At 38.6% G+C, this 144179-nt stretch overlaps 1 protein-coding gene across 1 annotated transcript; it reads right to left on the minus strand.

Annotated features, from left to right (window-relative positions):
- Positions 1-10373: 10373 nt before the first annotated feature.
- Positions 10374-105406, minus strand: PAG1 (phosphoprotein membrane anchor with glycosphingolipid microdomains 1). The gene is made up of 7 exons (XM_032222266.1): positions 104972-105406; positions 31161-31367; positions 29949-30000; positions 28328-28424; positions 22976-23571; positions 15913-15972; positions 10374-14337 (listed from the first exon to the last, which is right to left on the minus strand). The coding sequence occupies exons 2-7, from the start codon at positions 31283-31285 to the stop codon at positions 13987-13989; spliced, it is 1281 nt and encodes a 426-aa protein (XP_032078157.1). The 5' UTR covers positions 31286-31367; positions 104972-105406; the 3' UTR covers positions 10374-13986.
- Positions 105407-144179: the final 38773 nt, after the last annotated feature.

Here is a 144179-nt window from a genome sequence, read left to right on the forward strand (position 1 = left end):
GTTTGTTTATTGGTCTTGTATGCCGCCCACTCCCGAAGGACTCCGGGCGGCTTACAATAAACAAGGGAAGGGGATAAATACACAAAACAACACTCATATCCAATTGTTAGTTATCATATCAACTCCACATTATATACATTACTATCAATATCAATTATTATTCAACTATATCTGTTACAAAAAAAAGCAATTAGGTTTAGCTATTTTTCAATTGTATTCTTCAATCTATCAGCCAGTTCCAAATTATATATATTACTATCCATATCAGTCATTATTCAGCTATATCTATTACACATTAAGGTAATCAGATTTGGCTAATTTTAAATTACGTTCTTCCATCTGTCAGCCAGTGTCTCTCCAGTGTCCATCTGTGTCCATCTCTCCAGTGTCTATCTCTCCAGTGTCCATCTGTCAGCCAGTGTCTCTCCAATAGCAAAATCTTCTCAAACCAATTGCCATGCGTTGGATAAATTTACCAAATGTTTTCATAAGCAAATCCAGACAAAGATATTTTCGCACCTTTGGACTCTGAATGTCAGTGATGAAATAATAATGTTGTCCTGGGCTTGTAAAATTTTCCAAATTAACTTTGATTCTCAAGGGTGGATTTTCCATTCCTCCTGCACTCTGTCTCTTTAAGTGAGTCTTCTTTATAGCTCCCCCCCTCCTTTCTTCCTCTGAGATAGACCAGACACCATTTCTCACATTTTCCATTTGTATTTCAGGAACATTTAAACATTCAACGATCTCAGTTTTTACTTCATATTTTAAAATCAGATGATCCAATTTTCTTTCCAGCCTTTGATAAGAGTCAAAAAGCCCTCTACATGCGGAAAAAAGAATCTGAAATGAAATCTTAGAGGTATTTTGAGACGCCATGATGTGTCGCAGTTAAAAATTGCAAGCTCTTTTTTTTTTTTCCACAGACTTCGAAGCACTTTTCTTATTCTCTTGCAGGCTGTGCAATCTTATCTGATCGTAAACAGAGCCAAGTAATAAAGTAATAAAAATGTCGAATCGTGACGGGCTAATTAGTAGAAAATAAATTTTATGATCCACTTAGGGAGAGTCAGAGGGGGGAGGATGTCGAGGAGTTTCTTGAAGCATTTAAGAAGTAAAGTAACCACCAGCCATAAATCCATTAAAAAAAGCCAATTCGCCGCTAAATTTTCCTATTCTTTGGTTTAGGTTAGCTTAAGTTTTTAACGCGAACAGTCTCTCTTGGATAATAAAATCAGCTTACCAGATGACATCACTTCTACCATTCTTAGGGGCAACCTGCAGTTTCAGTTAGCACACAGCTAATCCAGAAAGGAATTGGCACGAGGAGTTAATACCCCCCCCCCGAGACTTGCGGGTGTCTCTGAGGTCCTGGGTCTCTCCTCACCTTCACTGTCGTCTCCGGGACAGCTAGAGTTCAAAGAACCCGCCCAAAAATCCTTCGGTATAGAGGAATTTCAGGAGTAGCCTGAAACTCCATCTTCTCACTGCTAAGCCCCGCCTTCTTCTCCTGCTAAGCCCCGCCTTCTTCTTCTTGGATATGAGAAAACATCTTTAGATTATACATAAAGAGTATTAACTACAATAATTATCACTATTTAAAAAAACTAAATAAAATACATACAATCAAATGTTAATCAATACTGGGAAAATGTTATGATATATGATATAATTAAATATTATGGATGTCCAGCTAAAATAGGACATGAGGATTTGATGATAATAGAGGATTCTACAAATAAGTAAATGAATTGTCAGCATGTGTTATGGATTAATTCTTTAGCATAGCTAAGGATGAAGGATGTTTAAATAACCATAGGTAATTAAAACTGGAGGTATAATGATGTTGATATGGTAAATATCCGAGTTAAGATATTTGAATTAATATGAGCTAATGGAAGAGAAGCACCAAAGCATGTTGTAACCAGTTGATATACTTCTTCTTTTTTTCATAATAGACACCTGTGTTTTGTTTTGTTTTCCTGCCTTGTCTCTTGTCGTTTTTGTCTTTTTTTGTATTATTTTTATTTTTTATTTTTTATTTTAATTTTTATTTTTTATTTGCCCTTTTTTAATTTTTTTATTTTCCCACCGGTGTGGGCAGGTATTGTTTAAGATTATTACTTTTATTAATATTTCTAAATAATAATTACAGTTAAATGAAAATGGATATATAATAATGCTTGAGTTAATATGAGTTATGTTGGTTGACTGTGGAGGAGATGTACCAAAACTTATCTGTAATTTATTGATACATTTTCTACAGATGTAAAGAAAGATGCTGTACCTGTTTTAAATTAAAATTAAAAAACATTTATTTTAAAAAAAATACACAAAACAACACTTTAAAATACACAACAGTCACAGTTTCCCTGGGGCTGGATATTTCGAGAGCCCCCTGGCCTGCTGGAGCAGCCAGGACTTAACGGCTTTGCGGAAGGCTGGGAGGGTAGTAAGGGTCCGAATCTCCACGGGGAGGTCGTTCCAAAGGGCTGGAGCTGCGACAGAGAAGGCTCTCCCCGGGGAATCACCAGCCGACATTGGCTGGCAGATGGAATCCGGAGAAGACCTAACCTGTGAGATCTAATCGGTATATGGGAGGTGATCGGCAGGAAGCGGTCTCTCAGGTACCCAGGTCCGATGCCATGTAGGGCTTTATAGGTAATGACCAGCACCTTGAAGTGGGTCCGGAGACTAATCGGTAGCCAGTGCAGCTTGTGGAGGATAGGTGTGACGTGGGTGCACCTGGGTGCACCCACAATCGCTCGTGCAGCTGCATTCTGGACCAGCTGAAGTCTTCGAACACTCTTCAAGGGCAGCCACATGTAGAGCGCATTACAATAATCAGTCTTGAGGTCACAAGGGCGTGAGTGACTGTCTGAAGGGTCTCCCGATCCAGGTAGGGTCGCAATTGGTGCACCAGGCGAACCTGGGCAAAGATCCCCCTGGTCACAGCCGACAAATGGTGTTCTAAAGTCAGCTGGGGATCCAGGAGGACTCCCAAATTGCGAACCATTTCTGAGGGGCGTATAATTTCACCCCCCAGCCTGAGAGATGGAATACTTGGCCAATCTTTGGGAGGGAACATCACTAGTCTTGTCTGGATTGAGTGCCAACTTGTTTACTCCCATCCAGACCCTAACAGCCTCCAGGCACTGGCACATCACTTCTACTGCTTCGCTGAGTTGGCACGGGGCGGACAGGTACAACTGCGTATCGTCCGCATATTGGTGGTACTTAATCCCGTGCCGGCGTATGATCTCACCCAGTGGCTTCATGTAGATGTTAAATAGGAGGGGGGACAGGACTGAACCCTGCGGCACCCCGTAATTGAGGGGCCTTGGGGTTGACCTCTGCCCTCCAACCAACACTGACTGCGACCTGTCCGAGAGGTAGGAGGAGAACCACCGAAGGACGGTGCCTCCCACTCCCACCTCTCGCAACCGTCGCAGAAGGATACCATGGTCGATGGTATCGAAGGCTGCTGAGAGGTCAAGGAGCACAAGGATAGAGGGGTGACCCCTATCCCTGGCTCGCCAGAGATCATCGATCAGTGCGACCAAAGCAGTTTCCGTGCTGTAACCAGGCCTGAAACCCGACTAAAAGGAATCCAGATAATCGGTTTCATCCAAGGACCGTCGGAGTTGAGAGGCCACCACTTTCTCAACAACCTTCCCAACAAAGGGCAGGTTGGAGACTGGACGATAGTTGTTCAAAATGGCTGGGTCCTGAGATGGTTTCTTCAGGAGGGGTCTCACCACCACATCCTTTAGGAGGAGCGGGAAAATTCCCTTCCGGAGAGAGGTGTTAACTATCGTCTGGATCCAGCCGTGTGTCACCTCCCTGCTGGTCAAGACCAGCCAGAGGGGCACGGGTCCAGTATAGAAGTGGAGGCACTCACCGCTCCCATGGCCTTGTCCACTTCCTCAGGAGAAGCAAGTTGAAACTCAATCCATAAAGTATGCTCAAGACCTTCTCCGGTACCTCGGCTGGTACCGTGCAATTGGAGTCCAGCTCTGTCTGAATCTGAGCGACTTTATCCGTTAAATACTGAACAAATTCCTCAGCTCTACCTGAAGAATCCGCATCCCTCCCTTTCAAGAGGGAGCGGGTTATTCTAAACAAGGTGGCTGGGCGTGATTCAGCGGATGCAATAAGGGCGGCAAAATGCGAACATTTCACCACCCGTATTGCCACGAGATAGGCTCTGATAAAGGCTCTCATCAGTGCTCGGTCTGACTCAGATTTACTGGCCCTCCAGCGGCGCTCTAGGCGTCTCTTTTGGCACTTCATCTCCCGGAGTTCCTCGGTAAACCAAGGGACCCTCCTGGATCCGCTGCCTCGGAGAGGTCGCAAAGGCACAATCCGGTTTAGAGCCCCTGCCGCCGCTGTATTCCAGGCAGCGACTAAGGGCTCCACTGGATTGTGGACGAGAGTGTCAGGTATTTCTCCAAGTGCCGTCTGAAATCCCATAGGGTCCATCAGGCGCCTGAGGCAGAACCACCTAATCAATTCCCCCTCGCTACAGTGGGGGATTGGTTTCCGAAAGTCAAGCCTCAGTAGGAAGTGATCAGACCATGACAAGGGCAAGGTCTTAATGCCCTTTAACTCTAGATCACATCTCCACTGCTCTGAGACGAATACGAGGTCAAGCGTGTGACACGCTGAATGAGTCGAACCCCGAATTACTTGGGTCAAGTCCATGGCTGTCATGGAAGCCATGAACTCCTGCGCCCCATCAGAGCGTTCACCAAGTGTAGGCAGGTTGAAATCCCCCAGAACCATAAGCCTGGGGAACTCTACCGCCAACTCGGCTACTGACTCAAGGAGCGAGGGGAGGGCTGTTGCAACGCTGTTGGGAGGTAGGTACGTTAGCAACAAACCCACTTGACCTCCAAGGTCCAACTTCATCAGCAGGGACTCACACCCGACAAGCTCTGGAGCAGGGATTCTACGAGGAACTAAAGATCCCGGACGATGACGGCCACTCCCCCACCCCTTCCCTGGGGTCGTGGCTGATGAAGCACCTGAAATCCTTCTGGGCACATTTCAGTGAGGGGGACTCCTCCCTCCGGGCCCAGCCAGGTTTCACTAATACATGCCAGGTCTGCCCCCTCGTCTAAAATTAGGTCCCGGGTGAGGGGAGCTTTGTGAACCACAGACCTGGCATTTAGCAACAACAGCCGGAGACCAGGGCCCTGACAGTTCTCGCCATCTGGCCCTGGAGTGGAACTAGCAGGGCTGGAAGGAGGGATCTATGTGACGTAGCGAACCCTCCTTCCCCGGTAATGGCAATACAATAGTAAGCATTACAGAAATTCAGCTGAGGATGGTGGCTGCAGGTGGCTTCATAGCTGTGGGTGGACATTATTACCTTTTTACTCTACCATAAGTTGAGAGTGGCTGGGCTACCTTGCCTGATGGGTGGCCCAGCTTTGTCTAATGGGTTAATTTAAAACTATTTTCTAATTTGCACATTAGCTAAAGCTAGATATAGTTTTGTTAGGTATTTTATCATCATCACACTCAAATGTGTGTTTTTTTCTCTTTCACACACATGGACATACACAAATATGGAAAGTTATTTTTTAAAAAGTCATTTTTAAAAAATGACTTTTTCACTCATCCAAAAACAGTTTGTAATTACAGTGTACTTGCTGGTTTTAGCCATAGCTTTTTTATGTATGCACATAAAGGCGAATAGGTTTATAACGGTTGATTTTAGCATTATGTTTAAGGCAAATCAACATTGCAACACTCATTATGTACAGCTACTTTTAAGTGAAAATAGTGTTGATTAGTATTGAAAATCACTTAACATGTGCTTTGTTAGTTTATAGCAGCATAATGGACCTTGGAATTATCTTTGAAATTTTATAAACAATGAACAATATGTGATATCACTCTAAACACACTTTAGAATTCGTTAATATGTTTGAAATAAAGCATGTTTTGGTTTAGCAAAAATTCTTGGATTTAAGCCCATGGAAAACCAAGCTGCTTTTAGCCTATGAATTTAGATTTTACTAAATATATATACTAGACTGAATGTAAATAGCCTTTATATCAGTCACTATACTTTTTTATCCTGTGCATTGCATTTTTTCATTTTCAATTATATTCTTCAGAGAGCAGACAATTTATCCTTCTCTCTGAACTTCTTGGAACTTCATTTGAAAGTAGGCAAATATAAGACAACATATTAAGTAACTTACGTATCTTTGTAACTGACAACACTGGTGAAAAGAGGTGTAAGGCAGAATTGCAATGATAGTATAGCTGCATGCCAAATCCAAAACCTTGTTTCACATGATTTTCTCTTGCTATAAATGATGCGATGTCTTGTGTTAGAAATATTGAAAGGTCTTTCTTTGCATTTATCACCAATGATAACCATCAACCAACAATACTCAATAGAGAGAGCTAGAATTGTAGCAAAAATAGTTATTTGCATGGAATTTCTGAAAAATGACACTAACTTACTGTCCATTGTAAAACTTTACTCACTTCATATGAAGTTCCCACAACAGTAAAAGTGGTTTCTGATTTATATTGAGAACATTACAATTTAACACAAAATAAATGCATTTATGACTCCCTAAATGAAGCCAGTGGTACAACTGGGTGTTTGTTTACAATCCCAGAAGCTCAGGTGTGTATATGGAAAGACTCCATGCCAGAATCGGTCTGTAAAGAAAACTGGCTGTTTATTTGGGCATGCATTTATACTCCATCTATCCTAATGAATGATTGTCTGTGTCTTCAAGGAACATCTTCTAAAGATCAGCATAAAAGAGAAAATCTATTTCTTTGACAGCTTCAACATATTTCATTAATATTAATATATTAATGAAACTAATTGCTGGGTTGTGATAAGTGTCTGCCTTTAAAATCCACGTGCATAAACAATCTCTTTGGCTGAACTCTAATCTACTAAGCATAACCCTTTAAAAAAATAGAGCTATGGCCCAGCATTTCTTCCTAAAATATTAATAAGAAACTTTAAAAAGAGTACAGACATCCAGTTTGGTGTAGTGATTAAAATATCAGACTAAAAATGCTCCATCTCTGGTTCTAGCCTGGTACTTTAAACACTTAGTCACATTTATAAGCACTGATGGCTTCTCTGCCATAATATTAATTCCATAATATTAATTTACTCTATATGAACCAAAATTCGGGCTTCCTAACAAATAAGGAATGGGATTCTTCCCAATCCCTTTTAATATAAACCATTTGTTGTATGTCCCCAAAGCCAAGTTGTTTGAGAGGTAAACACTGCCAATCAAGGTTGAAAAAGGGATGTTCCTTTCCTAATTCTTCACTAGAAATTCTCAGCTTCTTTTTTTAAATTTCCTTTTGTCACTTGCTGAACTGTAATCATTTTGCTTTGAATGAAAACTCATTTCTTTCAAGGTTAGTAAGCATGCTGAAATATACCTGGCAATACTTTGCTGACCTTGGCTGAGTGATCTAGAAAAAGCTGGAGAGGAATAGATTTGGTTAGTACTTAGCAGCAGGTGGTGGGAGTGAGGGGCGATGGGGAAAGACCACCAATAAATCAAATCCTTAGGAGTTCATCTAGAGTTGTTGGAATCTTAGCATTTGCTTCTTAAGCTATTCCTAGGAGTGAAGTTTTTTTTTTTTTTAAGATAACCTCCAAATTGGTCTAAAAGTTACTTTTTCATCTCTCTTGCAGAAAAGGTATCGGCATGCCCTTCATTAAATATGTTTGTGTTGCATACAAACATTCTTATGGCCAAATGCTCTTATTAAAATGGTTGGCTTAGTTAATATAGAATGGAATGTGGCTTCTGAATCTTTAACAATTAACAATAAATGAGGAGATTCGCAGACACAACTGTGTTGTCATTGAAAAACAGCAGTAGGAGAAGCTGTATTTATTGTTTTTTTTTCCAATCACAAAAGTCTTAGGGATATAGCAAATTCTTGGCTTGATCATTTTTTAAAGACATCATGTGAGTTTTTACTTTGGACAAATGTTACTGTGTTGTGAAAACAATCATAAAATAATTGATCTATTCCTAAAAAACTATTTTGTGTAACATGTTTAGCCATCTTTAGTCATTCAGTATAAACTTGAGCAATATTAGTCTACCTCTTAAATGCATATCATTCAAGTCCCGATTTCTTTAATTAAAAGTATAAGGCAGCTGCTAGGTATATGTGGGATACTATGTAAAGTAACATTATGTGACTATATATGCAAATCTGCCTGCTTGCAAATGGATGAATGTGTTTTGTGTGTCTTGATGATGGCTTGTTCCAGATATTTTTTTAAAAACAAAGGTCATTGGCAGACTAAATTTTACAAATTTTGCAAATATTATGTTTTAATGGCAGAAGATTATTCATCAGATTAGTGTTTTCCAATTCTGGCAGTTCTGTTTAGAAGAAGCAAGTGGAATGTAATAGAAGAGAATATTAGCATGACATTTGGAGGAAAAGCTAGCATCATCAAATTAAAAGGCAAACACATCTGTCAATACAATCAATTCCAAGGAAGCATACCACTTATTATCAGAGTTTAGAAACAGGAGTACTTTGACATTTTTAAAATCTGACCACCTTTCACACTTTTCTACAGGTTTTTACTTTCAGTATATTGAATACTACATGAATTATTATGAGCATTTGGGCATTGATAGGATAAAAGTGTAAAAGGAAAGATAAATTTTTATACCACTCAAAACTGTGACAACTGAACTTAGAGCCACACTTTTTGGAACAACCAGGAACCATATGTTATAAAAATAAATAATAGATCATTTCAAAAATTTAAGCAACAAATATATAGGGAATAAGTTGGTATAAAGTTTCTTGATGCAAGGTAGTATCTTGTCAAGAATTCTGATTCCAACAATAATAGAAAAAGAAAGGGAGAAAGGAGGAGAGAATGAAAGGAAGATGGGGGAAAGAAGAAAGAGGTAAGGAGAGGAGGATGGAAAGGAGAGAAAGAGGAGGAGAGAGGGTAGAAAGGGGAAGAGGAAGAGCAGGAGTAGGAGAAAGGTACGGGAAGGAGAGGAGGAAGGAGGAAAGTAGAGAAGGGAGGGAGGGAGAAAGGAAAGGGAAAGGAAGATGGAAGGGAGAGAAAAGGAAGGAGAGAGGGTAGGAAGGGAAAGAGGAAGAGTAGGAGTAAAGGAGAGGTAAGGGAAGAAGGGGAAGGGGAGGAGGAAGGAAGAAAGTAGAGAAGGGAGAAAGGGTGAAAAGAAAGAGGTAAGGAAAGGAGGATGGAAAGGAGAGAAAGAGGAGGAGAGAGGGTAGGAAGGGGATGAGGAAGAGGAGGAGTAGGAGAAAGGTACAGGAAGAAGGAAGGGAAAGGAGAGCAGGAAGGAAGAAAGTAGAGAAGGGAGGAAGGGAGAAAAGAAAGGGAAAATAAGGTGGTGTTATAACAGGAGGAAGGGATGGTAAACAAAGCAACCCAAACTGTATATTATAACCTATTAAATGAAATAATAAATGTATAAGAATGATAAATGTTAAAACACTTGTAACCAAATGGCATGCTATATGTGATGATGGTTTTTTTTTATTGTTGTGGGTATGTGTTGTCTATGTAACAAATTTTTTTTATTTAAAAATAAAAAAAGAATTCTGATTCCAAAGTATAATTTACACAGAGCACTCCGTTATCTTTTCTCTTGATTTGTCATGCCTTTGATGCATGAAAAATAGTAATTTTCTTAATTTCCCAGAATGCATCTTTTAGTCTCTTCTATTACAGTAAATGTTAAGTTTAGCTTCTAAGACAAACAATTCTAGTACAGTAAGCTGTACCTCTCTTTGAACTTATTGACAGTCTTTGTGGATTGACCAAGGACTATCTGTTGCCAGTAGTAGCCAATTAGATAAAGGGCATTTAAAGAGCAAGCCTTGTCCTTGCACCTGATATTCAGAGAGATATTTTTTTCTAAGCATGAAGGGGCTGTATAATTACTGTTACTAGAGGAACTGTCTTCGATAATGGTACAAACAGGAGGCAATCAAATATTTCACAGTTGTTAGAAAACAACAGAGAGCCTCTTGTAGCTGCATTCATTTTTGTATACACAATGATGGGAAACTACAACTGGGCAAACAAATGCAGAAACCTTTTTCTTACTCTTTGATGATGCACTCCACTCTTTTCTCAAATGCATGCACTGCTAGATTTCACAAACAAATTAGACTTCAGAAGTACCAAGGCAAGGTCGTTCCTAACGTTTTGAGGCTGGTGAGTTTTGACAATATTGTGAGCACTCTCACAAAAGAGCTGCCTGTTTGCAGTGTGTAGTGGTATCTTACCAGTCTTGTGAGGAAACTGCTGAGATTAAAAGAAAAGTTATTTGGTCAAGAACCTCCGTACAATATACTGACATCCATTACCTTTCGGCTTTAATATCCTTTTGCAGAAATAGATTGACAGAAACCAGGTACAAGGCAGAAAGTACAAAACATCAAATCAAATATTTTTTCTTTTGTTAAGAAAAACAAACGTGTATATATATCAAAAACAAAAGATACAAGTAGAACACACATCACATATATAACACAACGCCAGCAAATGTATATCTGCAATACTATTGACTTCCTTTGCTTCTTACTACTGCCATTAGCTGCTTACAACTACCTTCTTAGATCCTACCAGGAATACCTCCTCTCTCCTCTTTTCATGGGTAATTCTCTGTGCTTTAGAAAAACTCACCCATTTTTAACACTTCCTAAGCATGTCTGTGGTTATCTATCTCTTTGTAGTCCACTAAAGCATTGCTTGAAATAAAGCATCCCAAACTTAAGCAACATAGATAATTTAGTAGAAAAAAGCTCTCCCTTTAAAAAAAACAAAAACAAAAAACCCAGTACAAACAAGCTATCAGAGACACATACAATGAAATATTTGTAAGAATTTTGTACAGCACCATACAGTTTTAAGAAAATGTACCACGCTTGCTATTGTCAGAAGCGTTTGTCCAGACTTTTCATGGAAGGTAAATTTGTAAAGGCACAGTCTTTTATGCTGAAAGGAATAAGATGCCTATCGCCATATTGCACCATAGGAGACTGTATTTATTCTGGAAGATGAGTTCACAAATACTTTCCGCTATATATTTTAAAATAAGATGTTCCTCATACAGATGGCTTTGGTGAAAATAATTTCTCACAAGAGGAAGATTGATGGGATCCAGAGTTTATCCACAGAATTATCCATTTGTATTAGTATACATGTATCCTGAAAGCTTAGTAGTAGATGATTATTTCAAATGTAGCCCACCACCCAAGCATTTTTTTAACCCAGCAGCAATGAAATGTTCATGTGAAACAGCATATTGAAATGTAAGCCAACACCTTAGGACATACATTATATGCAGAACTTCTATGAAAAGCTTTGGGAAGTAAATTTCCTAAATGCTAAATATATGAGCAGTCCTCTCCCCCCCCCCCCAATCTACTTATGAGCATTATTTTCACCAGTGCAGGAATTTTCACTTTGTACTACACCATCAAAAATGTGGTATCCCCATATATATGTACATTCATTTGCCACTCAGTCCTTGAGGCAAACTGGCCAATTCCAACAAATATGGAACAACCACCAAAAAGACCATGGAATTATGTCTGTGTGACAGCTGTTAAGATGAAGACTTAATTCAGCTTAAAACTAATCTAATAAATTAAAGATCATGCTTCCATGGTCACTAGGCCCTCAGTTTATATGGCTGATTATTCTGATAATGATAATTCATTCCCATTCAACTTTTAAATGGGAATTAATATTCATACAACTACTTTAATATTGTAGGCTTATATATCCATTTTTATGTTAAATAGCGGTATTTAACAAAAAGACACACATCTGATACAACAGATTCAGCAAATTAATATGCATTTTTTTCTTTCAAAAAGTTGCATAATTTCCAAAAAAGCTCCATACAGGATATATCTCTGAATGTTGGAGACATGCAGTTCTCTTTTACATAAAGAGATATTTAGTTCTACAGTATCTATGCAGGAAATCTTTAAATGCCACATCCTTTGGAAATTGTGTGGATCAGTTTCCAGAGATCAGCCATATTTATTGCTTTTAAGCAACAGATTAAACATCTTGTGGTGCCTAATGAAAGTTGAATGAAGTGACAATCTGATTCAAAATCCTAAACTGTAATAAATGTACTTATCTTTCAATGCTGCAAGATATTTTTATGTAAATAAACTGAATAAACCTGAGAACAAAGGAAGTAGAAATATAAAGAAGACAAGGTACAATTTCACACATGCTATTTTGGTAAAATGGATTAGAGGAAATTTACATGCTAAGTATTGGCACTAATCTTTATAGAAACCAAGCACAGTATCACTTTTTTTGGTAATACTGTGGAATTTACAATCTCTGCAAGAAAGGTCTGTTGTTTTGTGTTTCTATGGTTGCTGGTTCAAAACTTCCTGAAATCTTGCCTAGTTATAAAAGAAACGATTCAGCGGCAGTAGCTATCTTGAGTTGGTTGCAAATCAAAATTGAACAAGTGAACATGACTATTGTCAAGAGTGATTCTGAGAATATCTAAAATTGTAGGTTACTAAGAATAATGTTATTTCCCTTTATTTGTATTAATTTTTTACTTTAAACAATTTTCTTTACAGTCTTTTTTAGACTCAAGTATACTGAATGCTTCATTAAATAACTCCAGAGTCTATAACGTGTCTTACCTTTTATTTACAATTTTATATAAAAAGATACTTCTTAAAGATGCATTTTTTGTTTCTGAGAGAATTATAACCTCTGCAAAATGTTGCAGCTTGTTTGGGCAGGTTGCAAAATACATTAAGAATAAAAATAAAAGTGATTGCTAGTGTTTGAAAAGCAGAAATTGTGTATGTATTAAATATATTTTAAAATATCCTGATCCTACCACCAGTAAATGTAAATCAATCCAAGCATAATATTGAAAGAAAATGGGTATTATAAAATTGAAAAACTGTAAAAATAGTAAGGAATTATATAGCCAATCTGTAAACAATCCATGAAGCAAACAAGATGTATATGATTTCTTCAACCGCATCTGTGTAGTTCCTCACAAAGGCAGTCTTTCCTAATTCCCACAAATGCCTGCATTTTACTCATTGCTCTTGTGTTACTTTAGAGCAAGATCAAAGCAGAAGCATGAACCTGAGAATAGGCCAACACATTCATTCACAACATCTCAGGGCTGCCTCACCGTAAATATATTAGGGAAGCATTTCTCAATCTTAACAACTTTAAGCTGTGGGGACTTCAACTCCCAGAATTTCCTATTGCTGAGTGGAAAATTCTGGGAGTTGAAATCCACACAGCTTATAGTTGCCATGGTTGAAAACAATGAATTAAGACAAATTAGCCCACTAAATTTATCTACTCTATATGTTTGAAAACAACCTAAATGAATGTGTAATTTGGGAACACATTTTAATAAAATGGTTGAAGTAACTGAAAGTAAAGATCTTTTAAAAAGGCCCTTATTTAACAGTACCAGTTTTTTATATATTAAGATATGAGTATGTGTCTGAACATGTGCTCCAAACATGTCATTCTTGCTTCAACATGTCTCTTCTATTGAAGCTTTCCAGAATCCTCATCTCTGATTCTGATTTTATCTATATGATGTGATAACATCACTTAGGGGAGTAGAAAAATCACTGTGAAACAGCAGCAATTTGTGTGTGTTTTTTCATCCATGTGATCTTGGTTCTTCAAATGGAGCATTTGCCTGTTTCCTGCTTGTTAGGGTAAGTTCATATCTGAATGATAGTTTGATGGATATGAAGCAGGAATCATTGATCAAACATCCCAGGCTAAGGTTTCACGTTGCCTGACATCATTTCAAGCAAAATACTTTTTGGGCATTTTACATTTCCAACTGTGTGTTGAGTTTGAAAATAAAAAGTCATGGAATCAATCCATCTTGAAAGACATGCTGAACAGCATGTTCCAAAGTTTTGTTTTTGAATCAATTAAAGCCTGGTGACATCTTTATTTTGCTGCAAATCACCAATACTCTCATAGTCATTCTCTTGTGGGAGGATGGTTTGAAGAGTGCTAGACATCAAAACATTTCTTTCCTCCTCTCGACTTAGAGTCTGAATGGCCTCATAGTCTGGTTCCAAGTCCCCATTTAGAAGTATTGTTGATTGAGGCAAATCAGTAAGGTTTGGATTTGTTTCCAAGTCCTTCACACTGGCATAGAGGCCACTGCAAATAGATGGAGACTTCTGAGGTACAAGTTCAGGAATACAGGTATATGTAGATTCCAAGTCTCTAGAGGGTTGTCCGGTTTTATTTATAGAAGAATACATTGCTGAAATCTATGAAGGAAAGAAATACAGTAATTGCAGTGAAACATGACAAATATTTTTGCGATGATATTATTTTCATATTCAGTGAATAATATAGTGACTCAAGTAGTCTATTTCAATATAAGGTATTTGATCTAACAAAGCATGACCTATTAAAATGAAAATGAGCATGATATCTGTTTATGTAGCATCCCTGGAAAGATCATGCTTTTACAGTTCATTTGTAATTACAAAAATTTTCCATTGTGATATATGAAAAAAGGGAAGGGAGTTATGCTCAGAAGGCTTGTTCTTGATATATCTCTGTTAGGCTGACAGCAGGATGTATGAACAGGACTTAGAGAAATACAACTGTTCTCCATAGGCTTCATAAAATGTTCATAGAATGGAGTTCAATGTATAATGTTTTGGTTGACAATTTGGAAAACTTATTTATTATTTTGAAGAACTTAATTGACTGAAGCATATATGCTCCATTCTACATTAAACTTAAATAGTCCTAAGAAACCAATAAAGGAGAATATTTTTAGGTCAGGATTGGAATGAGGGGTTCTTGGTGTTCTCTGAGCTTGCTTGTTTTCTTGCAGACATTTCATTACCCAAATTAGATAACATCATCAGTGCTAGTAAGGAGTGCAGTTTGTTGTCAGTTTATATTCTAATACATGGGTGTAAAACTCGATTGTGTCACGTGACATCACGTGACGTGCTGCAACATTTTTGCCTTTGAAGAGCTGGGTGGGTGTGGCCTGTGCATGATGCATCTGGCCCACTGGCCACCAGTTGACACTCCTGTTTTAGTGGGTTGCTTGTCAGTGCTGGTGGGGGTGGTGTTAGATATTCTTTGACAGTTTCTTAATTAGGATATTGTTTATTTGATTATTAGTCTGATGTTAACCTTGGGGTTAATCTATGCTGATCTGGGTGCTGATCATTAGTGGAGAGATGCCTGGATCTCTCCCACCCCTTTTTTTGGCTGGGTTATAGTCACTTTTGCATAGATGTTGTTAATGTCCATGTGTCTATTGATAGCTGATTTGTCAGAGTGCCACGTTTCTAGAAATTCCCTGGTATTTTGGGACTTGGCTTGTTCCAGGATGGTCACACTTTCCCAATTGAAAGTATGGTTAAATTTATATGTTACAAAATTAAAGAATTTTCATTTCCTGCAATTAGGATCTTTTCTAGTTTCGATACAAATCCCTTTATCATATTATATACGTCATTTTAAACGTTCTTCCCAGCCCTGACAGTTTTCGTCATGCGATATGAAGGGACAGAGTCAGAAGGCAGGATCAACTACAATTTAATGTGTGCAGCCTTCAGATATTTATATGGGCTTACATCCACATTAATGTTGGCACTTCTTAAATAGCCAAGAAGGGAGTGCCAAATAATAGTCAGTGACCCAAAATAGTTCCACTATGTAAGGCTGAAATTGATATAAAAGCATTTGGCAAAAATAATCACTTAATCCAGTTTGCATTTGAACTATCATTTCCAGGTCTTCTTAATAAAAGAACACTTAATACTGCTTTATTCAGGTAACATTTTCTAAATACATTTCATACAAGACAGACTCACCTCATCTTCTGTAAGAGATGGGTCATCTTCTCGAGATTTATAAATCAAGGAACTAAGTCTCTGAAAAAGATAACAGATGTCTTATTTAAAAGCTAACACTTTCCTCAAAACAAAAATAAAAGAATAAATGAATACATATTTTCCCCTTCATGATACAGCTGTCCATTTTTCATTAGCTAAAATCAATAGCTCACTTTTGAGGGTAAGCAGACTGAAACAGAATGTTTACATGTGGCAAAAATAAGGGCACTGATATCTCTACTGGATTTTATTAAATGTTTGAACTTTCAGTGAAATGTGATTAAGACAGCATAAGTCTTTATTTAAGCATTTGAAACAAAGTTTCTGACTGATGTAGGAACTTCTTTTGCATTTTTTTTGAATTCTATAATCAATATTATTTTAGTGGTGCTTTAGACACAAAATATCCAAATTTTGTTCTATTATTCACTTGACAGCCACCTCAAAACATAATAATTAATTGTTTACAACAATTTGTTTTGCTATGATTTTTGGTAATTCTATTTCTATCCTTTTTTTCATGGAACCCAAATGACTATATAAAGCTGTAAAACAATACAAAAAACAATTAGACATAAAACAGAACATAAAATGAAACCTAGCAAGCAATATAATATTTGGATAATATAAGGTGCATTAGAAGTCCAGGAAATAAGATGATCTCAACCTGAAACAATTTGAACTTTATATTCTGAGGTAAACTAGAATTAAGAAAGCAGCTGTTTCCTACATAGAAAGAGAGAAAGGAAGGAAGATGGATGGATGGATAGAGGAATAAACAAGTAAACAAATAAAGGAATCCCAAACAATACAATAAAATACAAATAAATCCAGGATTTTTCATTTAATCCATGGTGGGTTTTGTTGTTATTAATACAAAAATATCAGATTCAACCAACACATTGCCAATATTTGGAATGTAGCTATTTGGAATTGGTTCAGGACACCCATTTGACTGGCTGTCTCTCAGCAGGATAACCTCTGAACATGCAACAGAATTGAATGGTTAATTTGGAGTGGGAGAAGAAGCTGTCAAAATAAAGATCAAGTTTTAAATGGACCAAATCTGGTTGGAGCTGCAAAGAAACAAGAGGCAGGCATGTTTCCAGTTTGTCAGATTTTTGGAGGGAGGGGGAAAAATCATAACAATGAATGCTTACATAATGACAAAATTGATACACCTTTGACCTTTACCAAATGTTTTTTTGCTTCAGTTTTCAAATACTTCTCTATCTTAACAGAGTCATCTGCTTATGTATAAATCAGATTTATAAGGCTAGTCAACTCATAAGGAGTCTGGGGTGCTATTCGTTAAAAATACATCCAGCACAATAAAGGCAAAAGGAAAACAATAACCTTGAGATTCATACTTCTAGTACATTAGTAATATTCTCAGAGAAAGCACCCCATCAATCAGAGGACGTAAGCCAGATCTTCCAGGCTTGTTTAAAGAACAGCAGGGTTGGGCCAACATGAACCTCTTTAGGGATTCTATTCCAGGGGGCAAGTGCTGTGACCAAGGAATTAAATTAATTGGATCTCATTAGATGCCATCATTTTAAAGAAGGACTTGGAGCATGGCCACTCAGCCAGACCTTACTGGACAAGCAGAAGTAATAGAAGAAAGAAAGTCCTGCAAATAGCAAGGTCCTTTGCCAAAAGCTTTATATTGTATGTCATAACTAGCAGCTTGAACTGCACCTGGAACCATTGCTGCTTATGCAGCAGAAATTGTACATGGGCACACCAAGGGGTTCCCATAACTCTATGCATTGCCAGAATCTGGACCAGCTGCCTTTGATTAATCTTCAGCGACATCCTCATGTAGCATGCAATACAATAGTCTACACATGATGTGACCAGGGTGGGACTGATTGTGAAAATGAATTATCACACAAGGAAAGAGCAGAACCAGCATACCAAATAAATCTGGGCAAAAGTATCCCTGGCCACAGCTGCCACCTAATGTACAAGTAAAAGCTTCAATTCAAATTGTGCACCAATGTGCATAATTGTACCCCATTCAGAAACAAGGATAGAAAATCCAAGGGGCACAGAACTACTTGGCCTTATTAGGGTTAAGTTTAAACCTGTTCCCTTTCACCCAGGATCCAACAGCTTCAGGGACTGGGACAAGCCATCTACAGCATCCCTTGGTCATGCCAGGATCAAGATATAAAATTGAGTATCATCAGCTTATTGATGACACTTGATCACATATTGATAGATGACATCCCTCAGCATCTCCATGTAGCTCTTAAGCAGACCTGTGGCATCATACAAATCACAGGGTTCAGGTTTAACCTTGCCATCCTGTCACCACTCACTGAAACTACCCATGGAGAAAATCAGTTATAATGGTATAGACCAGGGGTGGGTTGCTAATCCCGTTCCAACCGGTTCGGTTGGAACGGGGCCGGCGGCGTCCTCGTGCACGCACGCAGTTCACGCATGCATCTTAGCGCCTGCGCGATGCTCCAGCTGCTCGCGGAGACTCGTGCAGATGCTGTATGTGCTATCCAGCTGCTCGCGGAGAATTGCGCAGGCGCTGTATGTGCCATGCCCCTGCGTGGAAGCGCAGAAGCCTTCAAAGATGGGTAAGGAGCGCGGGCGGGCGGGTGGGCCCTTCGCTGTTCCCGGAAGTTACTTACTTCCTGGTTCGCCAACCAACCGGTTCACAGGGACCACCGCGAACCGGTTGAAACCCACCCCTGGTATAGACAATCACCATGTATCCCACTCCTACTCCCTGTAGTCAATGCAGAAGTACATAATGAAAGAAAATGGCAGAAAAGCAAAAAGAACCAGAGCAATTGCACTACAGCTATACTAGCGCTGTCAGAAGCATTGAGATGTGCAATCAACACTATCTCTATTCTATCCCCAACCTGAATCCTAACTGAAAAGGTCCAGATAATCTACTTCTTCCAGGGTCATCTGAAGCTGCAATCTGACCATCTTCTCAACCATCTTTCCTAGAGCGGGATGGTTGATGATGGGACAAAAATTTCTGTTAGGTCCAACGGTGGCTTCCTAAAGAAGAGGCATACCATCCCTCCTTCAAGATATGCAGAACCATACTCTCACTCAATCTTTTTTATGCTATCAGACTACTGGTATACCATGTATCTTGGTCAACATTTTCTTTTCAGTGACTTGTTGCAATTCTACAAGTTGTCCTGAATTTGTTCCAACCATCCCCATTCTAGGAATATGCAAAGCATATGCTATATATGCTTCATATGCACTGAGCTACATCTCCTTTCTAAGGAAGAAGATGCAAGACTGGAAAATTGATTGCTTTTTCCAAACCATAGAAATCCTTCCATTCAAGGAAGAGAGACAGATACTAGGAAGGAATGGAAGAAGGAAGACATTAATATCAATGTTAAGATCAGTGAATGTTTTTATCAGAAACAGAAAAATTGCTATTTTGTGACTTACTTTTGGGTGTGAAGGATACCAAAATGTTAGCAAAGAAGCTGATTTTTTTTTTTAAAAAAAATCTTCCCTGGAAAGAATATAATGTAAGGGGTTTGGGTTAAGGTTTTTCAAGTGAGATTCTGAGAAATTAAGGTCTACATCTTATTGAAATAAACTTCTCTGATCTAAAACAAAAGGTACCATATTTTTCAGAGTATAAAATGCACCGGAGTATAAGACACACCAAGATTTTGAAGAGGCAAATTAAAAAAAAAAGTTTTTGCACTCTGCAGACATCCTAAAAAAGGCCAGTTTTTTGCAAAAACGGTCCCATTTTTTTTCCAAAAAAGGGCACGAATAGCCTTTAGAAGGCTTGTAGAGTGCTCCTCGGGGATGGGGGGCAAAATTGAGCAAAACTAGTCAGTTTTTTGCTCATTTCTGCTCTCCCCAGCCCCCAGGAGCACTCTGAAAGCCTCCTAAAGGCTATGCACGGCCATTTCAGTGAAGGGGGCGGGGTCTCAGGAGGCAAAAAAATGTTGTATTCAGTGTATAAGACGCACCCAGATTTTCAGCTTCTTTTTAAGGAAAAAGGTGCATCTTGTACTCCGAAAAATATGGTAATAAAAATGTCTCTAAGATTGCCTTCTTTCCCAGGGGACTAGAAAGCATGCAATGTCACAGTGATTTTTTTAAAATGCATCAGCGCAAGTTAACGTAACCTCTTGAAACTTATTAACAAAGTATTATTAAAGATAAAATTATCAAGATTTGCTGAAAAGAAAAAAAATCTGAAAGAGAAGTCTCTTGCTATTTTTTTCAGATTGATAGATAATCATCTAGATTTTCAAAAGGCTTCCAAACAAAGCCTTCATCAGAAATTCTTCATCAAATCAAGCAGATACAGGATAAAAGAGGAGATTCAACTGAATAAAGAATGGAGAAGAGGAATAAGTAGAAGGCTATAGCAATAGCAATAGCAATAGCAGTAGACTTATATACCGCTTCATAGGCCTTTCAGGCCTCTCTAAGCGGTTTACAGAGAGTCAGCATATTGCCCCCAACAATCTGGGTCCTCATTTTACCCACCTCGGAAGGATGGAAGGCTGAGTCAACCCTGAGCCGGTGAGATTTGAACCGCTGAACTGCGGATCTAGCAGTAGCAGTAGCCTGCAGTGCTGCATTTAACCACTGCGCCACCTTGGCGCTCTCTATAAATGTGGAGCCTTCCAATGAAATCGAGAATAGCTTTTTTCTGTTCCCTAACAACAAATAATATAAATACAATCAGTAATATAAATAACTAATTAAGTCAAGCATGGTATCTGGAATAGCTAAGGAAATATTAACAGTTAATAACTCTATGGAAGATGATTTGGGGAAAAAATGGAACTTTGATGCTATAGATGTTTTTTTTTTTTTTTTAAGAGAACTTTTTTATTTTTCTTTAAAAAAAAACAAACACAAATATGTCATCATTTGTCAATCATTAAGACATTGAAATACAATTTTTTTTGTTGTGTGTACCCCTCCCTCCCTCCACCCCCCCATCCCCCCTCCTCCTTCCCCCCCCGACTTCCCAGAACCCGTACACGGTATGGATTTTTAACTAACACAGTCTAAAATCTATTGAGAAAAAAGAAATAAAGAAATATAGATGTTGATGGCAGCAAGATTACTTTATGTACAAAAATGGCAGGATACTTTGATTCCTACAATGTATAAATGGCTACAATAGTTGATGCTGAGATGCTGAGTTATCAAATTCACTGCTCTGATTTAAAGAAAAAACAAAAACAAAATTAGCTTTGCTTCTACTTGGAAACTGCTTTTGGACTTTGTGCTTGAGGTGAAAAAACCTGAAACTTCGATTTTGGGTTTTGCTGATTAAATAGGTCTGTTGTTATAGATATCACTAGTTTGTATTATTATATAAAAGTAAAAAGTTGAGGTCTGATGCTGTTATCTTATTCTACTGCACCAAAAGGAGTTGGAAGTCAGTGCTTTTTCTTTCTTTTTTTCCCTTTTGCCCTACACTTTTCCCTTTTCTTTTTCTTCCATTGTTTTCTTGTTATTTTCTATTTTTGTATTTTCTATTAATAATTTTTTGAATATTTGGAATAATAATAACTCCAAAAATATTTTTCCAGTTTGGATGAACAAAAATTGATGATCATTCATGGAACTGGAACAAAGACATTTATACTAGTTCTATTTTTTTTAACTTTTAACTTTTTGTGGTTAAGAAAATTGGAATACTTTAAATATAATACTAAGTAAACCTACTGTCTCTGTGCTTAACTCCTTCCTTTCCATCCCCACATCCAGCCATGAATTTTGGCCAACTGATCTGGAAAAAAAGGCTAACAGTTTTACTTAGTTTTACTTCTATGATAATTTTGTTAAGTGTGAGTTATGGAAGAAAACAAAGGAATAAGACACAAGCATTTTCCAATCCCTTGGATAGTACTAGTAAACTTCTTTGAGTTGTTTATCAACAAATAAGTTTTGTTCCAGTAAGCACCCCATCATCATTGTCGTCATCATCATCATCATATTCTTTTTCATCCTCCTCCTCAGCGTTATAATTGTACAATTCGAAGATGTGGGGCAGGAAAACGCTAATTTGTTTATCATTGGTTAGCCACTATCCTGGATAGCATTTTAGGGATAATTAAGTCTCTCATTTGTTGCTTCTCTTTAAGGAGTTATTCAAATTAGTTTTTTTAAATATTATTTAAAATGTGACAGATTGCATTTCTGAAAACTGAAATACTTGACACATTTTGATCTGTAATCTACTTAATAGAAATTCATGCTGTCATAAGCAGTTGGACCTTTGAAGCAAGAATTAGAGAAAGTTCTTTGTTTTTTATTACAAATTAAAATTGTGGATACACTTAAATCTAAAATTAGATCAGAAATCTGGAGGCCATGGGAGAAATCCAATTGCAAGTTTTCATGAGCATTAATGAAAACAGTAGGGCGTGAGTCATTCTGTCTTTCTGGAACAAATGTTGAAGGTTTTTGCAGAGGAGAGGAGAGCAAAAAAACCATATCACATTAACAAAATTCAGTTTTAGATTCCACCCCAGGATTCTCTTCTCTCCTACATTTTGTGTTTGATTGGCTGGCTAGATGTTGGCCAACAGTAACACTTTGAATACCTTCTGCTCCCAATGCAGATTATCTGAAATATTTCAAAACAAGGGAAAGACTAATTAGACTAATTAATGATCAGTTGGCAAGCATGTGTCTCCTGGGTAGATGCTGGAAAAAAACATTCATGCAAATGTCTCTAAAATTTTAGGAAGCAGCAAATTTCAGTACACTTAAAACTATCACCAACTGCATACGATTCCATGCCTTCCTCTAGCCACTTGAATATTATCTTTCATTCATTAATGCACATGTAAACATTCACAGATTATATATAGATCACACAAATACTCCTAGTTCTGATCTTAATATTTTGCATTAAGATACCAAGAAAAAATATTAACTATACATTTATATTTACTAATGAGCAAGATCATTTGCCATAGTTTATATACATACATACTTCAAGTCTTTCAAATTAAAGCTTCACTTTCTTATATTGATAACACAAAATAACATATACCTTGTCGGGTTCATTAAGCCTTTCCATTACTTCCTCCTCTTCTTTGGCTCCTTTATCCTGTACATTCTCATTTTCATCAAGAAGTTTTATTGGTACAGGAGGTGGAGCTTCTTCTTCCACATCTGGAGTTGTACTGCTAAGAGGACTCTCTGAATTAACACTGTGGCAACTTTTTTTATTTCTGTCAACAGATGCATATTCTGCCGCTTCTGTCTTCTTCTCAAGAACATGATCTAAAATTCCATTAACCATCACAGTCATCTTTGGTTTGCATTTCTCTGAGTTGGCTGCTGCTCCCAGATCCTTAATTTCCTTCACTGTTTCATACAAGCAGTCTTCTACTATGTTCTCTTGGGAGGAACTATCTTTCAACACTTCATAGGGCCCTTCCATTCCCACACTCTGGTCATTTTCTGCATTTCTTGTGGTAAGAATTGTTTCTATGGCATTATTTGGAGGAATTCTAGGTAGCTCTCTACTTTGATGACATTTTAAAGATCTTCCCAATGTGTCCTGTTGATCCAAAAGATCTGTAACGGAGGTTTGCACTTCTTCATAAGGTTGGAGAGAAGCAGCTGTACTATCTTCTGAAAGAACTATAAGAAAATTGCATAAATACTTAAGTATAGGTTCATAAGGCCATTAACCTATATAGCACAATGTGTATCATTAAAAAAAAGATATTGGCACATAAGGAACATCTTTGTTGCCAGACTGAAAATATTAATACAAGTTTATTTTGGTTTATATTTGGTTTTTTTTCTTCGTTTGTTAACTTTATTATTTTTCATTCCATTTGGATTCTTTTTGCTTTGGGTTCACATGAGGTTTTTTTGGTATTGGATCTGTTTTTCTTTGAGATTACTGCAGCATGTTTCCAACTGTTCTGGAAGATTGAGGCTGGACTGTTTTGTCAAGAAGAGAAGTCATGGATGGAACTGCTAACATTGGTAGAGGAAAGAGGGTGAAATAGGCTAAAGACTTTACAATGTATTGGTAAATGTGAAAATTCATACTTGAAAGTATGAAATGTCGGCACTTTTATTGTATGGAGTCAGTAGTTCTGTTTAAGATCACTCAATCTCTCCTAGAAAGGGAAAAGAAAATTTGCTTCCTAGTTAAAGGTAAAGGTTCTCCTTGCATATATGTGCTAGTCGTTCCTGACTCTAGGGGGTGCTCATCTCAATTTGAAAGCTGAAGAGCCAGCGCTGTCCGAATAGGTCTCTGTGGTCATGTACCAGCATGACTAAATGCTGAAGGCACACGGAACACTGTTACTTTCCCACCAAAGGTGGTTTCTATTTTTCTACTTGCATTTTTAATGTGCTTTTGAACTGCTAAGTTGGCAGAAGCTGGAACAAGTAACAGGAGCTCATTCCGTTCCGTGGTGCTAGGGATTCAAACCTCCGAGCTGCCGACCTTCTGATTGACAAGTTTAGCAACTTAGCTATTGAGCCACTGTGTCCCTAGTTCCTAGTTCCACCATGTCCCTAATTCCTAGTTACTGAGATCAATTTCCCTTGTATTTTGATGCAAAGTCATTTAACTTCACCAGAATCTTATTCCTCATTGGCAGGATCTGTCATGGTGACTGGGACAGTATCTTGTATGGTTATCTAGGATTCATTTTGGCTTGTATACTGTGATTGATATTTCGCTGGAATAACACACTATGGTGGGCTTGAACATGACCTGGGTCAAGAGACAAAAACAGACCACAGGAGTCATGAAACTATTGATAACATATTGGTGAACGGAATTTTCCTGGATAATTTTAAGTCCTTTTCTCCTTGAAAGGGAATTCTCTGGATCTAAGATTAGTGAATAACAACCCAACCTTTCTTTTCTAATGGGTTTAGTTGCAGAGTGCCCTAGGGGAAACAATTAGGCTTCCAGTCAGGTTTCAGGCCTGGACTTGAGACAGAAATGGCATTCATCACTCTGGTTGATGCCTGTCAGCAGCGGTGAAATGCTACTGGTTTGGACCAGTTCGCCCAAACTGACGCTACTGGTTTGGGTGGACCGATATTTCCGATGATCAGCTGTAACGTGATTTAGAATAATCGAATTTCCTCTTTTCTAGCTAATTTAAATTGCGTGGCACAGCGGATTCTCCCCTTCCTGTTCTACTTATCTTTGCAGACTCGGACAGCTTCAAAAAGTTCCTTTTTTAGCACTGTGTGGGCGCACCTCAGGCCCGCATGCGCACGCAAACATGTGCTCAGTAGCAAACTCACTGAACTGGTAGCAGATTTCAGAGGATTTCACCGTCCCAGGATTTCAGGACCTGGGACGGTACTTTCCTACTGGTGTCATTTTACTTTCTGGAAGCATTTGATATCATTGACTATGTTTAGCTTCTGGATCACCAACAAAAGTTGGGAATTGGATATACTGTTTTACTGTTGAAGATACCCAGCGTTGAGTTAATGCCATCTGATATGACTATTGCTTTATGTTATTTTGAAACCAGGCTTTTTCTCTTTTTAATAGTTTTTTATCCCTTGGTGAAGGGTTTATTTTTCAGGAAGAGGCTTATTTTTCGAGAAACTAAAGTTTATTTAACATCTTTGTCGTGAATGGGCAAGCAAATCCAGATATGCTCAAGTAAAGCCCCACCCCTCCACTCTATTCTGTGATCATAAGATTGATAGCTGATTTCCAAACACCGATTTGACATTACTTAACAAGGGAGAGCAAGGGAAATATATCTAGATTTGTTCAGATAAAGGCTAAAGAAAACCCCTTGGCCCTGCCCTTGATGAAAACCTTTATGCCAAGCAAAATAATATTTCTTCTTCTTCTGGGAGACTGCATGCGAAAGAGATTGCAGGAAAATTAGGAAATCTGGAAATATCCATATGATTTTGGTGAATTGGTTTCTAGGAGAAAAAGAGAGCTAAGCACTTCTTCAAGTAGGAGGAAACTATGGCAGGAACAAAAACTAATTTACTCTGGAATCGGAGGGGAGGGAGGATGTGAATTAGAACCAACAATACAAGGGATGAGGGCATTAAGGATGACTATTTGAATGAGTAGGAAATAGCGAGTGTAGAGAAATGGAAGGCCAGTGATAAGGACAGAGTGAGCTGGAGGTGCGGAACCCTGGCTCTGAAATATCTAGAGCATCAATAAGAACTAAGAGGTTCTTCTAAAACTATGAATGAAGGGTTTAGGAAGCTATGTAGAGAAGCAATTTGGGAAATCTCTTCTCTCTGAAATAAAATGAAATTTACATTCTAATTTCTGGTTTTAAAGTACTGTAGTCTCCATTATAGATTCTTATATTTTGAATGTCTCTGTTAATTTTTTCAAAGTATTCCTTTATTAAAAGGTGCTTTGATACAAATTTCATGTCATAGGCTTCATACCATTTTAAGCTACCTGAGCTTTGATCCTGCCCATCAGACCTATCTATGCCCAGTTTCCCCATAGCATTGTGTAGGAGACTGATGTTTGAGACAATGTTTGTGTTTATCCCTTATTTTCTTTTTCCTTTGGATGTGACATCATACTCACTGGAAACCCAAAACACAATTTTTACAGTAAATGTAAACAAATAAAATAAATTTTTGGAGCAGAAAAACTACTGCTAAAGGGTTACCAATGTCCTGCGTTCTATCAAAAAAATATCCAAGTCTATAATATTTACTTTAAGGAATTCATCCCATAATATCACTATGTTTATTTTAAGCTTTTAGAACAGTGTTTCTCAACCTTGTCAACTTGAAGATGTCTGGACTTCAACTCCCATTCGCTGGCTGAGGAATTCTGGGAGTTGAAGTCCAGACATCTTCAAGTTGACAAGGTTGAGAAACACTGTTCTAGAAAGAAAGGTTTTTTAAAATTAAGATAATTTCAAATGCGTACTCAACCAGGAAGAGCCTCCAGTTGACTTTCCAGTTATAAAGTGAGTAAATCTAACTAGTTCCCATTTCCTCACATATATTTCCTTCTATATTTGTTTATTAGTAATGAGTAGAGCATTGTATATTATAGTTTATTACAGGTAGTGCTTGACCTAACGACTACAACTGAGCCCCAAATTTCCATTTCTAAGCAAGACTTATTGCTAAGCAAGTTAAGTAAGTTTTGCTTAATGGCTTTTATGACTTTAGTTGTTTTTCTTGCCACGGTTGTTAATTGAATCACTATAGTTATGTTAATGATATGGCTGTTAACTGACTCTGCCTTTACCATTAACTTTGCTTGTCAAAAGGTCACAGGATACTGCAGCTGTAATAATTATATGTCAATTGCCAAACATCTGAATTTTTATCAACTGACCATGGTGATGTGGCAAGTGTAAAAAATTGTTATGTCATTTTTTTCAGTGCTGTAGAACAGGAGTCCCCAATCCCTGAGCCATGGCTGTGGCCTATTCACAACCGGGCTGCATGACTGTGCTGGGGCGCATGCCCTCACGTGCAACTCAACCTGTGCAAGTTGAGCTGTGTGCCAGCTCGTCACTTGTGTGGCCTGGTTCCCCTCTCCCTCGTTGGGTCTCCAAGCTGCAAAGGTTGGGAATCACTACTGTAGAAACTTTGGTCACTGAATGAATTTAAGCTGAATGGAAGTTGAGGACTACCTGTAATTGACTCGGGAACTGAATTGTCACACTATTGACGTAACAGAAAAAATCTTATCATAACATATACAGAAAATATTCAAATCTAGAAGTGTATTTAAAAACTACGCAGACATAGATATTTTTCCATGCAGAATCACAATATAAATACACACTCTTCTTTTCTTCCTCAGTAAAAAGTGGTATCCTGACTAATCATCTTGAAGAATCTCAGTGAAATCAGTGGGTTTTAAGTTGGTTATGATCCAATTTCTGTAGCTTTCCTCTACTCTCATCTGATTGTTTTTCATATATTGTTATAAGGCTAGTCAAAGTCTCTTCTGTAGTAGAATCCTATTTGTGGCTATATTCCCATTCAACTTCTAGTAGGCAATAAGAACATCTTTAGTTTTATTAACTATTTCCAAAGGAATGACTTAAGTCATTTTTATCAAAACTATTGTTAACTATTAATAACTAAGTTTTTGCACTAGTTAGGGTTCTCCTGCAGTACTAAGAACTGCAAGATTGCTAGCCACAGTACTGAATTCAAGTCACGAATCATATAGTACTGTCCAAGGTCCTGAGCCAGCTCTGTTCTTGATTTGTACCAGCCAGCTGTCTTACATTGACATTTTATCTGAACTACTGCTGTTCTGTAACAATAGTTACTATAAATTGAATCAGGATTGTCAGCTTACATCATTTTTAAAACAGTAGAGTGGCAATGTATATATTTATGATGAGTCATCAAGTGCTGAGAAATCACATAATGATAATCTTACCATCGCCATTACTGATTCCACCATTTTGTTCACTGCTTGCAATTGGATCTGTAGCCAGACTTGTGACAGAGTGACTAAATGCCTCTTTATCTGAAGGCTGCAAAACAAAATGTGGATTTAAATGAAGTGGTCAGGATATGAACATCCATTTTATGATTGATGGTAACTAGCTAGCTGTAGATTGGTAGATGACATGTTAATGTTAAGAGTTCTAGTAGCGAGGATTGCAAAAACACCAAATAGCTACAGAAGATCTGCAGATAGTCTGAATCTCAGGACTGTTTCTCATCTCTCCTTAGAAGAGAAAGTCACCCATCCTTCTGGTAGACAGTACTTAAAGGGGGAAAATACAATGAAAGAGTAAGGGCCTTACTAAACTGCATAACTCACATTGCTAATCTGTGCATAAGACATAGTTTCCCAAACTGTGAGGTGTTCCCCTCCAGGCACACTCCCGGAGAGGCGTGAAAAACTTTCTAGTTATATTGTTACAATAAATCAAGCTTTACCAAAGTTTCATTGTACCATTTTTATCGTACATTTGTATTTTATTGTATTTTATTTTATTGTTCTTGGATTTTTAGAAGAGATTTATATGTTAAGATGACCTGAAAGAGAGGATTGATGGTAACAATATTTAATGGGAGGAGGAGGAGGAGGAGGAGGAGGAGGAGGAGGAGGAGGAGGAGGAGGAGGAGGAGGAGGTGGAGGAGGAGGAGGAGATGGAGAAGAAGATGACGACTATAAAGCACAAAACCTCTTCAATATACAAGGGTGAAAAAAGTATGTGCGGGTAAATCTATTGTTAGCATGTTAATGAACTCATAAAAGGTTCCTATAATAAAGATTTTTCTTTTCCAAAGATATATAACAATATTCTTTATGACATTAAAAAAAGGCTTATAAAAATGTATGTCTTAAGATTTTACAGTTTCTGTAAATTTATGTGTATATGTAAATTCTTATATAACAATAAAAGTTTTTTAAAATTATAGCTTTGTATAGGTCTGTTCCTGATTATGTATGTATAGCTGTCCATCCCATACCAGTAACAGATTATACTGCTGATCAGATATTAAAATCCAAATAAAAATTATTTAAAATTTGTTTTAAAAATATGTATTTTCGTGGTCTTTTAAAAAATCAAAATCAGCCCTCTTAACTCAGCAGGATATCCCTCAGGCCTGAAATGATTACAGAGAAGAAATGATCATGATGTCAAATGTGCATTAAAAACACTAAACATGCTATTGAAATTCTGGAGATTAATTTTCAAATAGTGAAAGTTCCTTCTGTCAGGAGTATGCATCAGAATTCTTATTTTATATTGTTTATTACATATGGCTATTTTGACCAGAAAATCATGTACTGGTGTGCTAAGTGGGTATACCACAGGGTGAAACTAACTCTGCTCAGCTTGACTAGGTAATTGGTGTATCTTTTTCATCTATAAAATGTGGCAAATGTCATTTATCATTTTGTATAGGGATTACACAAATACATCCTTAGCATTGATTCATGCCCAACCCTTAAATAATATTCCAGCTCCATAGTTCAGTCTTTCTCCTTCATTAAAGACAAACTATAGGAAAAAAACATTTTAAATAGCTATTTTTATTACCACATTCATCAGATTTTCATGGTCTCCATTTTGCTGCTCAGGCCTCTTTTCCCTGTAATACAAATCAGATTTAGATATATTGTTAGAAAATCCACAATCAGTTTCAACAAATAAGATTTATATAATGTAAATTATTACTAATTCTGACTTCTGACTAGTATATGCTTATTACTATATTTTAATTTTGAATTCCGCATTGCTATTCTTTCAAATATTGCCACATGAAAATAATATGGCTCAAGCTGATGCTCTTTTCTATTCTTTTTTTGGCTGGTGTTGAATGGTCATTAAAAAACCAGTCTTTTTTGTTGCTGATTCAGAATTATTTGGCAACCTTGATACCTTCAATAAAGTCTTCATTATTAATTTCTTTCTATTATGAGATAGTATAATGGAGAACGTTCTCATTCAGAAGAGGTAGATGATATATAGAATTCAGAGAGCAGTTGATGTTTTGAACTTGAGCTTTTTGACTACAACCAAAAATAAGTTCTAGAGTCTGAAAACATTAATAGTACTCATATAATTTTATAAGTATGGCAATTCTGTTATTATCTGCTAAGAAAGCACATGTCAAAGTGAACACATTAATCTCTATGTTGTTGAGAAATCCTTTCCTTTGGATGGAAATGGATTACACAATGTTTGCCAAAGTTTTTTGAAATTCTTGATCAGGTTTTATGAATAGATAATAACCAGGGAGAAAGGGAAGGGAGGGAAAACTATATTGGTTATATAGATGTGAAATGTGAGACAAATTATGGATACTATAACTATTAATCATTGTTATACATTAAAAACCCATTAGTTTGCTGAAACCTTCTGAAAGTTCCTGAAACCTTTTGATATAAAATTTGATATTCATCAATTTATTGTTGCTTTAAAGTCCTGTTTTTCTAAGATTGTCACTCTGAATTTTGTTATGGCATGTTCTGGGAAGTTGAATTAAAATTTGTTAGTTGGAAAAACTGCCACCAGCTTCTGAGTTTTTTTCCCCCCTGATAAATAAGATTCTAGGCTCCTATTAAGGAACCACAATATAATATTTCCCTTCAATATATTTTATTCAATGATTCATTTCAAATACTCAAAGAGATTGCAATATCCCTGAATGGAACTCAGAATAGATTGTTTCTTGCCCTTCACTTATGGGCTATTAGCTTTCCAAAGTTAATTACATTTCTATTCTTTTTTTTTTTACTAAGTCCTTACCTGTCACAACCAGAGCAGAGAAAGAGGAGGAAACTAAACACCAGAAGCATTGCCATGGCTCCCAAGCTACCCCATACAATGATATGAAGCACTCCAGTACTTAGGAAACTGGCATCAGGTCCCATGACGTAAAAAGGATGTGAAGATAGGAACGGTTGATGTGATTATTCGCAGTAATACTTGGCCATTTTATCCGAGAGAGCTTCTCTGTAGTGGGTAAAAAAATAGAGAGAGAGCACAGGAAGCAATTCAAATAAACCATACAGACCAAGCCATAACAGTGAAAATCAAACTTTAAATTTTGCTTCAACAATATGTTTTAAAATATCAGTGGTATTAATCATTATCACATATTAAAGGTTAATATTAAATCAAGGCTTAATCTAATTAAAATGGACATTATCCTGAACCATATAACAACTGTGATTATCTGGTATTAAGAGATTGGCAGTTTTCAGAAGCTGAGAAACAAGTTTTATTAGTTTACTTGTTCCAGTACCAAAACCTAAACAAGTCCAATTTAAACACATTTCTGTGCTGTAAAACCCTTGTTAATTTTAGGACAATAGATGCTAAAATTATTTAGAAAAAGATGCGGAACTCAACGAAATTTGAAAGACTCCTTTCTCCTGACCTATATTCATTTCTCTTTTCCTACTTGCCACTGTGACTAGTTCACATAGCAAATTGTGTAGTATGTCACCAACTGATCAGACTGTCAGAGATTGTCTCAGTTGACAAGTTCAATCGGTTGTCCTGCTTGAGAGATTCCAATTGTTATTTTATAGTTTTATTTTTATGCCCAGTGTGAATGTTTTGAATTGTTTTCCTTCAGCTTTGCTTGATGGCAAGACTTGTTCCAACCTTGACCACAAGATGGCAGAAGTGGACTATAGATTTCTCCTGATACTTGAAAACGATTACATTTTCCTGTATTACCAATCTATTCTTATTTTTAAGCCACAGTATAATTTGCAGCTATGATAAAATTTCACAGGAACGTGATTATTCAATTGTAATCCATCAAAGTTAAATTACTAATTACCAAACATTTTCTCATTTACATTTTCCTAGCAATTCATACTAGTATACAACTCACACAACGAAATGTATTTTCAGTATTATCTCTGACAACAGTCCCTACAGTTATTTTATACATTGCACAAAGGAAAATATGATTTTAGCCCATTCTTTATGTCTTTCCACTTATGGAGAACAAGAAATGAAATATGTTTAAAGATTATTTTTTAGAGAGTGTCATAAAGTCCCCATAAAGCTGACTCAGATCTAGGAACAGCTTTATGGCAAGAACAAACATTCTTAAGGATACTCAAGAATGGAAACAAATTAAAAGAAGGAGGAAGGAGACCATCGAGCAAGGATTAACACTGAAGGAGAATATGGCTGAAAGATCTGACCTGCCATGCTACTTGGAGGACCCTGAATAGGTTGAAAGTTAAGAGTACCTAAATTTAAAACCAATATACTCACGTGGAGACTCTTAGGGGTAGATTCTGGCAGGCACTACTGACGGTTTGCTCATGTGGGCGCTTTACGTGCACTCTTGATGCATGCTGCACAAACATGTGCAGTGCAATTAAAATTGTTCTGCGTATGAGCAGAACTGAAAAACAAGATGGCGCCACCTATGGGGCCGCCAAGAGAACCGGTTTGAGGATGTGGTAGGCCTGGGTCGCTGCTGGCTCCAGCGACCCAAGCTGCCAAACCATTACTGATTCCGCTGAACCGGACTGAACCAATAGGAACCACCACTGCTTAGCAGATAACAACATGCTATGTGAACATGGAGAGACACAGAGCCAAGCATATCTGCTGGTATGTTGGCTACTACCGTGTTTTCCTGAAAATAAGACAGTGTCTTATTTTCTTTTAACCCCCCCAAATAAGGCCCTTGGGCTTATTTTCAGGGAGGTCTTATTATTTTTGAGGTGCAGGAGGCAGCGAGCGTGTTCACCTCATGGCTGCTGCTGTGTTGCAATATTTTCGGGGAGGGTTTATTTTCAGGGGAAGGCTTATTTTAGCACATGCGCTCAAAAGCCCAATTGGGCTTATTATCCATGGAGGTCTTATTTCCAGGGAAACAGGGTACCAGAAATATGTCCTATAATGGTTTATTTTGGGCCAATGACAAAGCCAAGAAGGTGGTTTCATCCTGGCAGTTTAAACTTTGATCTAGACACCAGAAAGAAGAAAATCTTCATACTTGAAGAGGGTGAATCATTATCTCTTTCTAATCATAGTATGACTTTTCTACAATCAGATTATGTTGAAATTTTATTTTGGTCACAGTTCTACTATGTATTTTTCCTAGAATATAGGCAAACAAATATACAAACGAAGTACCAATACCACTAAGGATAGATAGCTAGCGAGGCAGTTTTTTGAAAATCAGTGATAAATATCACTATTATATTTGAAGTATATTATTATAAGAAAACTGTAATGTACTGTTTGAAACAACTAGTACAGATGGCTAGACATACTAAAGTTACAGATATTTGAGGATGAATATTTACGTTGATGGCTCCAATGTTTAAGAATGTTGATTGTGGTGAATAGGTGTAACATACTGAATAAAATAACATTTAAATAAAGTAAAACTGTGTTTTGTTATTGAATGTTATTGAATTTTACATATAACGTAACAAATGTTAGTACTTTTTAAAAAGATAGAGGTACCTTAGGTTGCCCTAACCTCTATAGTGGTAAGTGTTTCACTGGTTTTTTTGAACTGACTAGATCGAGGAAAGAATTCTGACCCTACCTGCAGGGAAATTGTGACATTTATTTTTAAGATCACAATGTCACTTGTAAGTGTGGAGGAAAGTAGTTCGTTGGTTGGGGGTAAGTGGGTGGGATTTCTTATGCGGGAGGGGCTCTCCAATACTCCAAATGAGAGAACATTGCTTGGCTCATACCATGTTTCCCTGAAAATAAGACAAGGTCTTATTTTCTTTTGATCCCTGAAATAAGCACTTGACCTTATTTTTTGGAAGGTCTTATTATTTTTGAGGTACAAAACCTCAAAACCTCGGCCCATGGCCCACAGATCATGTGATCCAGAGAGGGCCAGAAGTTCTGTCTGTTTCTGGCACACTCTTGCCAACCCTAGCATCACTGGGTTACTGCTCTTTTTATGGCTGCCAAAAGAGAAGGGGTGTGGTAGCTAAGGTTTGTGGTAACATCCTCCATGAGGCCATTCTGTATGGAGTGCGTGTGCCATGTTCCCCCCTTCCCCCAGGAAATGGCGGGGATCAAACACGCATGCGGTTAAATATTTTGGGGAAAGGCTTATTTTAGGGGGAGGACTTATTTTAACACATTAGCTCAAAAGCCTGATTGGGATTATTATTCAGGGAGGTCTTATTTTCAGGTAAACAGGGTATGAGGAGGGTCAATGCTGTTATTCTTTGTTGCTGCTCCAAATAGGTTTGGAATTTGCTACAGCAGTCTTTGGAAACATTGGTTTAATCTCAGATTTTTTTCATCCTAAATTTTTTATCTAATCATCCCTTGATAGTCAACATCTGAAAGGTAAATTGTTTAATTCCACGGTAAATAAACACAATTTAAAATGTAATGCATAGAGATTAGTACTTTGGATCTCATTGGAACTACTTTATAATGCTGATAGAAATAAAAATGGATGGCAGATACCTCTCTGATGTATTTATAAATAACAATGAAGGTGAGGTATTGCTTCCTACAGACTTCTTTAACTCCTTAATTAACGTCTATAATGTAGCATTTAGTGATGTCAGCACTACCTAATAATTGTCCACAAGCATACATTATTGCTTAATTATGGCATCTCATTCTCTCTCACTCTGACTCTCTCTGGAATCAGATAAATAATTACAGGGATTATGTACCGGCTGTTTTTCAAGACAATTCTTCCCACCAAGCTTTATGGTTTTAAACGGTAATAAACAATTGAATCCTTATGTGCCAGAAATGGGAACTTCATAGCCTGTGGATTGTGACTGATCTCTCTTCATTTTTGCAGCCCCCGAACAGCATTATGCTTTCAAAATGACAATTTTCAACAATACAATTTTTGTTTTTCTTTATATAAAGAGTGACAGTAGGTATCTTCAGTCTCTGCTAGATTTAGTGCAAGTATTTCGCCTTTAAATATCTTGAGACTTCCACTTCACCCACGAGAAAAGAGTGAAAATGTCACCAGACATGTGGCTCGTAATATCACAAACGGTAGACATGTGTAGAAGCAAAAAAAAATACCGGACTAAAACACGTACGTGGTTGGAAAAGATGATACAACAACATATGGACTTAAAGCCTAAAACATTCCTGTTGGGGATTTTACCAGAAACTTATAGTAAAGAAAATGTATATTTGATCATTCATGTTATAACAGCAGCTAGAATGTATTTGCACAAAATTGGAAAAGCGAAGAGATTCCCACAGAGGAGAATGTGATTAGGAAAATATTAGAATGTGCAGAAATGAACAGATTAACACAGGCAATTAAAGAGAAAGAACAAACGGATTATTATAATATATGGGAATCATTTTATCAATGGTTAGAGAATAAATATAAGAATTTGAAGTAAAATTAGCTGTGTAAAAATGCATCAATAGAGTTAATATAATTAATAGAGCTAAATAAATTAAGAAGTGGATTGTTATCAGATTAGATATTTAAGGTATTTGTATTAAACTGGAATAGATAAATAATGAATATGATTGTAAATTTGAATTGTTACTGCACAAAATATTTGTATCCAGATGACACACTGTTTAATGAATGATGGATTGTTTATATTATAATAAAATAAAAACTTATAAAAGAGAGAATAGAGTGAAAATCTTCAGTCTCTCCTTTTGTGGGTGTTGTTATTGCTATTCACAATTGGGGTCCTTGGCACCTAAAAAAGACCATTAAGTCAGTGTTTTTCAACCACTGTGCCGCGGCACACTAGTGTGCCGTGACATAGTGTAAGGTGTGCCGTGGGAGAATTACTTTATATATAGTCAATATAGGCACAGAGTTAAAATTTTTTAACATTTTCTAATGGTGGTGTGCCTCGTGATTTTTTTCATGAAAAAAGTGTGCCTTTGCACAAAAAAGGTTGAAAAACATTGCATTAAGTTATACCTTCAGAATGAATGTATGGACTTCCCATGAAGCAGAGATACCACTCTGAAAAAATAGATTTTAGAGTAAGAGGGAAAAAATGTTCTGATTGTTTATTAGCCTGCTGCTTGGTAAAAAACCAAAATCACTAAAGATGACAGAAAATGTACAGTATGTGTCAGGGCTGATGCTATATGTTTAGGCAGCTTGCAATTCAATTTGATACTATTAGTGGTTCCCCCCCCTCCTTTTTTTACTTTATTGATTAAAGTAATAAAAATGGCCCTTTTAAGCTCATGGCATAATTTTCAACTTTATATATTATAGCTCCAGAGCTTTCTCAAGATTGGAATCATTTTCATGATAAATATTCTTTCTGGGATCTCTATGACTGTGAGTATAGCAGTCTGATGTTTCCTGACTGCATAGCAATTTTTTGTTTCCTGGAGACAACTGAGTATTTCTTAAGTTATATAATGTCCATGTGGAAATCATCTCTATGCAATTAGGGTAACTGAAACTGCATCACACAATAATTCTTGAAGCCCCTTCCCCTAATTAAAGAAATATTACCAAATATGTGGGGTTCTTGGTGCTTTCTGAACTTGGGGGTTTTCTTGCAAATGTTTCATTACCAAACTAGGTAGAAATGCCCTCTAACATTGTCGGTATTACCTAGTTTGGTAATGAAATGCCTGAGAGATAACTACTAAGCTCAGAGAGTACCAAAGACCCCACAGTTCGACCCTGAACTAAAATATTTTTGTTTATCATTACCAAATATAAATTAAAACGACCCGAACGATATCTTCAAACTTAAAAAAACTTGCAAGAAAGAAAAAAATGAAGTGTTCCAAAAGTGCAATATGGTTTAAAATAGCTTTTGTATCCATTTAGTATATGTGAACTTAAAAAATTAACACAATTATCTGTATACTTTAAATATTTCAGATGCATGCTAAAACAAGCAAACTCTACATTCTCCAAATTTTCCTTCTTTGCTGAAAGCTGATTTTGGAGACTTTTAGCCTCCTGCTGAAAATCTTCTGTATTAGTCATTTCTAAAAAGGGATGCAGGTATGTATATATCTCTGAAGCTTCCCCAACTCTCTAATTTACTTAAATTTTGTAAAACATGCTCCCTCTAATTTCACATGAAGTAGGAAGCAAACTAAACAAGTCTATATAACATTTTCTTAATCTTCAACAATCTCTTTCAAAGAGTGGAACTGAGAAGATAAATGGCGTGGTTTAAAGAACTCTGCAAAGTTTTGAGAACTATATACTAGGACTTTTAGAATGATACATTTAAAAATAATCAATAGTTAATCACTTCACACGCAGACAAGAATAGTGTGCATTTGATCACTGAGATCTGAAATTAAATACATTTAACATAAAGTACTTTATGTTAAAGAATCTTCAGGATTTCAATTTTATTGCTATACATATAGCAATCTGTTCAACATTGCTTTTCTAAAATATTAATTATACTTAATATTTTCAGATGAAATAATGTATAAATATGGGATGCGGTGGCTCAGTAGCTAAGATGCTGAGCTTGTCGATCAGAAAGGTTGGCAGTTCGGTGGTTCAAATCCCTAGCGCCATGTAACGGAGTGAGCTCCTGTTACTTGTTCCAGCTTCTGCAAACCTAGCTGTCAGCCTCTGTTTTGGCTACTTGCTTATGGCTGGTTTGCTACACTTGTTTACTATCAACTCCCGTAGGAAGAGGGGGGGGCATGGTATTGGGGAAGGGAATAATATTGTACTGGAGGAGTCTTGTTCTCACCATCTTTTGTGCATGCTGGTGGCTGATGTTTGGACTTTGTCAAGGCCAACCAACTCACATACCAACTTGATGAAGCTGTTTGAAGATGCACCTCACATGACACTTTAGGGAGTTGCAGATTAAACGTTTGATATGTATATGTTCCCGCCTTTCTGGCTCAGATCTTGCTTTCCTTTTAGCTGCTTTCACTTCATATCTAGTAAAAGTACTTTATCTCTATTAACATGGAGTTGAGGTTTTTTTTTCTTAGATATTGAAGGAGGCATACCTGACACTAGCAGTTCAAAAGCAGGTAAAAGATGCAAGTAGAAAAATAGGAACCACATTTTGTGGGAAGGTAAAAGTGTTCCGTGCACTTTAGGTGTTTAGTCATGCCAGCATATGACCACGGAGACGTTTTTGGATAGTGCTGGCTCTTCGGCTTTGAAACAGAGATGAGCACCGCACCCTAGAGTCAGGAATGACTAGCACATATGTGCAAGGGGAACATTTACCGTTACCTAATGTATAAAGAAATATGTAGCCAACTATTTCAACTATCCAGTGCTGTGATACTTGCCTGCAAAATGAAAATGTAAGATTATAAACCTGAAAGAACAATTTGCAAACAGTGGATTTTCTTACTTAAATGCCACAGAGCAAATATGATTATCAAATCTAATTAACTGCTGCTTATACAGTCTTAAAAATCTGCACAACTAATGAATAACAGTCTTTGCACATTTAATTGGGTAAGAGAGGGGAGAGAAAGAGAGATGGAGTTCTCAGACAGTTTTATATGTCAACTAATTTTGCAATTCTGATGATCCCAAAGGGATCACTCGCACATAAGAATTTCTACCACCTTTCCCTGAAAATAAGAACAACCTTACATGGAACTGAACTTTATATTCTATTCAGCTGTAAGTCTCAGCAGTAGGTGTTTTTGATTGGATAAAATATTTTATTTATTTATTTATTTTATCCTGCCTTTATTATTGTATATAAATCACTCAAGGTGACAAACATACCAAATACTCTTCGCTCCTCTTATTTTCCTCGTAACCCTATGAGATGGCTTGGGCTGAGAAAGAATGACTGGGCCAAAGTCACTCAGTCAGTTTTCATGTTTAAGGCAGGGACTAGAACCCAGTTGCCTCGTTTGCCTCTTGTAATCTTTTTAGATTTTGCAAGCCACTGTGGAGTAGGTTCTAAATTTCATATATTACATTTTACTCTCAACTTTTCTTTAAGGACCTTGTATTTCCTTTAACAAGCTTGTACAGTGGTTTAAGTGAGAAACATTGATCCATGAATGCTCATCAAGTTTTATGGATGAAGATAATCTGACTCTGAAATTTATTATTTGAACTCAACCTGCTACACAGGATGAGGCATTAAAGCTGTAGCAAAGGGAGAGAACAGTAGTGTCCTCAGTATCTGGAGAAAATACCTTTATATGACTATTCTTGAAATATTTGAGATTTTCTGTGTACCAGATCAGTGGTAGGTTGCCAATTTTTTACTACTGGTTCAGGAGTGCTTGTACAATGCTTCTGCGCATGCGCAGAAGCATCCAGACAGCTGGGCGGAATCTTCCGCCACTGCTACTACCAGTTCGCCCGATCAGGACCGAACCGGGAGCAATCCACCTCTGCACCCGATGTATAAATATATTGTCTTAATATTGATTTTAGTCATGGTGAAAAATCAAGAGTCATCAAAGCAGGAGCTACAGAAATTAGTGATTCTGATACTGAATTTGTTAGCCATTATTTTATTCCAGTTTATGCTTTCTTAATTTAGCTGTAACCTTTTCTGCTGGTTTTCAACTCAAGCAGTAACCAATTAAGCCCTTCTATGATCAGCCAAGTGCTAGATAGCAAATTGGGCAAAGCAGGTATAAATATTCTGGCATTTTTTAAAAAGATATTAGGAGTTTTCCTATATTCCTAAGCGTCTTGGAACCATTATACACTTTTTAAAAACCCATTTCTGGTTTCACATTTCTGGTCCATTGCTGTCAATGAAAAATTCTCCCTCATCCACATACATAAAGCTGTGAGATGCAGCTTTGGAAAAATTCAGCTTATCCCTACTGTAAGCTTAAGAGGCTTGGTTGGTTCTGAACTGAAGCAAGAGCACTGTCCTTTTTCAAATGAAAATTTGATTTTCCTTGACTCATATCCACCTCTTCTAAGTGATTAGCTTCCTATTTACTGCAGCGTTACATGGAATCCCATACAGCACATCCAGTTTCCTTGTAATCTTGGGTGGCAAATGTGATGATAGATTTGTAAAACAGCCCAGTAACATGAAATGTCTTTTGAAGATGCAGAGCACTACTCACTGGTTGTAATTGACAGCATAATGTGTTGTTCGTTCCATGATAAAAGGCTGAAAGTTCACACGTGTTCAGTCTGTTAAAACACTTTTTTAAAAAAGTGTATGATTAAAGCAAACAATCTGCTAGGCAGCCTCTGTTCACAGAGCTATGTACAGCAGACAAATGAGGAGCTTTTCAAACTCCACATAGAAAATTGCCTTTGCATTAACTGGCTTATGGCAAGGTTACTTATGGCACATTTGCCTTTAGGACTCAGCAGGACTATACTGCAAGATATTATGTCAACCATCTGCTGAACAAGCAGAGCGGATCTCAGAGCCTGTGTGTCCTGCTTTGCTTGCAAATTTACCCACTGTGACTAAATACACATGCATAGAACTGATGATTAAAAACAGCCAGATATGATAATTCTAGGGGAGAATTACCATTTTCAATTCCAGAATTAAAATGAAATGGTCTATGCCACATAAGTCATTTTAGGAAGACAAACTTAGAAAGATAAGCTCTTTCTTAAGACAGCTTGCAAATTTGAGCATCACACCGAAATTACATAATCATTACTGTAACTAGGGTGTCATTTTATGCTTAGTTGGTAAGCCTATGAAAGTCCGTTCCTATCAAACGGGAATAAGAGAAACTGTTTCCTTGGCCTATTGTAATTTTTTGTTTTGTTTTCTGTGCTCTTTTCTCTTTTACACTGCTTCATGTTCCTTCAGAATCCATCTTAGTCTGATGGCATTTTTGCACATTGCAATTTAGAAAATTGTGCAACAAGGGATATAGATTCTGAGAATTCCTTTTACAAACATCTATAACCCAAGAAAAATATTTCTACAGCTTTTCCAGAATGAAATCACCTTCTGATGCCCAGGTAACATCTGCAAATCCAGCCTATGTTATGTCACTTTGCTTACATAATAGCAAAGCCAGTTTTGTCTAGTGGTTAAGTCACCAGGCTAGAAAGCAGATATAAGTTCAAGTCCCACGAAAGCCACCCAAGTGACTTAGGGCCAGTCACTCTCTCTCAGCCCAACCTACCTCACAGGGATGTTGTTGTATAGGGTTCATAACTACACAATGTATAGTCCTTAATGGAATTATATTTACATAGAGGGAAATATACACTGGGATACCTCAATGCTCTGTCTTAGGCCAGTACTCTTCAATATCTTCATAAATGATTTATGAAGGGCATAGAAGAGGAACTCATCAAATTTGCAGATGACACCAATATGGCGGGAATAGCTAATACTCCAAAGATAGGTTTAACATACAGAAGGATCTCAACAGACTTAAACACTGGGCCCTATTTACAAAATGAAATTCAATGGTGAAAAAAGTAACATTCTACATTCAGGCAAGAAAAAACAAATGCACAGGTATGGAATAAGTGGTACCTGGCTCAAGAGTAATAACTGTGGGAGAGACCTAGTGGACAGTCACTTAAATATGAGCCAGCAGTGTGCTGCAGCTGCCAAAAAAGAAAGTGAAGTCCTAGGATGTTGTTTATTGTGTACTGAATCCTTACTGACTTGGAGCTTGATTGTCATACTGCCCACCCAATATGGATAAAGAGATAAAACCCACTGAAGATCATATCCTAACAGGGGATACAATAGGAAGGTACACAGAGTTGGCATTCTCCATGGCAAGTTTAATCTACAATGAACACTTAAGGAGAAAGAAAAAGGATGGATTGGGGGGGGCAGGAAGGAGGTGCAGAAGCTATGGCAAGAGTCTTCAACACTATGTGAAACATGGCACTGTCTCTTTTCTGCACCTCTAATTTGTTTTCCTGTGGGTTTCTCTGTACCTCCAACTATGGAAGAAACATTTGCCCTGGTGGTGAGACTTCTCTTAGATTACAGTTCTAGATTAATCATATCACAAATCTGGCAAATCTGGAATACCATATCATGGTAATCTAGTCTGAAAAAAGGGGTTATGATACATTGTCTTCTAAAAAAATACTCAGAAACAAAATAGGAAAAAAATATGCTGCTTTGGATTCAGAAGCTCCACTATTATTTTTCATTAAGGCTGGATATATCCTTTACAGTGAAGTAGATGTGGATGCACAATCATGTGGAGACTCCAAGAAACAGCACTATTATCATTATAGTAATGATAAATAAAGAGATCAATGCCTCCCCAACTATTTCTGTGAAACAATTTGTGCAGCCCTAGCTTTCACAACAGTTTTTTGTCTTTTTGTCTGTGTAATAAGGTTTATTCTTAAGTGCAGGAAAAATGTAGAAGAAAAAGACAAAACAGCAATGGAAAAATAGATGATCACAAAAGGAAAGTTGTGACATTTTGCTGCTCAGTAAAACAGCATGAATTAAGCAGAGGTGTTGCATAATAAACCCCTCACCTTAAAGTACTTTCCTTCATAAGATTATTAAATAAAATAAACCACCTATTAGCATTCCTAATGCAAACAAAAGAAAAAGACATAATTAGTACAACTAAATAATGAATTCCTCTAGTATTTTTTTTTACCAAAGTAAAAGTAGGCAATAAAAGTCCTATATCATTAATGGAAAATGTAGCATCTAGAAGTAAATAGAAACTATACCTACATTTCTATGGTTATTTGGTTATCACTAATAAAATGATTCATGATTCTAAATGTTTAGATTTTCAATTTGTGACTTTAATATGATTTAAAATACCAGCAACTTTTCTATTTCTTGACTTTAGTGTATCCAAAAAATATGAAGGACTTACTACAAAGGAGCTTGTAATGTGACATATGCTATATAACTATAAAGAATGACTTCACATCTGTTTGTGATTATTTTGCTGCTGCTTTCCCCTACTCCACATTTCCTGCTTTCTTGTATCTTTTTATGACATATTAGGTCTTGTAAATATTTTCAGTTTTCTTGTGTCTCACACTCATATCTCCAATACAGATCTAAATCTCAGAGATTATGGAAGACCATAAACTACCGGATAGTTTTCCAGCGATCCAAGCTGCCAAGTTATTACCTATTTGGCTGAACTGTTCCAAACCGGTAGGAACGGTTCCCACGCTTTTAGCCTTCTAGAATTGATAAAGGGCTGGCTTTCCTACCAGGCATTGAGATAGGGTGAATTTGGAGCCCAAGGAATGTGTGGCTTGATGGAATGGAGATTCAAGTGTGCAGTTTTAATGTCTTTGGTTTATTATTGCTGTAAGCCATGAGAATCATGTTTAAACATGGCCAACCATATAAGCCATACACACACACACACACACACACACACACACACACAGAGAGAGAGAGAGAGAGAGAGAGAGAGAGAGAGAGAGAGAGAGATTGTATTAATACTTTTTTCTGTTTACAATATAAAAAGTCAGATAAAGCTTTCATAATATAAAAGAAAATTGGAAAGTGACTTGACACTTAAAAACATGTACATTATATAGACTTGGTCTGGCTGAGAAGCCATGCAATGCCATGGTGGTGCAGGGCATAGGACAACAGGAATCTTCAGCACTGTGGACAGATCCATGGAAAAGAAACTGGTTGACATTGACTTATGAAAAAATGTTGTCTCAGCAACACACCACAGCCTTCAAAAATGTTTTCCCAATTCTGACTGATTTGAGATTGTGATTTATTCTACTACCCCTTTTGAGGAGCAGTCTGCTTTTCATTGGGCGATTAACTGATCCTGCAGTTGGTGGTTTCTGATGTTAAGGACTATATGGAGATGCTAAGTGATTCTGAAGTCTTAAGGGATGATATTGCACATGCCTGGAGTAGCGCAGGATGTCTTACTCTCCCAAGCATTAAATAAAACCAAAGCATTTTAACCTTGTGATATTACTAAATGTAACACCTGCTTTTAAAACACTGTATTTTTCTGAAAGGAAATATAATTCAAAATTTAAATTATACAATTTTATAAAAAATATGATTATAGACATGAGATTTTTCTCCTGTCATCTACTGTATTTGTTATGAGAGGCAAATTACAGGTTTATGGAATTCAGTTATACACAATGTTCAACAAAAAACTTCATGGGTTTTTCTCAACCTATTCTTATTCGATTTAATGAAAAATATTTTAAAAAAACATGTAATTACAAAATGGGCAAAGATATGTGTAATTGCACTGTATTTGATATGACTCTAATTGTTTGAGTATTCTGCAGTCTTGCTGGCTTGAAACAGTTCAGTGAATCCAAGGAAATGACTTTTCCATTAGAATGTATCATTTAGTTACATCAGGATCTGCAAGTAACTATATGGAAGCTACTGTTTGGGCTATACACAGATGGCCACTGAAATAATGTAGGTAACTATTATTGATATAGATGACCCAGTATAAAGTTGCATTTCTGGGCAAAGGCAAGAGCTGTGGCAAGATAGAAAATAAAACCCAGTGCTAAACTGGGAATCATGGCCACAGTTTTGAACCTCCTTGACTGAACTGAATAACACAAAATGCTTGGTTATCTTACAGAGTTGTCATGCAGCTTCAGCGAGGAAGCAATGTGTACCCTGGGGGGAAAAAAAGAGCAGGCTTGAGACGAATAACCTCCTATTCTTCCTAATTTAAAATAATATCAACGTCATTAAACAGCCAATAGGGAAGAAAAAAAAAACCTGGTTATTTCAAAGAGAAGTTCAAATTACCTCTACATGTTATCATGGCAAATACAGATTTCACAGAAAGTCTCTTGGACCCACGATTTCAGTTCCACCAGAGTGAAGAGATATTGAGTGGAGCTGTTTCTGCTGAAGACAAATGGGAGGAGAGAACGTTTGTCCATCCTCTTTCCTCCTTTTGATTCTGCTACAGAAGATACCTCAACCCTACAAATCATGTTTTGTAGTAGAACTGCTGGTGATTAGAAATACTTTTCTATTCAGCATCAGAATGCTCTGCTGGATCAGAAGCCTTTTAGGAACTGAACGGGTACTTTATTCTGTGGGGACATAGATTCTGAACCCAACACTGCATTTGCTGCTTAAATGCAAATGGTGTTTGGAGTGATGACATTGCCAAAGAGAATTAGTGAATGGGAAGCTGTAGTGTTAGCCTTTGGCTGACCAACTAACTCTTTCCTTTAAGCCAGGAATCTCTTCTTTTTGACTGGGCCTATTTTGCTGCATTGATCGTTTCATAGCCAAGAGCTATAACCAAGAAGACAGAATTTAAGCATAAGGGCATCACTGGAAGATCTGATGCTGGACTTTCTCACAGGTCTCAATTTCATGAGCATTGGAGGCAGTGGTGGGATTCAAATTTCTTTTACTACAAGTTCTGTGGGCGTGGCATGGTGGGCATGGCACGGCTTGGTGGGCATGGCTTGGTGGGCGTGGCAAGAGAATCTTCATTCCCACCCCACTCCAGGAAGGTTACTGCAAAATAGCCATTCCCTCCCGATCAACAGGGACTTGGGAGGCAGAGAATAGATGGGGGCTGGGCCAGTCAGAGGTGAAATTTACCTGTTCTCTGAACTACTCAAAACTTCTGCTACCAGTTCTCCAGAACTGATCAGAACCTGCTGAATAGCACCTCTGATAAGAGGTATTTATGGAACATAGAACACATTTAAAGCATAACATACCTATTTCCCTCCACTTTCTGCGATTCAGGTACACATTCTTGACATTCTCTGGCAATTGAACATGAATTGATAACATTTTGTCCATATATGCTTTAACCTTCCTTCAGTTATTTTATTCTTAATCTTTAAAAAGATCTCATAAAAATTACCCTTCTTCCACACTGATTAGTCACAAGAAGGGCGTAGGAGCTTCCTATTTTTTGCATAAAAGAGAAACTTCATGGACATGGCATTTTCTTCAAAATCTTATGAAATCGTTCGCCAATGCCTTTCTGGGCTTCCTGGGCCAGGTTGAAATTTCTTGGTAGACTTCCATACAAATACTAACAAGTTTTGACTTTACTTTGCATTTTGAAATCAGCCAAGCTGTCATCTAGCTCAGGGTTTTCTAATCTCAGCAACTTTACAATATGTGGAGCCCCCTCTGGGGAATAAGCCCACAAATCTTAAACTTGCTGAGTTTCAGAAACACTGAGCTAGCTGGCAAAATGTATGTTTCCAAGCTACATTTTAAATCTTTTTAATCAAATAATAATATATTTGAGGACATTCTTAGTCAAACTGTTATAAACTTTATAAGATATATTGTTCCTTTGGCCTATATCATACACCCCTGCAGAAGCTAATTAGTTTCAATGAACATTTCTAGTCCTATTTGCATTCTAAATTTCAGCCTGGGTATTTTAATAATCAGAAAAATGAATCTATGTGAATGACTAATTGGACAGTTTGTCTATTTCTGGAACATTTATCCTGACATTGCAGAAATTTACATGATTATTTTTAATACTAAATCTTACAGATGTTCTCTGAAAATAATGTAGCTTAACAATTATTAAAAGTTCCCTTTCTAGGTCAGGAAGACAGTTGTTAAAAGCAGAAAGAAAGGAGTGGTTTGCAATCTGGAAATCAGATCTATGTTCTGTAACTATTCATGAAAGACATAACTGTGGTGTGTGCCCAAATGTTTTCAGTTTATACAGACATAGATCTTCTCACCACTTCCCTCCCAGTCCTAAGAACATATGAAAGAAAAAAACGATTAAATGTCAGTGGTTTTCTTTTATAGAAAACAGTGAGTCTTTCTTTAACACAAAACTGAGATTAGACAAAACACAGATCTTAGAAGCAATGGGCCCATATGGGTTTCTATTTTTTTGTGACCAAAGGACTGAATTTAATTCAGTTAAAACGTCATGAGCTAATTTCATGGAGCATAGAAAAAACATTGAAAAAGTTTTTTTTCTTACTTTACGTATAAGAGGCATTTTAATTATCGCTATCAGTGCTTGAGTTTACAGAAAACCTTACCATTAAATTTGAACTTCTGTTATGTGAAGAAATATCTGGAACAGAAGAGAGCAAATCTTCAGTTGTAGATATGTCTTCACATTACAGAAGTTCAAGCACAAATCAACATACTGTTTCCAATTATTTTACCCATTCAGCTTTTGACGCAGTGAAGACAGATTGTAAGTTAGCTAAAATGAGGGAAACAAACGATTTTATAATTTATTCCACCAACAGTAGTTAAACATTCTGGTTTAACATTATGTCAGAATGTCATATAGTGACCATTAGTCAACCCAACAATATATTACTTAAAATGTATGGGAAAATAGATTACAAAACTATTTAATTGAGTAGGGCAAAAAAATCCTTTAGGTTAAACTCCTTTAGATTTTTAGTATTGCCAAAATTATTTGGAAATAGTTTAGAATATGGTATATTCTATGGCAGAGATCATGGTGTGTATGCGTGTGTGTATGCAGAGGTGGGCTGCTACAGGTTCGCCTGGGTTTGGGAGAACCCATAGCTAATGTTATGGCTGGTTTGGACAACCTCCAAATCCCATCCCTGGCTGGCCCCACCCACCTCTCCCCTCCCCTCCCCTCCCCTCCAGGAGTATCCATGTGGCTTATTTTGGATGCGAGTTAAGTGCAGGGACCATGCGGAGGCTTGGGGAGGGAGAAAAATGCCCCCCCCAGAAGACCTCCTGAGCCCAGAGGAGGCAGTTTTCGCCCTCCCAGAGGCTCGAGGAAAGCCTCCAGACCCTGGGGGAGGCAAAAACAGCCCCCCCTTGTGGTTTAGGAGGGTCCACCATGGCCACGCCCACCCAGTAACTGGGCAGAGAACCTGAAATTTTTGCTGAAAAAGTTTTGAAGCACACCCCCCCCCTCTCTCTCTCTCTGTGTATGAACATTTGTGTGCGCCTGCACACACCATGATGTGTACACTTAGTCAACTTTTGCTTTGATGAACAAAGAAATCTGATGTGGTATAAAGCAGTTTCATTTTCATCTAACTATGGCCAATTCTCTATATTATTTAATTAATGAATTTGCTACTGCCTATAGACTTAGTAGTAAACTTCAGCTATTCATAACTCTCCAGCCAGGGAAATTTTGTATTAAGTATATTTTCAGCATCTGTTTCCCACATTCATAATTTTACAAAGGCTCTGTAAAGATTCCCCCCCCCACCAGCCTTTTTCCCATTTTCATTGCTGATTGCTGAAACCTGATAAATCAACAGGAGGACATCTGTGCAAGCAGGTCTCTGAACCATGAACCAATCCTGCCACCTGGCAAAATCTTCTTTGTTCCTTCCTACTGTCACTTTCCCCCTTCCTTATTTTTTTTTTCTTAAGTGAAAACACCTAAACTAGAACGATTCCATTTTTGTACTCCTGTATTTAGAAGCTCTTTCTCTCTATCTCTCCCCACCCCCCTGTGGAGGGTAAGCTACTTTCCATCACATTGAAGCCTGCACTGCCAATTAAACCAGCCTAGCCAAGAAAGGTTATTCTTTCACTCTCATTCCTTTTCTTCCTCCTTCCCCCACAACCATAAATGCTAAATGGAACATTCTTTTTTTATTCTTCTCACCAGCAATTAAAAACTAGAGGAAGATTTTTTTAAAAATCGTTATCTAACAATCCACCTAAAAATATAACAGCGAAGAGAACTTCAATGTCTCCTGTTAAAAGGGTAAGTTCAAAGCAATTGGTAACGAAATGCAAAATGATTCCTTCCGTTTAGCTAAAAGTGTAATTATTGGTTTCCTAATCTTGACAGCTAAATGCAGCTGGTCAGGTCACTTTTGAATGAGACAAGCAAGGACTGCTGTTGTCAAGCAGCAGCACGTTTCCAGTGCCTCACATATAACCTAGAGTGTTTTGCTACTTAGAGCAGTTGTTCCCTATGGATTAAGACGTAACAGAAGCCCAAAGAAACTCTGAGCCTCTTGAGATCAGAACTGTTAGCAGATCCACAAACAGCAGGTGAAGGTTCTCCAGAATGAAGGGCTGCAGGTGTTTAACCGGATGCCATGCAGATAGTTTTCTAGTCCCACCTCACCTTTCAAGTACTGGAAGTCAGATTCCTGACCACTTACACTTCCTCCCCAAACTTTCAAAAGTTAAATAAGTAAACAAATATCCAACTCCCCACCCACAAATATTAGGCAATACTCAACATAATAATACATTAATGATTGTAGGTTACAGCTGCAATTAAAAATAGCTGAAAGACATGTTTTTGTTGTTTTAAAAAAATCCTAAATCTTTCAAGAAAACATATAGAGGCATTAGTAAGGAATAATTGTAAGAGAAATGGAAAACAAATCTAAAGTAAAAAGTTTGTGAAGTATTAAGTAGTCAATTTCTTAAGAAAAATTATTTCCTAATATCCAGAAAATTGCTTTATTGCTGTCATTAACCAGAACAACCTAATACGTAATAATACTTCCTTCTTCTTCCAATTTTACTCCATGTTAATAGAAATAATATTTTACTACATCATTCAGTATAGCATCTATTACAAAAGATATCAAAAAGAAAGAAACTCAGTGCAAAGCCGGTAATCCCGCAGGCTGGTTCTAAATTAATGCATTTCAATTAACAAAATCTTCAAACCCACCACATAAACATAAGTTATTTGGGATAATGCTACAGATGTAGGAACCTGGTTAGTCTTTTTTTCTCACATACTTTCCTCATTTAAATGTTAATTCAGTCAATATGGGCACAGTGAAGAGGCATGCATTCCAAAAATAAATGATTCTCACAATCCCAAAAAATCAAGTTAGTCTCACAATGCTCTATGTTTAGTGGCTTCAAGCAAGCAACATGCAAACTTAGAAAGGATTACCTTCAGTCTAAAACTCCTCTTCATGTAGAACTGCACAGACTCCAAAGCAGAAGCAATGCACTCCATAAACTCTGCCTCCTACGTACATAGCAACATGTTAAAAAGTCATTTTTAATTGATCCAATTCTTTGAATTATCAGATTCTTGCCTGCTCTGATACTTTCTGAGTCTATATGCACAGCAACAGATCACTACCTAATTTGGCTGCCAAGCCTATTACACTGAACAGACAATGCCTTCTCTGTCAGAACAGAGAATGAATAGTATCACAAGGACACTCCTCTCATGTACAGATCTGAACTTCTTTCTCCTCCTCCTTTCAAAGCAATCTAAGTAGGGTGAGAACGGATGGGAAAAAAATCACGGATATCTGTACTACGATGCTCCCCATTCCTCAAAGGAAATAATTATTATTAAAAGGGCAGTAAGATGATACCATTCTTTTTTTTAAAAAAAAAAACAACACCTCACAAACCCAGATGTACAGATGGAAAGTATCTTCTAGCCTCCTATTTTTATGCCAAGTGACTGAATGTAAAAAGAAAACATCTGGAATAACCATTATGAAGTCTAGAAAGTTTGTGCAAAAAGACAGGCATGAAGAAAATTCAGTTGGAATCATTTGAATATGGACACATATGTCTGTTGTTCTCTGTTTTGAAATGGATTTGAAGATATAGCGTTTGTATTTTAAATGAAAAAGCAAGAGTTTCAAGTAAGATTTTAGTTAAGAAAGTAGATAAATCTTTGCAATGACAAGAGATTTACTTCCTCCTATGGCAGCAATGAGAATTCTCTTCAGTAAACATTTCTGGAGATGCAATAGATTGCATAAACATCTTTCATACATTGCTCTCCCTCAAAATACATGATTAAAGGTTAAAGTATTTCTTTGATAGCTGTACTTTTAATACAGTTGTTCAAGTATGACTCCAGTATTAAAAAGATGTTGATGTTAGTTTGAACTACAGTACTGTAGATGAAATGTTATATAGTCAATGCTGTTATTGTTATTTTCGTTTCTTCCACTATGTACATTTTATTAAGAATTTCTCTATGATATAATAATGATTTTGAACATACATACCTCACATAGACTATTGATAATATTCAATATATTTGTGTTTGAATTTCTGATTTTAATGCATTGTTTGCTGTCAGGAAAACGGCTTTACAAAATTCTGAGTGGGGTAAATACAAGTTAAGTTTGATTTATATTGATCGAGAAAATATGAAGCTGACAAACGATCAAATATGAATATAATGAAATTCTTTTACATTCCTAATCTGAAAGCAGTTGTATCTAATGACTCCTGGGCCTTCTGTTTCCTTCTCCTACTGCCTGAGGCAATTTAGAGCTGCCAAATGTGCAGACAAACAGAGAGTGCCTGTTTGCCATCCTCTTTCATTTGAGAGTTTCTCAGGGCATTTGACAGGTCACTGCTGGAGAGAGAACATTAGATCAGATGGCCCTTTGGCTAGAATTAGGACTCTCACAGGAACTCTTCCAAAATTTCAAGTTTTCACCTTAGCCAATGATGTAGATTTACATTACACATTTACATTGGTAATAAATCAGAAAGAAACAGTGTTCAACTTTGCATGTGCATTTATTTATAACAACTTTCTAAACATCCGAGACAACTCACCCTGCAGAGTTGAGACAATCTTCTGATGAATAGGGTCCATGCAGCAATTATGTTTGACACATTTTTTAAATACCAGCTCCATGACGATTATAAGAGCAGTGAATTCATTCAATGAATTTCTAATTCTTCCAAGAACTTGATTTTTCTACTTCTGCTTATTATAGCACTTGTTCTCCCAAGTGGATAGTAAAAGGAAATAACACATACATCTTACAGATATTTGTAAAACATTTATTGCTCAAGGCCAGTTTGTTCATTAATTTATAAAAGTATCAAATAACATTTAAGTCATATAGAATTCTTGCAGTCAAATGTAACTCACGGAATTAATTAATATTATTGTGAAGCGATTGCATACAATATTCTTTCATATTATTTATGAGAAATATTTTTTATGAAAAATAAAAAGAACTTGAGTTTAAAATTGGGAAAATCAATTACTTCAACAGAGGATTCAAGAAACAGATGTGTTCAGAAGATTCTCCTGTCTCATAAGAAAAATTTCAAGGAAATTCCTGCCACCAAATGTTGATTTTCCTCTTCACCTGCTATAAAAATCTGCTCGTGGGCCTTCCAAAACAGTGGGAGAAGATTGAAAGAAAGAATTGAAAAAGCCATTCTCCGTTCTTCCATCTAGTTAATATTGCATCAAATCAAAAAAATCTCCATGTATGGAAGTGCCTTCCCATTTGCATTAAAAAACATACATAAATAAAGGTGTTGCAGGATCCAATCTGGGTCGGTCACCAGGACCAGAGAGGACTGGTGACTGATCCAGATTGGATCCTGAAGTTATACAATTGGCTGAATTGTATATTTGAGAGCTGAATTCAGACACAATCAGAGCAAGAATATCCCTTTATGTTGTGACAACAATGGAGATGAAAAATATTACAAGTTTAGAAAAAAAAATCCCTTAGAACTCAGTTCACTTAAAAAGAAAACCAACACTTTTGTTGCCTAAAATGTCGTGGAGTGTTTATTGGACAAGGGAAAAAAGGACAACAGTGTTCTTGCACTCTACTGGAGTTCTTTCCATTCTCAGTTACAATATCCTCATATTGTAGTCTTGGAACACTTGTTTGCTATTTGCCTGGAGAAATAAGAAATAGCCTTGGTGAATCTAATGAGATTCTTCTTACATGAATTGGAAACAGTTTTTCCAAACCAATTAATTACTGAGTACGAAGGATCTTAAAATACCTACATTGAGGCTTGAGCTAATTCTTTCTGAATCTATTCAATGGATTGTGCAGTGATCAATGGATTCATATACACTGAAATAAATAAAAGTGATAAAAATAAATGTACGGTTTTTAGAAATAATTAGCTTTGAGGAGTGGCAAGAATTATTCAATATTAGACAGGGACTACAGGTGTAGTTTGCCATTTTAAGTGTACTGTTTGTGTCACATACAAGAAGAGGAGTGGCACTATTCAGATTAAGCATTTAGGAAGGTTTTTTCATAGGGGTATTTTCCTTTTTGTACTTTCTTCTGTTATGTTAGTGACTTTGAATCACAAATTTAATGAATATGACTTCAAAAATATAAAAGTCAACTCATTTACAATGATTGCATGACTAAATAATAAAAACTCCCTGGACATAATTTAAATTATGCAGAATATTTCCTAGGGTAAATAAATTTGCTAAGACTTTAAGACACAAGGGAATGGTAATAACAATGCTTTTCTGACATGCCATATATGATTAGAAAGAATGTCAAGTAGCATGCCAAATGACTGGATGTCAGTATAATGGAAAACTTTGAAATTAAATATTAATGGAACCAGAAATGTGTTCATTCACCAGAAGGAGATGCCAAGCATTGTACATTACCAGCTAATTAATCCTAAAACTAGTCCCAAAATTTGAATCCTAAAATTTTGAATATCAATACAAGGCACATACAAAATTTGTTGCTTTTTTATTTGCTTTTATAGTTTCAGACACAATAATGTTAGAATGAATGATGATTTGGATGAGAAATTATTTAGAAAAAAATGGTTTTGAAGTACTTATAGTTATGTGTGAAAGTATGGATTTTGCTAAGTTTGGCTAGCAGAAATTATGTTCATGCACAAAATACTCGCTTTGCTCAGAAGTCAATCTACAACGAACATGTTACTAAGATATAGATATAGTAACAGCCAAATGTGTTTGATTTCTATAGTCATGTTCTTCTTTTGACTACTTATTTTTTGTGTTGACATTTTGTCATCTTGAAAGAAAGCTGTATACATGTAAATAAAATTGGGACCAGGAACTTAGCTGTTAGAGGATCATGAATCTGGATTGACAGAGTTGTCTCCCCCAGCTCCCTTCACCATCTTCCATCTTTAATGTACAACCGCCTACATCCCCTAGAGCCACTTGCTATTTTGAAAGTGTCAGAAGCTTCCTTCATTTTAAATTAAGTAATATTATACTGCTCATTTTTAAATGTTTGTTCCACTGTTCCTTGCACTACTTACTACCCTTAGTAGAAGTAGAGATAACATCAGTGGCTCCATTACAATGATAAAGTTATTTCCCAACTCTAAAATTCCTTTTTTGAAAGCAGTCTGCCACTGAACATTTAGATACCGCTTTCTAGCTAGAAATAGTTCATCATTTTCACATAAGATTTTTTTTTACTTGCTATAAAAGAACTACAATTGAATTACAAGGTTGTTAATGAAGATATGATGGGGTAAGAAAGAAATGAACATCACAGTTGGAGACATAATGTCCCATTTTTAGCTGATTAATGAAACATTAACATTAGGCTACAGATAAAGAGGTTCTCTTTGGATCATTCTATAATTTTCTTTTTTTCCCCAAAGTACATATTTATGAGCAACTCATCTGTTTCAGGAAATCAGCATGCAGGAGGCATAACAAAAAACATTGCAGCCCATTAGGCTGGGGTGTGATAAATTATTTGTTACAGATACCTTGAAAATATTACCTTCTTTTTTCTATATAGCCACTGTCCACCTACATATGAGCTTTATAACAAATTTGTTGAAGATTCTCCTGCCATTAACTATTACCCTAACAAATTATATTTTTATTAAACATACATGTCTTCACCATGTAAAATATATTTCCAGAAATGCAACTACTTAAAATGCATTTGAATTTCAGAAGCTTAATTTAGATAGTAAGGATTGAAAAACAAAAACCAGCTCATGGAATGAGACATTCAGAAGTAGATTTAAAAAAAAATGTCCAGCTTTAAATAAAGAAAAGCAATTTCCAGGAAAAAAATTAACACTTTCCTTCAATTGAAAATAACTGTGATAAATTGCCAGTATGGGCAGAATCTCATTTAGTTTAGCACAACATGAATATCACTTACTACATTTCCAATTGTAATGTGCAAATTGTTGACCAATGTCCAATGTTGAATCTTTCAGCAGAGCTTTCCAGTGAAGAGCTTAACAGTTTTTACCCAAACTTCCCTCTGGTAGGACATGTATAAAACAAATCTTCTTTCTTTAATAAAAGCAGAGTGCCTTTTATTTCTGTTGTTCTGCTTTCTCTGATCAATCTTTTTTATCCTAGTTGTTGTTTGTACATACTAGCCTTGACTCATTAAGATTAATGGGCTCTGAATGTTGATCACATGACTATGGGGATGCTGCAACAGTTGCAAGTGTGAAAAATGGCCATAAGTCACTTTTTTCAGTGCCATTGTAACTTTGAATAGTAACTAAATGAACTGTTGTAATTCAAGGACTACCTGTATTGAGTATAAACAGTCAAGATAAAAATTTCCTTGAGCCAATGAAGAGATAAAACAGGAGGTAATCAAATGCAGACATTTCTTATTAGGTTAAAAGTAGCATAATAATGAATAATAATAATGTCTTCACCATACTAGTAATAATAATGAATAAATATCGTCATTGATCATGCTGTCCGGAAAGAATAAATGCTGCAGATTGACATTATCTAGATTTAAGACTATGAAGTGTAGAGAATGATATGATGTGCTGAGTGTGGATTAAGTCTGAAATAGAAAATTTCATCTAAGGAATCATGTAATGGAAGATGAAGCTAACATAGCTGGATAGTAAGAGAAGATTGAAATAATTCTGAAAAAGCCAATGAAATGAATTGCCTAGAAAGGCTAGGTACCAGGATCCAGTCCTGCATTCTTATTCATATGAGCAACAGCCAGTGATAAGGGAAGGGGCATGTTTGATGCACAAGAATATCAAACTAATTACTTTGATCCATATAGAACACAGATGTCAAACTTGCGGTGTCATGTTGCCATCATGTGATGTTTTGCAACTTTTTTCCCTTCATGGAGCTGGAGTGGGTGTGGCTTGCATGTGATGGATCCAGTCCACAAGCCACCAGTTTGACACCCCAGTAGAAGACCTGGAGGCTGTTATACCAGAAGAATAAGTAATAATTGAAATATAACAGGGTTGGAGAGGTAAAATGTAAGAACTGAATCAGAACTGTGGCTACACAGAGATCCCCTTCAATGAGAAAGAACAATAATCTACCAGACTCTTCCATGCTATATTCATAGTTAATATTATTTCCCTACACTTCTTTCTCTTCTTTTCAAAAAAGCTGTATTGGATCCTTAGGAGAGCAATTTACTCTAGCAGCTGCAGACAGCTGTGAACTTTTCCATGAGGTCTGCAGCTGCTGCTTCTGATAAATCAATGATCATTCTATGATGAAAAGGCTTTAGCTATCCCTGAAATAAGATCATTTGCTCATATTGTGGGAACTCAGGCAGCCAAACTGCTATTTTATTTATTTGAGCCAAAAAGGAACTTCTTTCATCTGGGAACCAACTGACTAAAAATAAATGTGCCCGAAAGAGAGCATGAAGAGAATTAAGATTAATTATGTAAAATATTTCTGACTCTTGAAATAGAATTTACCTCTTCAAAAGAATTTATTGGTCTTTGCAATAATCATTTCATATTCTGTTTCTTCATGTCGAAATAATTAAAAAAATGACTACACAATACAGCCAATTTCAAATTCTTCCTTAATCACTACAAAATGTCTTTCAATATAAAATCAGGCTCCAAATTATGCGGAGAACGTAGACATCATAGACCTTGAATAGGATTTCATCTAAACACCAAACACTGTCAATTTTCAGAAATAAGCAGCCTCACATCTGGTAAGAACGTTACATTCAAGTAACTCATCAAACACATAATACAGATTTTCCATAAAGTTCCTAGGCAAATTCTTCTGGAGTTTTCATCTTAGTCTTACAATTGCAGACAGCCAGACTGGGACATTTTACTGGTTAAGACAAAAGGGCGTTTGGTCCATATCTCTTCCTGTTGCCTGGCAACTACAGGAAACTCCACTATCCTCTGTTTCAAATGGCAGCACTATCTGCCATGAAGGAAAAACATAAAGAGGTTATGGTATATAGGTATATAGGAACAAGTGGGGTAGGGAATGCATCTTCCTAATTATTTTGCATTATTCTGAAAGTGCCCCATTTCAAATCAGGAGTGAAAAAGTGACAAAATGGAATCAAATTTAAGAGACCAAATTAAATCAATACAAGACCTTTCAAACAACCTCCCTGTATTATAACCATCCAACAAACACTCTCAGTAACAGCCCAAGGAGTAATTTATGGCCTCATAAATGCTTTCCACAAATGAGCACCATTCACTTGTAAGTACCTCATCCATTTTAGTGCCCTATCCCAACTTCCTTCTCTCAGCTATCTTTAATCTCTTATTAATATATTTATTCCAGCTGGGTCCCTTCATCTTGTGGCTCTCCTAGCAACAGATGTTTTAACATGACCTACTCCCATCAACTGATATTTCCTCTTTTTAATGCATCGTTGAATTAAAAACAGTGGAAATCCCATATGCATACTGTAAAAAGAAAACTCCATTAAGAAAAATACCTTTTTCCAAAATGGCTTTTAAACTGATTCAGCTGAGCCACAGTTCTGCCCTCCGTTAGGAAAAGGGCAAAATTGCTTTTGCAGAGCATAATCAATACGGCATTGCTAAAGTCATAATCAGACCGGATGAGTTTTCTTTCTATAAACCCAAAGGCATACAAGTGATAGAAAGAATGATTGTACATCTCATGAATTAACAAGCAGAATCTGCCTGAGATTTTACATTCTTTGTTTTCTTTTTCAAAACAACAGACGTATCTTAAAAATACTACCTAGGTGGAAACTGTTCTTTAAAAACAATTCAGCAACAATATCTTGAACATGTATCGCAATTTGCTCTTTCAGCACAGCCTTGTTAATTTACCCTAAAGACTTATCTTTAGGGTAAAATCTCTGCATATAACAAGCCCAAGTTGTCACTGCCATATGTTTCTCCTTTTAGAACAAAATATTGCTTTTATGAAATTTCAGGCCCTGACAAAGACACATGCGTGCACTGGATATCAAGTATTAGGCTGTAATGGTTACCTCAAGCAAGAGATTTTTAGTGACATGAAAGAACAATTTGTTAATTAATTATTGCTGTATTTTTACTGTGGTTGGGAAAAAGAGATGTCAATGGATTTTGTGTTTCAGGTGTCAAAATAATTTAACTTGCCTTAGCAACTATGCACCTTGGCTGGGCATTGGTTATAGCTTTAATTCAACCAGCAAATTAATGTAAGTTGGCCTTATGAACATCTTACATGTTAACAAAGGGATGGATAAGCTAGTATCTGCACATGTTCTACAAAAGAATCTCTTGTATTTGCTAGGTTAGCTGGGGGTTATAAAACATATAGTTCAAAACATCTAGATATTGTCTCCTCCTCCCTCACTCTGAATCTTTTTTTTTTCTTTTAACTGCTAGCATATAGAAAACTAGAGCAGAATCTCAACTGAGTTGTATACTGAAGGTGATGTAGCAGTTGTGGGATTCAATTTTTTTTTTACTATTGGTTCTGTCGGTGTGGCTTTGTGGGCATGGCAGGGGAAGGATACTGCAAAATCTCCATTCCCTCCCCACCCCACTAATCTGATTTCCAGCTCCTTTCTCCTGTTCAGGGCAACAAAAAGAAGATCAGCTGGGAGGCTAGAGGTAGTGAAGCCTATTTGCCATTCTCTGAACTACTCACAATTTCAGCTATCGGTTCTCCAGAACCTGTCAGAACTGGCTGAATACCATCTCTGACTGACCATCTTTACACTTCATTACAAAATTCGTTACAGAACTTTTTGATCAAATTATTTAGCAACTGAACATGTCTAGATACTTCTGGTTCTTGATTATTGATGTGGGAACCCCCCCTCCCCAAAGAATGAAATATTTTGGGAAATATTAAAAAGGCAGGATAAAATATTTCCCCTAAAGGAGATATAAAAATCTTAAGGGAGGCCCCATTTTCCCTGCTCCAAGACATTTTGATTTGTAAACTAGCTATTAAGGTTTAGCATATGGTTGAAAGCATATGATTATGACACAAGAAAAAAACCATACTCCTTCAAAATGAAAGCACCTGAGAAACCTACAAGCTTTAGGTTTGAGATGAGCTTTTTTTTCTGAAGACAAAAAGGTACATATAGGGGGCTGTAAATACAATGTCTGTATGTGTAGATGCAGCTCTAATAACTTTTCCCAAATAAATATTTTATATAAGTAGTGCTACTTGTTACATTAGCAGAAAGCACACTTTTTGCAACTGGACATTACAGATGGTTTTTCAGTGAAATGGTGATGTCTTCTATACTTTCTGCCCAGAGCAAGGTTTAACGGTAAAGCTATAGAGTGAAATATAACCATAAGTTGGAAGTTGTCCCTTCAAAAAAGGAACTATACAAACTAGCTTTATCCAGGCATTAATTGGACCTTATGCTTAATGAGCATGTCATTAATATTTTTTCAAGACTGGTGAGTTCTTTTGAACAAATTGTTGCTTCTTAAAATGATTTCGCATGTAATACATTTGGTACTTGAGATGGATTTTTAGCTGCACAAAAAAGTCATGAGATCTTATTCGGATGCTATTAGAAGTTTGAAATTACTATGGCCTGAAGGAACTGTTACACATTCTAACTTGTTAAAGGAAGAAAGTGTATTAGAGTTTCATTATTTAGCTATAAAAAAGCTGTATGCCACTATCCAACAGCTACTTTCACACTTTAAATGGGAAAGGGCCAAAATTCCATTAAATTCTGACCAAAAAAGAAGAAAAAAGCATTTATTTAGTAATCCATTAAAACCCTGCAGGAAATGGAGAATGGAGCATTTAATTTTTCTCTCTCATTCTGTTTTAGCAGAATTTTAAAGGCCAGAGTCAATTTATGGGGTTAAGCATTATTTTTCAGAGGCATCAATATGACTAAGTATTGCTTGATTTTCTATGCAAGAAACAAAAGCATTTTATTTGTAAGCATGTTTTGAATAAAAGTGCCTAGATTAACAGGAAACAGTTTCTCAGCAAACTCATAAATGTTCTTAATGGTGTTTTTTTTGCCTCTAATGTCTTTCACAAATCAATTGTATCACAGTCTAATTCACAAAATGTCCATAACAAAAAAGCTTCACAGCATGCAATATAATTCATAAACAAGCATATTCTTATTGTGAAATTGACAAGGGATACTCAAGGATTTATGTTCAGATGCTGTTGATTTGAAAACCAATTTGAATAAAATGAAATAAAATGAAAACCTCATTGACTTCTACTGATGTGGAATTACCCAAACCATTCACTTGAATCTTCTTAGAATCAAGTAAGAGGAAGCCTGCCAAATTCTTTAATTTGATATAGTGTTTAATGTAAGGATGTTTAGTGAAAAAGAATGGTTGTGAGGATTATAAATATCATCTCTGCATCTCAATTGCTTGTTTTTTCATACCCTCTTCTCCAGTCTCCAACCCATTAAAGGTCGACTGATTTCCTTCTCTCCTAGTTTGTATGGTTCACATTATATTTGTGTTAAGCATTCGATTAGATCCACATCTATCCTTAAAGTACAATCACTGGAATCAAATTTACTTGATTTTAATGGGTGATTAACTTTGATTCAACTATAAATATGATTAACTTTGGATCTAACTTTTTTTAGGCTCTAAATTTCTTTGAGATCTTGGCCAGAATTTGTTTATTATTTGTTTGTAGGAGCCAAGGTGGTGCAGTGGTTAAATGCAGCACTGCAGGCTACTGCTAGATCAGCAGTTCAGCGGTTCAAATCTCACCGGCTAAGGGTTGACTCAGCCTTCCATCCTTCCGAGGTGGGTAAAATGAGGACCCAGATTGTTGGGGGCAATATGCTGACTCTCTGTAAACCGCTTAGAGAGGGCTGAAAGCCCTATGAAGCAGTATATAAGTCTACTGCTATTATAAACACTGGGCTCTAACTTAACTATGGTTATATTAGCGGGGCGCCGCTCACACAAATGGAACTATGGTCACCCACCACTTGAATGGTCTGGTTCTGAATGGACTGTGGCCTGATACTGGGCCATGACCCGGGGCTTGAGGACCCCAAATTACAGGACCCCACATATAGCACACTTACATCTGTCTGTTACTAGTGCTGTACAGATACCCTTATCAGTAAAGATGATTGTAATCATTTTAGTTAATTTCACAACAGCTGTCTACAAGGAGTATAAATCCTTCCATTCCCCACTATCCAATCAGAGCTGAAGAAGCTTCTTGGATGAGAAGTGAAACGTCTTTAAAGAAAAACAAGAAAATCCAGTTGCCTCTTGAAAAAGCACCTTTGAAACAATAATTAGATAGTCTTACTGAAGACAGGAAATCTGTACAGATCACTATTTTATTCAGAATGAATAAAGAACGTCAATGGCATTTTTTATTTTAAAGAGCAATATTTAATCCAAATAGATTAGAATTTAATCTTTTTCTTCTCTGTTTTTATTTATTTATTTATTTGTTTGTTTGTTTGTTTATTTATTATTTCCTTCCTCACTTACTTATTTAACTGACACAGAAGCTGCTTTGGGAAACAACTTATGGTAGCCTAAATTGTTGGCTGCAGCATTAGTTTGCTGCTCAAAATTTTCCTCCTTCCTTCCAAATCAAATCAGTTTATTACAGCTCTAAGGTCAGATGCAATAAAATGTGAAATAGAAGAACTATTCCACTCAGAGGTGGGTTCCTACCGGTTCGGCCAAACAGGTAGTAACTCAGGTGGACATGTGACCGTACCGGTTCTATCCTGGGCACTGCCATCTTTATTTTCTGTTCTGCACAAGCACAGAACAATCTTCATTGAAAACATGTAATTGCCCCCCTTTTTTAATGGTGTGCGCATGCACAGACCTTTATAAATGCAAATGTGCACACGCGCAGAGCGCATAATCTGGCATGTGAGCAAAGCGAGTGCGTGCATGCAAAAATTTTCAGCCACCTAACCGGTAGTAATGCCGTCAGTAACCAACCCCTGATCACACTTTTTCATATGTATAAGAAACAGAAAAATAAGTATAAAAGGATCTAAAACAATTAAGAAAATATATATTAAAATAAAACTGAATAAGAATAGTATATTGTTCCAAACTTAATTAATGGTGCCCTGTGTTGTACAAATGATAGAAAAAAGCTGGATGAGTTTGGAAGATATTCTTGAGTCCTTCTCTGAAGGAAGTCAAATAATGGAGAAATCATAATCACTGCATGGAATTTTATTCAAGATCTAGACTTCTTATATAGGGACCAGCACGATAGCATATGGCTTACAGTTTTATTGAGATACATGGACACAACCAAAGATACATAGGAGAATGCTTATAATGTCCAGAAATGACTGCTGTGGACAATGCATCCAGCCTGGCTAAAACAAAAATGTTTCAAAATTTCAGAATCAAAATGGGTGATATTGTGATTTCACATTCCCACTTACGAAATAGACATAACTACACTGTTGGTATACAGTACAGAGGTGAGTTGCTAATTTTTTACTACCAGTTCGGGCATGCTTGTACATGTGCAGAAGCAGGGGGCACGTGCAGGACAGGTGGGCGGAGCCTCCCACTATCGCTACTACCAGTTCAGTCGATCCGGGCCAAACCGACAGCAACCCACCTCTGATACAGTAATACTGTAATCACACAATTAGCTAAAATAGGTGAATATATGTAGGAGGAGTCCAGGCTGATCCCAAGGATGGGGTCAAATATATCATCAGTTTAGAGTTACTACCAATGATGGGATTCAAATTTTTTACTACCGGTTCTGTAGGTGTGGCTTGGTGGTTGTGGCTTGGTGGCATGGCTGGGGAAGGATATTGTAAAATCTTCATTCCCACCCCACTCCAGGGGAAGGTTACTGCAAAATTCCCATTCCCTCCTGATTGGCAGGGACTCGGGAGGCAGAGAATAGATGGGGGTGGAGCAGAAGTGGATTTCAGCTGTGCATACTGGGTGAACAAATTTTGCGTCTGTTCCCGTACCGGGGCTTCCGGAGGCCCCCTCCCCTGGCTTGCCCCCTGCTCACTCCCCCCGTCTGCTCAGTTGCCGCTGTCCCTCTCACCCCGCCTGTCTGCACCATGCTTCACTCGTCCACCCACTTCCTTTGCTGGAGCAGAGGACTTGGCTGTTGGAAGTGGGTGGCGGGGCAAGCTACTGCTAGGGATGGTTTTTTCTCCCTCTCTAATGCATGGATTTCTCTGCACTCCATTAGAAACCATGCGGCTGTCAAAGAGAAGGAAGCGCGAACAGGCTTCTTCCAACAGGTTGAGATGGAGGCAAGGATGGAGCCAAGTGCTCCTCTTGGTCAGCACACTTGGCTGGGTGGAGGTGGGGTGGAGTGAGGCTTCGAGCACAGCTGCCACACCAAGAGGAGCACTTGCCTCCATTACCTCTGAAGGTGGAGGTCAGGTGCGCGGTGGCAGGGAGTAGTGGTTGCTGCCGCTGCAGGTGTGAGTGGAAGGTGCTGGGCATCAAGGTAAGAGTGGGGCACATGTCCACCTTGTAGGTTGCCCGGCAAGTTGCCTCCAAAGGATGCTGAGCAGTACTTCCTGAACAGCCCTTATCTTCCTCCCTGGGCTCGCCTCCCAGGCAGAGAGAGCCCAGGGCCAAGCCCATTGGCCACAGCCACCACTTCAAGAACAGGCTGCTTGGATTGCCCCCTGTGCTGTCCGGGAGATAGCAAAAAATCCCAGCCTGGCACCCCCCCCCATTTTGTCAAAAAAATTGCTACTGTTTCAGTCGGCCTAACTTGGTGGTTAGGGAGGGTCATGTGACTTAGTGTGTGAGAGTGACATCAAGTTGGCCATGTCCACTTATTCACATGCCCCACCCCCATCTAGCCACGCCCGTATAAAATGTTTTGAAACATACCACTAGGGTGGAGCCAGTCAGAGGTGGTATTTACCGGTTCTCTGAACTACTCAAAATTTCCGCTACCGGTACTCCAGAACTGGTCAGAACCTGCTGAATACCATCACTGGTTACTACATTCCTGTAAGATTGTTGGTATATTAGATTGTTAGGTATAGGTTGCATGGAATAAACTCACAATGCTTTTGAACTCTATCCTGATTCCTGATTTCCTGCATCTGATATTAGATAGATTAAAAAATAGTGAAGCTAATATGCAACCTTGTCTTATACCTCTATTAGTTGCTTCTCTCCAGAAAATGAGAATCAGAACCAGAATCAGTTATTTTGAAACTGAATCTATTTCACGAATGCAGAGGATTTTCAAGTTGTATTAAAGTAGGATGAGATAAAGGAAAAATATAACTCAGCTATATAAAATAATGCTACAAAAACATAGCTAGAATGCAAAGAGTATGACTGAATGATCATATGATACCTACCAATATCCTTTTTGAAGCCCCAAAGTTGGTAAGACTAATTTTTTGCTCTCCTTTTGAGGAATTCTAAAAATTTATTTTGGGAAACTGGGAGGATATTAAAGGGCTCAGTGCAGCCAACCTAAAGCATTCATTTTGTCAGTAACTATCTCTGAGCTCAAATTAATTCTGGGCTTAGTCACTTCACCTTGATATGCTCCATAAAAGCTAGTGCAGCTGTCAAATAGAGAAAAAACTATACTTTATATTCCTGATTTTTGAATCAAGTCAAGTATCAGTGCCTTCAAGTATTTCTTGAAGGGAAAACACCCTTTTAAGTAGAATTTAAGGGCAGTTCAAATGTATATTCTGGACTAATTTTCCCCTTCCATTCAATTTTGTCGGATTATCGGAGCCTGGATATGTCCCTGCAGTTCTCTTGGCAAAATCTTTTGGAAGTCGTTTGCTCATTGCCTCCCTCCACAGCTGAGAGAAAATGACTGGCCCAAGATCACTTAAACTGTCTACCTTAAATGGTCTAATGTGGACCTCACCCCATTCCTAAGAGGTCTGTAAAAGGGCATGCGTAAGCGCACCAGCGTGTCTACCGTTCCTGTCCTACTGTCCCCATTTATTTGTACCCATTTCCTGTGTTCATGTTCATGTTTATACTTATAGCTGTTATCTCGTACATGTTTGACAAACTAAATAAATAATAAATCAATAAAACTTCCAGAGGAAGCTTTGGGCTTAAGTTGGGACCAGAGCTTCCCATCTCCCACTTTCTAACCTGAAACCTTATCCACTACACAACTAATTTAAATTCATTGTAAATTGCAGTGGCAATCCACATAAAAGCAGGTTAGCACAATTGCTTCTTCTTGGTAATTTCTGTCACCAGGAGTCATTACACAAACACACACACACACACACACACACACACACACACACACACACACAGCCCTATGTCACTTGTTCAGTATCATGTGTATTATTGCAGACGAAGTCCTCTGGCTTTCCACTAAGGTTTATTTATGGCAGCAACAAAGCAAAGATATCAATGTTTGTCCAGCACTAAATGAAATTAAAAAAACATATTAGTCTTGACGAAAGCAACATGGAAGTTCCCAAGGTATGCAGTGCAGTCTATTTAATATCCCAAAATTTCAAATCCACAAATTGATTTTCAGATATTCATTGCTGTCAAGATAACATCAGGAAAATGTTGATAATAATAAATGCCTATAAAATAAAAAAATAAACAAAGAGAAGGTCCATCCTCCTCCATGCTTTCTTTTGATTTCAGAATTGTTATTGCATATTTATTATAAAACAATGTTTAACAAGCTCAATGCTATATGCAAAACAGCTCCTTTTAGGAGAAGCAAGAAAAAAAAAGGTATTTCTGGTGGAGCTATTCTGGTGGCAGGGAAGGGAATTTATAAAACTAAGATGAATTAGCCATATTAACAAGATATACTAATCTAACCTATAGGTTTTTACATACAGCTATCTAAAAATGCCATCTAAAAGAATGAGTGAAAATGATTAGACATCCAATGATATAAGAAGATGTTCCATATTTCTTACAAGTATTCTCCACTGTCAGAAGATACCCTCATTAAGGGTAAGATAATAGTGGGTTGGTTTTCATGGACCATTGAGCAACACTGTTTTTGCTGCAGGAGAAGATTCAAAACAGTCTTTCAAAAAAGACTGTTCATCTTTCGGTTCACTTATTGGTAGCAAACGAATACATTTCTTAAGAAACCTTGATTTCTGGATTCATAAGTTTAAAATGGTTGAATTTAGTACAGTAGTATTGAAAACCAATACTGCAGACTTGATTTTCACTCCTAATGCTCCCATCTTATAGCGTAATAAAAATTAAAAGACAGACAGCTAAAATAATAACAATAACAACGAGCACCACTTGAACACTCTCAGCACTGACAAAATCCCCCACAGTCAATTGCACAAGACGGCTTTACCTGGAGTGCAACGATACCTTTATCACCATCAAACAACATCTGCCTATTGCAGGTTCTTAGGACGGACTGGATAAATAAAAATGCTAAATCCAATCTAAACATGTGCCTGGCTGCGTGACCAACCAAAATAGTAAGTGAAAAATTGTGTAGCAGCATGCTTACTAGCTCAAACATAAAAAAGCAACGAAAATAAATGCTATCTTCTCCTGAACTAATCTGAGATTTACAATTCACCAAGCATTCATAAATTCATGCTTCTGATGTTTCCTTTGAATTTTGTAATAAGCACATTCGTATAGCATATTTTTTCATGCAGAATCTGTATCATTGCAATGTTACACAACTGAATTGCAACAGAGAAACACAATTCTTTTGAATTAAAAGCAATTACAATAGCAAGAGTCGTCAGAGTTAATTTATAATCTTACCTTGTTTTAGCACTCCTGTCAAGATACAGTTAGGGGCAGAGAGATTATCATATAACTAGAATGGAATTCCTGTTGCTAGTGACAACGGAAGAGACCCAATAATGATTTTTTTAAAAATCCCACAACTGCAATGTTCAAAATACAGGCAAAACCTATAACAATAGATTATTAGCATAAATATAAATCAGAAGTCATTATTTCTGAAAATACAGAAAAAGAGAAGCATCTTTTTTGTTTGAAGAGTTCTGAGCTATATTTCCCTTATGTCTTTAATGCTTCTTACAGAGTCAAAGTTTTAAGAGGCTGTTTACATTATCAAATCAATTCCAGTTGTTTTCTAGATACAATTCAGGTTACTGCTTATCCTGCATGGTGCAGAACTAGTTTATTGTGGGACCAAATCTCCCTGAAGATATCTATCCCACCAGATTAGACAAAAAGAGCTCACTCCAGCTGCCTTCCCTTAACTGCTGTCCTCCGATGGGACCTAGCAAGTAAGCCTTTTCCATAGTGACACCTATCCTATGTAACAGCTCCTCTGTTCCAACATATCTCTATGCTCTTTGCCTTTTAAAAGCCATTAAGACCTGTGTTTTCCTTCCAGGCATTACGCCCGGATTTGTGTAATTGATATGGAGTATTATGACACCTGGTTGCATGTAAGACTTTAATTTTGTTGCATTTTTTGTTATTTGTATATTGGTCCTTAGCTAAGGTGACCAGATTTTCAGATTGGTAAAGAGGGACACCTTTGACCGGGGGGGGGGGGGGGGCTTGATTAAAAATTTTATACGGAGCAACAAAAATTTTCATACAACGCAAAAATAGTATTGTAATATTTTTTTTATTTCAACATAACTACAATTTACAAATATAAATTGTAACTGTTGCCAAACATCAAAATTTTAATCACGTGACCATGAGGATGCTGAACGGTCGCTAAGTGTGAAAATGGTCACTAAGTGTGAAAAATGGTCATCAGTCACTTTTTTCAATGACATTGAAACTTTGGTCACTATACCACCTTTCTTGCCACAGTTCTTAAGTGAATAACTGCAGCTGATAAGTTAGTAACATAAGTGAATCTGGTTTCCCCATTTGACTTTGTCAAAAGGCAATTAAAATGACCCCAGGACACTGAAACCATCATAAATACAAATCTGTTGCCAAACATCAAAATTTTGATCGCGTGACCATGAGGATGCTACAATGGTCGCTAAGTGTGAAAATGGTCGCTAAGTGTGAAAATGGTCATCAGTCACTTTTTTCAATGCCATTGTAACTTTGGTCACTAAGCCCATTATACCACCTTTCTTGCCACAGTTCTTAAGTGAGTAACTGCAGCTGGTATTTTGTATTTTGGATAGAATCTTTTTTTAAATAGTCTAAGACAATTTAAAAAAAGAATCCACACAGAATAAAACTATTTTAAAAAATCCTATGCACAATAAATAAAATATTATTTTAAAATACATTAAAAAAATAAAAGAAAAAAACCAGCTCACTTACCAGCAGGCAGGAACTCCAAGTCAATCCAGAATGATGTAGATGTTAATACAAAGAACTGAGCAAATTAAAATGGTGAAATTAGTCAGGGAAATATTTTTCAAAGAAACTTTGCCACCATTTTTTCCACGCAAGCCGACCTCCAACTTCCGTGTCCCTCCCCTCCAGAAAATCCAGGAAGGAACACTCGCGACTTCTCTAGCCAAGTATTTCCTGCAGTTCTATGGTACTGAGTCATCTTTTCTTATAAAATGAGGTAAAAGGGGTGCGGGGGGGGTGTCCGTTTTCTTGCTTTAATGTTTTAATATCTTCAATGAAAGTACTGAGACAGAGAGAGGGTTTAGACAGAGTGTCTTTTGTCTTGCCCCGGTTAGGATTTCTTAACCAAACCCACTGGGCTTTCAACATGAAGCCAGAAAATCGGGACTTTTTAAAAATGCCCCGGGACACGGGACAAATTGTTATAAATCGTGACTGTCCCGCCGAAATCTGGACGTCTGGTCACCTTATCCTCAGCTGTCCTGGGTTATTTTTCTATAATGTGGGCAACTGTGTGTGTGCGTGTGTGTGTGTGTGTATGTATGTGTGTGTGTATACACACATACACATACACACATATATATTGATTTTAATAAATTGAATATCCATGTTACATTGCATATCTAATCCTAAGAATAAACGTGTGTAATGGTGCTATCAATGTGTTTCTCATTTTTACTCCAAAATATTCCTCTAATAAGCAGGAGTGCAAAATAATTGTCCCAAGTGTTATAACCACTTAAATCAACAACTTGATTTTCACACATGGTCATTTATTTTTAAATCAGATATTGGTTGCACATCAAGTGTTCATTCCCGTAATCAAGCATTTATATACAGAAATAATGCTATTTACAGCAACAAAATAGCATTCTCCAAAAGGCTTTCTCTGGAATACCAGATTTAATGCCTTCAGTAACATTTCATTAGAAATAAATATATGAGCTGCTAACACTTTAGCTAGCAATGTGGAAAGTAATGTAAAAGAGTATTTGAATATGAGGGAAATAGTGGCTTAATCACAGTAGCTATCTCAAATATTAATTCTCACATTAATACAGGGCAGCTTTAATGTACATGAACATGAAAGAAGAGGAAACAAAAAGCAATTCTCATTATTCAACAAGGAATAAACAAAGTTTTTATGGTTACATTATGTTCATTGAAAGATATGTACAATGAAACCCCTCAAACAGTATTGGTTCAATATGCTGTTACAGGGTATCAAATACATGTCATCACAGCAGAGTCACGTGATGTATCAGGACTTGTTCCCCCTTCGCTAAACCGGGCGGGGGTGTGGCCAGCATGTGATGCATCCGGTCTGCGGACCAGGACTTTGACAGCCCTCTGTTACAGCATGACTGCTAATTCCTTAAATATGCAAACTACTCTCTCTCTCTCTCTCTCTCTCTCTCTCTCTCTCCCTCCCTCTCCCTGCCCCCTCCCTCCCTCCCTCCCTCTCTCATGTCAGCTGCAGAGGGCATCCATGCCAACCCAGGAAAAGGTGCAGCTGCTTTAAAGAGTTCCTGAAACAGGTTACGTGCTCACCTACATATTTTCCTGGTAATCTCTGCATAGTCTAATACAAGTAATTATAGCATGCAGGATCTTCTAATTTCCTGTTTCTACTTACCAATAGGGAAAAAAACCTGCTGTTTATTTAAACATTCTCTGATCATCATAGATTAATTGATAGGGTAATGTAGTCTAGTCTACCATATTAAGCTATGGTTAATCAAGTCATATTTTTTTAGGGAAAACACATGGTGGAGTTCATATAACCAAATCAAACTGTGACTAAATGGGACGTGTAGACCTAGGTTTTCATCTGAAAAGCAGGAGTTTTCCACTGAAAATAGCTGAAGAGCATGATGCCAAAACTGACGCCCCAGCAACTGAACCACAGACAGAATAGGTGGACTTAAAGTGCTAATGTATTGACACAAGTCTTTATCCACACAGAAAACATACCCACAAAATTCTGCTTCTCTCTGTCTTCCAAACAAGTAGTATATTTTGTATAATGCATGACAGCATCTTTTGGGGTTTAATTTCAAAATCCCAAGATAATTTTATCACAGCAAGTCATTTTCATAAATTACAGATTGATATCCTTTTAAGCATATGTTTATAATATATCAAGCTGGAAGCAAGCTCTAATATAGATAAAGCTGCTATCATTCATACTAAAATATGCTTTTGATTTTGCATTTCTTGTGTCTCTTTCTCGTGTACAAATGTTTGTCTGCAAATGAATATATATATATATATATATATATATATATATATATATACACACAAATATGATGGAAGCATATTTTTCAGATTGTCTAACAATTGTTAAAAAGCTTTTATATAATACTGACTTCCTACAGCATTGAACTAGGAAAAATATGGAATTATATTCCAGTGGAAAGCAGAGATCAGTCCATTAAGATTTCCTCTCCCTTTTATCAGGCATAATCTCAATTCTGTTAGAATTTCACATTGACCTCCAATCTGCTGACCACAGACCTGAGGGAATATAGTTACCCATCTTGCTTACTCTTTTTAAAGAGCATCAGATAGAATAGTGTTATATTTTTGTTGCATTCATTTACTTTTCCCATATTACCGACTTCCCTAAGATCGTACCACTGCTGCCGCCAAAAATAACACTGCCGTTTTTCCAATAAATTTCAACAGCAATGATTAAATCCTATAATTCTCAAAATAGAATAAAGTGTTAAAGAGAGAGATAAACATCTACCTTGCTGCTCTTTGTAAAGGTATTTAAGCACCCATGACTTCTGCACTGATTTATTTATCAGATTTATAAAATTGGCTTGACTCCGTCGCAATGAAATGCATTTAAGAATTGGAGTACCATTACTTATGTTCTGCCTACCTTCATTATCCATGAAAGACTATTCTGATGAAATCATATAAATGTATTCCAGTGCAGAATTTCTCCTGCATTTTTAACCACCTCAATTTCATGAAAAATGCTTGGAAACTCTATGAAAGATAAAGATAATTTTAAAGAAATTTTCAGCTATTGCTGATAAAGGGAATACTTCTGGGTCAAAAGGTATTACAGTTGTTAAGACTAAAGGAAAGAAAGAATCAGAATGTGCCACCGAACTACCAATTTTTGACAAAACTCCTTAAATGCTACAGACCAAAACAGAAAGTTAATAGATCCACTAGAGAGTTTATATACAGGAAAAGAGAGCAATGTGCTCAGCAGCTGACATTGACAAGGAAAGATGAATTGTAGGGTCAAAGATAAGTGGGTGTGGGGAGCATTGAGAGAAAAAGGAGCAGTGAAATAAAACGTTCAAATAATGAAAGCCTTGCAGACTAGATTTGGCTACAGATTCTGTATGCATGAAGAAGTAGAACAAGAATATGTATTTTCACTTGAAATGGGTTCATAACATAAACATATAATCAGTGGTAGGTTCCTACTGGTTTGGACCAGTTCAGCCAAACTGGTAGTGGTTTGGTGGCCTGGGTCACTGGAACCAGCAGCGACCCAGGCCTGCCACGCCCCCAAAACGGTTCTCTGGGCAGTGCCTGCGGCGGCATCATCTTATTTTTCACTTTTATTGCACTGCACATGCATGTGGGCACAACGCGCCTACAAGCAAACCAGCAGTAGTGCCTGCCGAAACCCACCCCTGCATATAACGTTATGATATAAAATTATGATAAGGAAAATCTGGACAGATTGTTCCTTCCCAAATTTTAGAACATTGGGTCATTTGTTCAAGACTGAAATACCACATAATTAAACCAAAATTTGCAGCCATCAGATGAGTGATGACCACTGATTTAAAATGCATTGGGCAAATTCACAATGGAATGTCAGTAACACAATTTTTGTCTCCTGAATCCAAGAGGAACAACAATATCTGAGGAACAACAGTGGAATAGGCCTACCCTTTTCCTGCCTGTGCTTTTAGTTCCTTCATACCTGTGATGGGCCCTTGTGTGACACATGAGCTGCGGTGGTGCAGTGATTAGAGTGCAGTACTGCAGGTTACTTCTGCTGCCTGCCGGCTGCCTGCAATTTGGCAGTTCAAATCTCACCAGGTTCAAGGTTGACTCAGCCTTCCAGCCTTCTGAGGTGGGTAAAATGAGGACCCAAATTAGAGAGGACTGTAAAAGGGTATATAAGTCTAAGTGCTATTGCTATTGTGCAACGTAACACAATGAACCAGCATTGTTTCCCAGTCCCACAGGTACATGAAAGTAATATTAATCTTTATCAACTTTTTCTTCTATATGCCAATAGTTTGATTCACAGGAATGTTTTTGGAAAAACCTTGAGAATATTTTTTGACGTGACAGTAAGAGAAGCTGGCAACCTGGTGGTTGTTGAGCAGAGCTACCCAATTTTTAAAAAAAATTGGGTAGGATCTATTCAGGATCCTATCCCAACAATGCTGATTTCCCATTGATTGAAGACATGAAGTTAAAATATATATTATCTTAATGGGAGAAATAACAAGCTGTCCCTGAATATCCCCCACCCCACCATGTCTGGGGAAGCATTGCATGGAGGGCAATTTTGGCTGAAAGAAAACAGCATTTCAGGTATAATGAGGGGTCCTCGGTGCTCTCTGAGCTTGGTGTTTTCTTGCAGATGTTTCAATGCTGAGTATTGATGGTGTTACCTACTTTGGGTAATGAAATACCTGCAAGGAAACAATCGAGCTCAGAGAGCACCAAGGCTCTCTCATATCAACCCTGAGTTACAAAAATTCTCCTTTATTGACGTAGTTGTAACTTTCCTAACAGCTTCAGCTTGAAAGATATTTGCAAATGGATATGCTGCCTATTTTCAAGTGGTTCTTGGTGGCTTACAAATGTAAACCTTTAAAATCAGCACATATAATAAACCCTTCAACCTGCAAAGGCCAGGAACCTGTGCCTCCTCCTAGATGAGTAAACTGGATGGGTAAACTGATAGTCTGTGCTGAAGATATTCATGATGTGACCTGCAGAAAGTGCTTTCTTGAAGACCTGAAAGTGAGAGAGTAGGCAGGCACTTATACAAGTAATTGGGCCTTAGTTGGGTTTTCATTTACCAAGGTGAACACCCTGATTTGACTTCAAAAAAACAAACAGTAACCAACGCATTTCACCATACTTCCATTCTCTATCTGTGCTGTCACATTCCATTTCTGGGTGTTCTATGAAAAATAAACCAGCCATAAGGTTATCAGGCATGTGTCATCAACACCAGTTTTCTCTTTTACAGGAAGAAGCCATAATTATCAGCCAAGATAAAAATGATAAATGACCTTGCCACAGCTGTCATGTGGCTCTTTCTGATGGCCAGATTGACAAGATCCCCCTGACTGCAAACTGTCACTTCGAAGAAAATCAAATCCCTTGTGTTATTTTCTCAACTACTAAGAGTCAGTTTCACACTTAGTAGTTGATTAATTACTGCTAGGTAAAAATAGGAAAGTTGTGTTGCAGAAGGCTGAAAAAAATAATTGAGCTAAGTCACTGAGTAATCAGTTAATACTTCATTCATATAACACATAGCCTCTCTTTTTGCTGCTATAATGGTATCAACGGATAGGGGTACCAGAAAATATATCAAAGGAAGAATATATTCTGGTTAGAGATGAAACGCTACCACATATCACTACAATGAAGAATGGAGCATTCAAATTTCTTTTTAAAAAAAAACAATTTTTATTTATTTTTGAACAAAAACAAACAAACATAAAAATAAAAAAGCCATCTTCCATTACAAATTGTAGAAAGTGTGTCAGTTGGTTACAGTATTTCCATGCATCTCTTCCATAGTCACCATATGCTTTTCATATCAAATCACATATTTTGAATTCATCTATATTCATGTATATCACGGTTATTATATCTCAACCTTAATTTGACTATAATTGTTTTTACATTCTTTTATATATAATATTCAAATTTCTAAGTGCTATACAGAAAGCATAAAAAATTACTGTACAGTATCAGGAAGGGAGATTCAAGTCAGAATATTAGAGTAAGCAAATGTCTGAATTGAAGTTCCAAAATTTTTTCCAAGAGATAATGAAAAGAAGTTTAATTGGATATGGAGAAGAGAAATGAAACTCTATTTGTATTACTTTGTATAAGGTGAAGATTGAAGTTAGACTGGAAGAAGGAGATTTAAATTAGGTGCAAAAATCATAAACTAATTAGTAGCATGCATGGTATAATGATTAAATGAATAAATGAGTATCAAAGATATCAAAAACATAATTAAGAAGTTCAAAAAAATACAATTATCGGCAGATAAGTGCAGTTTATTGTGGGACTGAATGTAAGTTAAAAGATTTTGCTATGACTAATTATTTTTTGTTATGAAGCTGCAGCTGTTACAACGTTCACATAGTAAATTAAAACAGATTTCTGGGCTATTAGCGTGTTGGGCAGATTGATGAGCAGAGGCTCTAACATGTTTTTGATCTCTAGCCCAATATCAATGAAGATTATAAAAATATGACTGCAATGACATATCTCAGTGTGATTAGTTTTCTCACTCTGAATCAGGGTGTTAAGCTTAAAATATGCATGGAAGCAAAAGGATATGGATCCTAGGACAGGGTATATAACCGTGATAATGAACCTATGCCATATGTGCCACAGGTGGCCCGCAGAGCCTTCTCTGCGGGCACGCGAGCCGTCGCCCAGCTCAGCTTCACTACACATGCACATGTCTCCTGCCAGCCAGCTGATTTTTGAGTGTATGCGCATGCGGGAGATGTGTGTGCATGCATGGTGGATGGGGGGGGTCACATGTGTACGCGCAGGTGCATTGCATTAGGGGTGTGGGCACGCGTGGGTATGATTTTGTGAGGAGAAAAAGGTTAGCCATCACTGGTATATAACATTGTCTTGCATTATTACAAGTACCACTTAGCAGAGGAAGCGTCTTGGATAAGAAGTGAAATGTCTTCAAAGAAAAATCAGAAAATCCAGTTGCCTCTTGAAAAAAAGCACTTTTGGGTCAAAAATGACCCGGATGACTGATAATCTCCATAGACATAAACACTCTGAACTATACTATTTGAATTCTGCAGTGCATAACACAGCAAATACTGCATTGATATTGTGAATATGTGCAGAGGCAGCAGTGTAAAATAAAATATCTTTATGGTCAAGGGAAATTCACAACATGCATAGTGATTATTTTTTAGACTGATTGAACAATGATAGAGTTTAAAATCTGATCTGTTGAAAACATTCCTCTCCTTAGGGCGTAATATCGATTTAAAAATGTTTAAAAGGGTTTTCTTTTTTCAGAAACTGGAAGAAATATGGAAAATGTTCTCACTTCCTTTACTTGAATGTTCATGCATAAAATTAAGAAATCACTAAAATGTGGAATATCAGCCTTCAATAATACCTAAGGGCATGTGTTAGTGAAGGAAAAATTACAGAAATGAATATGTGCTTAGAATAAAATCAACCAATATTTTTCTTGCCAACACCAGTTGCTTGAGGTCCTGCAGAGCATTTTACACAGCTATCTGGATTACAGATTTACACTTCTATAAATGCCTCTCAGACAACTTTTCTATCTTATGAATAAATAATAAGGAGTCCTGAAAGCATTGATTCAAGAGAGAGAGAAATCAATATATGTCTGGCATGTGATAGGCTTTCATTCAACTGAGGTCTGCCTAAAATTTATAGACCAATTTTAATGACAAAACGTGAAAAAGGTGGCATTTTCAAACAGAGGCTTTAACAGCCTGCTGCTACTGCATTCTATATTCTGTCTGCAAAAATGATTATTTCCAAAGTGAATTGGTATGCTGTTTGCATAATAGTCTGAATAAAATGATGGACAGATTTCTGCCACCTAGCAAAAAAATGATAATAATTGTAAATTATTTTGACTCTTGAATTTGTTTCAGTGCATCTCTTTGTAGTAGGCTCCGTGTCATTATAAAGGCTTCACTGAAAAACTAAATCTATCGGGGAATTTTGTAAAGGTCTTATATTTTTAATGAGCATGAGCAAACTGATTTTTCAACAAAGAGGATCAGAATACCAACAGATTAAATGTGCAAGATATCATTTTTCATTTTGTAAATAAACAATGTGCACTACAATTTATTCAAAAAGGAAAAAAGAATAGTAGCCTTCAGGTATATCAGAGAGAAGATGCCACACATATGTTACTACAGAACCATGGCAGAGAAACTAAAGGACCCCGACACCAGAGAAATACTAAGAGCAACTATTTAAGAAGTCAATAAATAAACAATGAATAATTTCCAGCTAGACCAGTATTTTCCAATCTTGGCAAATTTAAGTTATGTAGACTCCAATTCCCAGAATTCCCCAGTTAGCATGGGGAATGGCTGGTTTGGGAATTGCAGGTGTTGAAATCCACATATCTTAAAATTGCCAAGGTTGGAAAACACTAAGCTAAACATAGACTATTTCAACTTGCTACTTGGATCATGTGAGAAATTAAAGTAAATAGTGGAATGAAAGTGAATAGTTCCAGGTAAATAATATTCTCAAGCATTATCCTTATATTTCTGGGCTCTTTTTATGTCCAGCATTAATTAGACCTGGAAATAATTTGGGAAACATGTGCTTGTTTTGAAAATGTTATACTGTAATACTTTCTGAATAGCCAACATGCTTGCATTTGGGATCAATGGAAATCCCCAAACATGTAAAATAATTCTTCCCCTCATGATGCTCTCAGATTCTCCTCAGAATTCCACTCAGATTCTCCAATGACTATTGCAAGACTTCCTGGTATAATTTAACATTTTTTGAGCCTGATAAAATTCATTTTGCCTATCTGGAGATTCTCGTCATTCTATCAAAGAGTATAATTTGGTACAGTCTTTTCCCCAGACATATTATTTTTCTGGTTTCTAATAATTTTGTTTAAAGGATAGTTTTTCTATTCTTGTAACATTTTTATCTCAATGTGGTCTCAATGTGTTCCTTCTATGTGTATTTCCTCAGATCCCTTGCAAAATCAGAAATACTTTGATTGTTAAAAATGTATTTTTGAATGTAATATGCATACAATCTGATGTAATAAGTAGAAGATGAAAGTTTTGTTTTCCAAACAACACATGCAAAATTCAAAACTTAACAAATGCTGGCTCAGTCCCAATGGAATGCATATTTCCCCATTCAAAAATGTGCAGAAAACAGCAACTGATATTCTGCTATGTGATATAAAGCTGAAGTAGAGATGGTATAAAGATTGTAAAGCTCCTTCATTATTAAATCAGCTTTACAGATGTGATAGTGATGGCTTAGGGAAATGAGTCTAGATAAATACTAAATCATGACTTCCTTCAAACAAAGAAAGTGCAAGCATTGTGATGTCACTGCAGAAGAGAACAAAATAAGTGTTATGTTCAGCTACATGTAGAAAAGTATAATTTGCAAAGTGCAAGACCGTAGTTTATTCTACAAGATGTACGTTTATTCTGCAAGATGTAGTTTATTCTAGATTGGCAAGAGAGCATCCTAAACATTGTGTCAAATTTTGATCACCACAATGAATCAGACAAACAATAACAAGTTTATAATGGTCATAAGATTTATGGAAGGACAAATTGCCCTAAAACAGAAAAATGTTATTTGGGGGCTGTTTAGATAAATTTCTTTTTCTGCAATGGTTCAACTGTCAGCTGTCCAGCTCGGGCTCATAGGGAATAACAGACAAAAATGTTTAAAACTCCTTAGAATCCTTTGCCACTGGTTTCAAAGGAGAGCACTGTAAGAAGCCACAGCAACTTGTGGGGTGTGGAAGATGTCTTTTAGGTGTGTCAGGAATGACAGAAAGAGGATGACGGATGGAGAAGGCAATGGATAAAGGCCAGAAGACAATCCATAGTCTGGGAAAAGAATCAGGAAGTACCCTCAAGCAGCTGAAGTCAAAGAAGAACCTATAAAAAAAAGGCCAGTCAAAAGCCAGGAACTGCAGATGGTTGCAAACAGAGGTGGTATTCAGCAGGTTCTGACCAGTTCTGGAGAACTAATAGCAGAAATATTGAATAATTCAGAGAACCGGCAAATAACATATCTGTCTGGCCCCACCCCATCTATTCTCTGCCTCCCAAGTCCCAGCTGATCGGGAGGGAATGAAGATTTTACAGCACCCCTCCCCTGCCATGCCTACCAAGCCATGCCCACCAAGTCATGCCACACCCGCCAAGCCATGCCCACAGAGCCAGTAGTAAAAAAAAAAATTGAATCCCACCACTGGTTGCAAAGTGAACTCTACCTGAATAACTGGACACAACAGTTTTATGAAGAAAAGCTGTTAGCATTTCTAAGTTTGTAGGTAGAGTATCATGGAGGAGAAAGAAGATGCTAGCAATAAAGCAAGTGTGTATTCTAGTATAGTAGTAAAAAATTATGGCATTTAAGTTCTAAGTATTAAGTATTAGAATATACTTGAAAATTTATGCACACACATATGTATAAATACTTATATACACTTGGACATTTATGCACACACATTTATAAATACGTATACACATAAAGTCCTATACAGTAAATATATTTTGTGTTATATTTATATTGTAATAACAGCATTGTCTTCACTTGCTAGCTGTGTGAGTTTATATCTGTTTTTTTCCTATGCATTCTAATGTTCCAGCAGACTTTTAAATCCTATGAAAAGATAATTCTTTCAATTGTGAGAAATGAAGAATGACCAAGATATGATAACCCCCTGTTCGTTTACTTAAAGGATGTCTTACAAAATACTAAAACCGATTCTTTATCTTTCCAGAGTGCAGGCATTGAAAAGGGGATTTAAAGTTACAGAAAGACAGATTCCAATTGAATAACACACACAGACACAGACAAAACCCACAAACCCTAGACACATACCCATTCTTAAAAGAAAGAGCCCTTTTACAGTAGAATAAATTACTTTCATAGGAATTAGACAGCTAAAACAAGTTTGGATCAAGGGACCTAAATGTTATCTTTCAAATTATAGTTCTATAGTTTTATGCTGAGACTAAATGTTTCATTAACACAAATACAGTTTTAAAAAATGAATTTATTTATTACTCACCTTATTGCTATATTAAATGATGAAAAGAGTTTTAATGACAGGAACAGAATGGAGTCAAAATATATAAGGTCCCTGTAGGCAAATTTCAGATTTTGGCTTCTAAAGATCATCTTACTAACAGACGAGAGCTTGAGGGAACACACAATCTTCTTATTAATATTGATAATAAATGAAAATAAGTACTTCTCCATTCTGACAATTCACATTGATTTCCAAATGGACTATTAAGAAACACAAGCCAAGGTATATTGCAACAGAAGGAACCATGGGCTGCCACCTGGGACTCATTAATCAGTTGCAGCGGGGGAAAAAACACAGAACTATGGGTTACTTAAAGATTAAGAAATTCCTTTGTGGTTTGAGTTTTAAAAGTAAAAACCACAAATGGACTCAGTGTTCGGCAAGGGAGCAAAAATTCATTAAGCACCAATGAACAATTAAACAAAATGTTGAGTTGGACCCCAAACTACAGAATATTGAGCACATTGACATTTCTATTAATTCACCAATTCTCCATTCCCTTACTTAACATCCATCCAGTTCTTGATCTTATAGAAACTGTGTTCAATGGGCTGAGGCTAATTGAAAAAGATCGCAATGCTATTTTGAATGTACTTTTTACAGGACAGGTTCAGACATTCACAAAAGTTTGGACTTCCTCAGAAAACATCCAAGAGGAACACCAGTTGTCTGTCACACGAACAATGGCAGATTCCTCCAGACCTTTATCTTGCAGGGGGTATAAAAGGCTTTTCTTCCTTTCAAACAGAAAAGGAAAAGCTGGGGGCTGGGGCTTGGGGAAATGACTGAGGTATGTCTGCCTCTTCAAAAGCTTCAGAATTAATTTACCAGATCCACAGAAGGTAGAATATCTACCTTCTACCTTATAATTGAGATAAAAGGAATGTCTATTTCATGTAACAGCTACCTCTGAAAAGATAAGAAAATGTTTACCCAAAATTTCTTTATAAATTTATTATTTCTCTGTGTAGGGTACAGACCTCATTGTTTCATTATCTTTATGTATCTACACAAATTAGGAATCTATTTATGTATTGGATTTGGACACATCACAATTTTTAAAACACTCAGTGGGTCTCAGTGCAGCCATGAAAGAAACAATACAGTAAAGTGTACGTGGTACAATAACATCAGTAGTTAAATACAAAAGAAAATAAACTCATATACATGAAGCAAAAAAAAAGCATGGCATCACCTCCACCACCAAATGCTTTCTGAAATAGTTCTGAAATAGGTTATCAAATTGAGGGCCAATCAATTTTCCACAGAAGACTGTTCCAAATACAGATATATTTCTATATTCCTCAAATTGAAATATTGGGACCACTGGAACATATGAATTGCACAGGTAAAGCCAGTAGGTGGCCTATAGATCTGTGACAAACCATATAGGATTTCACAGATAAAACCAGCATTTGAATTTCACTTGGAAGCCTAGAAAATAAAGATAAGGAGCCCAGAGCACCACCAACAGATGAACTGTAACCTCTTGTTACATGTCTTATAGATAGTCAGGAAGTAGAACATCTCATTTTTTTTCAATATTTACTTTTGATTATCAAAAAGGCAATTTAGGTTTTATGAGAACCTTATTGCTCTCAAATACCAGTGGAGGGCACCTTGGAAAACAGTGGTCAGGTCTGGTCTGCATTCCTTCTTACCAGATAGGCAAACTTTGATGACACAAGATGTCCATTTTGCCCTGTAAATCTTTCTGGGATTGGAGAAGTGGGCAGGGCTGATGGGAAGTGGAACCAAAAATGCAGCTGATCTGCAGTATCATGAAGAATCAGGAGAACTGTCATTCTCATAATTCCAAAAGTAGGGAATAAGAATTGTTTTGTGGGATTTTTTTCTTCAAATACTATGATCATAAATGACTTGAGACGAGAAGGGAATGGAAGTTACATTTCAAGTAGGACAATATCTAGACTGCACACTGCTTTTGAATAAAACTGGTTAGGGTTTCTGAATTAATTTATACCGTTTGTAGATATTTGAGTGCAAACAGTCACTTGCAAAGGTTATGTAAGTAATAACGCACATTTTCTAGAAGATCATAAATATCCTTGGTAATAAGTTTTAGGTTTCAGCGGCCAGCTGTGAAGGGAAGGGGGGATAGGTTAATATAGCACACAAATGAAAATTAAGCCATAAGTTAAAATGTTCCACTAAAACTTAAATGCAATGTTGTTACTGAGTTTAATTGCTCAGAACTGGTACCTCCATCAATCGTAACTGTCTTCATATAAGCCTGGAATAAACTCAAACTGACCTCTAGAGAAAGCAAACTGCAGTTATACAAATAATGATCTCTCAGCCCCTATAAATTGTTCTGAAGTGATCTATCATATTAAAAGCTCTTCTCTCCTGGTCAGAGGCAAGAAAGTTCTCACTAATCGGCATATGAATTGAGAGTAATAGAGGTGGTGAGAGGTGAAAAAGAAATAGTAGTGCAATATTTTTCTATCACTCTTAAAACAAAAATTAAAAGAATGTAATATGCTATATCCAAAATGAAGTGTTCTTCATTTTCTTGGAAAAGATTTATGATACATTTCCTGCTGGGAAAGTGGGGCTCAACATTCCCCCACATAATTTGAAGTGGGAGATTCATAATTAATATTAGCACAATTCATGCACTGGTAGTTTTCATCTTGAGGTATTAAAAAGAAACATGCCACTGTACAGAGCTTGGTTATAAATTAACCAATTTATAAATTATTTTTATATAAATTAAAGCAGTATTTCATGGCTTTTTGTTAAAAACTATAATGAAGTATTAAAAATATGGCCATTTTTTTCTTTTTAAATGAAGAAACTTCCAATATGCTATAGAAATTTCCTTTATTACACTTACTTTGATGAACCAAGTCTCAAGAGCAGGAATCAGAAACTTTTCCCAGTTGGTTTTTTATATTTTTATGTAATTCACTTAATGTCCAAGCATCCAAAAATGAACATTAAGTATATTTTTAAATGTGTGAGAGTCAAAGCGTTTCCAGTTTTACTAGTACAATTACTTGGGGCATATTTATGTTTTAAAAGTATTAAATTTGAAGTGAAGGGTTCATCATTTTGAGATTAAGGACTTGTAGGATAGGTATTATGAACTGAAATTGGGTCTGCAAAATGAGCTGACAACTGCAAGAAAGGCCAAATAACCAGTGAACAGACCAGTACTCTGAAAACTTTCTGTATAAGAAGAACACCAGAGATCACCTACATGTGCTCTGGATAGCTACTACTTGTGAGAAGACTGCAGGGTACGGGTTTTCTACAGGTCTGAGTGTTGGAAGATGACAGGATCAGCCATCTTGTTGCAACCATTTAAGGGATGCTAAAACTATAAACATCATTTTCTAATCACTTTCAGAAATTTCCTATTTATAATCTTAAAGGTTTATAGCAGGGGTGTTCTAACTTTAAGACTTGTGGACTTCAACCCATGCTGGCTGGGGAATTCTGGGAGCTGAAGTCCACAAGTCTTAAAGTTCCCAAGTTTGGACACCCCTGGTTTATAGGAATGGCAAGTTTGAAAAATCTTCATTGAGTAAATTTAAGTTCAGATCTGAACAAAAGTTCTATAAAAATGATAAGATCAGGAAGTTAAGGAATTTGAAATAAACAGCAAGAAGCTAAGCAAGACATTGATCTAAGAAATTTATAAATGGATTAAGGACCAGTTAAATTTACAATATTGACACTTGCTATTTGGAATTAACTATACAAAATAAAAAGCTTCTCAAGGGAAACATACTTATTTTGGCTATCCTGTCTATTATAGGGTATGACAAGGATAAGTGATGATTTTAGAAATTGCACATTAGGGGGGATTAAATATTCTAAGCAGAAGGAAAAAATACAAGCCTGTTAATGATGTCAATACTGGGACTTACAAAATTACCCAGAACATTATAGCATCAGAAATATTTGAAGAATGGAGTCAGAAATTAATAATTACAATATTGACATTGTCAATACCAATGCCTACTTCTAGTGATAGAACAAGTCTAAATGGTGTTAATGAAGTAATAACAGATCTGGAACAAATTTTATCTGATGAAACAGAGACAGTACCAAAAATGGAACTACAAATTTCTTTTATCTGTAGTTTCAACTTATTGATATGCACCTTGACAGTCAACTTTCCTTTTTTCTTTATTTCCTTAATGTTATCTTCATATTCTATTAACAATCTTCATTAAATATGGAGCCCACTCATTGTTCTTCTGCTTATTTTGAAAGCAAAATAATTGGTTACAAATATATAATAAACAAAAAAGTGTGCAAGTTAATAGACTATATGGAAGTCTACTATTTCAGCAATGTCACCCATCACTCCAAGAAGACTGTAAACTATAATTACTCTAGTCATCTTACTTGCAAAGGCATGTCATTATTCTGCCCTATGATGTTTTTTTTCTTCTGTTGAAAAAAAGACCACATAGAACTCTTTTGGAATTACATTATGTCTAATGTTTCTTAAATAAAGTTCAAACATGTAAATAATAAATGTTTAAATCCCCTCCCCAATCTTTATGCAATGTGAAGACGCTGGAGACACAATACTTTTTTTGAAACATAATATTTACCATAATACTTTCAAAGAATATGTTGAACAAAATTAGCACAGCATAATTATGTACTTTCGTAATGGAAGAAAATAACAGTATTACACCTGCATTCAGTTTCACCAGTAGTCCAGAGATGTTGTCTAGTTGATCTAACACAGAAAAGCAGTAATGGCAAACAATAAAAGAAAGGGCTGCAGAAAGTGGTCAAAGCTACATTAGGCGAAAATAATTTAAATTGGGCCTTGTGGCTACTGAACCAATGCTGGGTCTTATTTTTTTGAGTCATAGTGAGATTGTGGTTAAGATGTTGAGTTAGTACTGGGGAGCTCTGGTTCAAGCCTACCTTTAGTGATTAAACAAAATTCAGTGCAAGTCATTTACTGAAAGCTTGAAATTGGAACAGAGGAAAGATAAAAAGATATTCATGCTATAAATTTGTTTTCTTTCGAAATTATGCCTAAAATGGTTACTTATGCATTACTTCTCATTTACAGAAATTTTAATTCAGAATCTATTTCAGTCCTCCCTCCCTTCCATTATTCCATTGCTTTGCTAAGAAAAGTGGGGGAGAAGGTTTTAAGATGGAAAGTAGTAGATATAGTACTGTATTAAGAATTCTTATCCACATTTCTTTTGTTCCTGCTTTGAAAAAGCCTGGTACTCAAGGCCATTGCCTGCCCCAACCAGCACCTTCTCTGCATGCTGTGTCCAATGAGAAGACAGAGGCCCACCACTCTGCGCACGGATTGGCTGCTGGGATGCACTGCTAATTGTCCCGGGCGGCAAATTGGCCGGGTTAATTTATCCCACAGTGAATCGCTTGCAGCTAGGCAATGTTGGAGGAGTGATGTAGGAACAGTGGCAGAGAAAGAAAGTCCACCATGAGTTGGTTAGGGTAGTGGGCCAGAGTGAAGCAGTCAATGGTCCCATTCCAGTCTCTACATCATTCACATCAATCAATTCAAGCAGAGTCAGTGAATATAATAGATAAGAACCCCAGGAAGTGGTTTTTGTTCTTTGTTCTTTTCTTCTGTTCTACCAGTCTTTTGCAAACAATAGAATATAAAACATTCTGCACTAGAACTTTGTGTGTATTGGTTGGGGGAGGGGAATCACAAAACATCTCTTAAAGCAAATTAATAGATATTGCAAGGTAGAAACTTTCCTATCAGAGTAGATTTGGATTTAATAACCTAATTTGTGATCACAAGTGATAGTACTGATGATACTGCTGTTCCATTTATCATCCATATTTCAGCACCCAATTAACATAAAACAATAGAAAATTAGCAATCACTGGAAATATATATTGCAGCAGGCTTTGCTCATGAGCAATTTCTTTGAGATATAGCTTAATGAAAAAAGAACTTTATTCCCAACATTATTTGTTGTTGTTTTTTCATTTTATTTTAATTACACTATTTAATGTCACAATTACAGTGTATTGCTAACAAGTTTAAAACATCAACATTCATTTACATATACAAAATAAAGTCTTCATTTATGAAGTTTTTGATTTTGTATAAAACAGCATCATGGTTTTGGGGAGAGGGGAATGGCATTACAAAGGTTTGTTGCTGCTTTCTCCCAAGATATTTTTTTCCCAATTTACTGGTCTAGGTTATAACCCTGGTATTTCCAAATATATATACCGTATATACTCGAGTATAGGCCGAGTTTTTCAGCCCACTTTTTGGGCTGAAAAAAGCTGCCTCGGCTTATACTCGAGTCAGTGAAAAATTTGCCCAAATGGAGGAGAAAAAGGGGCGCCCCTTTTTCTCCTCCATTTCGGGACCCAGTGGAAGTTCTCTGCGCGAGGTGAAATGGCCGGCAGCAGCCTCACTCTCCTGCCGTGGCTTCCGTTTCAGTCGCGCAGAGAACTTCCACTCACTTCCCGGGCTTGTGTTCTGATGAGGGGGAAAGAGAGGACTTTCCTTACGCCCGCATGAGAGCTGGACGTAAGGACTTTACCCCATTGATGAGGCGGGCGGCGCGGATTGTAGCAAGGACGGCCGCCGATCGCAGCCTGGCTGCGCTGGCGGGGACGGGCGGGGCGGGGTGGGATGAGACTCCCCACTCGCCAAGATGGTAGGACTCCAAGTCCCATCCCCTCCACCCGTCCCCACCAGCGCAGCCCCTGCCGCATCAGCCGGAATCTAATTTCCCCCTCATCAGAGCTCGGCGCAGATTGTAGCAAGGACGGCCGCCAATCGCAGCCCGATTGCGCCAGGGGGTTCCGCTGGTTGAAAGAAAGTCCTTCTTTGCACCAAGCGCTTTTCCCTCCCAACTAATTATAACTAATTATATTAATTAGATAGATCAGTGTTTCTCCACCTTGAAGACTTGAAAATATGTGGACTTCAACTCCCAGAATTCTGGGAGTTGAAGTCCACACACTTTCAAGTCTCCAAGGTGGAGAAACACTGAGATAGATGATCCACTGTGTTTATTTTTGGAAAAAAGCGCCTCCTGCTCTGGACTGCCGGGAACGCGATCGCGTCTCTCTCTCTCTCTCTTCCCCCCACCCCCGGCTGTTCCCACCCGGGAATGTTCTGGCGGGCTAGGCGGAGGGTGCGTGTGCGTGCATGTGTGTCAAGGGTGGGGAGGCTAAGAGGGTGAGGTGAGATCCTGGCGGGGACCGCATTTCACCCGCCGAGCTTCCTTTTCCCCCGTCTTTTCCTCCGCTCGCCGACTTCCTTTCTCCCGTGGCTGACAGGTGGGTGGGTTTCCCTCCTCCTCCTCCCTGCTGGACGTGGATCTGCGGCGTGGGTGGCCGTCCTTGTTGCCCGCCGGCGGCAAGTCGCGGCAAAGAGAGGGAGAGGGAGAGAGAGAGAAATGCCGCCGCTCCCCGGCTCGCCTCTTTTTCCCGGGATCGCCGTGATGCTTTGAGTTTTCCTTCTGCGGAGGTGGGGTGGAAAGAAGAAGAAGTGGGGCCCTTCCCCGCTTCTTCTCGGACTACCTAAGCATTGGGTGCGCTGTCCCCATCTGGGCAAGTAGTGCTGACTCATCAGGTGTCTGGGAACGGGTGGGGCTGAGGAGCGGCTGGGGGTGGGGGGTGTTTCACAGAGCGGCTGGGGGTGGGGGGTGTTTTACAAAGGGATGAGGTGGACTGAATTACCCCCTTGTATCTGCTGGCTGCAGCCTTCTGTGTGCAGAGTCCAGACACTGCTGACTCATCAACATGAGGTCACCCATAAGTATGCTCTGCACACACACAGACACACACACAAAAAAAGGAATGGGGGCTAACTAGGGTTAAGGGGAGGAAAGGAAAAAGGGGGACCCAAACAGATAATCTGCTGATTCATCATTTTGGGGGTAGTCAGACTTGACCTCGGATCCCCTTTCTTTCAGCTGTTTTGTCTATAAGCCCTTGTGACAGTTGCTGACCCTTAGCATTACTGTAGCACTGTGTGTATTTATAGGTAGGGAAGAGTGTGAACATGGTAAAAATGGTTTATGGGGTCATTGGGAATCCTTTGGGGAATGAATGGGAGAGCTGCTGGGATGTCCTTATACTCTGTGCACACCGATGCTGACACTCTTGTTTTGGATGGTAAAATTGTAGGTCCTGAAAACCTTAGCTTTATGGGAACACTCCTTCTGTTGCAGTGCATGTTGTCTCTTAGACCAGTGTTTTTCAACCACTGTGCCGTGGCACACTAGTGTGCCGTGACATAGTGAATAGAGAGAGAGAGGATGTGTATAATTAAGGTGACCAGACGTCCCTAGCAAGGCCGTGGGCTGGCAGTAACCGCCGCAGCCAGCTCCCTCCCCCCCCCGGTCAAAGGTGTCCCTCTTTACCAATCTGAAAATCTGGTCACCTTAATCATGAGGTGAGTGAAGTATTTCATTGAATACACCGGTATTGTGTGATAATAATTTGTTATCCAGAGCAAATTTTTACAATGGCTACTGTATATTTAATGGGCACAGGCAGGCTGTATATGTTATTCAATGGGCAATGGCAGGCTGTAATTACTGGACACAGGGCAGGTTGTATATTCAATGGGCACAGGCAGGACACTGGTAGAATGTATATTATGAGCCTATGAGTTTTGAAGGATTTTAACTCTTGTGTTTTAGCTTGGTTGCTGAATGAGCTAAGGTTTTTGTACTTTTAAAGTTATTGTTGATACCATATTGTTTTTATTGACCCTCTTTTCCACTTACAGAGCTAGTTTACTGTTTTTCTTTGAAATAAATATTCAAAAACATTATTGGTATCTATTTTTATTTTTGAAATTTACCGGTAGCTGCTGCATTTCCCACCCTAGGCTTATACTCGAGTCAATAACTTTTCCAGTTTTTTGTGGTAAAATTAGGTGCCTCGGCTTATATTCGGATCGACCTATACTCGAGTATATACGGTATTGTCAAGTATTCACCAGGGATGAGTTTGCTTAATTTCGGAGTCCCACTGAAGTTGGCTCATTAAAGCTATGTAGATAAATTCAACTCTATCATCATATAGAATGGAGTTCTGGCTATTTAAGTGCTGCAGATCTACTTATTTTGCATCTTATTTCCATCTACTGTGGGCCACCCTTCTCCTCAAATGTCAAAATGGAGTCTATGATCACTAAAATATCACCCTCCTCTGCTATAAAAACTTCCTTACATCACTTTGAACAATACCGTAACAATTTTTCCCAAACAACACATCCTAGTTTGCTGTCATGTGTTTATAAAATAGTTGTAATTTAGAATAGAATAGAATAGAATAGAATAACAGAGTTGGAAGGGACCTTGAAGGTCTTCCAGTCCAACCCCCTGCTCAGGCAGGAAACCCTACACCACTTCAGACAAATGGCTATCCAACATCTGCTTAAAAACTTACAGTGTTGGAGCATTTGCAACTTCTGGCAGCAAGTTGTTCCATTGATTAATTGTTCTGTCAGGAAATTTCTTCTTAATTCTAAGTTGCTTCTCTCCTTGATTAGTTTCCACCCATTGCTTCTTATCCTACCGTCAGGTGCTTTGGAGAATAGCTTGATTCCCTCTTCTTTGTGGCAGCCCCTGAGATATTGGAATCTGCATTGTATCAGCATAGTCGTAGTCAACAAAGAGGGTCCACAGATTTTAAAGTTGTCAAGGTTGAGTAACAATGGATTACAGATAACATGCAATAAATAAAATATATATTCTATACTTGGTTTAGTGACAGTGTTAAGGGATGAACGACTTGCCTCCAGAAGTTGTGGTGCTTCAACCCTGTTAGTTTTAAAGAAGAGATTGGATAACCATTCGTCTGAAATTGTATAGAGTTTTCTGTCTGAGCAGGTGGTTGGACTAAAGACCTCGATGACTATTCTGTTATTCTGAATTAGTTAAAAGAAAGCAATAACTCAGTTACAGAAGAGGACACATTTGTGTTTTCATACATTTAGCCTTTTTTCATTTGAGTGGACCACTGCAGATTTTTCTGATTGCAAAGCATAGCATTACTACTATCAAACTAAGTCACTGCTTCTCTCAATCATCTGAAGTTATTCTATCCATCTCTGCAATGCTATGTTTTACAATGTGGCACAAAAATTACTATTCCCTTGAGCTAGACGTTCATCTTGGCAGGAACGCCTCCTGATTAGTCATATACATGGGACAAAAGCAAGTAAGAAAGAAATAACATATATGGCTGGTTAAAAACTCCGAACACATTCATTTTACTAAATCACAGATGTCAGGGGTGATGCAATCTCTGAAAAATGTTAAGCTGATGTGCAGAAGCTCTCCAACTGTCAAACAGCTTCTAAATAACATAAAGTGAGAAGTGAAGAATGTTGCCCTATGGATTATTATCAGTTTTGAAAGTTTTTTTCTTCTTCTTGAAAACATTTCCTAAAATCCAACACCAGGCTGGAGCCAGCTAAATGAGTAAAATGTCTGGCTTTGATGCTGATATTTCAAATAATAATAAGCATCTACAGGACAAAGAATCATCAAAACTATAAAAAGTAACCCTAATATATCATTAACTGAAGAATATTCCTGATTCATTCCATGTGTGGAATGCTTGCTCAGGTGCATTCCCCCCCCCCCAAAAGGTCTACACTGTTGCAATCGTAAATTTTATTAACAGTACTCCCTAATACTGATATTCTTCTTGAAATCATAACTTTGCTTATCAGTGGTGGGATTCAATTTTTTTTACTACTAGTTCTCTGGGCGTGTCTTCGTGGGCATGGCAGGATAAGGTTTCTGTAAAATCTCCATTCCTACCCCACTCCAGGGAAAGGTTACTGCAAAATCCCCATTTCCTCCTGATCAACTGAGATACAGGACGCAGAGAATAGATGGAGGCGGGTCAGAGATGGTATTTATCAGTTCTCCTGATTACACAAAAATTCTGCTACCATTTCTCCAGAACTGGTCAGAACCTGCCGAATACCACCTCTGTTGCTTATGTTAAAGTAACTGCACAAAACAACATTGTTTCCTGCAACTTATTTCATTATTAGAAATCAGCCTTTCTTAGGGTCTCATTTGGGAACCAGTCCTTCATTTGTACTCTTATTTCTTCTTTAATTTCATGTATTGTTCCTGCTCTGCTTTGTAACTGTCTTTTGACATAATTTAATTTGCATTTCTATTGATTGTAATAAATCTATGTGTGCATTTTAATTCCTTAGGTTTTGTTGGATGGCTTGCATTTGATTCTAGAAGTAGTTTTGTGCCAAATGTAGTAGTTAGTAGGGCTGTGCACAAGCTTTCAAGGAAGTGTTACAGTTCTCATCCAGCAGTAGTGTTAGCTATTCACCCTATTTACAGTGATTTCCACCAACATCCTCTGTTCTGGCGGGAACAGAGGTTTAATCCTATTGGTCGAAGGGTCTGACAGCTCCCTTCGCTGGATTGTTCTCACTTGTTGTATTCAATAAAGAGCTGTTGTTACCGTTAAGCCTGTGTGTGCCTATCCCTTACCCAATCTAACACTGGCGACGAAGGTGGGATTGGAAGGCAACTAGACGAACCAAAAAGAGCGTAGCAATCCAGCAAGTACATCCAGCCCGAAGCATCAAGCAGCCATTTTTGAGCGGCAAACTTAAATCGCCCTCTGTACACAAAATGGCTATGCACGCCCCACCGACTCCGTATGACCTAGTCACCGAGCACTGGGAATCATACATGCTACGATTTGACTGCTTCCTCGGGCTCCTTAATTTCTACAGTGTGTTTCTCAAAGAGAAAGTCACCGTTGCTGAGCCATTACACCGTCTCCTGGCCAAGAACGCGAAGTGGTCCTGAGGCAGAGCCGATACTGCTGCATTTGCTTCCACCAAATGAAGCTGCAGAGCAAACAGGTCCATCTGACCTGTCCAAGGAAACCCCTCCTATTGAACTGCACAGGTCAGGCAGAGTGACCCAAAAGCCACCTACCTGCGTGACTACGTTACCAGTAGGATTGTTCCATCTAAGAGGGGAGGGGTGTTAGATATTCACCCTATCTACAGTGGTTTCCACCAAGGTCCTCTGTTCTGGCGGGAACAGAGGTTTAATCCTATTGGTCGAAGGATCTGACAGCTCTCTATAAAAGGGCTGCTGTCAGACTCAACCTTCGCTGGATTGTTCTCACTTGTTGTATTCAATAAAGAGCTGTTGTTATCATTAAGCCTCTGTGTGCCTATCCATTACCCAATCTAACAAGTAGCATCTCTCTGCTATTCATTAGAGCACCTGACTTTTTCAGGCTCCCATTTCTGATTTAGTCATAAAGTTAATGCAACTTCTAAAGCAGCAGGGAACTTAGAATAGCCAGCCTAGTTTAATGAATAAAAGAAAGATGCTATGATTACACAAGATTCATAGCACTTCACACAAATTGTTTTAGAAGCCTGGACAGATTTTGTTTGTAGTATGTTTAAAAAAAAAACTTTGGCTCTTATCTCACTTCAGCAGTGCTGGTGAATTTATGGACTTCACATAGAATTCATAGCCTAACATTTGCCATTTTTTTGGTCCAAAATGTGTGCATCTATATCTGAAAGAGCTTATTGTTGATCCATTTTCTCCACATGGTACTACAGTTTACTAAAATGAACCATTGCATAAGTAATGAATACTCGAGTAGCGATTTCTGCAGCATCCAAAAACGTACCTAACAACTTTATAGATGAAGATACTCTCTACCTGTTGAGCATATTGTTATATTACATTGCTATTTCTTTCTGTGGCACCATTGGTGAACACTGTAGAATGTTCTTTTGTACTTTATCATTGCTCTGTGCAGATGTAGGTTCCTACTGGTTCGGCCAAGTAGATAGTAACTCGGCCTGCCACGCCCCCAAACCAGTCCTCTCAGTGCCCCGTAGCCACCACCATCTTGTCTTTTGCTTCTGCGCATGCGTATCCCTGAGCGAACTGGCAGTAGCAACTGACAGAACACACCCCTGGTTCTGTGCTACCTATTGATTGTGAATGGGGCCATGAATCCATGTATAACATAAGTTGGCAATATATGCCATTGTGAAATACTTCTGTTGGAAGTGAAATAAAGGTGAATGAAACATACTATAGTATCATAGAGGTTGCTATTTTGACATTGTTTAATATGTGTGTGTGTGTCTGTCTGTCTGTCTGCCTATCTATCTATCTATCTATCTATCTATCTATCTGGATATGTATTCTATGACGGAAACAATTATATCACAATAAATATTCATTCTCCGGGGGGGGGGATTCGAAAGATGTTTAAAAGCAGATTATTCATATAAGGAAATAAAGAGTTGTTTCCAACTGGAGTCAGAATATAGCTTCTAAAATTCTTAGAGATAATGGATAGAATCCTAAAATGCAAAAGCCTCTTAATTAGATCAATCACTTTTCCCTCATCAAAATCTCTCAAAATTTCACCTCAGTTAATCATTCTCAACTGGAAACAGATTTTAGACTTCTGCCTCAAGGTCTTCCTGCTGCTTTTGGCTTCTTGGATGAATTGCCAATCCCCTCCCCCCTTCTGTGCTACCAACTTAGCATGATGTTCTAACTAATTCAGCCGAAAGCTTTGGTCCCTAAAGCTATTAATTTCTCAAAAAGGTTCTGTCAGTGTCATATATATACATATTACACTACAGCAGTATTTACAAGCCTCAGCAACCTGAATATTGCATCCAGTTTTCGTTCACCATAATGTAAAATGCCTGGAATATTGTATCCAATTTTGGTTTACCATAAATGGTTGAGACTCAAGTAAGAGTGCAGAGAAGAACAACAAAGATATTTAGGGGACTGGAGACTAAAACATACAAAGAATGGTTGCAGGAATTGGATATGTTTAGTTTAATGAAAAGAAGAACTAGGAGTGGCATGATAGCACTGTTCCAATATCTAAGGGGCTGTCACAAAGAACAGGAGAGGGGGGGGTCAACCTGTTCTCCAACGATCCTGAAGGCAGGACAAGAAGCAATAGATAGAAACTAATCAAGGAGAGAACCAATCTAAAACTAAGGAGAATTTTCTGACAGAACAATTAATCAGTGGAACGACTTGCCTCCAGAAGTTGTGGGTGCTTCAACACTGGAGGTTTTTAAGAAGAGAGTTAAAAACCATTTGTCTGAAATGGTACAGGGGCTTCCTGCTTGAGCAGGGGGTTGGGACTAGAAGACCTCCAAGATTCCTTCCAACTCTGTTGTTTTGTTATTCTGTTTAAGATGCTGGCTGGATAATTCTGGTAGCTGCAGTCTACACATCTTAAAGTTGTTAAGTTGAGAAACTCTGCACTAGAGTTATCGTAGTATAACGGTGGATGTTTTTAATTATTTGGTCTAACTGGAATTAACTGGAATGAATCACTCCCTATGTTTGCCATTTCCATTGCTAAAAGTGATCCACCAGAGCATAGCTATAAGTCACAGCTTCAGCTAGACTGCAGAGTGACATATTTCCATTACCTTTATGATAAGCACGATAAGCATTTTATACTTGCAATGAATGGCAGCAAGCACTTAAGCTAAACTTATTGTAACAAAACATATCTAACCATCTGTATTTCTATTGTTACAAATAACAATTGTATTTTAAAATCATATTTGGATCTTTATTCTAGAAAGTAAAATGTTTTGCACTATTATTGCCTGGTGCTGCAGTGATCTGAAAGCTTATCTACATAGATGAAAAACTGAAGGAACGCTATACATAACTGTCATTTTATAAACAGTTTCAAAGTATCAGCAATAGAATCACAGCACTAAAAGTTTGTATTTTTTAACGTGTCATAAAAAAATCATAATCCAAGTTCTTATCTTTTGTGGCAAAATATTCAAGTATTTATTCTTAAAGAATAAAAATAATAAGATTATTTATAATTTAAAAGTATTAATATGAAAGTAAATGAACTGACTTTTCCATTTTCACATTGGCTAATTGATTGTGCTGTACAGATTTGTACTATGTTCTCATAACGGGCTTCCCTGATTTAATGGGCAGGTGGTTCAGAAGAATAAAAAGACCAAATTTGAACACCAAATTTGGAATACAGTTGCTATGGTACTAGAACACAAGTAAAGTCTATGATTTGTAAAATAATTTTTTATGAGTACATTTTGCTGATAAAAGTCTATAAATTATATTATGAATTTTAAAATATTTTCCAGGCAGAAAAGAAAAATAAAATATGTGTCCTATATACAGGTATAATATTCAACCGTATTGAACCGTATGTTAATCATATGGCTATAATGCTGCAATAATAGTAAAAACCACAAAATGTTGCACATTCTCACGCTGATAACAAGCCTAATAGCCATTCCCCAAACAATTGACAGGTGCAGCCTTTCCTTCTTTCACTGAAAAGACAAGCTTTTCCTTCCTAAAACCAAAACAAGTGGGAGAAAATGAATCTCTCTGCTTTAGTTTGTCCATATGTAGGTTTCTCATTTAAATAAGTAGAAAGTTCAGTGGAATTCTGCATCTTCATTTTAATAAACTTGGTTTCTAGATTAACTGGTCCCATTTCAAGTTGCTGTAATGGAAGTATACATATGGAATGTTAAAAACATAAGACCAAAGCACGGCAATAGCATCCATTTAAATTGGATGAATACTCAAAATAAAATAATATTCAGCTTAAAAAAAACTTAAAATAAAGGTAGGAACAGGGATATTTGACTCCTTTAAAATGCTCCCATTTCATCTTCTGTGCAACACTTCCCATCACAAGAAAGGGGGCGGGGGAATCTACATTACTAGAAAGCCACCTCTGATCTTTGGCCTCTCTGGCTTTAGAAAACTTGCTTCTTTCTGTTGTAGGGATTGTTCTAGTTCTGGAATGAGCAGCTTCCATTTTTTGCACGTTTTTGAGCTACTTTAATCACATACTGGCATCATATTATAGTGACCAGAATTCCAACAGCAGTCACAACACAGATTTCTAACAGTATTACCGCCTCAGCAGCAAACGTGTCAATTTATGCAAAAATTAATATGGACAACACATGTAAAGGAGGAGCTGCTTAATTTATACTGTGAAACTTTGGAACAAATAAATATGTTCAGTTATGCAGTTAAAATCAAGTTCAAGTTACAAATTAAGCAGAGAATCTGATAACGGTATTATTGTTAGCAGAACAATAAACCAGCATTAGTCCTAGAACAGGAATGGGATATGGGAAAAGGAATGGATTTTGCAATTGACTTTTTAAAGTTATCTTAAATTATGCCCATTGTTGTTGGTATCAATTTTCCATATTGTAGACGGGGCATTTTCTGTACATCTGAAATATTGTAATGTCTTTCGTGTACAAATACAATAAATATTTGCTAGAATAATACTCAATAACCTGCTGATTCTCAAACATAATCATACCTTTGCAACAGTGTTTTGTTTTGGAAAAAAACAGCCTAACCATGTAAGTTGCACTATACAAAGCCTTTGACGTAAATGCTGCACAGCACATGAGAGCACATATGGAAATCTCCCAGTGGCCAAAGCAACTGGATCTTGCTTCTGACCCTTCTCTTAAGGCTTTGCACAATCCTAATCAATATATTGCTAAAAAAAAAAGAACTCTCAGGGAAACCTCTCTGGATTTATAAAAAGATATTTGCTATCCAGTTATCGATACAGCTGCTGAGCTGCGGTGGCGCAATGGTTAGAATGCAGTACTGTAAGCTACTTCTGCTGACTGCCAGCTGCCCGCAATTTGATAATTCAACTCTCACCAGGCTCAAGGTTAACTCAGCCTTCCATTCTTCTAACGTCAGTAAAATGAGATTGAGATTATTGGGGGCAGTGTGCTGACTCTATAAACCGTTTAGAGAGTTCTAAACCAATGGTGGGTTGCAGGCAGTACTCCCTGGTACAACCATACTGGAGCCAGCCTGGAGCACCAGGTACCATTCCGGTATGGTGCTCCGGAGGGCCCACCCGCCCATCCTCGCTCCTTACCATCCTTTTAGGTCTTTAGAGCTTCCGCGCGCAGTGCATACAGCGCCTGTGTGATGCTCCGCTGAGCAGCTGGAGCATCGCAGAGGCATGGGGATGCGCCAAGACGGGCGTCCACATGGACGCCGGCAAGCCCATTCCAAGCGTACCAATTGGAATGGGATTTGAAACCCACTACTGCTCTAAACATTGTAAAGTGGTATATAAGTCTAAGCACTATTGCTACTGATCTTCAATCATAGTCCTAATTTTTTAAAGGAATTATTTTGCTGTCAGTAAATTAATATACAATATGAGGTTTTTTTAACTGCTATGTAGCCTAAATAGAGCGTTGCATGACCCACACGGATTCAGAAAAGGATTTTCTTCCCTATTTTTTTCTATGGTTGAAGAATCCAGGTCAACTTAACATTTTCATTTGTGACTGGGAAAAATAATGGAATGCTGCCTTAAGGTCTATAAAGATTAATGAATGAAAGACTCCTGTCACAACAAATAACCCTGTGATTCTTTTAACAATTTCTTTTTAGCTTATGAAATGTTTCCTTCTTAAAAAGCAGGTGGCTGATGGTACAATCCACCAAATTAAAATTATTTTAATTGGATAAGGTGAAACTTAAGTTACTTAATGGAAATTGATGCATGAATGAGCCTTGCCTTTCTTATCCACTGTTATTAAAGGTTCTTCAGCAAACACTGGGTTTCAGATATATTAAGAATAATCCAGGAACATTAATTTTTCATTAAAATAGATTCAAAAAAATAGAAAAACCAATTTACGTAGTTGTTAACTTTTTAAAATAATTCTTCCAAGTACTCATGTTTTTTTAAACCTTTAGTTATAGAGGATAGTATGACTACTATGACTCACATTCCATGCAACATCTATGGGGCATACACATCAGTACCAGCAAAAATATTTAACAATATAACTGATTCTGATTTGATTTCTACAAAGTGATTTGTAATCTTGTACTAATATTATGATATCTTTATTTAAAGCATTTTGGCTCTGTAAAAAATAGAACAATTTTGTAAGTGTAACATGGAAATAGTCAAAAAAAAATTATTCATCCAAATTATATTTAATATATAGCAAGAGTAAATTGTTGTTGTCAAACAAATATACAGTATAAATGCTCTTTTCTTATTAAAAAAAAACCCACTTGTTTGGTTATCTGTGATTTGCTAAATGAACCAATTTCCTAAGTTCATACACATTTAAGCATGTTTTTCACATCAGCAACAGCTAAGTTCACATTTTGGCTGTGTTCAACTTTTTCCTCTATGGAGGAATTCACATGAATGCACTATCAACAGGTGATTGCTCAGCCTCAGTGAAGGCTGCTCACTGCCAACCATAATCCAATTCCACTGACCAATTGGTCTACCTGTTGGAAGCTTCTCATAACATTTAATTAGATCCTGTTTTCCTGTAAAAAAAAAAAGCACTATTATTCTATTTCTGCACTCTAGCCAATAAAGAACAGATCTTTGACTGTATTCTGAATGACACCTTTTCAGGTAGTTATAAAGTGCTATTGATCCTTTCTTAGTGATCATTTCTCAAAAGCTAAAAATACCTAGTTCCCTTAGTCTCTCTTCACAAGTCTTATCTGCCAGTCCCTTCGTTCCACCTGTTCCAAATGGTTCAGAAAAATATGCTCAGGTGGAGATAAGAACCCAAATATACACTATATTGCCAAAAGTATTCGCTCACCCATCCAAATAATCAGAATCAGGTGTTCCAATCACTTCCATGGCTACAGGTGTATAAAATCAAGTACCTAGGCATGCAGACTGTTTTTACAAACATTTGTGAAAGAATGTGTCGCTCTCAGGAGCTCAGTGAATTCCAGCGTGGAACTGTGATAGGATGCCACCTGTGCAATAAATCCAGTCGTGAAATTACCTTGCTCCTAAATATTCCACAGTCAACTGTCAGCTGTATTATAAGAATGTGGACGTGTTTGGGAACGACAGCAACTCAGCCACAAAGTGGTAGGCCATGTAAACTCGTACAACATCAGTGTGTGATCTCACAAATGCGCTTCTGGAAGAATGGTCAAAAATTCCAATAAACACACTCCTGAACCTTGTGGACAGCCTTCCCAGAAGAGTTGAAGCTGTTATAGCTGCAAAAGGTGGATTGACGTCATATTGAACCCTATGGATTAGGAATGGGATGTCACTTACAGTAAGTTCATATGCGAGTAAAGGCAGGTGAGCGAATACTTTTGGCAATATAGTGTATACAAGAAAACATCTATGAATACTATGAGCCACGGTCACACAGTGGTTAGAATGCAGTATTGCAGGCTACTTGTGCTGCCTGCCAGCTGCCTGCAATTTGCCAGTTCAAATATCACCAGACTCAAGGTTGACTCAGCCTTCCAGCCTTCCAAGGTGGATAGAATGAGGACCCAAATTGTTGGGGGCAATATGCTGTCTCTGTAAACCACTTAGAGAGGGCGGTAAATCACTGTAAAGTGGTATATAAGTCTAAGTGCTATTGCTATTACTATCCAATTTTTCGAATTTGTGTTTCTATTTGCCTTTTTACAATCATACAATTGCATCTTACAATTGACTCATACAGAATTTAGTTTGTGAACATCTACTGTATTGTTCCAAGTTCCTGGATAATCTTTGTTCTTCATGTGTCCATCTGATTTCTTAGCAATTGGCATGCTTCTAAATGTTAATTTCATTCTGTTATTTCATCCACTTCTCTAATCTGTCAAAAGAATTTTGAAATTATTGTCTCTCTTCTTCAGCCTTAGGTATCTCATCCAATTTTGCATCATGTACAAATAGATAAATCCCTCTGCCTCTTCATCAGAGTAATTAATACAATGTTGAAGAGTTCAATGGATTAAAAATTTAAGAAAAAAGTAACTGCATCCAGGTCAGATCAAAAACATCAATAATAGGAACAGGAACAGAATGGAAAAGAACAGAACAGAATCGAATTCTTTACTGGCCAAGTGTGACTGGACACACAAGGAATTTGTCTCTGGTGCATAAGTTCATAGTGTACATATAAACAGCAAGTAAGAAGTCATAATCATAGTTACAATCATTAATCATAAATTACAAACAAGAATTGATAAATCATAAGAAACCAAAATGAGAAAATAAAATTAAATTAAAATTAAATATAATATAATAAATAATATTAAGTCTTGGTGAAATATACAAATATAATCAATGTGTGTATAGATTACAAAATATATAAAAAATATCCTAAAATGTTCCTTTTGCAGGTTGAAGAGTCAAGGATAACCTTTTCTGATTCCATCTGCTGAAAAGCTTCATAATGCATGCCCTGCAGCAGACTTGCCAAGAAAGGATTTATGAAAGAATTATGCCTCAAAATTTTATTGTAATATTTTATTATATTGTAAAACTACATAATCCATTTTATTTTTTTTCAATACAGTGCTATTTGTATGGTGTTAATTAAAGATTGTTAACATTTTAATATTTAGATAACAGTAAGAGCATTTCAAATGCTGCATTTTAAAAAAATATCCTTCTTTCATTCTTGAGATCGGATTTTATCCTTCCTGCAATTTGTAAATACATCAACCATGGTATATTCTGGCCTAAAGACAGAACACAAATTATTCAATATTTTAATTGCTCTGAATCCTAATCCTAACAGGCAGACTCTTAATACTTTGCAAATTGATATATACATGTTAACAAGCTTTTTTCTTATCAGCTCAAATAGTTAGCACAAATGATGATAATAAATTGCTTTACTCCTTGCCAGATTTCTGAGTGCCAGATCCAAAGAAAAGGTTAAAGACCTTTCATATTCCCAGCATTACAGTTCAGATACTTATGAATCACTGGCTGTGTACATAGATAAGTAGATCATTAGTTGTATTTAGCTGAAAAGCTTTTCTGTTGCATGACTAGCTTGGAAGTTTTCTCTTCAAGTAACAGTGGGAGTAAGTTTCATGGAGGGATCACCATAAATAAACACCTCCGCATCTATGCAGAGAAAGCTGCAGCTTATGCATGGCAGAAGGAAAGGTTTTATACTGCTTGGGAGCCAAAGAAAATAAAGTTTTCAGCCCGAGAGTGGCATTTCAATGACTGCACTGCAGCTGCAGTTTATGGGGGCATTGTACCTTATGTGCAAGAGCTTGAAATTTTTCTAATCAATGCAAAGAAAGTATATGCAACATTTAATTATGGATGATGTATTATCATTCAACATTTTAACATGATGCTTTCTAGTTGTATAGGAACTACAAATCTTAAAATTTCTAGTATGCATGTGAAAATTTACTTTAAGACCCAAGATCCAAAGTTTATTCTAATTTACTGTACCATGTTCAAGAATTATACATGTATATACGGTAGTATATAGTTTGCTCATTGCGGCATTTTCTATAGCTTATGACTCCTAATTTCTACATTTAATAGCAAAGTTCATCAGGCTAACCTACATCACAGGCTGCTGCAAGTATAAAGTAAATGTAAGATTCTCATGGAATCATTTCTATTATCTATTTCAAGTTATGATGTCATATACTGTTTACAGTTAATGATGTAAGATGGATCATTAAGCACATTTATAAAAATTGTTTCTGAGTAAACCTAAGATACAGTTGCAAGCATAGTTCAGAAAAATTAATATTCTACATCATGATTGATATCTAGCTGCCTATTTATTCTTTCTCCTGGTTTAGAAGAAACAATCCTATTATCAAAATAAGGTAGTTTTTCAAACAGCAGAAGGTACCATATTAGCTTGACCTGTAGGTACCTCTCAAAAGATCCAGAGAACAGATGTTGTGGTTTACTAATTAAACATTGCCAATAATGAGTAGCAGCTATCCAGAGTATACTTTATAGCAGGATCCTTGCACGTTTGTCATTTTGTGTGGCTCTCAAAATCTTGAAGTTGCAGAGGTTGAAACATACTGCTGTATGCTAAAGTAAAATTGAACTGAATTCCTGTTGACTTCATGATAATGTATGCAATTACTGGAGTTTTCTTGGCTACCATATAAAAGTGGTTAGTCACTGCCTTTTTCAAGGCTTTTTTTTCTTTAGATTTCATAGACTAATGTTCCATTATTCCATTGAAGTCCCCCATCCAAATACCAATAAGGCTTGATCCTGCTGTTCAGATAAGGTCTGCTGGATGCTAACAGCAGCTGATATTTCTCACCCTCTTATAATTGCTCTTCATTTTCTGTGCTGTGAAACCAAGAATGAAATGCAGACACAGAGTTCACCTCTTCTATCATACACTGAGTAGTATCAATTTATTCCACAAATTATAATTATATACTTAATATTGTCAAAAATCATCTTGCGTTTGCCAACAAATGAAAGGTTTCTTAGAATGCGCTGTTTGATAATAACTTTTTTAAGGTTTAAAGATACAAAGTTAAAAAAGAAAAAATATTAAGGAAAATATAAAAAGTGAAAAGAAAAAAGAGGCCCGGAAAAAAGAAAAGATATATAAAAATGACTTTATCAAGACAAATATAGTAACATTACTTATTATTAAGGTAACTTATTACCTTCTCTGACATTTCAGTAAAAGATCTTCCCATATCTCATCTTTATATATAAATTATAAAGCCCTATCATTCAGCCCTAAACAGCAAAAGTACATTAAGAATTACCAGGAATAACACATATATTTTAACCCCAATCAAATAAATCAAATTTATATTCCTTTATTTTTAACACAATAGCTTGTCTCCTGTCAGAAATTCCTTACAGGTTTGGCACATCTCTTTTGTAACTCTAAGATAATAAAGCTACCCAAATTCCTCTTCTGGTTTATTATTTATATATCCTCTTTAAGTTATCAAAACATCAGCTGGTTTCATGTGTAAGTTCAATGTAATTTTGCATATCACTCTTGAAGCATATTTTAAAATCCATTTTCACATTCACATTCAGATCAGTCCTTCTATTTCATCCAGTAAAATCTGTTCCTTTTTTTAAAATCCATTTTTATAATAGCAAAGTCTTAAAAATAATTAGTGCTGTTTTCTTAAATGCCTTTGAATTGTTCTACATTCAAATGTGCTCGTTTTGAATTAATGGATCTCTTCTCCTTTAATTATACTATTTAGTTCTTTCTATTTTCCTTTGGTCACCTTTTTTAGTCCCCTTTTATCATTTTTATTCAACAATAAAGATACTTTCTTTCAGTAAGGTGTCTTACAATTAGTTTCAAAATCTTTGTGTATGTGTGTGTAAAATTTTCAAAACTCTCCAAAACCAACATCTGAGTAGCCCTTTTACTGTTTAAGTAAGTTTAAGTCCTTAAACTTGCATGAAACTTCTTTGATCAAGAATAGAAGGAAATTCACACAGAGTAATGAAACTTGCTCTTCTGAAGATGCTTGACATCAATAAAGCCATTAACAAGAAATTTCCTAAAGGGTTAAGAAAAGAAGTATGCAAACCCATTATCTTTTGAAGGTGTGGAACTGTGGTTTAGGTGAGATGACTTTCCTACAGCTCCCATAGTTTTAAAAACCATTAAAGGCTCTTACAGTCTCCTCATGGGGCGCCACTGTATGGAGTACCTATGCGGTGATCCTGGTCATCTTATTATTCCAGAGGGGAATTCTGAGCTGATCCATTCACCAGCTTCCATTTCTGTTTTGCTCATTAGCTTTGCTCTTGTGGAACAGTTTTCAGTCTATCATTGCTTCCCAGAAGCTATTTCTTGGGATTCTTCCATAGTCCATTGATATGCATGAGTTCCCACATTCCAAAATTAAATGAGATAAGTCTGCACAAATACAGCATCTTACTAGTCACAACGGCCCTAAAGTGGTGCTGACAGATTTCAGAAAAATGTTCACATAAATCTGAGGACAAGCAAAGGTACCACTACATACAAAGTCAAGCTGCAATCAGTTAACTGATAGCTGAGAGAATGTTAACTTAGAAATAAATCTAACTGAAATGTGCTGTGACTGGAATAGGGAAAAAAAATCCCTTTGCCATTGTTTACAAAGACTTGGCAACAATCCACTAGATGCTGCACAACCTGTGATCCAATACCTGGAACTGAATAATCCTGCAGCTCTTTCTGTGCTAGAGTAAATTACTCATACTGCATGTACATTACACTTGCCACATGCTACCTTTTCTCCATCTTCTGCTAGAATCACAATGGAGGTTTCTTTCCTACTGCAGCAATCTCATCCCATCATCTTCTCCCAAATAATGTCACAATAGACCTTAGTTCTTTGGACTGCTTTTTACAAACCATTAATTTGGAAATACTTCCACTGGCAATCATGGGGATTATATGAGATTACAACCACAAATAGGTGCAATCAAACAACCAGCTCTTATAGCCTATGTTATAGTTTATAAACTAGGTGTTTCCCCCAGCCCCAAGGAAACACATTACTTTTTAAATTTTATGACTGCACAAGTCTTTAATTAAAGAATGTAAAGGCACCTAAACACAAATTGTTATTGAAATTCATGACTGGCAACTTTCCACTAATTTATTTAGACATTATGCCAAGTTGCATCTACTCTCTCATTTTTTTCTTTCCCTTTGAGCTTTCTCCCCCCCTCCCTTTTCTCCGCAAAGCGGTATTATTCAGTTCTAAAGTGCCTCTCAGAAACAATTTTGTCATTCCCCCTTCGTCTGTACACATTTATTCTAGGATTTTTCCCTAGACCACCCAGCAAGTTTCATAAACTGAACGGAAACACCATTCCACTGCATTTCGCCCACCCCAAGTCAAGCTGCAATCAGTTAACTGATACCACAATCCTAAGATCTAAGAAACGCACCAGCTCAAGAAGTACTTATTGATTTGCAGTGAACTTTCTTGGGGAGAAGGCTAAGACCCCTCTGCACACATGGGAGTAAGTGGTAGCCATTTCTGTACCCCAAAACTGCACCACCCCTTCTCAGTCTGAGTCTTCTGCAAGCCCCAAAACTGTTAGCAAAATGCTGCCCTTTCAGATCAATGGCAGTTCATTCTTCACATGCAAAAAAAAGCCCTTTCAGGGCCAAGCTATTTGAGTGCTCACTCTTCAAATTCTGGGTACATTGCATTAATTCTTGGACTAAATCTTCCAAGACCATAGGATAACTTGCTGGTGGCCACTTGTTCCCTTTCCATTCAGGAATCCAGAAGCAAAGGTCGGCATCCTCTGGCCCCTACCCTCCCTTCCTTCAACTGCCAAAGCTTTTTCTGAACAGGGAGTTCAGTGTTCTGGGTCCCAGTTACGGTTGCCGAATCTGGGGCTCTTGTAGCTTCCCAGAAATGCTCCTGAGCATCTACAGAGCGCTCGTTACTTAGAGCCAGCCTAAGCCACGCTCCCCACCAAGATCTAATGGACCATCCTGGGATCCTGCAGCAGGAAAGCCTCCCCAAGCAGAAGGGGTCCGTCTCGTCATTTGTCGGGGTCCGTATTAAAAATGCCAACCTTTCACGACTTACCGGAATTCGCGGCACCTCCGCTGGACTCCCCGGACGGTCCGTGGCCGAAGATGCTCTCCCCACCTCTCCAGCGTCAGTCGCCGCGCCTCCAGAGGCGGCAGCCGGCACTACCGCGCTACGGCTGCGACTCCTGCGGCGAGAAGCGCCGGGTCCAACGGGAGCCAGCCTGGGGAGCCTGGAGCCCTCCGCAATCTCGTTTGGCACATTAAAACGGAGAAGCGGGGGAGGGAGGCAGGGAGACGATGCCGGGGAACGAGCAAGCGCGGCGCCCAGGGCACCCGCCTCACTCTTTCGCCCTCAGGCTCGGGGTGAAGGCGAGAGAGAAAGAGAGAGAGAGAAGATCCCCCACAGCAGGCAGTTTCTCCGACTCAGGAATTTTGATAAGGGAGGGCGGGAGAAGGGGGGAAAAAACACCCGCACGACTCTAGTGTAATAGCCGCCGCTGCGCCACCGCGAGAGGAGGAGCGCCAGCGGAGTAGGAGAGGACAGCGCGAAAGCATCGCCGACAATGCGCATGAGCGCCAGCTCGCAAGACTCGCCACCGCCGGAACTGCTGGCGGCGTCGGCGGCGTCGGTCAAATGACGAGAGTGGCGAGCTGACGGCCTTACTCATTCAGGGCAAAGGAGGTCGCGGCTGTCTTGGTCCTTCGGTCGACGACCAAGCCAGCCGCTTCCTCCGTCTCGCCGGGCACTTGCGCTTTCCCGTCCGCGCCTCTCCGATCTCGGCCGAGGAGCGCGCAGCGCTCCCCTGAACTTTCCGTCGGAGCAATATTGCCAGCCAGCCTTTTTCTTCGAGGGGAGCCCCCCCCCACACACACAACTGTCCGTGGCCTCAGGTTGCTCAAGCTCGCCTGGCCTGGCCCGTGAAAGATTCCTGCGCGGGCAGGAATGGCCAAGTTTTAAACCGGGCAGATGGTGGCCAGTGCAGCCTTTAACTGGGTCAGTGGGCCGTCTCATACGTCGAAAGCTGGAAGGGCTTATGCGATCATCCCCGATCGGGTGATTTTAATCAAGTCTGATGCACATTGATGATTCATGCAGGCATCCCAGCATCTCTTAGCCATCAGTGATTTCACCCAGAAGGAGAGAGGTATTACTTGTCTGGTGGCAGAAAAATCAGAAGGAATCTTGTGCCACCTTTTCAGACTAAGACATTTTATTAAAAGACAAGCTTTTGTGAGTTGCAGCTCCCTTCATCAGATGCACTACAACACCTAGGCTGTTGTAAGATTTAAACTGGGGTGAAAAAGGAAAAGAAAGGTTGATACATATACAAGTTATCTGAGAGATGGAGTACTGTGCAGGGCAAACATTATCAATTAATAAGTGTAATGCATTACAACCCATTGTGTTTGTTGACACCTTCTGAGATGTGATGATGTGAGTTCAGCAACCTCCTATCCAATGGTCTTCTAAAACACTCACTTTGAGGTTGGCTATAGAGTGCCATGGGAAGTTGATTATGCTTATTTTGAATCATGATGTCAACCTCAAGTTCATTAATTATTGTACACGAAGTTCACAAAAACTATGCCTTTTGAAAAAAAAATGCTAGTTGTGAAAAGTTGCTGCCAGGTTTCTTCAGTGACTTGATTATATCTTTAGAGAAGTTACAGTATTAAGTCACTCAGCAAACATGCCACAGGTGACTTAATTTGAAGTTAATGGAATGTGATTGGTTCATAGAACTCATTCATTTCGTTTTGTGAACTCAAACTAACTACAGGTACTCCTCGACTTATGACCACAATTGAGCCAAATTTTTGATTGATAAATGAGAAATTTAAGTGAGGTTTGCCCTACTTGCCACAATTGTTAAGTGAATCACTGCTGCTGTTAAATTAGTAACACAGTTGTTAAGTGAATCTGGATTCCCCTTTGATTTTTGCTTGTCAGAAGGTCACAAAAAGTAAATACATGACCCTGGGACACCACAGCCGTCATAAATATGAGTCAGTTGCCATGCATCTGAATTTTAATCACATGACTATGGGGATGCTGTAATGGTTGTAAGGGGGGAAATGGTCATAAGTCACTTTTTTCAGTGATATTGTAATTTCGAACCGTCATTAAACAAACTGTTGTAAGTCGAGTACTACCTGCATTGTGGTTTATCAACTACTGGTATTGTAGTTCATGGCTTAGCATGATGAATAAATCAAGACATTGAATTAATTTGTGTTATATCCTAAGCTATGGCATGTTGGGCTCAGTAAATGTCCCAAGTCTGTAATATGAGGGTCCTTAAATTTGTACTTGGAGTTTGCTCTTAGTTGACTTCTCTGATCCGTGGGGCCACATGTGTGAAAAACCCAGACAGGGATTACTTTATGTTTAACTCCCCATTTTGTTGTCCAGGGATAGAAAACAGGATGGGTTACAAAATGGGGCTGCTGTTCCAGCTGCAGCATCTCAGCATCTGCAACATAAAGATTCTGCAGGCATTGAAAAAAATAAAAAGAAATATATCTCTGATGGGATGAGCCAGGGAGTTCCAGCCCTTCCCTGTTCTCATAATGGCTCCAATCCAATCCAGTCACTGCAAAGGAATGTTTTAACTGTCCAGCTTCAGACAGAACCAAGAAGTATTAGTCAGTAATCATAAAAGCTGATGTAATACTGGCCAAATGACATGGTAGCTGGCTAGACATTGTTGGATCATGTTATGAATGGATCATAACATTCATGTAAGACTTTTATCAGTGATTTATTATAAACCAGGTTTACAGTATCATATAAATATAGCCGCCTTATTTATTTATTTATTTATTTATTTATTTGATTTCATTTCTATAGAAGCCCATCTCAACTAGTGATTCTAGGTGGAAAACATCATATTGTGCCATACAATGAAAAGAAAAGTAACAACTTTCAGTAAAAAGTTTTGTAGCTGTTGCATTATTTATAAACTGTACTCTATTAAAATAAAGTAAGAAAGATTCTTGGTGGTACCTCTGTTCAAAAGGTAAGACCAGGAAGCAATATGACTAATCTAGATGACATCCTCTAGAGAAATGCCAATATGCAGAAATGCAGAACCCATCTTATCATAGTGTCTTTTTTCCCTAATGAAGCAAGTTTAGTTCTATCTACAACATTAAATCAGTTTTAATCTCAATACGCCACACGTTATGCAGTTGAAAATTGTGAGCTGGAATATTGTGCTTAGGATTTTTGGAGGGTGGGCTGGGCTTGACTTTTGGTGTCCAACTTCTCAGGTCCCTGCATTTTTTGGCAACATTTTTAGCAGTGGTCGTTTGTTGAATTGATAGACAGTCATGGCTGATTCCATGCCTAAGGCAGCTTTAGAACTTAAGCTGCCAAATCTATTTCAACACCTTAACCATTAGACCAAATTGTTTCTTTCTTTGAGACATTAGTTAATATCAAATCTGATTGATCACTGTCTTTCTGCCACATACTGCACCATCATATAACCTTGTTATTATCAACAGAAGATAAAATCTGGTTTGAATGCATATGATCATGTATGGGAACACTTTTCACTTAGCATTTTCCCTTGGTACACGGGTGTGTGATTACCAGATCCACAATATTGTGTAAAATCACTCTTCACTGTTTAACGTATGTTCTATTAAAATGTGTGGAGGCTATTAGACTATTCCAAGTTGCAGTACTTTGCACATTTCAATGGAAGTCTTTCTTTGACTAAATACATCTCTGTACGTTTCAGTGCCACTTAGGCAACAAACGGAAAGGCAGCCCTTATACCCTAACTGAACTGAAACTAATTTGCAGTTATTACAATCCTTGTACTTTATTTGCAACACACATGGCTAAAAATAATGTTGGGCATTTTCCTTCCCCAGTTATATTCTGCATGGTAAGAAGTATCACCAGGAAATAGGGGAAGCAGGGAGAGAAGTAACTGGTTTATGCAAGACTGCTCATTTGTTTCATTTTCACTAAAACTTTGACTTTTCTTCATTTTAGCAAAGTCTGGTTTGGGTTTCCTGTTTCGCATTTTAAATAGTGTCACAATACAAAATAGCAAGATTTAATTATAGAAGGTACCCTAAAATAAACCCATTTTATGATTGTACATAGATTAAATGTGTGACTGGTTTTTATTGTCATAATTATGTGGCTCATCATTTAATGAAATAATTAATTGTTACTGGGCAACTAATGGCTTTGTATGCATATGTGAGACACTCTGTGCTTGCAGAGAATCTATTTGAAAATTCTATTGTGTTCAACATGACTGGGGATGTGCATTTTGGATACTGACTTTTTTTAATCCGACAATTTTTATTCTTTAGCCCAGAGGTAGAGAATCTGTGGTCCACAAGAAATTTGAAACAGTCCTAGACATCATGGTCAATAGTGAAAAACACTGAGAGTTGTATGTTGCATATATATGGAAGACCACTCCTGTTTCCTATTTCTTATCTTGAATTCATGGGACTAATAGAAACAGTCTATTGGGAACTTACCCTATCATGTGATGCTAGGGACAATTTTCCAGCCAACATGCCCAGTGTCTTAACTGCTGCGTCTCTCTGCTGCCTCAATACAATACAATACAATAGCAGGGTTGGAAGGGACCTAGGAGGTCTTCTAGTCCAACCCCCTGCCTAGGCAGGAAACTCTATAGAGTTTCAGACAAATGGCTATCCAACATCTTCTTAAAGACTTCCAGTGTTGGGGCATTCACAACTTCTGGAGGCTAGCTGTTCCACTGATTAATTGTTCTAACTCTCAGGAAATTTCTCCTCAGTTCTAAGTTGCTTATCTCCTTGATTAGTTTCCACCCATTGCTTCTTGTTCTACCCTCAAGTGCCTTGTAGAATAGTTTGACTTCCTCTTCTTTGTGGCAACCCCTGAGATATTGGAACACTGCTATCCCGTCTCCCCTAGTCCTTCTTTCTATTAAACTAGACATACCCAGTTCCTGCAACCGTTCTTCATGTTTAGTCTCCAGTCCTCTAACTCCCCCCCCCATCAGCAATCAGCACCCAGATACCATAAATTAACTGCAAGATTAACATCAGACCAGCAATCAAGAAGCAAACAATACCCGAATCAAGGAACTGCCAAGCAAGCTAACAGTAAACAAACCAAACAAAGAATCTCTAAGACCATTCCCCATGGACACTGACAGGATAAGCCACTAGAATATAAAGAGCAAACCCCACTCCTTACTAGCACTGATGATGTTACCTACTTTGGGTAATGAAAGAAAACAACCAAGCTCAGAGAACACCACTTTCATCACTGAGCTACAAAAATTCTCCCTTATTGGTAGAGACTGGAGGAATTCTTTGAAATTTTTGTAGCATTTGCTACTTATAAGGTAAAAAAATCTGTGTTTTTATTTGTAGAAGGTGCAGAAATCTACCATATGCTCAATTTGTACAAAAGCTGTTCAGTATTTTATGAATATTCGAGTATCCCTTCTATTCTCAACTTGCAGTTTTAATGCTATTAGCTCATTCAATTCTGAAGTAGTAGCTAATGCATTTGATTCTGCTTTCATATTCCTTTTTATCGTTTGCTCATTGGTTACTGTAAATATAAGAAGGACTAGGGTTTTTAAACTAAGCAGCTTTCCCAGTGTTTATGAAGTTATTTTTTGTGGTGTTGCAACCTTCACCAGAAATCCTACATATCATGTCTGTGCATATAAGAAGCAAAGCTGTCTCAGGCACAGAATAATCTTCTTACGAGGAACATCTGTTTAAGGAGGTTGGGTTTGCTGCGTGTAGTTATTTGATGCTTCAAACCCATATAATTTCCTTTTTTTCAATAAAGGAAAGTATGCACACAACAAAGATTCCCTGGTTCTTTTTAAAAGGGAATGAACAGAAAGAAATGTATTTCTTACATTCTAAATGTACCAAATGATCTAAAAAAATAGATTCTAGTAAAAAATAAAAGAGACTTGGGTACCACTATATATTAAGTAAGAGCTTTTGGATTTTGATTTCAACAATGCTGAATACTTACTATCTCAACAAAAAGCAGAAAAACCTGTGGTGCCATTTTCCACCTTATCAGAAAAATAGACTAAGCCTAAGGATCTCAACAGCAAAATATGACATTTTATAGGATGCTCTGTGCTGCAGTGATATCACTGAGCAAGTACTTTACATGCCTGTATTGTGACACCATTGCATTATGGAGCTTCCATAGCAATATCACTACATGCTCAGCATTTCATATGTCTTGCATAATGGCAAAAAATAGACCAGCCACACTGGCCTGCTTATTTTCTGCTACAAATTGCCAGTTATTGGGCCAAGAGTAAATCAGTTGCTGCTGATCTACTTTTATTAACATCAGAGAATAACCTCCTCCTTCTCCTCCTCCTCTTCCTCGGATGTTTCAAAAGTTTAGGGAAATTAAGTTATGTCAATTGACGGCACTGGTTAAAGTTCAGATACTCATGGACTAATGATCATACCTATAAGCCACTGTTAGTTGCTGAATAAAGCAGGTGGCTATGTTGTAAAAGATGCTAAGGCATGAGCATGGTTTACAAGGACAGTAGGTAGATCCATGTAATAAAATAAGCTGGGAAAGCAAATGATATTTTGGCTCAGTGAAACGTCTATATTTTTTGCTGTATGAAGTGCAGACATCTTCATTCTAGATTACATTCTGGTGTCCTTTACTGAATGAACCATCAAATTCATATTACTAGTCAAGTGTCATACTCTCCTTCAGCTGCTAGTTCTACTTGCATTATGACTGACCAAGCAGACTGGAAGGTTTATTAGTCATGAGCTCAACTCCATGGAGGAATTAAATTACCGCCACTCCAGCACACGCACACCAGGGCCTTTTCCATTCTGTCATTCTGATTTCTACTGGATGCAGTGATGAATTTCTAGAAGCAGCAAGTTTCATTTTTGTTGCTACTTTAAAATGTAGATCTACTAATAGAACTGTTTAAAAATATTTAGAACGGAATAAAAGATTTTGACATTATTCTGCAAATGCTTTCTTTAAAACACTTTTCCTGATATATGTGTATATGTTTGTTTATTACAGTAGTTTATAATACAGCATCGCGGTTATCAATTTAAAACATCCATAATAATCATCATAGCTGCAATTATTCACATCAGTATAAAAACTGCAAAACTGTTATTGCTCTAAAAATATTTCTGAAGCTCTTTGATCTATTCCTCTCTGCAATATTATTGATTCTTCTGAATAAAGAGTTTGTTATTTCAACAAAGCTTTGATTCCTTTAGAAAGGCTATCCACCCTTTCCTACTATTTGGATAATTATCATGCCGCTGCTTCAAGATATGCCAATAAAAATACAGTATGGAGAAAATCTAGCCTACTTTTTGAACTCTACAAGTCAATAAATTTAATGGCCCTTGGCAAAGATATGTAAGTTGTTAGAATGGATCTGCTTCATTCAAGCAGTGTTCCAGAATGGAATTGCTGCTGGCAAATTGCATGATTTAATATAGCTCTGTTGCAGCTTTAAAAAAAACCCCAACTTGACAGAAACTGAATAGCTGCATCCAGGGCAATTCATTTCTCAAATCAATGACAACTTGCATTGTGTGAGATATGTGTAAAATAAATCCTGTCAGTCAAGACTGACAATTTAGGCAAACCAATTACAGTTAGTTCTTTGTCTTGTTTAATGCGGAATGCTTCTGGATAGCTAAATTTACTACTCCCAACTGAAAACTAGGCCTTCCTTGAAAACAATGCTTAGAACTGAGAAGATTTATCACAAGTGTGTCTATCTTGAAAATTACTTCCACACAGATAGATGCTAGAATTAAAATCTGATTCTAGAATAGCTCTACCAGTGGGAGGTAGGTCTTAACATAAACTAGATTTTATGTTAACCTAAACCAGTGGTCACCAACTGGTGGACCGTGGACCACTGGTAGTCTGTGAGAACATTTTGGTGGTCCACAGAAAAATTATTTGCATTTTTATATTGCACTAAATACTATTCATCTTTTTTATAAATCATATTAGTGATCCGTGGGATTTAAAATTATGGATTTAGTGGTCCCTGAGGCCTGAAAGGTTGGTAACCCCTGTTCTAAACTAAAAATAGATAACCAACTTTGGCTGTCGTCCTCAGTTTCTGGAAGCCTCTTGGTATTTTTTAAGATCAAGTGGACCACAGAAACCAGCATTTTTAGAATGAGAATCATAACACAAGAAGATACATTGTAGATGTCAGAGGTCATCTAGTCCACCTCTGCTTAGTTCAGAATCCATTGAAGTATTTCTAACAGGTGGGTATCCAGCCTAGGTTTGAAGACTTCCAGTGAAGGGAGATGTGCCATTTCATGAAGCAGCACATTCGACTGCTTCACAGGTCTTCCTGTCCCAGTTATGCATATAAATTGAACCTACTTTCAATCCACTGGTTTTGGTTTTGTCCCTTTAGGGTGAAAGACAACTACACTCTCTCCTCTGTTTGACAACCCTTTGGATATCTGAAGGTTATCTCTTCTATAGATTAACCATACTAGTTGTTTCATTGTTGGCATTTTTGTCCAGCTATTGAATCCTTCCCATGGACCTGGGATAGGTAGATGTGAATGTGTCTCATCACAGAATGTAAGCTGTGTTGACTGATGGTGAGTTTGTCAATGCCAATGGTGCTCCAAGTGTTTTGAAATTGCACCCACGGCCCTTATTACCATTGGTACCACCTTTGCTTATTTTATCACCATTTTATTCATTTATTTATATTATTATTATTATTGCTATTATTATACAATTGTATCACAACGGCCAGTTGTTTCGCCGGATTTGGCATTGGTTACTAGTCGGGCCCCATCCAGGGGCCTAGGACGTCGTAACGTATTTTCGTAATATGCGTGCAGATCCAAGCAGTGCGGCTTTGCATTTGACTGATGGTGATTTTGTCAATTTTTAACTGTTTTAAATGTAATTCCAGTGCTTTTGGTATAGCACCCAGTGTGCCAATTACCACTGGAATTATCACTGCTGGTTTGTGCCATAGTCGTTGAATTTCGATTTTTAAGTCCTGGTATCTTGCGATTTTTTCATGTTCCTTCTCGGCGACCCTGCTATCACCTGGTATTGCGATGTCTATGATTGTGACCTTATTTTTCTCAACCAGTGTGATGTCTGGTGTATTATGCGCCAGCATTTTGTCGGTTTGTATACGGAAATCCCACAAGATCTTGACCATCTGATTTTTGGTGACTTTTTCAGGCTGATGTTTCCACCAGTTTGTTGCTGTTTTGATATTATAATTTTTGCACAAATTCCAATGGATCATTTGTGCTACTGAATTGTGCCGCAATTTATAATCAGTCTGCGCAATTTTTTTACAGCAGCTGAGTATGTGATCAACAGTTTCATCAGCTTCTTTGCAAAGTCTGCATTTGGCATCATCAGAGGATTTTTCGATTTTGGCCTTAATGGCATTTGTGCGGATAGCTTGTTCTTGCGCAGCCAGGATTAGTGACTCTGTTTCTTTCTTTAATGTACCTGTTGTTAACCATAACCAAGTTTGTTCACTGTCCACTTTATCTTTTATTTTTTCCAGAAATTGGCCATGCAGTGCTTTGTTCTGCCAACTCTCCATTCTTGATTTTATCACATCTTTTCTGTATTCTTGTTTCGTCTGTTGGGCCTTCAGTAGATTTTTGTTCTTTACTTCGATTAATAGATGTTCTTGACTTTCTTTTAAATAATCAGCCAGTGCATGTTTTTCTTCTTCAACTGTTTGCTTCACTTGTAATAATCCTCTGCCACCTGATTTTCAGGGCAGATATATCATTATCATTATCATTATCATTATCATTATCATTATCATTATCATTATCATTATCATTATCATTATCATTATCATTATCATTATCATTATCATTATCATTATCATCACAATTGTATCTCAGCGACCAGTTGTTTCACCAGATTTGGCATTGATTACTAGTCGGGGCCCACCCAGGGGCCTAGGATTTCGTAACGTATTTTTGTAATATGCATGCGGATCCAAGCAGTGCGACTTTTTGCATTTGACTGATGGTGATTTTGTCAATTTTTAACTGTTTTAAATGTAATTCTAGTGCTTTTGGAATAGTACCCAGTGTGCCGATTACCACGGGAATTATCACTGCTGGTTTGTGCCATAATCATTGAATTTTGATTTTTAAATCCTGGTATTTCGTGATTTTTTCATGTCCCTTCTTGTCAACCCTGCTATCACCTGGTATTGCAATGTCTATGATTGTAACCTTATTTTTCTCAACCAGTGTGATATCTGGTGTATTATGCACCAGTATTTTGTCCGTTTGTATATGAAAATTCCATAAGATCTTGACCTATTATTATTGTTATTGTTGTTGTTGTTGTTATTATTAAACAATTGTATCACAGCGGCCAGTTGTTTCGCCGGATTTGGCATTGGTTACTAGTCAGGCCCCACCCAGGGGCCTAGGACGTCATAACGTATTTTTGTAATATGCGTGCAGATCCAAGCAGTGTGGCTTTTTGCATTTGACTGATGGTGATTTTGTCAATTTTTAACTGTTTTAAATGTGATTCCAGTGCTTTTGGAATAGCACCCAGTGTGCCAATTACCACTGGAATTATCACTGCTGGTTTGTGCCATAGTCATTGAATTTCGATTTTTAAGTCCTGGTATTTTGCGATTTTTTCATGTTCCTTCTCGGCGACCCTGCTATCACCTGGTATTGCGATGTCTATGATTGTGACGTTATTTTTCTCAACCAGTGTGATGTCTGGTGTATTATGCACCAGTATTTTGTCCGTTTGTATACGGAAATCCCACAAGATCTTGACCATCTGATTTTCGGTGACTTTTTCAGGCTGATGTTCCCACCAGTTTGTTGCTGTTTTAATATTATAAGTTTTGCACAAATTCCAATGGATCATTTGTGCTACTGAATTGTGCCGCAATTTATAATCAGTCTGCGCGATTTTTTTACAGCAGCTGAGTATGTGATCAACAGTTTCATCAGCTTCTTTGCAAAGTCTGCATTTGGCATCATCAGAGGATTTTTCGATTTTGGCCTTAATGGCATTTATGCGGATAGCTTGTTCTTGCGCAGCCAGGATTAGTGACTCTGTTTCTTTCTTTAGTGTACCTGTTGTTAACCATAGCCAAGTTTGGTGTACTCTCGCCTGACAATAGTTTTTACTTCTCCATGCTTGATGTTATCCAACTGCAGAATGCCTAGGTATTTGTAGGCTTCATTTTCGTTGCATTTAATTAGTTGGCCATTGGGCATTTCAATTCCCTCACATGCAGTGATTTTGCCCCTTTTTATGGATACAGTGGCACATTTTTCCATGCCAAACTGCATTAAAATATCGCTGCTGAATACTCGGACTGTGTTTGTCAATGATTGGATTTCTATTTCTGACTTTCCATAGAATTTCAAATCATCCATATATAGTAAATGTGAAATTGTTTCAGCTTCTTTGGCTGTTTGGTAGCCTAATTTCATTTTTTTAAAGATTACTGATAGTGGGATCATTGCGATGATGAAGAGAAGAGGTGAAAGTGAATCACCCTGGAAAATTCCTCGCTTGATATTAACCATTCCGTAGATCTCATTCCCTACTGCCAACTCAGTTCTCCATTGTTTCATCGCCTTTTCAGTAAAGAATGTAATATTTTTGCTAATGCCAGTTGTTTCTAAGCATTTTATGATCCAACTATGTGACAGTGAGTCAAATGCCTTTTTGTAATCAATCCAGACCATATTCAAGTTCGTTTTTCTGTTCTTACAATTTTCTAATATCATTTTATCAATTAGGAGCTGATCTTTTGTGCCCCTGCTCCTTCTTTTGTTGCCTTTTTGCTCTACTGGCAAGATATTGTTTGTTTCCAAACAATCCATCATGTTATCTGCAATAAGGCCTGTGAGTAATTTGAAGGTTGTTGGCAAGCATGTTATTGGTCTGTAGTTTTCAGGTGTTGTTCCTTTAGTTGCATCTTTCTGAATCAAGTATGTTTTTCCAGTTGTCAACCATTCATCAATTTGGCCCTTTTGTAAAATTTCATTCAGTTGCCTGGCCAATATTGCATGTAAACTGGTCAGATATTTGAGCCAGAAACCATGTAATTGGTCCTTTCCAGGTGATGTCCAATTCTTTACCTTTTTAACTCGATTTTTGACCATCTCAGTTGTTATTTCTAATACTTGCATTTGTTTGTTGCCAATGCTTTTCTCAAAGTCATGTATCCACTTTGCTTCCTTATTGTAGTCCTTTGCATTTTCCCACAATTGTTTCCAGAATTCAACTGTGGCCTGCTTTTCTGGTTTTTCACTTTTGGTGTCACCATTCACATTGATAAAAGCGCCCTTGGTCTGATCGAAATTGCTGATTTTGTTTATATTGGATGATTCGTGCCTCATATCTTTCAATTTTTTCTAGCTGTTGCTGTTATCCGCTGTTTTACAATCTCTACAGCTTCATTGATGTTTCTTGTATCCAATCTATATCTTCTGATTAGCCGACCTATGATTTTGTTGTTTTTAAGCTGTTGCTCAGCCATGTTCTTTAAGTTACTAGCATCTGCCCTTAATTTTTTGACTTTTTGTTCTAATCGGATTTTCCACTTTGGCTTTGATGCTTTTTCTGTTGTGTGACTAGGTACTTTGATTTTAATGCCTAGTTCATTAGTGACTATTACAGCTGCGCTGTACCTTAACTGGTTGTTGTTGTTATTATTATTATTATTATTATTATACAATTGTATCACAGCGGCCATTTGTTTCGCCGGATTTGGCATTGGTTACTAGTTGGGCCCCACCCAGGGGCCTAGGATGTCGTAACGCATTTTCATAATATGCGTGGAGATCCAAGCAGTGTGGCTTTTTGCATTTGACTGATGGTGATTTTGTCAATTTTTAACTGTTTTAAATGTAATTCCAGTGCTTTTGGAATAGCACCCAGTGTGCCAATTACCACTGGAATTATCACTGCTGGTTTGTGCCATAGTCGTTGAATTTCGATTTTTAAGTCCTGGTATCTTGCGATTTTTTCATGTTCCTTCTCGGCGACCCTGCTATCACCTGGTATTGTGATGTCTATGATTGTGACCTTATTTTTCTCAACCAGTGTGATGTCTGGTGTATTATGCGCCAGTATTTTGTCAGTTTGTATACGGAAATCCCACAATATCTTGACCATGATTGAAATTGCTGTACATTAACTGGTTTGTTTCCAAGATGGATCCCGGTTCAATTGTTGAAAACACTGCATTAACCATTGTCATGATAGGGGCCAAAATTTTCTTAGGCACAGTTTTTAGTGATGGTAAACGTTGCCTTTCCTCATTAAGCAGAAAATGCTCCATGATCTTATCCTTCAATTCTTTTTGTTTTTGAGTTAGTTCATCAGTTGGTTCAGTGATAACTGGTTCTAGTGGTGGTGATGTTATTTCCTCCCTGAAAGCTTCTTCTGGGAGTTCTACTATAATGTCTTTAGTTGTGTCTTGAATATCAGTTATTTCCGCTTGTGATATTGTTTTTTGGGTTTTGCAATTTGCCTGAATTTCCTCATGTTCAACTTCACTAAACACTTTATTCCGTATAATAAATCGCCTTTGATCTGCTAGTCGTTCACTAACATTTGAATCTGGATATTGTTGTTTCCATAATTCATACATTCGCTTTAAATAGCCTCTTTTTTCTGGCTCTGAGTTGTAGTAACAGGCCATTATGGCACGGTTTTCATCTGCACTATATTTTTGTCATTTTGTTGGCTGGTCCACTTGTAGCCCACTTGTCGACGGATGTCCAGGGACCCCAACATCCGCCGCGGCCCTTGTTAACCCGCACGACGACTGATGCGGTATGGAATTCTTATTTGTTTTTTTCACCATATTGTATGGGTTGGCGGGTTTTTTTTTACGGGACCATATGCCAACCTGACCCCAACCCTCCTCCTTTCTCATCCAGGCTTGGGACCGGCAACGGCGGAGTTGTTGTTGTTGTTGTTGTTGTTGTTGTTGTTGTTGTTATTATGTTAATGTTTGGTGAGAATCACAGCCTTTTGGGCTGGTTGGTAGCTCAACACCTCGAGTTCTAACTGGGAACTCGAGGTGTTAAGGTAACGTCGGAGGATATAAGCTGTTCCAAGTAGGGTGGTTTTTTGTAGACTCAGAATGTTCAAGTCTGATAAATTTAAAATTTCCAAATAGCGAGGTACCCCTTTAGGTATTGCTCTAAGGCTCCAATTACATTCGGGACAACAAACAATTTCTTTTTCCACAGTCGCTCAACTTCATTTTGCAAGTCCCAGTACTTTGTGATTTTTTTTCTTGCTGTTTATCTTCAATTCGTGCATTTCCAGGTATTGCAATGTCAATGAACCATACTTTTTTCTTTTCAACTATTGTTACGTCAGGTGTGTTGTGGGCCAAGTGCCTGTCAGTCTGAATTCTGAAGTCCCACAACATCTTGACTTTCTCATTCTCTAAAACCTTCTGAACCTGATGTTCCCAGTGGTTTTTGCTGTACTCAAATCCAAAATTTTGGCACAATTTCCAGTGAATGATCTTAGCAACGCGGTGATGGCGTTGTAGGTAGTCAGCTTGTGAAATTTTACTGCACCCACTGATCAAGTGGTCAACTGTCTTGTCTTTCTCATTACAGAGGCGACATTTGCTGTTGGTGGTAACATGTTGAATTTTTGCCTTCATGCAGTTTGTGACTAAGGCTTGTTCTTGAGCTGCCAAAATAAAGCCTTCTGTTTCTTTTTTCAGTGCTCCCGATCTTAACCAGTTCCAAATTAGCTTTTGGCCAGCTTTGCCTTCAATACTTCTCAAGTATTGGCTATGCGTATATTTGTTTTTCCAATTTTCAGCTCGCTTCTCAGTTACTTCTTTCTTATATTCAGCTTTTGACTTAGTTCTCTTTAAAAGGCCTCCTTTATTTACTTCCTTAATCATTGGTTCTTCACTGTTCTGGATGTAATCATTCAAGCTGTGTTTTTCTTCTTCCACAGTCTATTTTACTTGTAGGAGTCTTCGACCATCCTCTGCTCTTGGTAGATATAATCGGTCAACATCACTTTTAGGGTGCAAAGCATGATTCATTGTCATAAGCTTCCTTGTTTTTCTGTCCAAATTGTCCAACTCCATCTGGGATAATAATAATAATACAATGAACCAGGTGTTTAGATTGGATTTGGCATTTTTGTCCAAGGACCTGGGGTAAACAGATGGTGTTTGTTGGTATCAAAGGTATAATTGCAGGATGTAAGCTGTTGCAAATAAAGTTGCTGGTGTTCAAGGGGTACTCCAGTTATTTGGGGATTGCATGTTTGGTGATTACCATTGCTACTATCTTTGCTTTCTTTTGCCATAGACATAGTACTATTATTTGATATTTGTATTTTGTGGTTTTCTCCAGCTTTTTCTCTTTTATTCTGCTCTTTGTACTGTCATATTGATTATCCAGACTTTTTAATTTTTCTTATTAATGTTTACTAGTTTGTTCATTGTTTATGTATAACACATCTTGTAGAAAACACAATTTTTGGTGGATTATGGGGCTTTTAGGCACTAAACATGCACTTCCAAGATGGGAGAATGAGACTTTATTGAGGCAGTTGAAAATTCTGTCTTCCACAAAAGCCATTTCTACAAGAGAGTTCAGATTGTCTTCATTATTGTTTTTTCAGTGCATTTTTTACTTTCTTAGTACCTGATGACAGAATTTAATAGATAAAATGAGACACAAACTACCTCACATAATGAATTTTAGTAATATTATACTCCTGAACATCTCATTAAAATGTAACAATTATTGAAATCAGTTTCAAGCCTGACTAAAAGTGAGTAAAACATTTTATGATTATGAAATGTTGATTTTGTTAGGAAAACTTAATGCAAGTTATAGATCTAACCAGTTTAGTATCTACTTTGTCCTTTTTAACAATCTCTGAAAGAAAGTAATCAGTAATGCAATTTTTTCAAGGTATTGTTGTCAGTTATTTTCATTTGTTCCTTTGATGCTCCTTTCCCTCCCCTTCTACACAGCCAAACTCAAAACATGTTGAATGAGTTGCTAGTGGGCAAACACTATTTAAAATTTGGCAAGCCTGATGTTGTGGCCTGTTGGCCGCCGGCCCCTTTGGCAACCAAATCAGATGAGGAGGTGGTGTGGGAGTCAGGGCCAGCATCAAGGCAATCCGAGAGCTCTGAGAGAGAAGAGGGAATGGAGCTGTCAGAGATAGACAGAGGTGGAGCCTATGCCGTCCATCAGCCCTCAGATGGAGAGCCACCAGCTCCTAGGTCTGGAGGTGGCTGATGAAGAAGAGGAGAGCAGTGGATATCTATGGGTGGAAGAGCCACCCTACCTCTGGGGATAAAAGGCAGGAGGCAGAGATTAATAAGTGTGACAGACAACTATTCATCTCCCTGCCGGTCCATCACTGATAGCCTGCACTTCCAAATCCTGTCTGGAAAGTATCACAATTCTTGGAATCTGCAGCGCCTTCTGAGTGTGTGTGTGTGTGTGTGTGTGTGTGTGTCTGCTGCTGAAGAAAGCAAACGCACCTTCCATGACTTCCTTTGCAAGTGTGGGAAGAGACACACAGAGAGAGAGAGACTCCTAATGTGTTGGGCTATTTCAGGCAGAAAGAGAGAGAGCAGTACTTTCCACAGGACTTAAGAGACGTTGTAGCCTACTGTGAGAGAGCGGCTGCTGGCACTCCTAATAAAGAGAATGTTTCGTTAACTACAAAGGGCTTGTCATGTTTGGGAGTCAGGCCAGAACACCAGATTTGGATCTGAAGTGGACGACGATGCAGGATCCAAAGCAGCTTTGCTTACTTTGGTGCAAATACTCCATACCGATTTCTCTGATGCTGTATATAGTAATAATGACCTACAAACAATTGCCTTATGTTGCAAAAAGGCTGAACTGATCATGTTTTGTATGTGTGTCTAGCCTCTTATTTTTCTTTCAGAAGGGAGAGAAATAGCTGGGCTCTGAATCTGTTATAATTGTCTTCTCAGAATACTTGGAAGCACATCAAAGTCTGCCTGAGGAATGAATTAAAAATAGATCTTCAAAATTTCTACTTTAATTAATGGCCCACCTGCCAAGAGAAGTGAACCCAAACCAACTGAGGTCATTAAAACTCAAATGTAGCTCTCCGCTCAGAAAGAAAGAAAAAGGAGTTGCATTAAAAGGATAAGGTACTGCCCTTAGTGCTATTACTATTAGCTACTCAATTGTTGGGTTTCGTGTTTGTTGACATTGAAGAGATGGCTGTCATTTAGCAACTGCAGGAAGCAACTCTCTTTGAAGCCAGACTAAAGATGAATTTTTTATTATTACAGAGTGATAAATAGCAGACCAGTGAAAGCAGGCAAGTGAACACAAGGATATGATCTGTTGAGCAATAATAAATAATGGAGTTGACTTTTAGATTCTCCAAGGATCTGTTCATCTCCCTAATCAACTATATAATCAGAGTCGCCTTGAAGCAAGATGGGCAGCAAACAAATCTAATAAATAAAATTTAAAAATTATTATTTACATGATTCTCTATAACTAAAATGTAAGAAGGCTTCCAGATAACGCTGTAAAATCATACTTGTATTAAGTGAATAAAAATTTGGAATGGCATGTTGATTCTTGGCCTCAAGATAGAGAACTAAACGTAAGAAAAAGACATGCACCAGGAGATCTGGCTTTCAGCTATACCAACTTCCCAACCCAATGGTTTCATCATGTGTTAGACTCCATAACCCTCAGTAGACTTGGAGGTTATGCTTTGGGGGAGTGGGGGTGGGATAATGGAAGTTTTAACTCAATAAATGAGAAGGCACAGTATTTGATTAGAAGCAGGGATGAAATCAACTTACCTTTGCTACCAGTTCTCAAGTGAGGACCTTCCACGCATGCACAGAGCGTCAAAAACAGGACATGATGACATCCAGTTGGTTGGGCGGAGCCTCCTGCCATCACTGCTACCGGTTCGCCTGAACCAGATAGAACTGGCTGAATTGCATCACTGATTCTTAATGTACGGGCATTAACTGATGTACTGGCATTAGCTGACCCAGACTATGCTTTCTTTCATATGGTAGCAAAACTGTAATACTCATATTAAGCTGAGATTTGGTCTTCATAACAGGCTAAGCCAGTGATGGCGAACCTTTTCAGCACTGAGTGCCCAAACTGCAACATGTGTGCATGTGCGCATGCCTGAGCGCCGGAAACTCAACCATCTGGCTGGCGTGCGCATGCCTGTTTTTTGGCCTGAAAATGGCCTTAAGAATGCCCTGCTTTGGGGGCATTTTTGGGCCTTTTTCAGGCTGTTTTGGGGCCATTTTCAGGCTGTTTTCGGGCTGTATTCAGGCCATTTTTTAGCCATTTTCAGGAGGTTTTTTGCTGTTTTTTCAGGCCGTTTTCTGGTGCTCCAGCACCCCAAGACCAGCTGGATGGTGCATCGGAAACTGGAAGAGCAGCTGGCAATGGAGCACGTGCCCACAGAAAGGGGTCTGGTGCCACCTCTGGCACAGGTGCCATATGTTCGCCATCACAGGGCTAAGCATTCTGATGTACCTTTAATACTATCTGATCTTTCTCTCAATGAGTCTCCGCTTAATTGTATTTACTTATTTATTGATTTATTTCTTTGGAATTTGAGTTCCAAAGGTTTTGATGTTGAAAAGGTACTAACTTCCTTTTAAAATCAATACTTGTCTATTTAATTTGTAAATTATTATTGAAAATATGTATTGTTTTCTAGCAAGAAAAGTATTCAAATATTCTAGTCAGAGTTTTTAAATCATCAAAAGAAAATGTGTCATGGCATTTTTAAACAAGAAATAAACTGACAGAAAGGGACAGATATCATCAATGTGTATATGTTAGGGTTGTGGAGTGCTTTACATTCAGTTTCCAAAATAGGTTTTAAAGTTCATACGAAAGCGCATGTAGAAACTGCATGCAACTCTTTAAAGCAACAGTACCTTTTTAATAGAACATTTATGCAATCCCAGCAGGAAACAAAGCAGCTGCTTTAAAGAGTTGCAGGCGCTAGGCTTACACTTCCTCATACTTTGAAATATCTTTATGCAACTGAATCTGAACCACCAGGCACACAAGAATATTTGCTAGTGGGCATTTATGGTTTTTTTTTCCAGAAAAAGAACCCAATCTGCATGACAGTATCTGTATTAAATATTCTGAAAATAAAACATTACCATAGTGACAGATCTGGTCTATGCAGAATGCCAGAAGCATTACAGCTAGATACCTGAAAATTAGGTCAGTAGTTTTATATTTGAAAGAAACTGTTAGTTTTTGTTTATAGCTTGAATATGGTCCATCAAAGTCTCTGAAGTGGAAACCCAGAGTAGAAGTCTTGTCCTGAAGTGTCCTTTCCTAAATAGTGAAATCCCCCAAGTACTTTCTAAATTGGCACATAATGTCATTTTATCTATATTTAGGTAACTTAATCTAAAAAAAAGGTAAATAAGAAATGAACATTTATCTTGATACAAGCTAAAGCTGGCATATTTGACCAACTCAATATAGTTTTATACTGTGGCTGACCTGTTTCTGAATCAGAATGCAGAAAGGCATATAAACGGTTGGATGAAAATATCATTAGCCATTTTCAGGCATCATAATTGAAAACTGCCACCACCTAAATATGCCTGAGAAACCCAATATTGGGCAAATGTATCTGCTCAAGTGCACGGAGTTGTACACCTAAAGACTTTTACTCTTTGGGATTCGTGGTTGAAGGCTGATCTCAACTGCATAATATTGCCACTGTTGGAACTTATTGGGAGTGCTCATGTGATGAATACTCCTAATGTAATAGTCTGAATACAGCTAGTTTTAAATAATTGTAATGGTGTTGCCAGGAGAATAGGGGAGAGAAATACAGTAGATATGAATCTGCTGTAGGCCATGGTCACTGTGTCTAGATATTGGGCATATCTCTCCCTGCTAGTGAAGAGTTACTGCTTAGGCTGGGCAACCACCTGAAAATCAATACATAAATCATCATAAGCCAAGGTCGGTGAAAAAGCAATATCATTATTTAGAATGAGCCATGAATAAACGTGATGATACCTCCCACCTACCAGACATCTGGAAACCAGCCCTAGTGTCAGGCACTGTGCCCTAATTTGCCACAGCGAAAACATGTTAAAGGCCTGGAGAGGCCAGAAGGGGGCCCCCTCGCTTCACTTCATCGTTTGAAAAGTGATGGAGTGGCTGGAGGGGGGAGGGACTTGGCAGCTCTCTCCTTCCGCTTCCTTCTTTCCTCTTTAGCATAACGGAGACGGGTTAAGTCGAGTTCAGCGTCCGCTGCATGCTCAAACCAAGTGATTAAACGTCTAGGCAGGTTACGATTGACACATTGCTGATAAATGTCTTCATTCAATCCTTCAGCAAATCTGTCCAGTAGAGCGTCCTCCCCCCAGCCTCTCATGTATTGGGAAAGACACTGAAATTCCTGGATGTATTGGGCGACAGGTCTATCGTCTTGTTCAAAAGTTAAAAACTTCAATTTGCTTCGCTTCTCAGTTAACGGGTCATCAAAACGTTGGCGGAAAGCCTCCATAAAGCGGTTGAAATTCCCCAAGAGGGGAGAGCCAGACATATGCAAAGCAGTTGACCATTTAGCAGCCTCATCATCTAATGACAAAAGAACCATTCTGACCCTCATGATGTCAGTTTCAAAGTCTCGGCCATAAATCTCCATGTAATTAAACACCTGCATAAGAAAAGAAGCCAGGCTAGCAGAATCACCATTGTAACGCACAGGCAAGGGAGGGATTTTAGCCATCCGATGTCTTCGGGGGGGAGGCCCTCCTTGGTCAGCAAAACCTCTAGCTGCAGGGGGTGAAGCAGGCCGAGGGGGAGGGGGAGATGTCGGGCGTGAGTAACGTTGCCAATTTCTCCAGTCTCTTTCCTCCTCCCCCCTACTTTCCCCCAAATAAGTTTGACCCCAATAATCAGGTAATTCACTCCGCTGGGGTTTTCTCATGGGCCCCTGGAGCTGGTAGCTTCGGCATTCTCCTTCATCGCCTCCCCTTCCTTCCCCAAAGTACCTTTGGCTCCAATAGTCAGGGAATTCAGTCGTCTGGGGTTTTCTCACGGCACCCAGCTCCAGCGAAGGTTGTCTGGGTGGTCTTTGGGTGAGTCCAGCATTCCAGCTTGTCTCTGTCTCTCTTTGTCCCACCGAAGTTGACCATCGGGGTGGGGGGGCAGATTCAGGCTGGCTGGAAATTTGCAGTTGAAATAAATCTTCGTGTAAGGATAAGTCAGGCGGGCTGGGCTCGTGTAGAGAAAGGTCGGGAGGTCCTACTCCACTGGAATCCGCCCCTCCAACGGCTCCCTCCTCCTCTCTGATCGGAGAAGACATTATCTCCCTTCTCGGTAGACGTAAATCTCCTGGAAAGGGTTTCTTTTTGAGACTTTTCTTCTTGTCAGGCACCACTCCATTCCATAATTAGGAAAGAAGACTAAGAGACTCCATGGTTGGAAATCAAAAGTACTTTTACTAATTATAAATGGTAAGCGAGCAGTAGCAAAGCAAAGTCTGCTTAATTTGGCGCGAAAGCAATTGATATATAGAATAGCCCGTTCACCCCCCTTAGGATCAAAGCTCCAGTCCAATCATAAGTCCTTCAAGTGTCAGGTGTGAGATAACTTCAAAAAGACAGGCCGAAAGATGGAATGTCGAGGCCGTTGATGCAGGCGGGGAACACAGACGCATGCGCAATCCCAACGTCTGGCACATCCTAGAACATTCCTCCAGCACATCAATTAACCCCTCCCAAATACAAGCCCCCCCCTTCCCGTTTCATGGCAGCTGAAGCAACAGCAAGGCAGAAGCTGACATCTAGTCAACAAATGAGCCCCACCCAGGCTGTTACAACACAAAACAACAATGGACACACAACCAGCACCAATCAGCACCAATCTACCAATCATGACACAACCACACAGCCTATCAATCCACTTACTGAAACAAAGCCAGCACTCCACACACACACACACACACCAAGATTTATAGAAAGACAGCAGCTCCGACCATGCTTTAAGCCAAAAGCTTGGCCTTATTTTCGGGAATGTCTTATTATTTTTGAGGTGCAGGAGGTAGTGAGCATGGTCACATCATGGCTGCTGCTGTATTACAATATTTTCAGGGAGAGCTTATTTTCAGGGGAGGGCTTATTTTAGCGCATGTGCTCAAAAGCCTGATTGGGCTTATTATCTGGGGGAAGTCTTATTTTCGGATGAAAAGGGTAGAATTACTCTTATAGCAATAGCAATAGCAGTTAGACTTATATACCGCTTCATAGGGCTTTCAGTCCTCTCTAAGCGGTTTACAGAGTCAGCATATTGCCCCCAACAACAATCCGGGTCCTCATTTTACCCACCTCAGAAGGATGGAAGGCTGAGTCAACCCTGAGCCAGTGAGATTTGAACAGCCGAACTGCAGAACTGCAGTCAGCTGAAGTAGCTTGCAGTGCTGCATTTAACCACTGTGCCATCTCGGCTCTTTATATATATAAGCTTGGAAAAAAATACATACCAGTTCACTTTGCCATTTCTAGTTTAATATCCACAGATAAAAATATAACACTGTATAAAGAATAGAAAGTATTCTATACCTTAATTTACTTAAGAATGAAAAGTCTGCCTCATCTCATAATGTTTATGCAGCCTGCAGATAAAGAAATAAAATATATGTGCTGGATAAAAATTACGAGTTGTAATTAGCCTGCCACTAGTGAATAAATCAGGAGAGTCTATAGCATACTATACATTTGTTTGAGAAGAATATTCCATTTTTGGTATGAACAGCAAATAAAATATCTACTACTGCATATACAATTATATAATAGGGCATTATAAAATCACAAAATGCAGTTCTGGAACATTTTAGCAAGACTTTCTAATGTAATAAAACATTCTAACATTCTCCTAACATTCTTTTATCAAGGATCAAGCTGAATCAGGAATCCTTAAAATGGAGATTTCATGATAGTTTTATCTTTTTAGAGACATTATTTTCTCATCCTTTGCTTTGCATTAATATATAAAAAAGGATTCTAACAAGTATTGGAACATAAATGTTTGAAAACTATTTGAATACAAAATGATTAAATATAGATATAGATAGGTTTTGGGGACAGTTTTATTTATTCTACTTGTTAATGTATAACCCCTCTTTTAATGGCATAACTCATCTTTCCTCCAACAGCTCAATGTTTCATTCCCACAACTCATGAAACAGGTTGTTGAAAAGAAATAATTGGCTCAAAATTACCCAGGGATTTCCATGGCTGAGAATGAATTTAGAGCTCCCTAATCTTATTCTAAATTCAAATAAATAAATTACTTATTATATCACACTGACTAACAAATGTTTTGCAGTTTTGAATGATTACAATACTGAATAATGAACATTTCTGACCCCAAGAAATCCTTTCCTTATCATATTGTTTGACAGATAGTTCCTTTCTAATAAATCAAGGAATAGTGGCATGTTAGAGGATAACATTCTCTAACATGGGACAGCATAGAATACTGTCTATGTTTGATGGATCTAATCACCAGGCTTTCTTTTTATCTCCAGCCAGTATGGTCTGGAGACAATTTAAAAAGAGCTGAACACTCTTTCTTGATGGTTGAAGGAAAAGCTCAGGAACTGCAGTGGGTGGGCCTCATCACACTTGTTTTGGAGATTTTCCTTTTTTAAAAATGATTTTATTAAAAAAAAGATTTTATAAATATATTTTTTTAAAAAACTGCAGAAACAGAAGAAATAGAAAAAGGTTAGAAAAGGATAAAAGTGAAGGATAACAAAAAGCAAGAAAAAGAAAGGTATTTAAAGAAGTGACTGTAATGGTGTGTATGCTTTATGTTATAGCTCAAGTTCAATTGTTATGCCACTTCTTTATGCATGTTAGGAAACAGTTAACATTTCTAGTCATGTTATCTGGGGGCAGGAAGCCATTGTAAGATGAATGCTGCTGAGTAAAGACAAGCCTCTGGTTCAAGCTCCTTGCTGTCTGCCTTTGTATTGTGTTAAATCATCACATGGTACCAGGAATGGGGTAAATGCTGGCTTCATCAAGAAGCAATTGCCAGTAACCAGACTGGGCATCTAGTACACTGAACACTGTTGCTCCTACTAGCTTGTGTGCTACGTCCTCCATGGTGGGGAGTTTGTAGTGTTGTCTCATCATTACTTTGTCAAATCACGTAGGTCAATGCATATGCGAATTGCACCTGTGTTCTTCTTCTCCACCACAACCATGGAACTGACCCATTCCAATGGTTCAGTAACCTTCTTTACTACTCCCAGCTTCTCCATCCTAGTGAGTTCCTGTCTAACTTTATCCACAAGAGTTAGAGGTATTTTCCTTGGGGCATGAATGATAGGCTGTGCACCCTCTTTTATACGTATGTGGCTTATTCCCGGGAGACACCCCAGGCCCTTGAATAGATCACAGTACTCATGCTTAATGTCAGCCTCCATCAGACCTCTGTACCCACCATCCACAGTCATTATGATCTTCACAAGTGCAATCTCTTAACTTGTTTTGAGACCTAGTACGGCTGGGGCTTGCGTTTCTATCACAAACAATTGTAAAACCTTTTCAGATCCCTTGTAAGAGCATTTTGCATGGCAGCGACCCATTTCAGCTTTTCACCACCGTATTCCATTAGTTTCGGTAGGTCCAGAGTCTCTAATGGGTCTTCCAAGTATATGTGGCTTGGCACACAGTTTACTTGTGCTCCATTATCTATTTTGAATGTGACTGGAGTTTTGTTAGCCCCTATCTGTAATGTTACATTTGCTTCATCTGCAGACCGATGTGCTTTTTGTACCGCTGCAAGATATATTCGGGAGCAGTCCGAGTCTGACCATGCATTGTCATCATTGTCCTCTATGGCATGTACAGCCCATGTTTGTGACCTTCCAGTTTGTGAAGACAGTTTACACACCCTGGCAAAGTGTCCTCTTTTTTGCATTTATTGCATATCTGCCCCTTTGCAGGACAGACACTATTTTTATGGTGCATGTTTCCACAATATCCATAAGCTGCTTCTCTGTTACTTGTCCCCAGTGCCATAGGTGCCTTTTGTCCCTTTGTTGACCATATCTACTGCTTTGAGTTTCTATAGCATTTATCTGGTGCTGTGTTCCTTCCAGTACCTGCATGTCCTTTTGTGACATTTCATATGTTCTGGCAATCCTTATGGCTTTCTCAAGATTTAAGTCTTCTTTCTGCAGCAATTTTTCCTGAACTTTCTTAAACTTACTGCCCATCAGAATAGGTCTTTAATCATATCTCCAGCATCATGAAAAGCACAGTCTTTGGCAAGCAAGCGCAGCTGTGTCACCCATTCATCCACAGATTCACCTCCACACTGGTTCCTCTCATAAAACAGTTTTCTCTACACTGTGGAGTTTTTCCTTGGGTTGCAGTATGCTTCAAACTTTGCAAACCATACCTCTGTTTCCTTTTTGTCCTCTGCAGTGATCTCCCACTTGCTTGCCAAGTTCTGCACACATCACGTCCTTTCTGTCCCACACGTATCAGAAAGTGTGCTGCTTTCTGCTGATTAGTCCATTTGTCTGCATCAGGTCCTGCAAACACAAACTCTATCAGCTCCCTCCACTTTGACCAGTTTTCAGATATGTTCCATGACTCCAAATCCAGGGAAAGAATGTTCTTTGTGTTGCTGTTTGCTGCCATGACTCTTCTGACCCCACTCCTGATGAAGCCAGCAGTTACCTCACCACTTTCAACTCCCCTGTGAGACATTGGCGCTTCACAAGGGTACCTTTTGGCATAGCGTCTCCACATGAAATATTTCAAAAGAAATCACACAAACTGATTGCAGGTGTACAGGGTGTTGAAGTAATAGTTGATGATTTGTTGGTCTATGGAAAGGATCAAAAAGAGCATGACAGAAATCTTACTGCTTTGCTCAATCGATGTCATGAGAAAAATCTTAAACTCAATCCAAACAAAATGCAAATTGGGGTAGGAGAAGTGACATATTTTGGACACCTACTAACCAAAGAGGGCTTGAAGCCTGATCCAAAGAAGATTACAGCAGTTCTTAACATGAAGGCCTCAACCTCCAGAAAGGAACTGGAGACATCATTGGGCATTTTCAACCACCTATCCAAATTCTCTCAGGGCTTCACTCAACAGACAGCACCGCTACATGCATTGCTTCAGAAGGATATTTGGTGTTGGGGTACAAATATGGAAAAGACTTTTGACAAAGTTAGTTAGTTATTGATGCTTATAGGCCGCCCTTTTCCCTGAGGGGACTCAGGGCGGCTTACATAAAATAAAGGGGGGGGGGTATACAGACAATAGACACAACAATACATAGAAGTAAAATAGTAACAACATTCATTCATCATTCGGGTGGGGGCAGTTATCTTTGTCCCCAGGCCTGACGGGCTAGCCAGGTCTTAAGGGCTGTGCGGAAGGTCTGGACGGTGGTGAGGGTACGGATCCCCACGGGGAGATCGTTCCAAAGGGTCGGAGCTACTACTGAAAAGGCTCTCCTCCGTGTAGTTGCCAGTCGGCATTGACTGGCAGATGGAGCTCGGAGAAGGCCTAATCTATGTGATCTTATTGGTCGCAGGGAGGTAATTGGCAGGAGGCGGTCTCTCAAGTACGCAGACCCACTACCATGAAGGGCTTTATGAGTGATAAGTAGCACCTTGAAGCGCACCCGGAGATCAACAGGTAGCCAGCGCAGCTCGCGGAGGATAGGTGTTATGTGGGTGAACCGAGGTGCACCCACAATCACTCGCGCGGCTGCGTTCTGGACTAGCTGAAGTCGCCGGATGCTCTTCAAGGGCAGCCCCATGTAGAGCACGTTGCAGTATTCCAGCCTAGAGGTCACAAGGGCCCGAGTGACTGTTGTGAGGGCCTCCCGGTTCAGGTAGGGTCGCAACTGGCGCACCAGGCGAACCTGGGCAAATGCCCCCCTGGTCACAGCCGTCAAATGATGGTCAAAAGTCAGCTGTGGGTCCAGGAGGACTCCCAAGTTGCGAACCCTCTCTGAGGGGTATAGAGTTTGACCCCCCAGCCTGAGCGATGGAACACCGATCGAATTATTGGGAGGAAAGCACAACAGCCACTCGGTCTTCTCCGGGTTGAGTACAAGCTTGTTAGCCGTCATCCAGTCCATAACGGCCTCAAGACCTCGGTTCATCACGTCCACCGCTTCATTGAGTTGGCACGGGGCGGACAGATACAATTGAGTATCGTCCGCGTATTGATGGTATCTTATCCCGTGCCTCCGAATGATCTCACCCAGCGGTTTCATGTAGATGTTGAATAGTAGGGGGGATAAGACCGAACCCTGCGGCACCCCATATGTTAGGGGCCTAGGGGTCGATCTCTGCCCCCCCACTAACACCGACTGCGACCTGTCCGAGAGGTAGGAGGAGAACCACCGTAACACAGTGCCTCCCACCCCCACCTCCCGCAGTCGTCGCAGAAGGATACCATGGTCGATGGTATCGAAAGCCGCCGAGAGGTCGAGGAGAACCAGGATGGAGGCATGGCCTCCATCTCTGGCTCTCCAAAGATCATCGGTCAATGCGACCAAAGCGGTTTCTGTGCTGTAACCGGGTCTGAAGCCTGACTGGAAGGGGTCGAGATAACTTGCTTCCTCCAAGGACCGCTGGAGCTGGAAGGCCACCACCTTCTCAACAACCTTCCCAACAAATGGGAGGTTGGAGACTGGACGGTAGTTGTTAAGGACAGCTGGATCCAAAGATGGCTTCTTCAGGAGGGGTCTCACCACCGCCGCTTTGAGTGCGGCGGGGAAGTGCCCCTCCCGAAGGGAGGCGGTAACAACCGCCTGGATCCAGCCTCGTGTCACCTCACTGCTGTTAGCAACCAGCCATGAGGGACACGGGTCCAGTACGCAGGTGGAGGCACTCACAGCTCTCATGGCCTTGTCCACATCCCCAGGGGCAACATCCTGAAACTCAACCCAGAGGTGGTCTACCAATTCATCCCCTTGTGCCTCGGCTGGAACTGCAGGAATGGAGTCCAAATCCGACCGAAACCGAGCAATTTTGTCCGCTAAGAATTGGGCATAATCCTCAGCTCTACCCTGCAAGGGTTCCCCCGTATCCCTCCTATTTAGGAGGGAACGGGTTATCCTAAACAGGGTGGCTGGGCGGGACTCAGCGGACGCAACCAAGGTGGCAATGTGAGATCTTTTTGCTGCCCTAAGTGCCCTGATGTACTCCTTCGTGCTGGTTGTTAGGATTGCTCGGTTCGCCTCGGATTTATCGGACCTCCATAGGTGCTCTAGGCGTCTCCTCCGGCACTTCATCTCCCGGAGCTCCTCGGTGAACCAAGGAGGCCTCCGGGATCCGCTACCTCGGAGGGGCCGTAGTGGCGCAATCCGGTCGAGGGTCTCCGATGCTGCCGAGTGCCAGGCAGCAACCAGAGTCTCCACCGGACTGTGGGCGAGAGTATCAGGAATAACCCCAAGCTCCGTCTGGAACCTCAGAGGCTCCATAAGTCGCCTGGGGCGGAACCACCTGGTCGGTTCCTCCTCCCTACAGTGGGGGTTTGGTCTCCGGAAGTCGAGCCTCAGTAGGCAGTGGTCTGACCACGACAGGGGTATGATCTCATTACCCCTCAGACCAAGATCACAAGTCCACTGCTCCGAGAGAAATACGAGGTCGAGCATGTGACCAGCTGAGTGGGTTGGGCCCCGAATTACCTGGGTCAAGCCCATGGCCGTCATGGAAGCCATGAACTCCTGCGCCCCATCAGAGTGTTCACCGAGCGAAAGTGAAGAAACAGCCTAAACATCCAGGGCCAATACTGAAATATTTTGACGTAAATGGTTACACTGTGTGGGTTTGGTGCTGTGCTGACTCAACAAGGACATCCTGTGGCATATGCTTCACATGTGCTGACCATGACACAAGCTAGTTATGCTCAAATTGAGAAAGAGATGCTGGCCATTGTGAATGGATGTGAGAATTTTCACCAATACATATATGGTCACTCAGTAGTTGTGGAAACCGACCACAAGCCATTGGAGTACATACTACAAAAACCGCTAGCTTCTACATCTCCACACTTGCAGTGAATGATTATGAAATTACAGCAGTATGATCTCACAGTGAAGTAGAAGCCTGGAAAGGAAATCCCAATGGCTGATAGCCTGTCAAGGGTGTTTCCAGAAGGACATGAAGCCAGGGATGAACCTGAGTTGGAAGAGCAGGTACATACAGTACTAGTGAACATGCCAATATCAGATGTACAGCTGGAGAAGATAAGACAAGACACCAAACAGGATAAAGTACTAGAGAAACTAATTTGTGTCATGTGCAATGGCTGGCCAGAAAAACGCAAGAAGCTGTGTCCTGAGCTTCAGGAATTCTGGCCTGTGAAAGATGAACTATCCATTCATGAGGATATCATATTAATGGGTGACCGTGTTCTTATTCCTAAGTCACAGCAGGCAGAAGTAATGGAACAAATTCACCAGGAACATTTGGGCATTACTCTGTGTAAGCGCAAAGCTGGTGGTTTACTGGTCTAATTTGGACTCTGATATTGAAACACTTGTGAAGAAGTATGACACCTGCCAGACATTTAAAAAAAAACAATGCGAAAGACACTCTTACACTGTGGAATGCTCCTTCGCGGGCGTGGCAGAGATTGACTACAGATATTTTTCATTTTGAAGACATCCACTACCTGATGGTAGTAGACTACTGCAGCAAATTCTTTGAACTAGTGCAGCTGGGAAGTTTAAAAGTGTCAACGGTCATATGGGCTCTTAAGACAATACTTTCAAGACATGGAGTGTGTGAAGAACTTGTATCTGACAATGGGTTACAATTCTCATGTGCTGAATTTCAGTGCTTCCTGTGTGAATGGGGAATCAGGCACAAACCCACAAGCCCTTATCACCCACAGGCCAATGGCCTAGAAGAGAAGTATGTTGGCATTGCCAAATCATTATACAGAAAGCACAATCATCAGGGCAGGATGTGTACATAGGCCTGTTAAGCTATTGTGTTTAACACCCATTGAGGGTTAATGCTCACCTGCACAGCTGCTAATGGGGAGAACATTGAGGACCACAGTGCCTACTGCACTACATAAATTGCAGCCTCATTATATCCCACATGAGTGGGTAACAGCTCAGAGGATCATAAATATGAGAAAGCAAAAACTGTATTTTGATAAATCTACCAAGTCTCTTCGCCCACTGTGTGCTGGGCAAGCTGTGAGACACAGAGTCTCTGGGAGAACATGGGAACCTGCTCGAATGGTCAGAGAAGCCAATTCACCAAAATCATATGCAGTGGAAACCAAGTGTGGCCAGCAACTGAGAAGAAACAGGCGTCATCTTCGTCCAGACACTGCCGCTGATACTTCATCAGAAGAAGCAAATAACAAGGAAAGCGAAGCGCAAACGCATGATGGCACAGAATTCCTGAACACGGATATACAGTCTACCGAGGACACCAAGCATAACGTAAGCGTATCAGCATGTGACAATACCAGGAGTGACTCTCAACCTGTCAGCAATCCTACTGGTGATGAGACAGGGGTTACTTTCTCTCGCAATGGTTGAGCTATTAAACCAAAAGTATGAAAGACTTTGTATCATATTAGATATTTTATACTTAAGAGGGAAGATGTAATGATGTGTATGCTTTATGTTATATCTCAAGTTCAATTGTTATGCCCAGTTCTTTATGAATGTTAGAAAACAGTTAACATTTCTAGTCATGCGATCTAGGGGCAAGCAGCAGTTGTAAGGTGGATGTTGCTGAGTAAAGACAAGCCTCTGGTTTAAGCTCCTTGCTGTCTGCCTTTATATTGTGTTAAATCATCACAGTGACCTCCGATTTTCTTTGCAGCAATTACATACTAATTACCATCTCCATCCTCCCATATTACATATCATAGTTCCCTTCTTCCCATAAACAAACATTTTAATCAATAAATCCTAAAACCAGCAGTTCACTTTTATCCATTTTCATCAAAAGCTCTATAAAGGGTTTTCACTTCTATCTTAGATACCTCCTGCTTGTAAAATAACTGTAGTTCTCTCCTTGATCAAAGTCAGTTTAGCAATTTATGTAAATTCAGCTATCTTAATAATCCGTTCCCCCATTATTAGTGTTTCTGTAATCTTCTATCTTCATGTATATAATAACCTTGCTGAATTGAGATTTTCCAATGGTTTGGGGAAGGGGTTTAAAAACTGGGGGTTTAAAGCCATGTTAAGGCTGACAGAACAAATTCAATATCCTTCCTATCATAAAATGGAGGTTTTCAGCTATCCTAGCCAGAACTGGTATTATGGGAAGTAAAAAAGGGGGATTCTGAACCTTAAAGTACCTGTAGGCCAGGTTTCTGCCGGCATTACTGCCGGTTCAGTGTGCGTGCGATTTGCATGCCTATTTACAGGCATAGTTACCTATACTATTTACATAGGTAACTATTTACAGTTACCTATTTACAGGCAACTGCGCATGCACAGTTGTCTATAAATAGGTCTGTGCATGCACAGAACATTAAAAATGTCAAAAAAAAGCTGCGGCGACCGGGTAACCGGTTCAGGGGGATGGCTAGTCTGCTGTCCCTACTGGTTCGGCGTCCCAGTCACAATTTCCACTACCGGTTCGCGCGAACCAGTGCAAACCGGTAGCAACCCACCTCTGTTTTAGGCTCATAGATCACCCAGTACACTTAACAATTCTTTGGGCCACTCTCAGTAATTTTGGGTAAGATATTGAAGGAAGTTAGCACCCACCCCTCTCCTAGAAAAATGAAATATCATAGGAAATATTGAAAAGGCAGAGGGTTATATTTCCCTATATGAGAAGTGGAAAAACATGTTTTTGGCAGGAAACAGACTCACTCTTAATAGCTCCCCCCACCTTTGTCAATGGGCCATTAAGGCCTGGGCCAGTCTATTCTACATAACAAAGATCTACAGGGAGAACCATAATAGGAATCCCAAAGCCCTTTCATTACATCACCACCCAGTAAGCTCAACCAAACTTGGACTCAAAGACAGCCTACAAAGTTAGCTAAGACCCCCACCCCCTGGGAGTCTGACCACCAATCTGGATGCATTTCTTCCACAGGAACCGGAAGCTGTGGGGTGGGGCCGAACACAGGGTAAAAAAACTCAGGGGGACTCAGCAAGCCTCTTTCCCTTCTTTTTCTTCACTCTACATCTTCGAAGCATGTGATCCCCTTTTTGCCTAGGACTTCAAGCCATGTGGTCCTGTCCACCATTGAAATTATCTTTCCAAACAGCTTCCATGTTTCCAGTGTCTTTTCCCCCCACTTGGAACTGAACCCAGATGGATATTTCTTCCAACAATATCTAACCCTATATGAAGGAATGCCAGATAAATTTCTAAAGCATTCACTAAATTTGAAAGCCACCAGTACAGCTGTAAGTACATGAGTGACTGCACTATATGGTGTTGGCTCCTAAGAAGTCCAAATACGGAATAAAAACAAGAACCAAGGTTTTCTGGATAGGAAATTTCAATTATCCAGAATACTGAGCACCCAGTGTGAATATGGTCTTAGAAACAAAGGCAGGGTGTTGCATAATACCATATGTGCCGTACAATCTTTCTTTGCTCGTACAGATATTGTCTTTTGTTTAGCTTATGTGAGATTAAAACACCCATCTTCATTTGCAAAATGTGACTTCCTCTGTTTTCAAAGAGGCCACTCCATGGAAGAAAGCAAAAACATGCACCAAAGTAGCAATAAACATTGGATTAAGATGGAAATGTAGCCCATAGATTATATTTAGCAAGGCCTTTAAGACAGAAAGAAGATAGCTGATTATCCCAAGGTTGCCAGCAATATTCTGTTTCAGTATAATGAGGTCTCTACAACGCAATCCCTAAATGTTCTGAAAATTCAGCTGATTAAATTCTACGCTAGGACACAGCGGTGTCTCCAGTGTTTGAATCCAGGGTTCAGTATTTCAAATTGTTAAGTAATCTCTCTCCTCTGTTTGGGAGGCACTGTAAAGACCATTCTCATTGTCAGTTAATTGCTACACTGTTAGGTTCCTGTACTCATACCATATGGAAAGTCCCTTTTAAATATGCAAAGAATGGCTGTAAATAAGTCAGTGCTGTTCTTAAATGGGATCTCAAGCTGCAGCCAAGGCCTTTTAAAGAAAGTGTGGGAAAAGGAAGTAATTTTGTTTCAAGATAAGCTGCTTTAAATATCCAGTTTGTTTTCTGCAAATGGATTAGCATTGCAAGGGCCATAGAAGGGGGAGAGTTTTGACTTATAGGTAATTCTCCTATTGAAAAAAAATGCTACTGTTGAGTGTTGCAGTGAGCCAAGGTGGCGCAGTGATTAAATGCAGCACTGCAGGCTACTGCTAGATCAGCAGGTCAGCGGTTCAAATCTCACCGGCTCAGGGTTGACTCAGCCTTCCATCCTTCCGAGGTGGGTAAAATGAGGACCCAGATTGTTGGGGGCAATATGCTGACTCTCTGTAAACCGCTTAGAGAGGCCTGAAAGGCCTATGAAGCGGTATATAAGTCTACTGCTATTGCTATTGCTATTGTTGCAGTGTCATAGAAAGCAAATAATTGTACGGAACCAAAGGAAAATTATTTTTTAAAATGTTTGTTCAAAGGCCAGTGCCATAGCAGACAACAAAGCTCTTTTATCTGCATTCCTCATGGCATGTTAGAAATATGTTAGGTGGTAACACTTACAGTATTACCATCCCAGATGGTAACCATCCCAGATGGTAGCACAATCTTCGTTCACCAGCACTACACAAAGTATATGTATTATATCCTTGAGCTCCAGTGATGCAGAAGTGTAAATGAGAGACAGAGACTCTGAAAGCTGGATGTTCAGCAGGAAAAAGGCTGTGAACACACACACATGCACACACACACACACACACAAACACACAAATAAATGAAAAGCTCTTATATTTCAGAGAGACATTTACTACATAATGCCAAGTACTGCTTCCTTCATCATTGACAGCTCCTACCTGGGCTTTCCAGTGGTGGGGTTCACATTTTTTACTACCAGTTCTGTGGGCGTGGCTTGGTGGGCATGGCATGGCTTGGTGGGCGTGGCTTGGTGGGTGTGGCAGGGGAAGGATACTGTAAAATCTCCATTCCCACATCACTCCAAGGGAAGATTACTGCAAAATCCTCATTCCCTCCCGATCAGCTGGGACTTGGGAGGCAGAGAATAGGTGGGGGCGCAGCCAGTCAGAGGTGGTAATTACCAATTCTCTGAAACTACTCAGTATTTCCGCTACCAGGTCTCCAGAATTGGTCAGAACCTGCTGAATCCCACCTCTGGGGCTTTCACTATATTGAGTGACACAGAGCTGATAGAATTTAAAACAATGCACAACGATGAAAACACGGCGGAGGAAGCCCCCTGGACTACTACAACGAGTGGGGGTGCCCCCTCCTTCCCCAACAAAAACAAATTCCATGCCACTGGTAATCTGGAAAGGAGTTAATCCAGTGCTGCTGTGGACTGCATTGTTGTACGCCATTTTGGCGAATGGTAGCAAGTCCGACCAGTTATCTTGCTGATAGTCCACAAAACACCGGATGTATTGTTCCACCATCGCATTGGCCCTCTCTGCTGCGCCGTTTGTGCTGGGATGAAACGCTGAGCTGAGTCCTTGTGTGGACCTGATGGATTTCAGGAACTCTCTCCAGAACTTGGCGGTGAACTGAACTCTGCAGTCTGAAATGATCCTCTTGGGCACACCATGCAAGCGATAAATGTGTTTCACAAACATTTTCACTAATTTCTTGCGGATGACAACCTTGAGCAAGCTATGAAATGCGCCTGCTTGGAAAACAAATCAATAAGTGTCCAAATTACTTTATTCCCGCTGCTATCTGGGAGCTCGACGATAAAGTCCATTGCGATCTCGTCCCATGGTCAGCTAGGGCTGGCCACTCGTTGTAGTAGTCCAGGGGGCGTCCCCAGCCATGGTTTCATCATTGCACAAGTAGCACAGCTTTTTACATCTTCCACCTCTGATCTCATCTTTGACCACCAAAATTGATTCCTGGCAAGGTGGAGCATTTTTAGGAATCCAAAGTGGCCTCCTAGTTTCCCATCATGGCTTCACTGTAGGACTTCCAGTCTCAATCCTGCAGGGATGTACAGTTTGGACCCCTTCCAGGCTAAGCCACCAGTCATTGTTAGGCTGTCCTTGTTATTGTTGAACCACAGGTCTGCTGGGAGTGCTGCTTTGAACTCTGTCATTAGCTTATCCTGGCTTCGGGTGGTGACTTGGGCCACCTGTTGGTGGAAGGAAGAAACGATAAGTTGAACAACTTCTTCCTTCTTACTGTCATACTGCGGTTTTCTCTACAAAGTATCCTCCAACAAGTTCTTCCCTGTAGGGATGTGTTTTATTCCAAATTTAAACCTTTGGAAGTATTGTGCCCAGCGAACTTGTTTGGGGGATGGTCTTCGATGGGCGTGGATAGTTTCTAGGTTTTTAAGATCAGTCCAGACCTCAAACAGCATATCCCCCCCTTCCAGGAGATGTCTCCATGTGAGCAGGCTCCACCTGATCACAAATGCTTCTTTCTCCCAAATGGCCTACCTCCTTTCAGTAGTGGTGAGCTTCTTGGAGATGTAAGCACATGGCAAGAGGTGACCCTCTCTATTCTTTTGCAGTATCACTGCAGCTATTGCTACATCACTGGCATCCATCTGAATTATGAATGGTCGCTTGGGGTCGGGGTGTTGCAGAATTGGCTCTTGGGCAAAGAGCCATTTTAATTTCTCAGAGGCTTTTTGGCAGTCCATTGTCCATTTCAGGGGTTGGTTTGCTTTTGGCTTCATTGGGGAAGGCCCCATTTTTAATCATTCTTTGTCTCTGCACCTCTGCATATGACCGGAACTAGATGGGTGGAAATGCCAGCATGGCAGAGAAAGATTGGACCATGTGATGAACCTGTGGGTGTGGGGACAAGATCATGAACTTTAAACTGGGTGGAAACCCATGAAGCTTTCAGATTTGGGTTCCCCACAGATGTGCCAACATGTCTGTCTTATTAAATTGGAACTTTAAGGATAGCTCTGCCTTGGACTCTGATTTATTTCTGGATGATATTTGGAACGCTGACAGAGACATTAAGAATTGACATGGGACTTTACAGGTAATCCTCGACTTTTGACCACAATTGAACCATTTCTGTGGTCAAGTGAGATATTTGTTAAGTGAATTTTGCCCCATTTTACAACCTTTCTTGCCACAGTTGTTAAGCGAATCACTGCAGTTGATAAGTTAGTAACCTGGTTGTTAGATAAATTTGGCTTCCCCATTGACTTTACTTGTCCGAGGGCTGCAAAGGGTGATCACATGATATTGGGACACAGCAACGGTTATAAACAGGAACCAGTTGGCAAGCATCTGAATTTTGATCACATGATCACGGGGATGCTGGAAAGGTCGAAACTGTGAAAAATGATCATGTCACTTTTTCAGTGCTGTTCTAACTTTGAATGGTCACTAAATGTTGTAAGTCAGGGACTTTAGTCAAGGCTACTTTGCAGAGTTTAGAAAAAACAATTGCAGCAAGAACAGAAATAGTGAATTATGAAAATCTAAAGTAAACATTAAAGCTAATATAATATTTTGCCACTGGGAGCATTTCAGTTCACTTCACAAAAGGCCCCAAAGCCTTGTGGAACAGTCGGTGTAAACCAGCACTCTGAACTGCACTTCTACTCTGCAGAAATTCAGTCCTTGGCTTCCCTTCTAGCTTTCTGGAAAGCAGGCAAGATCTGACTACTCTACCAACTGCAGCATACCTTTTCTCTGGAATTACAGAAGATGAGAGTAGTGATTGAAAAGGTTTGCTTCAGAAGTGATATTCAGCAGGTTCTGACCAGGTCTGGACAACCGGTAGTGGAAATTTTGAGTAGTTCGGAGAACCAGTAAATACCACCTCTGCCTTGCCCCATCTATTCTCTGCCTCTCGAGTCCCAGCTGATGTGGAGGAAATGGGGACTTTGCAGTAACCTTCCCCTGGAGTGGGGAGGGAATGGAGATTTTACAGTATCCTTCCCCTACCATGCCCACCAAGCCACGCCCACAGACCCAGTAGTAAAAAAAATTGAATCCCACCACTGGTTTGCTTCCAAAACCATGCCAGATGGCATTTTCACATAGATTGGATCTGGATCGAAGTGACTGTGTTTGAAATGATTGAATGAGCAAATGAACAAAGTTGTGGGTAGCCCCTAAGTTAAGCCAATATGGAGCCATGTGGGTCCTCTTAAAGATGACAACTGTCATCTGGCATGGTCTTGGAAGAGCTTCAATTGCACCTAGAAGCCAATTAGCAACCAATGCAGCACTTGAAGCAGAAAGATTATTCAAGTATACCAGGATACACTCATCACAACTCAGGGACATGCAGTCAGGGAAGGCAAGGGAGGCAGGGCCTCACCAGTGGCCCTTCATGGTATCGGATCTGGGTACTTGAGAGACCGCCTGCTGCCAATTACCTCCCAAAGACCCATTAGATCACACAGAGTTGGCCTCCTCCGGGTTCCGTCCACCAGCCAATGCCATCTGGCTACTACCCGGGGGAGGGCCTTCTCTGTGGCAGCTCCGGCCCTCTGGAACGAACTCCCCACAGGGATTCAGACCCTCACCTCTCTCCAGGCCTTCCGAAAAGCTGTCAAAACTTGGCTTTGCCGGCAGGCCTGGGGTTGATGAGTTCCCCTCCCCTCTCGACTTGTATGGTTGTGCGATTCTTGGTTATTTTAATTACTTGTATTTTGTTCTATGTTCCCCTTTTCCCCCTTTTGAGTTGTTTGCCGCCTTGAGTCCCTCCTGGAGAAGGGCGGCATACAAATAATAAAATTCAATTCAATTCAATTCAGTGTCATGAGGAAAAGAAAAGAAAAATTAAAAGGAAAAAGGCTAAGGTAGTTGCTGCCAGAGTCACAGTGGATGACTCTGCTTAGTGCTAACTGCAGGGGGAGGCGAGAGAACTATGGGCCACCTTTGCATAAGAAATCTTTTGCCTTTTAACCCTTGCTCAGAGTTAAGCAAGGGTTAAAAGGTGAAAAATTCCTTATGCAAAGGAGGCACGTGGTTCTCTGCGTCGTGATCTGGCAGCAGCAACTCTTGTCTAAGTTGCCTTTTTATTTTTACATTTTTACATTTTCATCATGGCAGGCAGACAAGAAGAGAGTTGAAATCCTCTGTGACACAGCTGGAAAAGGTATGTGGGTCGGACAGAGGGAGGGGGGAATTCAAAATTATTGTAATTTAATTTGTAATTTTTATTGTAATTTGTGTCCGTGTGTGTGCATGTGTTTCTTTCTTCACTTCACTCAAAAAAACTCTCTCTCAATTTGAGAGAGAATTTGTTTGAGAAGAGAGGGGCAGCCCTCTCCCCCCCACTGGGAGCCCCATCCTGCTCCCCTCTCCTTTTCCTCCTCCTCCTCTCCCCTTTCTTTGCTGGCTGCCGCCTCGCCCCCCGCCTCCTCCGTCCTGCGGCTGTGTCCGACAGGTGTCTCGCATTTATGTCCGCCATAAATGCAAGACACCTGTCGAACACAGCGGTGGGGACGGAGGAGGCGGGGGAGCGAGGCAGTGGGCGGTGGCCGTGATGGCGCCCTGCGGAGAGACGTGCACCGACCTGGAGCAGCTTCAAGTGCATGGAAAAGGAGCTGAAGAGCGCCTTCACTCTCTTCTGGACAGTCCTGGAAGCCTCCCTGTCCAGGAAGCCCAATGGGAAGCTCCGGGGCTTTGCCTTCGTGCAGTTCAGGAATGTCCAGGAGACGGGAAAAGCCCCTGAACTGCATGAAGGCAAAGTCCCAGAGCTTCCCATTGGACTTCCTGGGCAGGGAGGCTTCCAGGACTGTCCCGAAGGCAGCGAAGGCACTCTTCAGCTCCTCTTCCGTGCACTTGAAGCTGAGGTTGCGGACGATCAGCGGACCTTCTTGGGGGGGCCTTGGCCTTGGGGGGCTCCGGCGCTTCCCAGGGGGCCTCTTTGCCGCCGCCGCCAGCTTCTCCTGCCGCCCTCCGCTTCTTCTTGGGCCGCGCCAGCACCAGGCTGACCCGGCAACTGCCGAAGATGCGGACCTCGCTCACGGCCCACTGCGCATCCTCCGGCAGGAAGAAGCTGACGAAGCCCAACCCAGTGC

The sequence above is a fragment of the Thamnophis elegans genome, chromosome 8 (genome assembly GCF_009769535.1).
Source record: "Thamnophis elegans isolate rThaEle1 chromosome 8, rThaEle1.pri, whole genome shotgun sequence".
Lineage (NCBI taxonomy): Eukaryota > Metazoa > Chordata > Lepidosauria > Squamata > Colubridae > Thamnophis > Thamnophis elegans.

Excerpts from the sequence above, each read along its gene's own strand:
- PAG1 (XM_032222266.1), bottom strand. The coding sequence starts at position 31,285 with ATGGGACCTGATGCCAGTTTCCTAAGTACTGGAGTGCTTCATATCATT. Across the intron at positions 28,425-29,948 it reads ATGAAAATCTGATGAATGTG|CCTTCAGATAAAGAGGCATT; the intron begins GTAATAAAAATA and ends TTTGTTTTGCAG. Across the intron at positions 15,973-22,975 it reads GGCTTAATGAACCCGACAAG|AGACTTAGTTCCTTGATTTA; the intron begins GTATATGTTATT and ends TATCTTTTTCAG.